Source organism: Bos grunniens, chromosome 3, assembly GCF_055505025.1.
Source record: "Bos grunniens cultivar Pamir isolate PY7600 chromosome 3, Bosgru_T2T1.0, whole genome shotgun sequence".
Classification (NCBI taxonomy): domain Eukaryota; kingdom Metazoa; phylum Chordata; class Mammalia; order Artiodactyla; family Bovidae; genus Bos; species Bos grunniens.
Window position 1 is genome coordinate 64,559,406 of NC_141167.1, and position 129,023 is coordinate 64,688,428.

Genomic DNA, 129,023 nt, shown 5'->3' on the forward strand with positions numbered 1-129,023 from the left:
CGGCGGGCCAGTCCCAGTCCTGGGTTCCTGGGCCAGCCTGGGGCCCCTGGGGCCTCTTAAGAGTTCTTCCAGGGTCTCTGGTTCTGACTGGGACCCCAAGGGCAAACCTTGCCTTTGCCCAACAGCCATGATGGCAGGAGGTGGTCCAGGCTGCTCTGGGGAGGTGGAAGGTGCTAAACCTCCCTCCAGCTGCTACTTGGAGCGGGCTTGGTCCACATCCAACCTGGGGACCCAGCAAAGTCTAGTTGTCCCAGCGTCTCTGCCCCCTCCCACACTCTCTCCTTCTACATACCCAGGGCCTTTCTGCAAAGAAGGGTATGGAGGTATCCAGGGCTAGTGAGTCTAGCCCTCTCAGAGTGGGCAGAGCTGGAAATCTGCAGTGCATACAAGTCCTGAAGCCAAAGGACTAAAACCTCTTCTTTGTGGGAGTCTGGCACCCTGGGGAAGGGAGGGGGCACCTTGGCAAGTGTGCCAAGAATTTACTTGGTAGGTGGTACCTGCTCTGAACTCTCCAGCGATCTGAGAATCCGGTTATATCCCCTATTACAGCTTCTCCCCATGCCACTGTGCAGTTCACCCCTTCTCCCCACCCCCAACATTTCCTTTGTGTATCAGGGAGGTTTTCCAGCGCCTCCCTGGCTGACAGATCAGCCATGTGAGTCAGCCTGTGCCTCCCATTTAGTCACTTAGGCCTCTGGAGTCCGGGTGGCCCAGGCCTAATGCCAAACCCACTACTACTAATAGCAATACGATTATAATGGCTTTTATTCTTAAACTTCCTTTCTTCCAGGAGCCTCAAGTTCTTTCACAAATGCAAGAATTATGCTGCAGGCCAAAAAATAGAAACTGAGAGAAAACATGCACCGTATTCCAATTCTATTTCTCCTTCAAGGCTTTGTATAGTTGCTTTGAAGGTGGATGTTAAAAATTTATAAACTTGAGTGGGTGGGAGGGTGTGGATGGGGAAAGGAGACCTGAGGCTTTTTATGGCCTCAGACCCCACCTGCTCTTCCATCTTCTCTTTCTAGGGCTTGGCAGCTCCAAGACCTTGGAACTCCCTGTGGATGGTCTAGCCAGCTTGGTCTTGGGAGAGGAGACGAAGTTCAGTATGATCACATTTGCCTCTGGTGCCTCCAGGGCCCAGCTTATTGTTGTGTGGCTTAGGACAGGCAAAGAACTAGGAGTCAGACAACATCACTTCCAGTTCTGACTGCCCCTCTTTCTCACTGGGGCAGGGGTTGGCGATGGTTCAGGCAACATCTACCAGGTTTTGTTTCTTCTCTATTGGTCTGCTGGTTTGGGGGAGAATACTAGTTAACTGTCAAGATTTGATCTGGTTCAAACTTATTCTCTACATTGATGACAAAATTGTCTTCCACAGACAATTTGCTCCCTCCCTCAAAAAGTCTCAGCACTTCCTGCCACGGTGGGAAGGGGTTTCAGCTTCTGTAAAGAAGCACATAGGACCTTCTATGATATGTCTGATATGAACCTTTTTCTCAGCCTTGTTTAACACTGGCACTCTCTCATAATCTGGGCACACCAGACCACTCAAACACACTTTCATGTTTTTGACCAGTTTCTTTTCTTCTTAATTCTATATGGAAATCCTTCTCACCATTCAAGGCCTGGATCAAATAGCACTCCTGGGGGTTAGAACTGACTGTTCCTGCCACTATACCTGCACAACGCACTGGTTGTGCCTGTTTAGCAACAGTGGTATGTGAAGCACACGCTTTGGAATGAGACAGACCTGTTGTGTTGAGGGAGGAAAGGAATAGGCCGAGCTGACCCCATCTTGAAAAAGAAGGAAACTCTATCTTGCACTTTCAGTGAGCTTTGGACTATGGTAGCAATGGGGATAACATACCCTTGGCCAAACTGGCCTCCTGGAATGATAAACACCAGATTCCATACCAGGATTTCCCATCGCCAGAAAAGAATGTTATAATCCCCTTGTAGTCAATCACCTTTGTAATCTTTATGGCACCCATTGGTGTAGGCTACAATGTATAACCAGCTGACCCTTCCGATGATGAATCATGGCTGTAACCTGATTGTATCTCCCTTTAGCACTTTCCAGGCTAGGTTTAAGGAATTTGGGGATGTAGGCTTGAGCAGTACCTTTAGGTATATAGTTCAGTTCAGTGGCTCAGTCATGTCCTACTCTTTGCGACGCCATGAACCTCAGCACACCAGGCCTCCCTATCCATCACCAACTGCTGGAGTCTACCCAAACCCATGCAAAGGGAAATCAGAAGAAAGCTGGAGTAGCAATACTCACACCAGACAAAATAGACATCAAAACAAAGACTGTTATAAGAGACAAAGAAGGACACTCAGTTCAGTTCAGTTGCTCAGTCATGTCTGACTCTTGGAGACCCCATGAACCGCAGCACGCCAGGCCTCCCTGTCCATCACCAACTCCCAGAGTCCACCCAAACCTATGTCCATTGAGTCGGTGATGCCATCCAACCATCTCATCCTCTGTCATCCCCTTCTCCTCCTGCCCTCAATCTTTCCCAGCATCAGGGTCTTTTCCAATGAGTCAGCTCTTTGCATGAGGTGGCCAAAGTATTGGAGTTTCAGCTTCAGCATCAGTCTTTCCAATGAACACCCAGGACTGACCTCCTTCAGGATGGACTGATTGGATCTCCTTGCAGTCCAAGGGACTCTCAGGAGTCTTCTCCAACACCACAGTTCAAAGCATCAATTCTTTGGTGCTCAGCTTTCTTTATAGTCCAACTCTCACATCCATACATGACCACTGGAAAAACCATAGACTTGAATAGATGGACCTTTGTTGACAAAGTAATGTCTCTGCTTTTTAATATGCTATCTAGGTTGGTCATAGCTTTCCTTCCAAGGAGTAAGCGTCTTTTAATTTCATGGCTGCAATCACCATCCACAGTGATTTTGGAGCCCCCAAAAATAAAGTCAGCCACTGTTTCCACTGTTTCCCCATCTATTTGCCATGAAGTAATGGGACCAGATACCATGATCTTAGTTTTCTGAATGTTGAGTTTTAAGCCAACTTTTTCACTCCCCTCTTTCACTTTCATCAAGAGGCTCTTTAGTTCTTCTTCACTTTCTGCCATAAGTGTGTGTCATCTGCATATATGCAGTTATTGATATTTCTCCCAACAAGCTTGATTCCAGCTTGTGCTTCCTCCAGCCCAGCATTTCTCATGATCTACTCTGCATATAAGTTAAATAAGCAGGGTGACAATATACAGCCTAGACGTACTCCTTTTCCTATTTGGAACCAGTCTGTTGTTCCATGTCCAGTTCTAAGTGTTGCTTCCTGACCTGCATATAGGTTTCTCAAGAGCCAGGTCAGGTGGTCTGGTATTCCCATCTCTCTCAGAATTTTCCACAGTTTATTGTGATCCACACAGTCAAAGGCTTTGGCATAGTCAGTAAAGCAGAAATAGATGTTTCTCTGGAACTCTCTTGCTTTTTCGATGATCCAGCGGATGTTAGCAATTTGATCTCTGGTTCCTCTGCCTTTTCTAAAACCAGCTTGAACATCAGGAAGTTCACGGTTCACATATTGCTGAAGCCTGGCTTGGAGAATTTTAAGCATTACTTTACTAGCATGTAAGATGAGTGCATTTGTATGGCAGTTTGAGCATTCTTTGACATTGCCTTTCTTTGGGATTGGAATGAAAACTGACCTTTTCCAGTGCTGTGGCCACTGCTGAGTTTTCCAAATTTGCTGACATATTGAATGCAGCACTTTAACAGCATCATCTTTTAGGATTTGAAATACCTCAACTGGAATTCCATCACCTCTACTAGCTTTGCTGGTAGTGATGCTTCCTAAGGTCTACTTGACTTCACATTCCAGGATGTCTGGGTCTAGGTAAATGTGAGTGATGACACCATCGTGATTATCTGGGTCATGAAGATCTTTTTTGTACAGTTCTTCTGTGTATTCTTGTCACGTCTTCTTAAGGTTTTCACAAAAGTCAGTCGCGGTCCTTGGCTGAGAGTGGACTCTGCCTTGTAGTAAACTTCAAACCACTATTTGCCTAGTCATTCTGAGTGAGTTTGTTTCCCAGAACACGTGGCTACAACCGTGTGACTTTTGGAAAATCATAAATCATTAAGTTTCCTTGTGCTTCAAAAAATAAAACCCAAGCCTACCTTACCTGGTGTGCTGCAGTCCATGGGATCGCAAAGAGGTGGACACAAGTGAGCAACTGAACAAGAACAGCAAACTTACCTTCTAGTGCTGTGAGGACAGAATGGAGTCATGTCTATAAAAGAAGAAAATCACGGATAAACTGAAGGCCTTGATGTTTCCTAATGTTACGTTCCAGATGCTGTCCACCTGCCTGTGTTGCCCACTGAGTGGTCAGCTCTCAGTCAGGCCTTGCTGGCCATCTTGACACTTAGGCCACGCAACTCCAACATTGTGTCTCGTGCATAGTGGGCATTCAGTAGACATTTCAGACATTGAGAAAGCACTTGATTTCTTTGTTCCTCAGTTTCCCTCTCTAAACAATAGTGACAATGAGTAACCAAAAAGAACATTCTAGACTCTGAAGAAAACCTCCGGAAGCGCTCCTCCCAGGATGGAGCCCGTTGTTAATTGGAAAATAAATGGCTCTCAGCTGAGCAGCCTTCTCCTTTCATGGGGCCCCCTGCAAGGCAGTGGCTGTTGGGGAGAGAGTTACACCTCCTTTGAGGATAATAATGACTGCCCCAAACTCCTTTGGAAGAATATTGGAAGATAAATGAGATAATCCACCTGACAGCTTTGTGAGCTCTTATGAAAAAGATACCCTTGAAATATAGGATACAGGTGTGTCTGGCTTTGGTTTGTGAATTGGGGGGATTTTATGAAGATCTGCACCTACAAAACAGACAAATTAAGGGGTGAAAATTAGCATCACAAACAGCCTCTTGGCTTAAAAGACTCACAGCAGGATCCCTTTAAATAGCCAGCTCCCCTAGTGTATTTAAAATATGACTCAATTTGTAAAGAATTTGATTTACATATACCCAGTGAGGAACGCGTCTACTGCAGAAGGGGAGGCACATATGTTTTTTGTAATAAAGATTGATAACTGTGGGGCTTTAAAAATATAAAATATTTCTTTCTTCTCATGATCTTTAATCATGCAGTTAACACTTACATGGCTAGGAAGCTGCTCTGAAAACTGCAGATGTGGCTGTGGAGGCTGGGACAGACTCTTTGGAGCATGCTTCCCGGGGAGAGCAGGTGGGGATGGGCTCATCTGATGGCAATGGAAATAGAGTAAGAACTGGCTTGAAATCACATCTGAATGTGACATACTGTTCCTAATTGGGTTAAAGGCTTCCCAACTTAATAGAAGATTAGAAAAATCACCAAACAATGAATCTTTAATGTCTGAAAAAGTAAAAATCAGCCTTATGTAGAGGAGGGATCATATATAGCAGATGCAGAAGCCAGTAGATATGAGTGAGCTCATTGTTCAAATGTCTTCTTTTGGAGAGAGAGAGAGAGCAAACGAGAGAGAGAGTAAGCGTGTGTGTGTGTGTGTGTGTGTGTGTGTGTAAATAATGACCTCCCAAAGATGTCCATGCCCTAACCCCCAGTGCCTGTGAATGTGTGATGCTACCTAGCAAGGGAGAATTAAGGTTGCAGATGGAATTAAGTTTGCTTATCACTTGACCTTAAAATCAGGAGATTAGCCTGAATTATTCAGGTGGGCCCAGTGTAATCACAAGACTTCTTAAAAGATGGAAGAGGAAGAAAAATCAGTGTCAGGGGATGCAAAGTGAAAAAAACCTCAACTTACTGTTTCTGGATTTGTCAGAAGCGGGCCAAAGAATATGAGCAGCCTCTAGAGGCTAAAAAGGTAAGAAAATGGATTCCAGAGAGAAACAGCTTTGATGACACCTTGATTTTAGCCCAGTGAGACCTATTTCAGCCATCTGACTTCAAGAACTGTAAAATTATAAATCTCTGTTTTGTCACTGTGTTCGTGGTAATTAGATTCAGCAGCCATAGAGAACTAATATGGGGGTGGGAAAGGATTGGGATAGGGTGGTTCTCTAGCTCACTGGGCCCCTCCTGCTGAGAAGGTAGGAGACGTATAAAACCTCTGAGTGATTTTGTGAACATAGACAAAACATTCAGTGGCTACAAGTCCCTGTGCCTAGTACCACATTCTACCCGAGAGGTAAGAGGCGGGGGGAAATGGGAACACTCTGGGCTGGCCCTTGAATCATCCTGTGCTCCACAGAAGCAGGGAAAAGACCTAGACTTTCTTCTGCTGCTGCTGACTCTTCAGTTAACCTCCCATTTGCAGGCCCGCCCTTTAAAGCCAAGGGCACATACATGAACAATTCCAAGTTCTTCCTTTGTTTCTAGGCCCCTCTTGACCTCAGACTCTTCCTCTCCAAACAGAGCCCCGGTTCTAGTACACTAAGCCTCTCAGAACTCCTCTTGTCTTTCAACCCCATCTTTTGTCCTCCCAGAGCAGGCAGGTGTGGCTGGCTGGCCTAACAGCCTAGGAAGCTGATTCCTCTTGGAGGGGCAGCAAACACCAGTCTGCCTTTGAGATCTGCTGAACCACAAGGAGACTGCACTTCACTCTGTACGTGCCTCCCCCACAACCCCTATGGCTCCATTACTGAGCATCTGACTGGTGGTTGGGTGGGGAAGGGGAGTAAAATCAACTCAGAGGAAAAGGAGTAGGAAGCCTCCTTTGGTTATAAACTCAGCTGCATCCCCCCAGCCAGCTTTTCCAGCAATAGAGCTGATGTTTTGATCCCTCAACTGGTTCTAAACTTACCACGCAAAAGGGTACAACTAATTGACCCCAACAGTTACTCATGAGCAGAGTCTCTTTGAGAGACTCAGAGTTCTGAATTCCAACATCGCCTCATGGGGAGAGAAATATGAGTGTGAATCTCTGCTCATTACCAAGTGTGTGATGTGCAGCAAATTAACTTCTCTTTCATTTTCTTCATCTCTAAAATATAGTTAATAATAGAGCCTAGCTCATGGAATTGTAAGGATTAAATGAGATGATCCTGTAATAGACACTAGTTTATAGGAATGGTAGGAGAAAGCAACTATTACTGTTAGCATTATTTTTGTGGTTATAAAAGGATGGTGAAACAGACCCTTTCTGTGATAGTTTCAACTTAAGACAAGTGCCAATTTCTTCAGTTTTTCGTAGTGAGATGCTGGCCACCAAAGCAGAACATGCAAAGATGACCCAGAACTGGTGTTCCAACCATTCGTTGACTGATCATCAGAAGATTAAGAGGCCAAAAAAAGTAGCAGAGATTAGAGAGAAAAATTCTTTCAGAAGAATTTTGTGTGTGTGTTCGCTGGCACCCTCTCCCTCACCAGCAGGTCTGAGGAGTTTCCCAAAGACCTGAGGAGTTGCATGGAAGGGTGGCTTAGAGTTGTCTTCCAGGACTAAGAGGAACTTCTGGAGAATCAGTGGGACCCCATAAGAGAATGAGTGGGAAAGGGTCTGCAGAGCATCAGAGGCTGGAGGTGGCCATAAGCATCTGTGCAGAGGAGGACTCAGGGTCTGGGTTAGCAGAACTTCAGGAGAGGACCAAGCTATGAAGTCTGCCAAAGCCAGAACCCCTCTCTCTACTTCTGATCTTGAAGTAATGTCCAGCTTGGTAAAGAAATTACAGAACCACCCTCACCCTCGGTCACAGATGACCACGCCCAACCCAGGGGCAGTTCCCTCCCTAACCCCTTCCTCCCTGCCCATCTTTCACTCTCAAAGAGCCCTTAACCCCTTAGCCCCACCTCCACCCCATCTCCCAACACTGGGAGCAGGAGGGGAGAAGTGCGTTGGTGTTTTCAATTGTTAGGTGGAACCGGACATGTTGGTTCCTAGACTGTGTCTCTTCCTGTGATTAGAAATGAACAGAGACTTATTTCAGCCAAAAGGATAAGCTCTAGGGCACCTGAGATTTCACAGGGATGCAGGGGACAATAGCCCACAGTGTTGGTCTAAATGGGCAGCAAGGCAGGAACAAATACAAGTATTTTCTAATGACACTCCTTATTTCTTACTTGTTAAAGATACTGATTATGTTATTTATACTGTCCTCTTCACTGTTTTTTATTTCTAGCTCCATGGACACCCAGACAAGCTCTTTTCAATGAGAGCTTCCACCTCCTATCATTGTTCAAGCTCCTACCTTTAAAAAAAAATACATATTTATTTATTTTTGGCTGCACTGGATTTTTGTTGCTGTGGGAGCGCTTTCTCTAGTTGCCGTGAGCAGGAGCCGCTCTCTAGTTACGGTGGCTTCTCTTGCTGTGGAGCACAGGCTCTAGGCTTGTGGGCTTCAGGAGTTGCAGCCTATGGGCTCGGAGGTTGTGGTGCATCAGCTTAGCTGACTGGAGGCATGTGGGATCCTCCCGGATCAGGGGTCGAATCTGCATCTCCTGCACCAGGTGGACTCCTAATCACTGGACCACCAGCGAAGCCCCGAAGCTCCTACTTGGTGAACTTCCTTGGATCTCATGAAAACGCTTAGGAATTATTCCAAACTGCCAATTGAAGGCCTCAACTAGAGGCTGAAGTTGCTGGAGGTCCTCCTCCAAAAGGCCAAGAGAGGAAGGAGCAAGGAAAGGGAAGAGTTCAAAACCAAACCAAACCACAAAATAGCAGCTCTTCCTGTGGAAATGTAGTGCTTTCCCCCTTATTTTAATAATATAATTATCAAGGTTATCCAAATATTCATTATTGGAGTCCTTGTAGTTAGAAGATTGTGGAGGGACATGAAAGCCATGATAACACAAAAATATTTGTTCATGAACACCCACCATAAATCCCACGAAGCCCTTTTTGGCTCAGTCTTCTGATGACTGGGATATTATAAACATCTGACAGGACAATGCAAGCTATGCAAATCTGTTTCAAAGTCAAATTTCAAATCTTGCAAAAGATCAAGAAGAATGAAGTTGGAAAATCGCTCAAATCATAGCAATGAAAAATAGGGGCATGACGGAGGTGCACCAGTTAACAACAGGAAAAATTAAGAATCAGCAGAGATAGTGACCCCAGAGACACTTCAAAGGGAAACATACACCTATCAACCACTATAAGAAGCCTTTGGGAAAACTCATGAAGCACTTGCATACTTTTGGATAAATGTCCTTTCAAGTAAGATTGGCCATGAAAGTAAAATACAAAGCAAAAAAGGCAGTGCTGTTGTACAAATATTTTGAAATTTTTTTCCCCAAAATGAATGGCTCGTCTTTTTCAGTCTAAGATTGTGTATTTGTAATTATAACTGAAATTGCATTTAGTATAAGACTTTAAAAGCTTAATTTCATAATTTTCAGTTTTATTTCTCAAGTTCAAGCCCCAAACAACCCTTTCTCCCACCTTCTGTTTGTTGTAAATGTTCTGTCTTAAGTAGTTTCCTATTAAGAGGTTGTACCAGAATTATACAGTAATGAAGAACTTCTGCTCCTAAAACCCCAGTCTGAAGTACATTCTTTGCATATGGAGAGCTTCTTTGAGATCAGAACCAAAGGAGACACTTGATTGACACCTGCATGACCCAGAGGGTCACTATGGGGAATCCCAGGACCCAGTCTCAGGGATCCCCACTATGAGATTTTAAGTGACACACACACAAAATGTATATCCCCTGTATTATTATTATTATTTTTTAATGTCTGTTATTTGCATCTTCTCTGCCTGGAAACCAAACTTCCTCCCTGTTCAGTGAAATACCAGGTGCTGGTCTTCCCTGCTGGAGGCCCCTTCCTGGCTTCCCAGTCTCTGCCCAGCCTTAGCCTTGAAGGCCTCTGAGGCAGAAGGAGGATTCCAGCCCCAAAGAAATGACGAAACACCGGACGCCCAGCTTTTCAGCCTCTCTGAGTGTTGCAGGAGGTGGGGGTGGGGGAGGGGTTGCTTCCAGACTTTGTTGGTGGAGGTGGGAAGAGACTTTCTCCTGTCTCTGGACCCCGCCTCCCTCTATCCGTTGCTCAGAGGTTTGGGATATCTGGTCCCATCACTTCATGGGAAATAGATGGGGAAACAATGGAAACAGTGGCTGACTTTATTTTTGGGGGCTTCAAATCACTGCAGATGGTGATTGCAGCCATGAAATTAAAAGACGCTTACTCCTTGGAAGAAAAGTTATGACCAACCTAGATAGCATATTGAAAAGCAGAGACATTACTTTGTCAACAAAGGTCCGTCTAGTCAAGGCTATGGTTTTTCCTGTGGTCATGTATGGATGTGCGAGTTGGACTGTGAAGAAAGCTGAGCACTGAAGAATTGATGCTTTTGAACTGTGGTGTTGGAGAAGACTCTTGAGAGTCCCTTGGACTGCAAGGAGATCCAACCAGTCCATTCTGAAGGAGATCAGCCCTGGGATTTCTTTGGAGGGAATGATGCTGAAGCTGAAACTCCAATACTTTGGCCACCTCATGCAAAGAGTTGACTCATTGGAAAAGACTCTGATGCTGGGAGGGATTGGGGGCAGGAGGAGAAGGGGACGACAGAGGATGAGATGGCTGGATGACATCACTGACTCGATGGACATGAGTCTGAGTGAACTCTGGGAGTTGGTGATGGACAGGGAGGCCTGGCTGCTGCGATTCATGGGGTCACAAAGAGTCGGACACGACTGAGCAACTGAACTGAACTGAGAAGAGAAATGATGAAAGGGGGTTTCCCACATGCTCCAGTTCTGCTAACCACTCCTTCAGCTGACACCTACACCCTCTTCCACTCAGAACCCAGATGAGTCAGGTTCTTCTCTTCCTTGGTATGGAGGGAGGTAGGGAAGGCTTTGACTGCCTCCTAGAGGTCACAGTGTGTCCTGCACAGTCTAAAGGGCATGCTGCCTCTGCCCAACTTTGTGACCTCACCCACCTGAGAAGAGAGCCCCAATCTAGAACCACAGCTCAAGTGTGCAATGTCAGTTCCATTTCAGTTCCCATTCTGCTTGGTGGCAGACACTTCTGGTTACTTCTAGATTGTTTTCTATCCTTGGGGATTGTGTCCCTATTCTGGATGGTTCGTTATTGCCACAGTAGCACAGAGGGTGGTGGTGGTGGTGACAGGAAGTGGAAAGAAGGGGCCTCTGTCCCAGGTCATCTGTCCACACCATCCTCCCAAGTTCCCACTCTGTTCCCGGTCACCAACCCAGTAGGTTTGCAGCTGCACTAAGTTACTCCCTGTAGCAAGACCTGTACAGAACTGACTCATTTCTGCTACTTCCCACCTCTTTTGAGGAACTGGAGGGATTCTGCCTCCTTCCCATAGAGCTCCTGAGCTGTGGGGGCTCCAGGGAGCAGTCACAGTCCTCTCCATGTGTGGGCTCCAGGAATCACTCAGTTGCTGCTGCGCATGCAGGGCTGAGGGAGGGACAGTTCCCCTGCGATGTTGCTATTCTGGGGCATCAGGGGAAGGGCAGAGGTGCCCTCTGTTCTGTTCCTGAACCACTCTGGTTTCCTTCATTCTCGTCCTGCATCTCAGAGGCAGGACCCTAGTCAGGGTCTTCTTATTTTCCCTCTGCTCTCCTTGTCCCCCATCCACTCCGGGGACTTGATCATCTCATTGTAGGGTTCACTGAATCTTTTATATTTTCACATTTGAGTCTTAAAACCTAAACATTTGGATCTTGGTTGCCCTAGTTCCACTGGGACAACCTTCCTTCAAGATAGGAATGACTCCTGGCCCACTGCCAAATGTGGGAGAGTCACCATGAAACGGAAGTAGTAACTAGTGTTTTTATCAACACAGCATCCACCTATACAATAGACGGACACATACCATGGGCCACGCATATACAGACCTGTGCTGTGGAAAAGCAGAGCCTGTGCTTCACGAATATGCAATTACAGGCTGTAAAGCCTAGAGTATTCCATTTTGTTGGTAATTTAAACCTGTAGTTACACCTCCTTGGCCCAACTCAAAATGTAGATGTTTTTTCCCTTTTGAGTCGGTCACTGGGCAGTTTCAGCTTTCTGTGAACATTCATTTGGAAAAGAATCTCAGCTTGTTGTGAATAGCTAAGTTTATTCAACATATAAATCTCTTAAAACCCATGCCCTTAAATGCTTGTGGTTGTGTGGGATATTATCAGTGTCAGGGATGAGCAGAGTTGAAGGCATTTGGGGTCAGTCTACTTTCTTTAAATCTTCTCCAAACATTTTAGGTTTGGCAAAACCTGAATTGCATTTTGCCAAAACCCTGTGCCTGTAATTTGTAAACCCCTGTGTATTTTCAGGGAAATGTAGTCCATATGTTTCTGATTGATTTACACTTAACTCATCTAAGCGTTGTTTTGCTAGTGTTATTTAATGTCCAGAGGGCCTCAGAGCCTGTTTATGTCTGTCTAAGCTGCTTTTTCCCCCATGAGACTTGGGAAGAATCTGTTTTGCCAAGAGTAAACTAAGTTGAACAGGGCAGTGCCCCTCCAACCCCCCTACCCTGATCCTCCACATTTGGATCAGACTAGGGTTGTGTCTAAAATACAGATCTGAGGAAGCTGCATGGGGCTTTGAAGTTGACCAGACACTCAACACTGCACCAAGAGGAATCAGAGCCCAGAGTCTCCCCACTGGGCACCACGACCAATAACACTAGCACCGAGACCAGAGCTAGGCCAGGCCGACTTTCCAGCCTGGCCTGTCCCTAACGGCACTGGCGCTCAGCTGCCACTAGCCAAACACCCTATCTCAATGGTCTCTTCTATTAGGACATGTTCATGGAAGCTTCACTGAGAGGAGCAGGGAACAGTGAATAAAAGCTATCTACTCTCTTGCTAGATCTGAGATAATATTGTAGAGCAAGGCTGTGGTTTTCAAACAAAACAAACAAAAGAAATCCTCAACGAGCGTCCCACATGACTGAAACTTAATTTTAATAGTCTGCATTTGCTTCGCAAATGAGTCCAAAAATTACCAAGCCACAAACACTGGAAGGAATCCTACCCACTGCCAGAAGAAATACCCTGGGCAGAAGAAATCAGGCCAGCCTCCTTCTGCTCCACTGTGGTGGAAGTAGGGTGAGGTGTTGCTGAAACTTAGATGGCACCCACACTTTTGGTAACACGATAACTAGAATTGGGGACATAGTGCAATTCTATGTATGATTCATGGCTGAGGGACATAGCACTTTATTTTGGAGGAAGAGGTTTAATGTGCATTTCGGTCATGTTCAAGTGAAGTGTATTTGGAATGAATTTATTAGATAAAGAGGTTTTGGGTGGCTCCATAAAATACCGTGGTGGGTTGTCTCCCCTCAGTGCAGAGTTGCATCTCTGAGATTACTATGGCATTGACTTGGAGGTCAGCCTGAGATGCTCCTATTTCTTGTCGGACTCTGAAAGAGTCCTAGGTTCTAGGTAAAGAGGATACAGGTATAGCAATTAACTGGGGGACAGTAGGCTGACCCTGAAATGTGGGAGCAAGTTAGAGGCTAAGGACAAAGACAGCTCAGACACCCTACCTCCAGGGTTTGAGTATTTTATTTTGTGCTGTCTTTTGTTGTTGTTTACTCGTTAAGTCGTGTCTGACTCTTGCAACCCCATGAACTGTAGCCCCCCAGGCTCTTCTGTCTATGGGATTTCCCAGGCAAGAATACTGTAGTGGGATTGCATTGTCTTGATGCTTTCAGAAAATCTTGATCACTGTTGTAGGTTGGTCTTGATTATGTTCTGGTTTAGCAGAGGGCCTGTGTTTATGCTGCAGGGGATCCAGAGGGAACGGGACACAGTCAAGAGCAGTATGACAAGTGACAAACAGGCCTGAACTCGAAAACATGGACGTATTCCTGGGAGATTCTCAGAAATACCTGAGATAGGAAGAACTCTCTGAGACTGGCTTTGCAAACTCTGGGCACGAATGCTGAATTAAGAGCAGAGAAGTCTTAAAGGCCGGAGAAGCCAGGGACATCAGCCACGTGGGCTGCAGCTTCTCTTGGAGCCAACGATGTGCTTGTCTGGACTGGGTGTGACCCCTCAGGCCCCACTGTACAGTTTCACTGAGCTGCATTTTAGTGTCGAGCCATCAACCACATTACAGCCTGAGAAATCCGTCTACGGTTAACATGCTGGGAGGTAGTCCCTTACAACCTTACAGGCTCCTTTGGTGGCTCTCTAAGGAGAAACTTCTTCCTGATCTTAGATTAGAAGTAGTTTAACTTCTCCTTATGGCCTGGTTGCATTTTATTTGTTTATTTGCTTTTTCTTTTTTTTCATTTTTAAGTTATAAAATTTTACATGACTGACTTCAGTTGTGTCCAACTCATTGTGACTCTATGGACTGTAGCCTGCCAGGGTCATCTGTCCATGGGATTCTCCAGGCAAGAATACTGGAGTGGGTCTCCATTCCCTTCTCCAGAGGATCTTCCTAACCCAGGGATTGAACCCGTATCTCCTGCAGCTCCTGAATTGCAGGATGATTCCTACCACTGAGCCACTGGGAAAGCCCTTTAAAATTTAAAAAATGTGGCAAAGTACACTTAACATAGAATTTACCATCTTAACCATTTTTAGGTTTACAATTCAGTGGCATTAAGTACATTCATCATGTCATGCAACCATGACCACTGTCCATCTTGTAACTATTTCCTTCTTCCCAGATTGCAGCCCTGTACCCATTAAACATTAACTTCCTGTTTCCTTGTCCCTCAGCCACTGGAAACCACCATTCTACTTTCTGTCTCAATGAATCTGACTACTTCATGTAACTCATCAGTGGAATCATACAGTATTTATCCTCTTGTGACTCGCTTATTTCACAGGCCTGGTTTTTTTTTTCTCTTATTATGGTCACTGAATTCTCTAAAAAATTGGATCCTCCCTACGCCCACCCTCAACTTTTTGTTTGATCATAGCAACTAGAAAGCAAGGTCAAATCTATGCCTGATTGGGATTTTTGTTAGAGTTTCATCTTTTATTCCATTTTCTTTTTATTTCTAACCTACTTGTAGTTTATCATACATGCATTCTGCTGAAAGTGTCTCCAGTCCACTTTGAAACAAGGAAGGGCATACATTTAAAATACCCACAAGTAGGTAATGGAAAAATTTAGGGGATCGGGCCAAACCCCTCAGTGAAGTCTGGTCTCCAGGCCAGCAGGATGCTGGTCCCTGTGGTTGGGGCCATCCTGCAGAGATGTGCATGGTGCTATAGCCTCCGGGAGCTTGGCAGGCCACTGCTGGTCTCTTCACCAACTCCCTCTTCTCTGAAGTCAGTGCATTCAGGCCATGGCTTCAAAGCCCAAGAACTTTTTTTTAAAAAACAGATGTACAAGCACCACCTACCTCCCTCAGGGACTCCACTTAGCACTTTCTCTCCAAAGTGAAAGCTTTGCATGCTGGTGTGGGCTAGCCACTTGGACCGGGGTGCAGAGGAAGTTAGGGGGTAGGCTTAGGGCTGAGCCTGGGGTTGGAGATGAGGGGTACGGCTTGAAGGAAGGAATGTCAAGGCTATTTAAAGCTAATGCCACCAAGTTAGGACCTGAGTTATTTTTATTGGAGTTATATTTCCACATGAGAGATTTGTTGGTAACCCTTAGGCTCTGAGAAGTCCATTTCTTTTGGCTCATCCTGGGCCCTCCTCATAAGTCTGATCCAGTGTGGATAGGGTCCACAGGGCTTCTCCTCATAACCTTCACCACCTTCAAACCTCCTTGATACACATTGTCTAACTTCAAGAAGGTTATCCATGCAGGCCATAAGCAGGACAGGTCTCCAAACGCTGTAAGGGTTGAAGTGGGGAGTCTGTGGTCAGAAGACTCCCAAACCCCTCTCCGCCACTCGCCAGCAATGTAGCAAGCCACTTCACCTCTCTGAAACTCCATCTGTTCCTCTGTTAACTGCGGACGGTAATCCCTTTTTCTCCGAACTATCGTCAGATTAAAAACATCCTTAATAACATGTTATTATTGTAATAATTCTTCTGGAGAACAACTGTTTATTATACATGATCACCTGAATTTTTAGCTGGCACCCAGCTCTTCTGCACCAATTTTATCTTTGTCTCGTGACCTAATTTTTTAAAGTCTCAGTGCTGATCCTTGAAAGGTTTTCTGGACCACTGGTTTCCAAACCTGGCTGCACATGCAGAGCTTTGAAAGGTATATAATGTGGACACTAAGGAACCAGTGTTTTTAAGTTGCTTTCCTAGTGGTTTGGTTTTGTCCACAGATGGAGTTTGAGTTGCTCTTGCCCTGATCCTCCCTCTGATACCAGGCAAGGATCTTGTTCTTTGTTTCCAGATGGGTGGAAGCCTGGGGGCCTTTCACTGCCCCACTTTCCCATCCTATTCTCTGTAAGAGCTTGCAATGACCAGGCACCCATTCCTCCGTCTCCCAGCCTGTAGCTCTACCCTCCTTCGGGAGGTTAGTTTAGCCCTTTGTCTCTCTTGTGATTCTCTGGGGCTCCACTCTTAACTCCGGCCCTTCCTTCCTTCGCCACACTTTCTCGCATCTGGAGTTTGGGTTTATTTTTCTTCCTGCCTAACTACTTCTAATATACTAAGTCAATAAACAGATTCTCTGTGGTTACATATGGCAAACAGCTGAAATTTACAGTTGAGGGTAAAATTTCCTCATTTAGGGGGGAAAAATCATTTCACAGATTTAAAAAGTGGTCATTCTGATCTCCAGAGCAAATAAAAGTGTTTTATAACCTTCCACAAAAGCTTATGCCTTGATTAAATTTTTATTATGAATTACTAATTAGAACAAGGAAACACATAGTCCTAAACTTTTGCTTAAATTTGCTCCAGATTGAGATACAAACCGAAGGTGGCAAGAAACCCTGAAGGGGAGGTTTAATGATGAGCGACTCACATAAACTATCCGAGCACTTTCATCTGCCAAAGGCTGCGAACCAGTCAGTAAACCAGCCCACGTGGCCAGGCCCAAACAGAGGCCAGTAATGGACCCAGAATCTTCAGCTGTCCTCCTGGGTTCTGTGTTGGGTTTCATGGGGGTGTTTGGACTTTGGACACATACGCTATTCACTCCATGAATGCTGTGATTAGAGTGGTGGGGGTGGTAGGAAGCGGAGTAGAAAGGCAGCCTGGTGTCTCAGAGTTTGAGTCCGAGGTCAGGGGAAGCGGTCATCATGCTCACGGTTGAGTGATGGACTCAAGAGGGCCATCCAATACAGCTGTGGCCTGGAGACAGGGGCCAGTCAGTTCAGTTCAGTTGCTCAGTCGTGTCCGACTCTTTGCGACCCCATGAATTGCAGCACGCCAGGCCTCCCTGTCCATCACCAACTCCCGGAGTTCACTCAGACTCATGTCCATCGAGTCAGTGATGCCATCCAGCCATCTCATCCTCTGTCATCACCTTTTCCTCCTGCCCCCAATCCCTCCCAGCATCAGAGTCTTTTCTAATGACAGGGGCCAGGGAAACAGCAATTCAGCTCATGTTCTCCTTGCCAAGCTTTGCCCCTTGCTGTAGGGCTGTGTCCACTCAGAGGAAGAGGCATCTTTTTCTGATTTGAACAAGGGAGTCATATGCTGGTCAAGCCTTGCTTGGAGGCAGATAGTATACTATGGGGTGGATAGGAGGGGTGGGCCTGCCTTCTTCCAGAAGAGGCATCTTTTTCTTAGAATACAGAGGGGTGGTTGGGCATAAGGTGACCTCAGATTTAACCAATAGATGCTAGGGATGCAAACATGAACCAGTGTCTGTCTTCAAGGAGCTCACAGTAACTCAGGGAAGAGAAAAACAAGCAAAGTATTACAACACAGTGGTGACAAATGAGGTCCTAGAGGTCTATGCACATGACTACCCAACCAGACGGAACTGGACAGGAGAGGATCAGGGAAGCTCTCTTGAGGACGATGTTTCAACGAGTCTTGAAAAGTGGAAGAGGGTTGAGAATGAGGCCGTGAAGAGTGGAAAGGTATTGCAGATAAAGACAATGCATCATGGAAGCAATGGAGGGTGGAGAGAGGTCTTCCTGACCAAAAGGAAGGGATGCTCTCAGAGAAGACATGGCGATGCTGGGAGGCTCCCCACCATGTGTAGTTGTGCTTCAAGCCATTGTCAAATAGAATTTTCTCAAAGAAGAGGTGAGACCCATTCCCTTTCCCCACTGGCCAAGGTTGGAAGGCTTAGGCAAACTGCCAAGTCCCTGCGTGCTTGGCACTAGATGTGCCCCAAGGCTAGTTTCTTCCCCTTCGCCATTTCCTCCTGCGCATTCATTTCCAATACGAAAACAGGGGTAAAAGACATAAAGGTGTTGCCAGTGGTAAAGAATCCGCCTGCCAATGAAGCAGATACAAGAGAGGTAGGTTCGATCCCTGGGTTGGGAAGATCCCCTGGAGTAGGAAATGGCAACCCACTCCAGCATTCTTGCCTGGAGAATTCCATGGACAGAGAAGCCTGGTGGGCTACAGTCCATGGGGCAGCACAAAGGTCAGACACGACTAAGCACGCATGTTATGATACCTGGTACATGCACACAGGTGTTTTTACTCAACGAGGAACTAATAAAAATGTGAAACAGAGGGTAATGACTTGGCTTTTTGGCGATGGGCAGCCCCCGGGGATCCTGTGTCCCCATCTCTGAGCTGGTTTCTGAGAGCATGTTGAGGTTGCAGCAAGCAGCTGGCCTCCTTGGATTAACCACTCGGGAGGAAGAGAGGAAAGGACAGCTCTTCAGTAGCCCAGGAAGAAAAGTGTTATCTGCCTATCTTTAGGGGTTCACCATCTCTCTGTGTGGATTTCTAGGCTTCCAGTCATGCATAGAGAAGAGTCTGCATGGAGCCTATGTGGCATGAATTTGTCTCTTGTTTATCCTGAATTCAGCACTCATGGAACATGGCCTGTTGACAGCACTGCTTCCCAGCATGACATCACATAAATAAGTTTGAAGATACTGCTTAATAAGAACTCTGTAAAGATAAGAGAAATGGTAGAAAGAATTGAAGGATGTTGTTTCTTCCCTAATATCTGCCATGAATCACTGCTCACAGGGAAGACAGAGAATAGAGGCACTGGGGCACCAGGCCCCAGAGGGAAGGAGGGCATCGCTTTAGTGTGAGGCTGGGCTGAGAAGGAGGTGGAGGGCTGTGAGGTGGCCTGAAGAGTGGGGTGGCACGGTTAGCCTTTCCTGGCGTCTAGTTTTGTAATCCTCTGTACTGAGTAAATCCATCAGAGTGTTGCATCCACTCATTAGCTAGCACCTAATAAACGCTTACAGTGAGGGCAGCACAGTGGGGGAGCTCTGAGAGAAGACCCTTCTGTCACTACAAAGGAATGACCTCAACCCTCTGGGATTCCTCTTTCCAGAAAAAGGCAGTTCACTCCTCCCTTAGTATCCTGGGGCACTGGTTCCAAGACCAGTATCCAAGATACCAAATATGTGACTATCCAAATCCTGGGATGCTCAAGTCTTTCATATAAAATGGAGTGGTATTTGCAAATAACCTATACACATCTTCCTGTATAATTTAAATCATCTCTAGATTACTTATGGTACCTGGTACAACATGAATGCTATGTAAATACTTGCGACAAATTCAGGTTTTGTTTCTCCAAACTTTTTGAAATTTTTTTCCCAAATGCTTTTGATCCACAGTTGGTTGAATTCATGGATGCAGAAGACTGACAGCACTTTCCCCCTGTCCCCTCCTAGAGGAAAGGGAAAATCAGTTCAGTTCAATCACTCAGTCGTGTCCGACTCTTGGCGACCCCATGGACTGCAGCACGCCAGGCTTCCCTGTAAATCATCAACTCCCGGAGCTTGCTCAAACTCACATCCATCAAGTCTGTGATGCCATCCAGCCATCTCATCCTCTGTCATCCGCTTCTCCTCCTGCTGTCAATCTTTCCCAGCATCAGGGTCTTTTCCAATGAGTCAGTTCTTCTCATCAGGTGGCCAAAGTATTGGAGTTACAGCTTCAGCATCAGTCCTTCCAATGAATATTCAGGACTGGTTTCCTTTAGAATTGACTGCTTTGATCTCCTTACAGTCCAAGGGTCTCTCAAGAGCCTTATCCAACACCACAGTTCAAAAGCATCAATTCTTCAACACAGGGAAAATAAGGCGCACGATTAGGGAGAAAAGACTCTCGAGAAAACAGTGCTTTTTTCTTTTCTTATGAAAGTTCTTTCCTGGAATGTAGCTCAATTACAGGTCCCCAAGAAGGCAATGGCACCCCACTCCAGTACTCTTGCCTGGAAAATCCCATGGACGGAGGAGGCTGGAAGGCCTCCATGGGGTTGCTGAGGGTCAGATGCGACTGAGCGACTTCCCTTTCACTTTTCACGTTCATGCATTGGAGAAGGAAATGGCAACCCACTCTAGTGTTCTTGCCTGGAGAATCAAAGGGACGGGGGAGCCTGGTGGGCTGCCGTCTATGGGTTTGCACAGAGTTGGACACGACTGAAGTGACTTAGCAACAAGGGTTCCTCAGGTGGCTCCGTGGTAAAGAATCTGCCTGCCAATGCAGGAGATGCAGGTTCGATTCCTGGGGGAAGAAGATCCCCTGGAGAAGGAAAGGGCAACCCACTCCAGTATTCTTGCCTGGAAAATTCCATGGACAGAGGAGCCTGGTGGGCTACAGTCCATGGGGTTGCATAGAGTCAAACATGACTGAGCAACTGAGCGGTGAGCATGCAATGCACATGCAGATGGGTCCCCAAAAGGTCCCTGTAGGATTTTTTTTTGGTAAGAGATGGTGTCAGGTTGGGGCTTTAGGGCAGGTGATAAAGACTTTTGGTGGCCGCCCTGCTGAGCCCATTGCTTCCCTAATGGGAGCCTCTTCTTCAGGGCTGGGTGTGAGGGAGTTGGTTTTAAGGGTGGGGCTGTCTCAGCACCTGACCCCCAGTGATCTTTTTGGAGGAAGACTCCAGCCAAGCCCCAGCAGAACATTGCAGAAGCTGAGGAGTCTGCTGGCGGGAAGGTAGAAGAGTGGAAGGGGGGAATGGGCAGTGGATGTCTCACTTCTTAAAGACAGATGGAAAATAAAAGGCCTGTCTGCAGCCTATGGAAAGTGCTTGATGGTCCTCTCTGCAGGGCTTCTTTGTGAGGTGATGCTCTCCCAGAGCCAGTCGGAAAGAGTCTGAGGATGGAGGGATGTGACCACGGAATGAGAGAGGAATGTCAGGAAATGAGTCGAGGCTGGGAAGGGAACTGAGGAAGACTCTAAGTGAGGGACATGGTACTTCAGTGAAGACTGTGACCTCTGAAACCCTAAAGGGTACCGGCTGGTTTGATTCTGGCCCATGAAGTGGCTCAGTAGGGTCTTAGAAATTATTTAGCTTTAAGCCCTCAGTTTATAGTTGAGGAAACAGATCCAGAGTAGTCTGAACTTGCCGTTGGTCACATGGTAAGTCTGTGGCCCCGTAGGGCCCAAGATCTAAGCTGCAGTTCCTGGTCTTATCTTTGCTGGGGACATTTGAAGTTCCTTTAGCTTGCCCCTCTGAGGTAGGGGAAAAGCCCATGAAGAAAACTTTGACCTCAGAGTCAGATGATCTTGGGTTGGGGTTCCTACTTCACCAACATGTTTCCCTAGCCTTTTCAGACAAGGACAGAGCTCCAACCCCTGGCTTTCAGGCTGGTGACCAGCCAAAGGTCAGTGGGAAGAGGGGGTTCAAAGCTGATTTGGACCCTTTGGCGTGTCTTTTCAAGGTGGCAGTTACTGGGCAACATAACTCTTGAGGATGAGATAAACTATCTCAGATAGGAAGGGTTTATCTGTGAGGTTATTGCAAATATGCCTGACTCCTTAATCTAGTTCTGTCCAGATCTAAACTGGTAGCCAGATAAACTGTTTGCTGTCTGATTTCATGTATTTATCAAGTCTAAACAGTGATCAGAGGCAATTATCCTCTCCCAGAGGCCAGGGGCTCAAGAGCTAAGCAGCGCCCTGCAGACCTGGTTTCTGCTACAGACCCATAAGCTGTCACTCCAGCCCCTGCAGATTTTCTCTGCTTTCCCCACAATCCTAAATTTCAAAGGAGGTTTGATGTTCTAATGGATCTGTTTTGGTGTTCTCTTGCCCATAACTGAAAATAAAATCCCATGGTTTTTATAGGTGGATGAATCCTTTTTAAAGCCCCTTTTGTTACCACCATGGGGTTTGTGAGCACTAAAAGTGGGTTTTTAGGGACTAGAGAGACCTTAGATCAGAATTTGCTGATTGTGGAAGGGACCAACTGACACTAGGCACAGCCCCTTCATTCTGTAGATGGGAAGCCAAAGCACAGAGGGATTCAATGCTTTAAGTAAAAGGAATGTGCTCTTTACAGTTGGGTAGACCTGAGCTTGAAGCTTGGGTTTGACACTGACCTGCTCTTTCACCTTGGGTAACCTGGAGCCCCTAACTGCCTCATCTATCATGTGGAGGTAACAATTCAGACCTCATAGCATTGTTGTGAGAAGTAAAATTGGTTGCTCCCTAGTCAAGGTCACACAGATAATTGCAGGCAGAGCCAATATGAGGACCCCAGTATCCTGGCTCCCAGACCTGTCTTCTTTCCATTACACTGCAGGATTCTATGGAGAAGGCAATGGCACCCCACTCCAGTACTCTTGCCTGGAAAATCCCATGGACAGAGGAGCCTGGTAGACTGCAGTCCATGGGGTCGCTAAGAGTCAGACACGACTGAGCGACTTCACTTTCACTTTTCACTTTTACGCATTGGAGAAGGAAATGGCAACCCACTCCAGTGTTCTTGCCTGGAGAATCCCAGGGATGGGGGAGCCTAGTGGGCTTCCGTCTATGGGGTCGCACAGAGTCGGACACGACTGTAGTGACTTAGCAGCAGGATTCTTTCTGGAGGTCTTTGGCCATAAAATCAAAAGTAATAGTTCATCTTTGTCCCACCCAATTCAGTGTTTCTCAGAGGTAGCCCCTCCAGATGGTCTTAAGCTCAGTTCTTCCCTGGACTCTATATAATGACAGCATCTATATTTTTTTCACAATGAATTAATAATTGACTTGCCATTGTATTTAGAGAAAACCAGATATCACCTCATGGATGTCTCATGGAGAGGGAGCATCGTTTATTCCACTTATTCTGAAAAATTTTCTACTTAGTTTTGGAGGCAGCAGGAACAGGGATCTTGGGAAACTTTCTGCTCAGCCAGAGGATATTACTGGTCCACAGGATGACCGGTCTAGTTCAAAGTCGGGGCCTAAGGATGAAATCCCAGGACTGGAGTCAGCCTGTTCTGCAGCCCTCGCCAGGCGTTGTCTCCGCCTCAGACACTAGGTGGCGCCAAAGACACATCCTCGCCGCGCGAGGCGCGGTCGCAGCCTGGGAGGACTCGCCTTGGCGCCGCGGAATTCTCCGGGTTTCCACGCAGGGTCAGGGTTCCTTCCGGCTGGCCACCTCTCGCCACAGTGTCCTCCCATCAAAAGGACGGCTACTTTCTGGGGAAAGGCCTAGGTTGTGCTGCCGGGCGATGGGAGTCATGCCCCATTTGGTGTTAGGATCCTCCAGTTCAACATTATAAACACCAAAGGGCTAAGCTTGTTTGCTCCTCATCCGTCGTCCCAACCCCACCTCCCCCACCCCCGCCCCTCCTGTGTTATTAACGGTTCATTTGCTTTGAGTGGCATCGTTACGAAGGTTTGGGGGTGCTAAATATACCTCCCCATCTTTCTATTTTTAAAAGGCTGCAGACGTGACACAAATTATGCTCGCATGACGGGCGCCTCCGAGTTGGCCTAGAGAGGTTGCCGTGGGGACTGTGCAGCAGGAGGGAGTCTGCCTGGTGAGGATGTCACGTTGCTCTTCAGCCAGGTGCGTCCTGTACCCCAGTCTCCTCCGGCCCTGCCGTCGCGAGCGCCCCCTGGAGGCTGGCGGGGGAGTCGGGCACGGGCGCGGCCTCCACTTTTCTGTTCCCTTTCTGGGGATGCTGCAGAGATTCCCAGTGGCCTCTCAAATCGCGATAAAGTTTCCCCACTTCAAAGGCAACTGCAGTCCTTTCACGTCCCGGTCTGCATCGTCCTTTCCACCTCTCCCGTTTCTTTTGCCCCATCCAGACAAATGGCTTCCCGGCCCCACCGGGTTCCCTGCTGGTCCCAGCTCCCCCTCGCGCCTCCAGGTCTCGGCTCCTCCTCCAAAGACCCCCTCGCGGGTCTTGACGCCTTGTGCACTGAGCCAGGGGGGATCCGGGGCCCTTCCCCACACCATGGCGTCCCTCCATTCCAATCAGGAATTAAGCCACATTTGGTCCCTTTCCTTTCTACTCAAGGCAGAAAGCACACTTCAGGTATCTCTTTCTTGTGTACTAGGGCCATTAGGTCTGGTAGTGATTTGAGAATAAGGGTAGTTTCATTTCTTTTTTCTTTCTTTTTTTCTGCCCCAGAAGTTGCCTCTTTAACTAATAAATACAGTGCCCTAGGAGGAGTGCAGGCCTGGAAAGCTGATGGCAATTTCAACTACATTAAGCTTCAGCTGTGAGGCCAAGTGGACGCTAGACAGAGCGTGAAGAGTTGGCAGAAGAAAAAGGGAAAGAGAGAACCAGGAAGGGTTACAGGAGCAAAGGCCCCGTGTTTGCAGGTCTTAGGATGTCGAAATCCTGCCGCTGGCTCTAAAAGCCTTGGCGTCGTGGGTAAATTGCTTGATTTCTTGATCCTTGGTTTCCTGGCCTGTAAAATGGGAATACTACTGCCTACCTCATAGAGTAGTGGTGAAGATTATAAACTAATATGTAGGCAAAGTGCCCTCTGGGCAGATAAAGATGGCTGAAATATGATAGCTGTTAGCATGATCAAATTGAAGCCATTGCTTTAATTTCTAACCAAACTGACTTTACAGACGTCCAGAAGTATCTGCTTTTCTCCTCTTGTTTGGCATAAGGAATAACTTTCCCTGAATTTTGAGTGTATTCCTTTGTTTTATGGGCTATGATGTCCTCTCCTTGCTAGAAAGGAAGGGAGGGTAACTGGCTCCCCACCCTCCAAGACTCTTGAAAAGGAATTCCTGATGTAGCCATGCCACTGGGAGTAAATGATGTAACTCGGGGGCATGTCAGTTTACTCAGGTGTACCATGGGGATTTCACATAGGCCTCTCCCTTCCAGAAAATATTTTGGGACACCAAATATTGGTGTACCATTTAATGGGAGTGTTCCTGCGTGTGGCAGCAAGTCCATGTCTCGATGCTGCTGCTGCTAAGTCGCTTCAGTCGTGTCCGACTCTGTGCAACCCCATAGACGGCAGCCCACCAGGCTCCCCCGTCCCTGGGATTCTCCAGGCAAGAACACTGGAGTGGGTTGCCATTTCCTTCTCCAAAGCATGCAAGTGAAAAGTGAAAGTGAAGTCGCTGAGTCGTGTCTGACTCCTAGAGACCCCATGGACTGCAGCCCACCAGGCTCCTCCATCCACGGGATTTTCCAGACAAGAGTACTGGAGTGGGGTGCCATTGCCTTCTCCAAGTCCATGTCTTGGCTTCTGGTGAAAGTTGGGGTTTGTAAACTGAGCTCATTTATGAATAAATAATACAAACATGATTGATGCAGCTAGCTGTCCTCTAGTGCTTGTGACTCAGTTTATTCATGCTCTGCAACAGATGGCTCCTTTGCTCACCAGCAGCCTTAAACAGTGTTTCATTAAAACTGGCTTCACGATTATTAAAAGACAGCCCAATCAAAAGCTATACATTCCTCCTGTATGTCTGTATACACGGAGCCATATATATGACACACATTTCTAAGTGTGTGTATGCACATGCATGTGTGTATGTGTATGTATGTATTTGTGTGGGTATATGCTTAGTAATTTAATTAAATGGCATAAATTCTCGGGGAAAATACCCAGGAACTGGCTCCCTTTATGTTGCTAGATCAGAGTAGAGGGCACTTCCTGAGGGCGTGACGTCGGTGGCTTCTCACTCACTCCACAGTAGACTCCACAGAGCCCTGTCCCAGTGTTGAGAGTCACAGTCTTGGGACAGGCAAATTTTAACTTGCTCTGCTCTCAGGACGTCCCTTTTCTTCTCAGCAGTATAGAGGTGCTTGGGCTGGGAAGTGTGTGTGTGTGTGTTGCGGCGGGGTGGGGGGAAGTGTCCTTGCAAAAAGAGACATGGCCTCCGGGCTTTCGTTTCTGGGGCTGGCTGTCTAGCTTTCCTAATGAGCAAATATGTTCTCTTTAAGGAAACAAACAAACAAAGCAAAAACATCTATTCATCTGGATTTTATTCATTTGTTTTAAATACAAACAAACGGAGAGAGGAGACATGGTTATTTCTGCAGCAGCTATTTCAAATGCAACTTATTCCATCGCTCCAGGTGTTCCAATGGTGTTTGTCACCGTAAGACCCACGGGGCTAGTTCCGACCATTATACGGTAAGGCTTTCTTTCTTTCCAAAATTCCCTGCGTTCCTTTAAGGCCCATTTAGCTGCGGGTTTTGTTTATTCTCCCAGCAATCAGCATTTAAAATAAGATAAACAAGCATTTTTCCTGGTCTGTGAATCCCCACCGGCCAGCCTCCACCTGCACACCTGAAGTCAATGGGTCCAATTGAATTTCTTGGTAACCCATATCCCCTTCAGAGACCGGCTCCCTCCGTATACCAAGCTGGAAATAGAGAGCTTAAGCAGGGCAAATGTAATTTTAAGAATTGCTAATGATGCTAGGAATCTGCAGTGCAATTAGCATCATTGAATTTGGCGCTCCTCCGAAGGCACAGAACTCCTTGCCACCCTGCAGTGGCAGCAGCGGCAAGTGCCTCCTCGCATGCCTGGGCGGCCGGGGGTGCTGGCAGCCGCTTTGCACCCAAGTAGGAGCATTTGGTTAGGCTTCCTCTCTCTCTCTCTTTCTCTCTCTCTCTCTCTCTCAGCTACTGACTCCTTTGTCTCTTTTCTGACTTGCAGAGGGATGGATATGTGCATTTGTTATATTCTTAGCACTCAGTCTCCCAGTGCGTGCGTGTGTTCATGCTAAGTCACTTCAGTCATGTCCAGCCCTTTGCGACCCCATGGACTGTAGCCTGCCAGGCTCCTCTGTCCATGGGATTCTCCAGGCAAGAATACTGGAATGGGTTGCCATGCCTTTTGCCAGGGGATCTTTCTGACCCAGTGATCAAAGCCACATCTCTTATGTTTCCTGCATTGGAGGTAAGTTCTTTATCACTAGTGCATCTGGGAAGCCCTCAATCCCCCAGTGGAGTCACTCTATTTTCAGGGTAACTGGGGTCCCTGCTGTATGAATTCACTTTGCTCCCTTGGATTTCAGTGCTCCAGTTCAACCAGTGTTCCCCCTGTCCTGGAAACCCCAGTAATTCTGAAGCTGTTCATTGGCACGTCACATCTTAGCGGTTGGGGCACCCTCTGACCCCACATAACCACTGTAAGATATACTCTCGCTTTCTCTTTCCTTCTCTAACTTCCCTTTCTTTGCCGCTTTCTAAGGTTCAGAGGTAGTAGGAAGAGTTAAACGTAGCAATAGGAAGGGAGCCAGGAGAAGAGAGGGAGTGAGAAAGCAAAAAAAAAAAGAGAGAAAATGAATGATTGGATTCAAAATAAACCTTTACTTTTTCATAAGGAAATTATTTTTGCTCTCAGGAAAAATAGCGTGGGCCAGGCATGGAAACCGTGTTAGCTGGCTAAGAGGTTGCTGAATGTAGAATTTGATCTTGGTGGGTCTGTTCAGTTTAGCAAAGGTTTTGGCTCTGGGGATCCTCTTTCAGATATGGAGGCCCAAATCAGAAGCACATAGAGGGGAGCTGTTCTTCCCAGATTCCAGATGTGTCTGTGAGACAACACATTCTGGGGCAAATTGATTTCACCCTGGGGAAACTGGAGATTTTTCAAAGTTATGTCTGCAGAGCCGGCTAATGCAATTCCCCATTAGTGCATTAAAGTGTGCCCTTATTAATTCAAACATAAAGGCAACAAAATAAGCTGTTAAATTTAAAATATAATACATATATAATGAGGAGAATGTGTGAAAGCCTTATTCAAATGAAAATACAGGAGTGTTTGAACTACTGAGGTATCTTTTGTATTGAATTATGAGCATATGTAATAGATTTAATTATTAATTTCCCCATTGTTCTATGCACACAGACAGGGTTCAAGGCACAGTCATTCTCTGGCTTTCATAGATCTAATTTGTATAATTATTGCCTGAATAAAGAATTGCTCCAATTCCTAGCTCTCTTTCTTTCTTCCCCCTTTCTAAATAGTATTTCAATGCCGCATTCCAAAAGGGGAACACCTGCCACTTCTTCAAAGTCAGCTGATCATTTGGAATGATGGACGGCACGGCTGCCGATGACGTTCCCCTTTCAAGTCTCTTTGTCTAAGTGAATTATCGTGCATCCTTTTAATTTTATTGAACAAATTACATTTGTCAAGGTCTATCTTTGTAAATAAATGATAACTAGAGACACATGGATGCGTATTTCTGCTGTTCAAGGGCTCTTGTTCCATTTCTGGAAGCCAGATGAACATGGAACAAAGGAGAAACTTTCCTCTAAAAGCAATTATCTTTCTGCATTCCCATCAGTATAATTATATTGCAGGGAATTTTAAGAAGCTGTAGAAGTAGAATTGAATGCTTAAAACTGTGTTTGCTGAATTGCTATGCAAAAGTTGAGCAGGCTGTATTACATCACACGAAATAGTCTAACTCTCTTCTGGCCACATTTCTCCAAGTTTAGAGTGGGCCAGAGGCTGGGGACAGTGTGGAGAGGGGGTGTCGGGGAGGTAGGTCAGATTTAGGGGTTCATATGTTTCTTGAAAGGAATGTTTAATGACATTTATAAACACTGAGGGCTGTAAGCAAGCAGACTGGAGATATACACAATGAAAGTACCCATTTCTGGTCTGTTTGGAAAGCTTCTGATTTGCCGTTTTCCCTCAACCTGGAGCAGAAACATAGAAACTTATTAACTAACCCATTAATGGTGGTGAAATAAGAAGGGTATTCTTCATGAAATCATGGGAGAAGCACATACATTGCCCCCCAAAGCCAGTGAGCAGCTGGTTTAGAGAGATATTGAATGTGGTTTGTGTGGCTGCTGTGTCAATACTGCATGTCAACAAGGATCATTTCTTCATCACTGTCTCCCACAGACTTTAGTGAAGTAAACTGTATTGTCTCATCATTGATGGCTATCCATCAGGCTCATCTCTCCCCTTCCCAATTTTTACCAAACTACCTGATGGCCATTTGGGTTAGGGGGGAACACCTGTGTGAAATGAAGATGGAGCATGCCAGAACCATGGGTTGGCTTAGGACTGGGCTGGCAGGCTTTAAGTTATTAGACAACTGAATGTATAACACTTTAGAGATCCTGAAAAAAGAAACCCAGAGGCAGAGATGACCTTATATTTTCAAAGAGAGATGGATGGGTACTGTAATGACCTATATGGGAAAATAATTTATATAAAAAAGAATGCATATATGTATATGTATAATTGATTCATTTTGCCGTACATCTGAAACCAATACAACACTGAAAACAATTATACTCCAATAAAAAATTAAAAAACAAAATAAAAACAGGTGGGTAAAAGGGTAGGTTAAAAGCCAGGAAATAACATTTCTCATTCACAGGAGATTATGGAGCTGTGGAAGGATCATGGGCCTGCTGGTTGGATTTAGGAGCAGGTGTTCATTGGAAGGACTGATGCTAAAGCTGAAACTCCAATACTTTGGCCACCTCATGCAAAGAGTTGACTCATTGGAAAAGACCCTGATGCTGGGAGGGACTGGGGGCAGGAGAGAAGGGGACGACAGAGGATGAGATGGCTGGATGGCATCACCGACTCGATGGACATGAGTTTGAGTAAACTCTGGGAGTTGGTGATGGACAGGGAGGCCTAGCGTGTTGCAGTTCATGGGGTCGCAAAGAGTTGGACACGACTGAGCGACTGAACTGACTGACGGCCTCCTGCAACTACCGGAGGGGTCTGGACCAGATGATCCAATAACCTATGTTGAAATTCTTGGTCCAAGACTATGAACCCCATTGTATGGGGCATGGATCTCCACGGGAAAGTGGTGGAGGGAAGATCCAAGTACTGGGCCTGAGTAACTAAAGCTTTAAGAATATGCTGAAAAGTTAAAATGATTTATTTGCTTAACAAATGAGTCAAGTGTTTTGTATCTCCAATTTCTGTGTCTGAGGTTTGGTTTGGCGAGAGCTGAAATCCAAGGGATCACTGAAAGTAACATGGTCAGAAAGTGGTAGGTCTATAAAATAGGCTGAAAATGGTACCTTGGACATCTTTGTGATGGAAAAGACTCCTCTCTCAGGAGAAGACATAAGACTGACTGACATATGACTTGTGTCATTCAGAGCATGTCACCAAGCAGGTGGTGAAGGGGATGGGCAGAGAGAGGCAGCATGTCTGAGTTAGTAATGAATTCAGTTGCCCCCCCGCCAAAGTACCTGGTGCTGGAATAGAATGTTACCTAAGACATAGTCCCTGTTTTCGGAACCAGGTTGCATAAGTCTGATGGGGAGAGGTCAGGTAGGAACATCAGTGATTATCGGACAGAAAGATAAGGGACATGACAAGGTTCTGGTCAGGGGTTGGTTTGCTATGTGAGCACAGTAGAGGAGCACCAACTCAGCCTGGTAGGGCTGGAGGTGGTCAGCAAAAGCCATGGAAAAAAGTGAAGCTTGAGTAGACATAGAAAAAAGTGGGGGGAAGGGGAGTGGTAATGGAGGGAAGGATATGTGAGGACCAATGACAGAAAGCAGCCAGGCATGTTCAGGAAGCTGCTAATATTCCAAGATGACTAAGAAGGAGGGTGAGAGTGGGCGAGTGGTAGAGGATGTACCAGACAAGGCTGAGTATGGAGTCCTTGCCAGGAGGCAGCATTTTATGCTGCACATTATAGGAAAGCATTGAAGGAGTCTCACAGCTGAGTGAGATGATCAAGCTTGGGAAGGCTCACATTGGGAGTCAGGACAAGCCATTGGGGTCCAGTGCAAAATGAAAAATGAGACATCCTATTCAAAGCCAAGAAAAAGTTGTGCTGCCAAAGGTACTAAAGTATAGAGCTTTCCCCCTTTATACTCAGTAGTCTCTCAACTTGTCATGGTGTTTTTTAGAAATTTGCCATTTAGTGTCACCTTCCGCAGGCCCAGAGATGCTTGTGTGGAAAGTGCAGACCCTCCCAGGAGCCTGGGGCCCTATCTCCCAAGACTTGGGACACTGGTGGCCCACTGGTGGCCCACTGTTGGCTGGGCGTCTCCCTGAGGAGCTGCCAGACCAATGTGCTGTGGCCACCTAGGGGTGGGAAAGTGAAGCTGGCATCTCCCCTTCCCAGGGACCGGTGCCCCCAACGGTACTGTGATGTGTATGTCGGGATTCACTAGGTCTCTGGGCCTGGGGTGGTCACAAGGCTTACCTGCGTTATTGTGTTTGTAGCCCAGTCATATCCGACTCTTGGCAACCCCATGGACTGTAGCCTGCCAGCCTCCGTGGTCCGTGGAATTCTCCAGGCAAGAATACTGAAGTGGGTAGTCATTCCTTTCTCCGGGGATCTTCCCAACTCAGGGGCCGAACCTGCATCTCCTTCATTGCAAGCATATTCTTTCCTCTCTGAGCCACCAGGGAAGCCCTGCCTGGATTATGTCACCTGCCAAAGGCACCATGGCACTATCAGCCTAGGGTGGAGGTAGCTACCACCATGTCCATCCCTGGAAACCAAAAGGCATGCTGGCTCAACGCTGCCCCTCCTCACAACTATGCCCAGGGCCCTGCTGGTGGTGGAGCTGGCAGTGGTCACTGGGAGGGCTTAGGGAGAAGGGAGGTGGGGCAGAGACTAGGGTGCCAGGTGAGTGAGTGGCTGAGAGGTGGCAGAAGGGCTGGCCCAGATGAGCCAGTGCCCTAAGCCCCCAATTATGGTCTGTCGCCCCATGGACTTCACTTCCAAAACACTAGTTTATTAAGAATTTCAAGATGGCAACCACAGAGCATCGAACCTCAAATGTGGCCTCCTTCTGTGAAGCTGTAGTGCTCACTTACCCATGAAGCTTACTGGCAGCAAAGGGCTATAGAAGAGCCAGGCTCAAGGCAGGAAACCCATTAGGGAGGGACAGAACTGTCTGGGTGATGAGTCATGAGAACCACAGTGAAGGCAGTGGTGGTGGGAATGGAGAGGAAGTGGAGATGGGAAATATTAGGAGAACGGAGGTGGGCAAGTCAGTGGGATACAGGCTAACTTCCAGATTTCAAGTGTGGGCAATGGAACTTTATAAAATACATTCATACAATTTTTATCATTTAATCCCTAAAATAGTCCTGTGGAATATATATTTTCGTTACTTCCATTTTGTGGTGGGGAAATAGCTCAGAGAAATAAGGTAATTTACCCAAGTGCCTCCAGTCAGAAGACTTGGGACTCAAGCCAAGGAATTTTATTTCCATTGCATATTCTATTCACTATAACATTAGGCCTCTCTGCTGCTCTAGATGACTCTGAACTGGCTTTTTGGTTCATTCGTTCATTCATTCATTGCTTCATTGAGCAAATACTTATTTTTATTAAAAGCCTTTATTGAATTTTGTTACAATATTTTCTGTTTTTTATGTTTCTTGTTTTTTGTTTTTGACTGTGAGATGTGTGGGATCTTAGTTACCTGACCAGGAATGAAACCTGTACCCCCTGCATTGGAAGACAAAGTCTTAACCACCAGACCAACAGGGATGTCTCCAGCACATACTCATTAAGTGACCGCAATGTGCCAGGTGCTCCTCTGGGAGCTGGAGATGCACTGATAAGCAAGCCAGACAAGGCTTCTGCTCTCAAGGAGCGCACATTCGAGCAGGCCCGGGTGCCAAATTTAATCAGAGATTCCCATGGGGCTTTGAAGGCTGGTAGAAGCCATTGTTTATTTTTCTCTTCTGTTTCTTGTCTGGGTTTCTAATGAATTAGAGTTTGATTAGCTGCAACAGAGCAATCATGACAACAGGGTGGGAAATAATGTGTCCTTTCAACCACCCCTATCCAAAAGCTCTGTATAATCAGAAAAATCAAACCCTAGTGCCTGTCATCTCCACCTGGGTTGTCAGAGGTCTGTCCCATTCTGTACGTAAATAACTACGTTGTTTTGTTCTTTCAGTAAAAGAATATATTATCTGTTTCAAATAACAAAATAAATCTCAGGCTAGGAGACTGGATAATCCTGTTGAAGGATAAATTTCACGGTATTAAACTGTTGCTGAGCCAACAGCAACGGTTCTGAATACTGTTCAGATGACTCAACAGCATGGGTCAGGAAGGCACCTAACTGGCTGGTGACTCAGCCTGTGCCTACGCCTTGCACCGAAGAAGACCGCAGGAAGGTGTGTGGTGAGTGGTGCTAGGATGAACCAGTTTTCTGTCTTGGTACACGGCCCCTGAACTAGAATGGCTGCCAGATGGCACAGGTGCGGGGACATGAGCATTCAGAGTGTGATGCAATTAAAGGAAGTTTGGAGACTGAAATCCTTTTAAGGGCCATGCTTTATCTGATAGGAAACAACATTATAAAAAGATTAATTACCGAGTAGCAGTCATGGAGAACCAAAATCATATTCTCGCAGGAGAACTTTCTGAGCCTTATGATGTCTCTGTGGCTTGTGAGAGACTCTAGGGGACACGAAAACCTGGGGTCTCAGTAGGTGCAAGCAGTCTGTCCACTCCACGATGTCTCGGCATGCTCCTTGGGTTCTGAGTTGATGGCCAAGAGGGGGTGGCAGGAATAAGTATAGGGATTGGTCTTAGAAGGCCTCACCGATTGTAGGTCTGGGGAGACGATGAATCAAACCAGGAGGCCTGCTGCAGACCTAGAGGCACGAAGGGGTCTGAAGACCATCCAGGAACTAGGCAGCCCTCTTTGGGGCATGCCATCAACCTTCTGGGTCCGACTGGTGGCCATCCTGTACAGGAGGCTTTTTTGTGTGCCTGCTGCGTGACACAGGCCTCTTCCTTCTCTGCTCTGTGGCATTGCTGTGTTTTCTCCTAGTCCCTCTCTGTAGGAACAGAAGCTTCCACTTAGCTAACACCTCAACATATGAAGTTTAAGTGCTTTTCAGAACATTTTATTATTGCCTGAGTGTTCGTGAAACAGCTTACCTTAGACTCCAGCTGGCTTCAAGAGGTTTGTGCCTGCCTTGTATTCCAGAAGAATCATGCCATGGGCCCAGCACATTCCTCACGAACTTCCCCACTCTTCCCTTGCCTCTCTCTCTCTAAGGAGTGTGATGCCACACCTGGGAAGTCCACAAGGGATCTTAATGTCAGCTTTTGTACCACTGCATGGCCAATTTAAGGAGGGATATCATCCCTTTAAAATTTGTTTTTAAGTTGTATGTTACATGGATGGACTCTGTCCACCAGGGTCAGGCATTGAGCACATAACTAGGTGAATGACGCTTTTCATGCTGCTTTGTTAAGTGAGAAACCTCAGGGACAACGTTCTGGGTCCTTCCCGAGGTGCTTCCTGATGTCAAGTTCTTAATTTCCATCAGCAGCCAGGCCTCTGTGTCTGCATTCAGGTTGCCATCATGGTGTGATAATTTGGTCATCCCAAGGAAATTATATTCATTTATTAACATCTTGTTAAAACTATTTAAATAGGTATACCAGTGTTTAGTAGTAATACTATGTAAAAAAGTCATAAATCTTGAGCAAATTTGACCATTTATAATGTATCTTCAGAGACCCATATTAGTTTGCATAGATGTTTAAGGGGGCAGGTTGAGAATTAAACATCAAAAAGACTTGATATACAAATAATAATAACAATAAAACCATGACAGGTTCTGTTACCATTTTATTTTTGTACCTAATATAGTACATGTCACATAAAAACTAATGTGTGTAATAAGCTAGATAGGTAGATTAAACAAATACTAGAATAAAGAACTCTACGATAACAAACCACAGGGCATAGTCATAATAAATGAGATAAATCTCATTCATGAAGAGATTTTGATTTCAGCCCCTTGTAAGAGAACTGTGAGATAGGGGCAGCATCTAATCTTGAGGTGGGTAGATAGTGATGAGTGGTGAATCACGAACAATTTAAAAATCTATCTGTGGCTACATGTGATGCGCTTCAAGTCACCTTACTGCTTGGGACTGCAGGGGTGGTGGAAGCCCTATTGTGGTGAAATAGACTAAAAACCAGAAGATGCCAAGCTCTCACATTCCTTTCTCCAATCTCGTTTCTGCTCTCCAGTTGCTCTGAGACCTAAAATTCCTTTCCCAAAGTTTTTTAGAGCTACAAAGTCTCTAAGGAGATTGAGTCCTGCCAGCCTCCTCACACAGGGAGTGAAGCTGGCCTGCTGTTCCCTGTTGGAGGGGGTGCAGGTCCTGGGAGAGGCCTGGCTGCTGCTCTCTCAGACATCCTGGTGACCTGTGGTCCAGTGATGGTGAGGCCCAGGGACAGGGTGGCTGTTGTCTTGGCAGCCTGGCTTCTCCGAGGCCCTGGGGATTTGGAGTCACAGCAGCCAAGAAGAGAACAGCCACGCTAGGTGTCTAGAGGGTCCTTGGATGGCAGCATGATGAGAAAACCCATGTCAGAAGGAGCTGACAAGGAGGGAAGGGTGGTCCCGCCACCCTAGGACTCCAGGAGTGGTGCTCGGCCGAAGGGGTGTTTCCACCTCACTGGAGTGCAGGGTCTGTGGTGAGAGCTGGTGGGCTAGGCCATGTTTGCACTTTGAGAATCATTCTTCTGAAAGCCCTCCTCTCAGAGCCCTTTACCCTCAAGTGTGGCCTTGACTGTGTCAATCTAAACTATTCCAACGGTATGCTGTGGCACAGCACCGTGTTTATTTTGAGGGCTGCCTTTCAGTCATCCCACAGACTCTCTGCATTTGCTGCAAAATGTTTTCCTACAAACACAATGGCATGCATTATTATTAATCTTTTCTCCCTCAGGTCTTCTCTGTGTCACGTCCTGTAAAGTGATGATTATGATGGGGGTCACAGTGATGATGATGGTAGCAGCTAGTTTTACATAATGCTGATGACTTTTCAAACACTGACTCATTTAATCTTCACAAAACCCCTCTTATTATTTCCATTTTATAGATGAGGAAATAGAGGCACAGAAGTTTAGTGACGTAAGGTCACATTCTGGTAAGTACTGGAGCTGGGATTCAAATCCATTCTCTGACTTTGATGTCTATTGTTCTTAAACACTTTGCAATAGTGCACTCCACCTGCTTCTTATATAGTACAGGAGCACACATTAAAACTATTATTTAAAATGTCCAAAGGTTGTGGAAATTTGTGTCAGTCATAAAGTATTCCTATCCTTGCATGGATGCATTTAGACATTTATTGACCCCCTATCACCTGCCAGACCACCATGCTGGGGATAAGACTAAGACAGACATGAGGTTACAATCTTTCTGAAAAGTCAACAAATTAAACAAGAATCACAGTGATGTGTGATGAAGATTATACTTGATGAAGTATAAAATAGCAATAGCTAATATTTATTTTTTGTTATATATGGCTAGGCAATGTTCTCAGTTTTTAATGGATTCTCTCATTTAATCTTGACTGCAACCTATTTTATCCCCATTTTATAGATGAGAAACTGGAGGTGCGGCAAGGTTGTGTAACTTCTGAGTGATACAGTTGTTTAATAGTGGAACCAAGACCACACGAGAACATATCTGGAGGGAAACCCAGCCTGGGAATTAGAGAACCTGGTTCCAGTCAGCTGGTAAGTAGTGCTCATTGAGATAACCATAAATGGGGGGCTCTGCATTTATTCAGTCATTCAGAAGCATTTATGAGGCATTGTCATAGGCGAAACATCAAGGGAGGGGGTGTGGTTGATGTAGCAAGAGATGGTTAATGTAGTGTTTGCAGTTAAGAAGATGCAGTCCAGTAGCCAATGCTGTATTAAGCACTTAAGGATATAAAAGATAAGAATTGCTCCTTGGTCTCAGGTTGATAGCATTCTAAGAGAGGAGTGGAGGCAGGTAAGTTGGCTTATGTGATGGTGTGGAGTTTGGCCTTAAGAAGGAGAAAGCTGTACCTCTGGCCCAGATTTCAGTACACTTGAGCTACGTGACTATAAACAAGCTATAGTCTTCTGAACATTAGAAACTAAGAGGTCAGAACCCTCATTTTACAGCTGAATGTTATTACAAGCTAGAGAAATGTTTGAAAACTGACAAATTCTGTGATTCCAGCCTGGAATACTGTATGAATATTAACTTGGAAACGATTGTTCAATTTTTTAATACATAAATAACATACCTGGAAGGTGCTTTGGTGATCTGCTAGTATGGAAATGCAGGAAGTTGTTTTCCTTATTCACAGGTTCCAGAGCAGTTCAATTCAGTCACTCAGTTGTATCCAACTCTTAGCGACCCCATGGACTGCAGCATGCCAGGCTTCCCTGTCCATCACCAACTACTGGAGCTTGCTCAAACTCATGTCCATCGAGTCGGTGATGCCATCCAACCATCTTATTCCCTGTCATCCCCTTCTCCTCCCACCTTCAATCTTTCCCAGCATCAGGGTCTTTTCCAATGAGTCAGTTATTGCAAGAGGTGGCCAAAGTATTGGAGTTTCAGTGTTAGTCCTTCCAATGAATATTCAGGACTGATTTCCTTTAGGATTGATTGGTTGGATCTCCTTGCAGTCCAAGAGACTCTCAAGAGTCTTCTCCAACACCACAATTCAAAAATGTCAATTCTTCCATGCTCAGCTTTCTTTATAGTCCAGCTCTCAATCCATACATGACTATTGGTAAAACCATAGATTTGACTAGATGGACCTTTGTTGGCAAAGTAGTGTCTTTGCTTTTTAATATGCTGTCAAGGTTGGTCATAACTTTTCTTGCAAGGAGTGTCTTTTAATTTCATGGCTGCAATCACCATCTGCAGTGATTTTAGAGCCCCCCAAAATAAAGTCTGTCACTGTTTCCATTGTTTCCCCATCTATTTGCCATGAAGTGATGGGACCAGATACCATGGTCTTAGTTTTCTGAATGTTGAGCTAAGCCAACTTTTTCACTCTCCTCTTTCACTTTCATCAAGAGGCTCTTTAGTTCTTCTTCACTTTCTGCCATAAGGGTGGTGTCATCTGCATATCTGAGGTTATTGATATTTCTCCCGGCAATCTTGATTCCAGCTTGTGCTTCTTCCAGCCCAGTGTTTCTTATGATGTACTCTGCATATAAGTTAAATAAGCAGGGTGACAATACACAGCCTTGATGTACTCCTTTCCTGATTTGGAACCAGTCTGTTGTTCCATGTCCAGTTCTAACTGTTGCTTCTTGACCTGCATACAGATTTCTCAAGAAGCAGGTCAGGTGGTCTAATATTCCCATCTCTTTAAGAATTTTCCACAGTTTGTTGTGATCCACACAGTCAAAGGCTTTCAATAAAGCAGAAACAGATGTTTTTCTGGACCTCTCTTCCTTTTTCGATGATCCAATGAATGTTGGTGATTTGATCTCTGGTTCCTCTGCCTTTTTTAAATCCATTTTGAATATCTGGGAGTTCTTGGTTCACATACTGTTGAAGCCTGGCCTGGAGAATTTTGAGCATTACTTTGCTAGCATGTGAGATGAGTGCAATTGTGTGGTAGTTTGAACATTCTTTGGCATTGCCTTTCTTTGAGATTGGAATGAAAACTGACCTTTTCCAGTCCTGTGGCCACTGCTGAGTATTCCAAATTTGCTGGCATAATGAGTGCAGCACTTTCACAGCATCATCTTTCAGGATTTGAAATAGCTCAACTGGAATTCTATCACCTCCACTAGCTTTGTTCATAGTGATGCTTTCTAAAGGCCCACTGGACTTCACATTCCAGGATGTCTGGCTCTAGGTGAGTGACCACACCATCATGGTTATCTGGGTCATGAAGATCTTTTTTGTATAGTTCTTCTGTGTATTCTCACCACCTCTTCTTAATATCTTTTGCTTCTGTTGCTGCTGCTGCTGCTGCTAAGTCGCTTCAGTCGTGTCTGACTGTGTGCAACCCCATAGACGGCAGCCCACGAGGCTCCCCTGTCCCTGGGATTCTCCAGGCAAGAACACTGGAGTGGGTTGCCATTTCCTTCTGTTAGGTCCATACAATTTCTGTCCTTTATTGTGCCCATCTTTGCATGAAATGTTCCCTTGGTATATCTAATTTTCTTGAAGAGATCTCTAGTCTTTCCCATTCTATTGTTTTCCTCTATTTCTTTGCATTGGTCACTGAGGACGGCTTTCTCATTTCTCCTTGCTATTCTTTGGAACTCTGCATTCAATGGGTATATCTTTCCTTTTCTCCTTTGCCTTTCACTTCTCTTCTTTTCACAGCTATTTGTAAGGCCTCCTTAGACAACCATTTTGCCTTTTTGCATTTCTTTTTCTTGGAGATGGTCTTGATCACTGCCTCCTATACAATATCACGAACCTGCATCCATAGTTCTTCAGGCACTCTGTCTATCAGAAATAATCCCTTGAATCTATTTGTCACTTCCACTGCATAATTGTTAAGGGATTTGATTTAGGTCATACCTGAATGGTCTAGTGGTTTTCCATACTTTCTTCAATTTAAGTCTGAATTTGGCAATAAGGAGTTCCTGACCTGAGCCACAGTCAGCTCCCGGTCTTGTTTTTGCTGACTGTATAGAGCTTCTCCATCTTTGGCTGCAAAGAATATAATCAATCTGACTTCAGGATTGACCATCTGGTGATGTCCATTTGTAGAGTCATCTCTTGTGTTGTTGGAAGAGGGTGTTTGCTATGACAAGTGCGTTCTCTTGGGAAAATGCTATTAGCCTTTGCCCTGCTTCATTCCGTATTCCAAGGCCAAATTTGTCTGTTACTCCAGGTATCTCTTGATTTTTTGCACTCCAGTGCACTTTTGCACTCCAGTCCCCTATAATGAAAAGGACATATTTTCTGGGTGTTAATTCTAGAAGGTCTTATATGTCTTCATAGAACTATTCATCTTCAACTTTTTCAGCATTACTGGTTGGGGCATAGACTTGGATTACTGTGATATTGAATGGTTTGCCTTGGAAACGAATAGAGATCATTCTGTTGTTTTTGAGATTGCATCCAAGTACTGCATTTCACACTCTTTTGTTGACTATGAAGGCTACTCCATTCCTTCTAAGGGACTCTTGCCTGCAATAGTAGATACAATGGTCATCTAAGTTAAATTCACCCTTCCTAGTCCATTTTAGTTCACTGATTCCTAAAATGTCAATGTTCACTCTTGCCATCTCCTGTTTGACCAAGTCCAGTTTACCTTGATTCATGGACCTAACATTCCAGGTTTCTATGCAATATTGTTCTTTATGGCATCAGACTTTACTTCCATCACCAGTCACATCCACAACTTGGGTGTTGTTTTTGTTTTGGCTCTGTCTCTTCATTCTTTCTGGAGTTATTTCTCCACTGATCTCCAGTAGCATATTGGACACCTACCGACCTGGGGAGTTCATCTTTCAGTTTCCTATCCTTTTGCCTTTTCATACTGTTCAGGGGGTTCTCAAGGCAGGAATACTGAAGTGGTTTGCCATTCCCTTCTCCATGGGGATTGTACTATGCCATTTTAAATAAGGGACTTGAGCACCTGTAGATTTTGGTATCTGCAAGGGGGTCGGGGGTCTTGGAACCAACCCTCCACAGATATGGAAGGACAACTATACCACAAAGCCTTCCTAGAGTCAGGAAGAGGAACCTTTAAAGAAAGACAGTGGAGCAGTGCAGAAAACACAAAGGAGATGCTCCCAGCACTTGGGGAAAACTTGGGCAGGAGCTTGGAGGTGGCATGAAGGAGAGTGGTGAGGCTGCTGGAAGTATTGTTGGCTGGGGTGAAGGAGGGCTGCAAGAAATAGTGTGGGGCCAACGGACAGCATTGGGAAGCTTGGGAAAGAAGAGGAGGAAGAACAGGAGGAATGTTTCCCTAAGCGTAAGCCTTTCTCTTATTCATTAACACCAGACTCATGCCTTATGCTCATTATCTGCATAAAGGTGTCTTGGGCTTTCTGTATTATGCTTGGTTGCTTGCAGAAATGGATAAAGAGTGTCTGAAATAGGCATACATCAGAGATTTGTGAGTTCAGTTCCAGACCACCTCAATAAAGTGACTACTGCAATAAAGCAAGTCACATGAATTTTTTCCCAGTACATATAAAAGTTAGATTTATACTATATTATAGTCTATTAAGTGTACAATAGCATATGTCTAAAAAGAAGTATATACCTTAATTTTAAAAGTTTATTGTTACAAATGCTAACCATCATCTAACAACACAGGGTTTCCACAAACCTTTGATTTGTAGAAACCTCAGTATTTGCAAAGCGCAATAATGTAAAGCACAATAAAATGAGGTCTGTCTCATTCTGCCTCATGATTCAGGAAACCGTGGTAGAGATGAGACCTCCAAAGCCTCCTACCTGGACTAGAATTTCTACAATCTACTTGCACAACCAACCTGCAGCATTCATCTGGAGCCTTTATTTCTTCAGCCACATTACATTAAAAAAATTATTTATTATTTTTGGTTGTACTAGGTCTTCCTTACTGTGCATGGGCTTTCTCTATTTGCCGCGAACAGGGGCCACTCTTTGTTGCTGTGTACAGGCTTCTCATTGCAGCGGCATCTCTTGTTGTGGAACGCAGGCTCTCGGCATGTGGGCTTCAGTAGCTGTGGTTCACAGGCTCAGTTGGTGTGGCTCCCTGGCCCTAACTGCAGGCTCGGTAGTTGTGGTGCATGGGCTTAGTTGCTCCATGATACACGGGATCTTCCTGGATCAGGGATCAAACCCGTGTCCTCTGCATTGGCAGGTGGATTCCTACCCACAGGGCCACCAGGGAAGCCTCCAGAATTTTCAACTGGGTGCTGCTCACCTGCTGGAGCTGAGGACAAGAATGAAGAGAGAAAGAAGTTTCCTCTTTCCTTTTAAAAAATTTTTTAAAATATTAATTTATTTTAATTGAAGTCTAATTACTTTACAATATTGTGGTGGTTTTTGCCATACATTGACATCAATCAGCCACAGGTGTACATGTGTCCCCCGATCCTTTTTCCTTTTAAACAGTGACTCTATGCTGAGCATCACTGATGGTGGAGATGGAATAAAGAGGAGGGAGTGGGGGAAGGAAGGTGAAATGCACATAGAGGGAGCCAGGGCCAGCTGCTCCCCTGGTTGCTGCTGCTTTAAAAGCTGTGCTGGTCATCTGTGTGTCATTCAGGTCTGGACTGGACATGATTACTTTTCTCCCCTGTTCTTTTTGTGACACAAAAGCAACTATGGCTCTGATTCCAAGCACAGTCAATGAGCAGCTACCCAGTTGGGGAGGGAGTGGGCCCTACAAGTTATCTGTCCTAAGAATGGCATCTTGGCAATACTACTCTGTCTGTCCCAGTCGGGGAGGAATGGACAGAAGGTCCAGCACATACAGTTGATTCCGAGGGAAACAAGGAGAGGCTGGTTTCTTCTGCGGAACTTTGCCTTAAGCCTGGAATATATTCTCTCAAGAGTAGAACCTAGGTGTTTCCTCAGGCTGCCAGGGCATTTCAGTGTTATCTGAGAAGTACATAATAGCTATTTGCTGAGATAAGAATTACACCAGGCTTGGCATCTGAAGTCTTAGGTCTGAGATCCGGCTCTTTAACTTCCTAGCTACGGCCGAGTTGCCTTCTTCACAGCATAGTAATGAAGGGCAAATGAGAAACGTTATGACAACACTTTAGAAAACAGTAAGGCTGTGCAAATATTTGTTGGTTTGTTATTGTTACCTAGCAATACTAAGGGATTGCCCTTGTCTAGGTTCCAGGTAAATAGGCAGGGTCTGTGTAACTGAAGGCTTGGCAGGTTCAATTACAACTAAAAGGGTGAAATTAGATGATAGAGACTCTAATACGGGCTTCACTGAGAAGACATAGAGTAACACAGTGAGCAGACCACACACAATTTTTCTGAACAGTTGCTTTGGGTGGTTAACACTAACTCCTTCTCACCAGGGATTGGGTGAGAAAGATTGTATTTTATAGATTGTATTTAATCCCTCCCCCACCCTCAGCTAGCTTTCCAGGTGGCACAGCGGTAAAGAATCCGTCTGCCAGTTCAGGAGACACAAGAGACACTGATTTGATCCCTGGGTTTGGAAGATCCCTTGGAGTAGGAAATGGCAACCCCCTCCACTGTCCTTGCCTGGAAAATTCCACGGACAGAGGAGCCTGGTGGGCTACAGTCCATGAGGTTGCAACACTGAGTTGGACATTGAGCATGCATGCCCACCACCACGCACTGAACTAGCTAGCCCACCGCCAGCATTTTGCCTTGGGCATTCCTGGAGACTTGGCCCCCTGCTAGCTCCTTCTCCTTCTGTGGGTTTAGCCACACATGCTTCTTGAGAGTTGTCCCTCCTCAGTGGTCTTGCTCGCCTTTGTCTACCGGGCCTGGTCCCAGAAGCTGACCCTTTGCCCAGTTTCAGTTCCTGTCTCCATCCTCTCCTTGGACTCCGTGCTTCAGAGTCCCCCTTGCTTCCCAGCGCCCACTGCCCTCACATTTCCCCACCTGAGTGGGGAGGTGGGCGACTTGAGTTCCACCTTCCCACCTGGGGTAGGCTGCCTTCTATTGGAGCACATCTTTCCCAGCATTTGGACAGAAGGTCTTTTCATGGTGTTGAGCATTTACTACCTGCACCTTCTGATGAGCAGGGCACTCCACTCCCTGTGTCTGTTCTTCAGCTCCTGCGACTCTTCCATGGTTAACTGATTAGTCATGCCGAAGCTCCCCCAGGTTCTTATTACATTTTGCTGAGAACAGGGAGTCACTTCTTTCTGTCTGGGAGGTGACCTCTGAGTCTCAGCACTGGGTGCTTTTCTTAGGCTGCAGATCACTGCTGGGGTCCCGCCAACCCTACACCATCTTAATGCTGTCTTCTGTATCTTCCTAAAACAGATGTTTCCATGACCACTTGGGCCTATGAGCCAGTTTTAAGCTCCCAGATTGTCCCAGGAAACTCACCTTAACTTCAAGGATAGCTTTCTACCTGTTAGGCTACATCAGCCTTCTACCCTGGCCTCTGTTTATGATCCCTTTGGTCTCTGCTGAGCACTGGAGATGTGGCTTCCATCTCAGGGCTCACCTCACCAGTTCCAGAGATCCCAGTGCTTCCAGTGCCGGGGACTGGGTCTGCTTATCCTGTCTGTCGTCCCCATGGTTGGAGCTGGGAAGAAAGAGCTTCTGGGCAAGATGCCACTAGCAAGCCTGTGTCCCTAAGAACAACAGACCCGTTTTCTCTCTGGTCGTTCAGAAATCTACTTCTCTCACAGCTGTGTGAAAAGAAGCCAAATGCCCATTCTTAATGTGCAACAACTGAGGCTCACATGCAAACTGCTGTTATCTCAGTGGGAGAGCAATTTGCAACCATTTAAAATCCTTTCACTCTTCCCCGCTCCTCAGTGTATGGTTATACACACACCAGTCCATATTTATTAGTGCAGATGGTGAGAGTCTCGTCATTGAAAGGGCTTAGAGCACAGGGGAAATGGATTTTTGGCCTCACTCTGGCCTTATAAACAAGAAGGCTTGAATGATTTTAGGTTCCTGATTCTTGCCTCAAAAGAGCACAGTTTGCTTCTCTCCAAACACAAGAGGTTGTAAATTGGTAATTCATCTCCACCAAAGGCCACATGATGAGCAATTGTAGAAGTATTTTTTTCCTTGTTGTGCAAAAGAGGAACCCGACATCTGAGTGTGGGTTCCAGCTGGTATTTGCCTTTGACCGTTTGCAGCCCAAATGCAAACTGTCTTGGCGAATCCTGGGCTCCATGTACCTCCTGCCCTTCACCTGCATCACCTCCAGGGCTATCACAAGGGGAGAAGTCAGCTCAGCATTTCCATGTGACTTCTTAAAAAAAAATTTTTTTTTTGGTGCAGCTAAAAAATAAATCAGTTCTAATAAAAACATTTATACTATATTCTTTATTGTCAGCTAATCCTGCCTGAACTCATTAAATGGCAGTGTGTGGGTTATTTGCTGTCAGTGAAATTATCAAAGGCATTTTTCAGCTGGAGCACCAGGAAAACATATACTTCAATGCCAACTAAAACAATAATGAGGAAATGTTATGGTCAGTCTTGACCAGATGACCCTGCCCCTTTTAGATTAGTTCTTAATTTCAGCACAAGGGTCATCCTGTGAATTCTTACAATAAGTCACTGCTCACCACTCACATGAAAAAGATGTGACTTATTAGAAAACTCACTGTACTCATTGCAGTTAATGAGATGTGGAAAGCTTTGTAATTTGATTTGCTGGGCCATATGCTGTAAAGGGATACTGCTGATTTCATTCCTCCGTATTTAATTTAAGCAGTATGCAATACCTTCTTCATATAGCTACTTATATCATAAAAATTAACTTGGGGTATAAAAAATACACCATTGTGGGGTTTATTACTTGGTGTGGTTCAGTTTCAAGTGTTTTTCATGGAAACATCTGTAAGTAATGTGTGTGGGGCTAATTTTAAATCCCGCCAAATTTTTTCCATTTAACATTTGGTTTAACTGACAAGCTTTGCAGAAGTGGTTTTCAGAGCTGTCGGTAATAGATACATACAGTATTCCCAAGGCCATAGCATTTTTTTTTTAAGGAAGATAACAGTAATGCAAAACTTTTTTAAAAAAACCTTCTTTTACATGTCAGCATGTACAAGCTAGCAATTTAGAATGTAGTCACTTCTATCCTGTCAAGCACTGAAATCTGAGAAATGGGCCAATGCCTACCCTCCCGGGTGGCCACCAGAAAAAAAAAAAAACATGCTCTATTTTCCTTCTGATTAAAAAAAAATCCCTCACCTAATTCTAAGGGGGCACCAAGAGTGGGTGCCTGATCCAAGGGCCTGATCAAAGCTGATCTGTAAAACCATAAAACAGAGCCTCTCTTTTCTTCATGTGGTGGGGTTAAGAGATAAAAAACCCCGACAACCTCGAGTTAAATTTGAACTTCAGATAAACAACAACGATTTTGGTATAAATCTGTTCCCCCGGCGCCCAGTATTTTTGCTGGCTAAATCCGGTAACGCTACCACCAGGGTCAGAAGTGTTTGCTGACTCCATTCTATTCACGGGCACGGAAGCTTTATTTCAGGTTGTTTGATTTCGGTGGCTGACGAAATGAACAGCTCGACCGGCAGGCGGGACAGCCGAAGCCATAAATACCCACCTCCGGGCCTGGGCCGGGAGCGCGCTCCCTTCCCATCCTGGCTGCGCGGAGGTGCTGACTCAGCGCCGGGGCAGGCACGAGGCGGGGACCCCCAGGAACATAATTAAACCGTTTCCAGGCCTGACTCTCAAATAAAATGCTGTGTGGGAAGGGAAACTTGAGGGGGAAGTTAAACAACAAATGGAGAGGTGTGGAGTGAAACCTCAGGGAAACTGTTGGTTTTGCTTCAAGGGAATTGAATTGTGAAACTTGCAGTTGCGAAATTTCACTCAGTCGATTCTGGTGAGAACCGAAGTTTGTTTTAATTGTCAATTAAAACTCCTGGTGCCTGGGTCCTGGGGATCTAGCTAGGTAGGGAACCAAGGGGCGGCGAGAGTGGGAGCCGGTGTAGGTCCGATGACAGGGCCGGCCACTGGGGGTCAGGATAAGCTTGCAGAGTGTCCCTGCCGCCGGCTGAACTTTCTCCGGAGGAGATACCCTGCCGGCCCCAAGAAACTCAAGGCCTGCGGAGAAGGTGGGGAGAGACGCAACTTAGGTGTCCCTGAAGCCCGCCGCGTCCTCTTTGGAGGCTGGCCTGGCAGCCCATTTGTAAGGTAGATCTAGGCCCCCACACACGTTGGGACCCCACTGTCGGGCACTATATTGCCTTTATGAGAGTCAAGCAGGCTTGCCGTTGACAACACTCTGATAACAAAAGAGGTGTGGCCTTGTTGAAGATGTTATGTAAAAGGAAATCATTCCTTTGAATATTAGAACAAGGCAGAAAGGTCTAGCCCTTGGTTTTCTGCCTTACGATTTGTTTTTTTGAACTTAAGAAAAACAAAAAACAACAAAAAAAAAAACAAAGGAGAAACCACCTCCAATGTTCAACCAAGCTTTAGTTTTTGTTTGTTGCTGCCTTTTTTCTTCAAATCAAGGTTGCCTTCTCATTAACCCTAGATGCAGCCACAGAAAATTCAATTCCCCTCACTGAGGGATTAACCACGGAGAAGAGTGTGGGGCTGGGGAAACCTTGAGAGTCTTGAGATCAACGAGTCTGAAATGTTTGAAAGAAAAAAAAGCTTCAGTGGTTTAAGAGCTTCACTAAAACATTTTAAAGAAAGAATAAAAACTGCCCTTATTAAAGAGCTTTGGCGATTCAAATACATGTCCATTTTCTTTTGTCAATTAGGTATCTGATTCATTCTGTGCATCGTAATGCTTAACAGAAATGCTAGAATTCCTATTCAATCCCCAAACAAGAGTCTTAAAGCCAACTCTATGATTTTTGCAAAGACCAATTTTTTGTTAAAGCTTCACGTCTCTGTTCCTTTTGGTGATGGTACACTGAAGAAAAACCCAGTGCCTTTCTTAGTACCTGAATGAGAGAGGAAAATGGCCCACATCTTTCAACTGGGCCCAAATGTTTGGGTGGCAGGCCTGCTTGAATTGGGAGTGATGTTTAGAGCTGATCTATTTTGAATATCCATTAATTCACTCATTCAACCAGCATCTCCTAAGCACTCATCATATCTGGTGCAATGTCTAGTATTAGAGTCATGGTCTCACCTTCCAGCAGCTCGCTGGCTGGTCAGGAAGCAGACAATGTAAGGAGAGACAGAAGTTATTCTACTGTATTGGAAAAGGCACTCATCTTGTCCTCTTTTTCTCATCTAGAAGATGAGAAAAAACCAGGTCGGTCAACATGGTTTAATAAACAAGTGGTACCTTGACAGTAACGACCAAAATCCAGTTTAATTTGCTAATATCCATCCTTCCTGGCCGACTGCTTCCTTTTTCTAGGGGTCCTTCTTATTCTCCCAGTGACCCAAAGTGCCCTTTGAAACCACCCCCTCTGCCTTCAAACCAGTGGGATCAAATGGGGATGTGGACAGAAAGTAAGCTGAGCACTTGTACTCTCTGACTTTGTAACCAGCTGTTGAATAGCTTGACATGGCTTTACTGTGAGAGTGAGGAAACCACTGTTCTTTTCCTTCTGGAATGAAGAGAAGCCAGAAGTTTATTTAATCTTTTCTAGGCAACTTATTTTATTGCATTTTTAATTTCCTCTCTTGCATTAACATGACCCTTTTCACTGGCTTCCCACGCCTGGTGCTTAATTACTTATCATTAGCAATGTACACGGGGGCCTTGCTGCATATTTATAAATGTGATCATTAGTACATGGAAAGACAAAGGCTTCTTTAAGACTGTCATTAGTTATTCTGTTTTCATGGAAGTGTTCATTAGGAGAAACTACCCACCTGGTTAAATAATTATAATTAAAAATTGGTAGTCTCCTTTGCATTTCGAACTTGCTGTTTGTTCCGTCTGTTTGTACGTAGCTAAACAAGTCATATTTGGCCAGTATTCTATCCTTCATTTTCACAAAAATCGTCAACAAATACAGACTCTGTGTTATTAACCTATAGGTGGTGACTGATTTGCAGTGTGACAAATATAATTTTTGTAATGCAGCAGTTATTTGCAAACCCATTAACCAGCCATGGAATGGTGCTTCAGTGAATAGCATTAAGGATCTCTAGTTGATTTCATTTTCTGGTCTTCTGTCAATGGTGCAAATTGAACTCCAGGTTTCTAACTGAACTATGTAAAGGGTCTCCTCTAGCTCCTCAGCCATGGAGACACCAGGCTGGGTGGCCACCTTTCCCTTGCATGTGCCAGGCAAGACAAGTGGCAGTTGAATGGCGTGAATGCTTGTGTGTCAGCGTTCGACTCTAAGTTCTGGACTAGGGGTAACCACAGCAGTGTTCTAGCTGGGGCCAAGCCAATGCCTAAGCAAATAGAGTCCACAAGGAGTCTTCAAATTGCTAGCAAATGGCCATGAGGCCCATACGTGGTTACGTGTCAGCTGAGCTGAAACAAATGAGGTGACAGAAACACAAGAAAGGAAGCCCGGTCATGCTGCTGCCCACTCCCCTCTGCCCAGACTGGTCCTCAGCAAGCCACTACCCCGAACTGATGAGAATATGCCAGTGATAAACCACAACTGTGGGAAATGCTGGGCGGAGGCATAAATATCATCTGTAAACAATTAGGCAGCCACTGCTCATTCAGTGCCGTTTTGAGAAGCTAAGGAAGTCTGCAATCAGTTATATCTCCAATTACCATAAAAATATATTAGCCATTCATTCATTTATTAATGATTCATCAGTTAACCACATATAATGAGCAAATAATTAGCAGTGCTGTACGGTTGCCAAAATTGAAGAAGTGTTGGCATTTTAAAGATGAAAGGTTGCATTTATGCAAAAGTCTGGTGATGATAAAGTTAATATGGAAGATAATTATAAAAGTGGCTGTCCTATATTACAGGCTGAGGTACTACACAAGTTGCCTAATTGAACCGAAATTAATATTCTTCCGAAGTCTGTGTGTTGCCACACACAAACTGCTGAATTTCTCCTGAAGATCTCCCTTCAGTAAGGTGCACTGCACAATACAAGTTAATAAAATGCCAGACAGCTAGACTGTGTTCTTTGTTTGCTTGGTTCAGGGCCTCGTGGAAAACAATAAATTGCATTCATGTCAGCTGAGGCCCATCCCTTTGCTAATTACCGTTTGGTGCTGAAATGACTTCTGTGAAATTGGGAGCATGAGGAAACATACAGCCATACAAGGGAGGCTTTTCAGAGTTTTGCAGTAAATGTGAGATAGGCCTCAGGCACACAGACGTTAAAACAGTGAATCCCCCACAGATCACACTAATGGAAAGCCTGTCAGGGTAAGTCAGATCCGGGTCTGTGGTCAAAGTCTAATTAAGGTTTCTGTACTTAAAAAGAATATGAATGCCTGGGGGTGGCGACGAATGTATAAGAAACTCACTTGTTTGTAAAATTGTTAGCATGAATAGTAAGTATCGTGGGGCCGTTACCTGCCATGTAACACCTGTTTTCTGAGTCGCTCTCGGCTTTCGCTGGATGGATCAGGGAGGGTGGTTTCAGAGCTCAGTGAATCCTGCCCAGGCCGCAATGACCTCTCATCTTTGGGGCCTGGTGCAAGGCAGGGTTTGAGGTCACGGATGAAAGTGGATCTTTAGAAGTCACCCTGGAATCCCGGAGGATTTTTTGCTTTGCCACATGAAAACCGCACCAGATGATCCTGCCCAACTGCCTGGCGCCACTGAGGAAATAGTTCCCGTGAAGGGTGTGGGGCCGGCCAAGTCTCCTCTCTGGGGAAACAAAGGGTCGTCTGCTGCCGGGGTGCGCCCTCCAGCCTGGCCGCCCTGCCTTCCGAACAGCTGCAGTGGGCAGGCGCGGCCCTGATTCTAATAGACGAAATGAATTTATAATGCTGCAGTCTCTTCATTTTCACCGTGCACAAATTTCCCCTTAAATACTTAAAAACAACACTCAGAGCTGGATATACCTTAAATTTCGAATAAATGAAACCTTAATCCAGTCTGTTGCTGAGTCTGAGTTGTTATTAAAGAAATAAATTTGAAACAGCAAGTGGTTTGAGAATTTTTGAATTTAATTATTTAAATCTACTTAGGGTAACTCTCACACGCTATTTCAGTTTCCCATTGAGAACATGAATTCTGGGAAAGGTATCCCACGCAGGGTCCTGGAAATATTAACTTTCATGTACAACTGTGGGCTCAGCTGTGCCACCCCCCTCCCCCAAAATGCAAAAGAAAGAAACTTGGAAATTCTTTTTATTTTTTCCTTCTGTAAATTTTAGCTAAGTGATAGAGGACTTATTTTTCAAAGAATAAAGGAAGCCAGGTCCTCTTCTTTCAGTTTCTTGGGGCTTCTTCAGTTGCACTGCTTGTGTGTCATGACCTGAAGATCTTTAGCAAAAACGTTTACACAGTCATTGGTTGAGCAAAGTTAGGGAGAAAAAGGTAAAGAGAGATGATGAGCTGTACTATTGAAATGGCCAGCAACCTCATTAGGGTTATTTTGGCCAAGTGAGTGTCTGGGCCCTGGTATTTGACAGTTGAGAAAACAACGACTCTTCTGATGAGTCCTAAGACTGATGTCCTAAGGATGCTTGGGGCGGAGCTCCTGGCCCTTTCGGTGCCACTTGGCTCCTGAGGCTTGGAGAGTCATGATCAGGGTCCCTGGCGCCATTACCTTTGTTAGTAAGAGATACCTCCTGATATTAGCAGTCCAGTTTTTTAAAGCATCCACACTGGGAAAGGGAGGGGGAGAAGGTGCAAGACTTAGGCACAAATGTATGACTTTTCCTTTTTCTCCAGTTTCCCAGGATTTTAGTATGCCACAGGCTAGGCTTGCTTGGACCCTGTCAGGAGGGTTAAATTACCGTACACAGGTGAAGAATCTTGCTGGAGTGTGGTCTTTCCTCCCTCAGTGAGATCCCAAAGCCTGAGTCAGAAAGAAGCCCAGCATCTAATTTATTCCTATTTTCTGCTGGCCACTTGTTATTAATCGGAACTGCCAAATCCTGCACTCAACCCAGACTAATAAGAGGACATTGACTTGGAGGGATTTCTAGATGCAGAATTCTATCTTTCTGGTCAATATAAAAATCTTCAAAGAACTAAAACCTTGGAGAAAAAAGCAAATCTTAGTGAGGGGCCCAGCCTTAGCCTTGACGTTGTACCCAATAACTGCAAAGGACTATGGAAATTCAGTGTCCAGAGGATGAGTGAATGTTTTACCAACTAAAAGAAAAGGCAGAAGAGCACTAGACAGGGGTTTCTATGAGAAGTAAGGGCCAGTGGTTAGGAATGGCTCAGAATCAAGAGTTTCTGGGTTTATGTTTTTAATAACTGTAGCATAGTCTTAAAACTAATTCCGAGTATTTAATTTTTATGAAATCTATACATATTTATGGAAGAACTCCTCCTTTCCAGGCACAGTGCTGGGCCCTAACACTTCAGAGAGGAAAAGCCATTGTTCCTGCTCTTGGGGGCTCTCATTTCTGCTGAGGGGGTGTGGTGGGGGCAGGCACTCAAACAGCATGAATCCGACTCCATGTAGCCAAATTTCTGCATCATTACAATGCTTGGCATGTAGGAGCCCAATAAACGTTTGCTGAATGAAAGGATCTGCTAAGAGGGGAGTGTCATGTTTCTTGTCTTTCTATTGTGATTTATAGCACTAGCGTTTATAATTCATTTTATGCCCCTCTATGCTATATAAGTACAAATTATTAAATATCATCATCATAAACTAGGGTCTTAAACACCAGTTATATTCTCCTATGAAGTTAGTGACATTTAGATTCTTTTGTTGGGCAGATGGTGTCATATTGCACCTGTTGGAAAAGTAGGCATTTGGGGAAGGGACATTAATTCAGAGCTATTTATAATATAAGAAAATACTGGGCTTCTTAATAAATAAGTTTTTACTGTTTCCCAAGAAAGTAACACAGATCCTAGCCTTGTTAGTTGCTCAGTCGTGTCAGATTCTTTGCAACCCCATGGACTGTAACCCACTAGGCTCCTCTGTCCATGGAATTCTCCAGGCAAGAATGTTGGAGTGGGTTGTATTCCCTTCTCCAGGGGATTTTCCTGACCCAGTGATTGAACCCATGTCTCCTGTGTCTCCTGCATTGTTGGCAGATTCTTTACCGTCTGAGCCACCAGGGAAACCTTAAATTATTATTTTCTACGAGACTCTAACTCTTTGAATTAGAGCTTCTGAAATTGAAAGATCATTTTTTCTTAAAGCTCTACTCTACATTTCCTCTTCATTTCTGGTTTTCTCTTTCACTCTCAGGATTGACTTTTAATTCCAATTTGTTCTCAGCCTTCTCCTCCACAAGTCTCTCTCCTTTGTGTCTGTCTCTATCCTCCTTTTCCCTCTCCTGCCAAGACATTTCATTCCTCAGGTATGCTCCTTACACCACTATGGAGCCCAACTCTACTATGATCTGTTGGGGTGTGTGGAGCAGCTGTCTCAGCCTGGATTTCTGAGCTTTCATAACCCACCCACTCCCAGTCCACCCTGGGCGGAAAGCACTACAAGAGCCAGGCTGCCTTCATCGTCCCCCGAGTGTCGTGTTTGTTTCTTGGGCCTCTGCTCACGTTCATGTCTTATCTGGAGGTTGTCTCTTCCTGTTGCACCTTTCTACACATTGTTTATCTATTAACCATCTCCTCTTTGAACTTGTTCTTTTTTATTTCTTTGATCTTCACCTCTTCTAAACTTCTATTGCTCTTTCTGTTCTATCCTATAGTTTAGTCTTAACTTCCCATATAAACCCAAAGCTTCTTGTAGCTATAAGAAGCTACGGTATTTATTATGTACCAGGCTGTGTATTAAGGTGTGTGTGTGTGTTAGTCGCTCAGTCAAGTCTGACTCTTTGCGACCCCATGGACTATAGCCTGCCAGGTGCCTCTGTCCAGGCAATTCTCTAAGCAAGGATACTGGAGTGGATTGTCATTCCTTTCTCTAGGGGATTTTTCCCAACCCAGGGATCAAACCTGGGTCTCTTGCACTGCAGGGGATCCTTTACCATCTGAGCTACCAGGGAATTAAGGTACATTAAGCCCCCTGTATTAAGGTACATTATGTTATTATTTCATTTAATCTTTATGACAACCCTGTGATATAGGCATGATTGTTATTTTCATTTTACAAAGGCCCAGAGAGCATGAGTGACTTACCCAGGTCATACAGTTAATAAGAGGTAGAGCTGGGTTATCTGGTGGATCAGTGGTAAAAAGCCTGCTTGCCAATGCAAAGACATGGGTTTGCTCCCCAGGTCAGGAAAATCCTGTGGAAAAGGAAATGGCAACTCATTCCAGTATTCTTGCCTGGAAAATTACATGGACAGAGAAGCCTGGTGGGCTACCATTCATGGGGTCACAAAGGAGTTGGACATAACTTAGTGACTAAACAACAACAATAGCTGGCTTCTACAGTCACTACACCGAACCACCCAGATCCCCCTTGGAATGGAAGGACTTACCCCTCAAATTGGTGGGAGTGCTGCTGGCTAATAATCCTCAGCTGTCAGCCTTCTGCTACCTACCTTTGCTTAAGGGAGTCTCTTTATTCAATGTCACACCCCTTTGCTGGTGTAGCCTGCATCGGAATGCTGTTTTTCAGGGGTATAAAGGACTGTCCCACCTCAACTTGGGACAACTACAATGTGCAAACCAGCTTCAGAAGTCTGAGGCTGGCTGAGGTGATGCTAAGATGGAATTCTGGAGCTTGACTACCTGCTGTTGAAGATCATAAGATTAGTGGAGTTCCAAGAAAGGTTGAACGTACAGCTAGGCAGGTGTGCTGTGTGACACCAAGTTCCTGATTGGGAAGCAACAGGATCTTGAGATAAGAGACTGTGACATCTGAATTGATGTGCTTGACATCTCAAGTCTCCAGATTCCCCTGAACTCCTGGGCCTACAGGAGGGGCCCCCTCTTCTCTGCTGAAGACCAACACTGCTCCTCTCTTGTTTGACAACAAGACAAATGGATTTCCTTCTCTTGGAGATCTTCCTCCATGTCCTCTCTCTCGACAGCCAGACTGTTAAATAGGGGAAATCACAACACTGCTGGCTGGGGAAGTGCTGATCTTACTAGGGGAGGAAAGGTCCTATACCTGGAAGGAACTGCAGGATCTAGGCGACAATGCTGGCAGGATCCGGGACACTACTTAAGGGACTGGGTTCTGGGAGTACTTCCATTCCAAGGTGGGTGGATTATGAACTTATATTAAAGAGGATTTATCAGTATGGGAGCACTCTCCTGGGATACAGGATATAAGCAAGGGTCCTGGGATACCTTACTGTTTTAAGACTGCTCTCAGACGCCTGAAGAAAGTAACAGTCTACATAAAGTGAAGTAGAAATGAGTTATTGTGGTAGTGGGAGAAAGGATTAAAAAGGCTCAAAGAAATGGGCTTGGCAAAGTAGAAATACCACAGAAGGTCAGACATCTCACCAAAATATGTTCATTGGGAGGTTCCAGAGGACAGACTATATAGATTTTGAAAAGCAGTTCCTGGAATGCTCTGGGACTCTGCATATTAATCATCAAATGATTATGAGGCTAGAACTGTCTCTTATGAACTGTTTTCTGAACTGAACAGAAACAGATCACAATGGACAGTTAATAGATTCACCAAAGTTGGGTGGGGAAGGCTAGAGGGAATCCACTGCAAGATGGAAAGGGTGCATTTAGGATTGAACATGAGCAGGGCCGGAGGGCACAAGTAACTGCATGATCAGGTGGCCCAGACCCCAAGTCATCATCTGCCACCATCACACTGCCTCTCTCTCAGCACACACTGTGGCTGCATGGGGTCCTTTGTGACCAGTTGACGGAGAAAGAATGTAAGAAGCTGAGCTTGGTTCATGAATGTGTTGTCCTGATATGTAACTGCTAGCGGAAATGGACTGCTGCTGTACTAAAGCCCTACTCAGGAGGGACCTTGAAGTCACCAATCAGCGGAAATTCTCTTTATAAGTATAGCTTCAAATGGTGTACCTTATCCACTATGTGGGGAAAGAATATAGATAAACTCATATGCAATGGCAAATGGCTTGGCTGAATAATCAGGAGTTAGAAGGAAGAAGATTAGAAGAAAAGGAAGTCTGGGGAAGAGGCATTCCTGTGGAAATGGGCATGAGGTGTGAAGATCTTTGAATCACAGGTTAACTTTCACCAGGGAGCGTTTAACACAGAAGAGGTCTTGTTAAATAAACAAGAAGATAGAATGACCAGATCAGCTGACATCAGCCGGCCACTGCCATCGATCCCCCCAGGCCCGGCACAATGGATGCATGAATGGAATGGGGTTTGCCTGTACTGCCTGCAGAGCCCCGCTTGCACCACCATCTGCATCTGAGGGCGTAGAGTATTTGATCCATTGACTGGATACCACATCTCGTTGGGTCACACTAAATAGCCCACTTTATGGCAAAGGGGATGCACCAGAGGATACAGTGCTGTGGGATCTACTCATCTTATCTCACATAGCACCAGCAAGAAGAAGCTGGAGTGATGGAATGGCCTGTTGAAGACAAAGCTGTGGTACCAGCTTGGGGATGGTGTCTGTGAGGATGAGGCACTGTCCTCTAGCATGTAGTGTACGTTCTCAATCAATGACCATCATATGGAGCTGTGCCCCAGATGGAAGAAAATATGCATCCAGGAACCAAGGGGTGAAAGTAGGGCTGGCTCTGCTTCCCATTACTCCCAATAAACCAGGTAGGGAATTTACACTTCCCTTCCCCACAGCTCTGGGCTCAGCAGGCTTAGAGATCTTGGTTTCCCAAAGAAAAACACTTCCATCAGGGAACACAGTAAGAGTCCCATTGAATTCTAAGCTATGGCTACTGGCTGGGCATTTCTGATTTCATGAGCTAAGGGACCACCATCTCAGCACAGGATTTGACCCTGATCGAGAAGTAGGACTGCACTTATACAATAGGGGCAGGGAGATCTATGTTTACTACCCAGGGGAACCTTTTGAGTCTTTGGGTATTCTCTTGCTCAATTTTGATGATAAATGAACAAAATGCAGCAACCATGGCCTGAGAAGAGAAGATCCTTTAAGGATGAGGGTGCTGAGGATAAAGGGAATCTAAAATGGTTTAAAAGAGGGAGATAATGATATCAGTGGTCATCGTGAATCTGACTGTAGATGGAGTTGCTTCAGCTACAGTAGGAGCTGGGCTGGTGGGGGGTAGATGCTGCTACTCTCAGGGGCTGTTTCTTTGTCTTTCAGGCTGCCTGAGTGTTTAGTCACAATTGGTGCTTCCATTTCTGATACACCAGGTTAGGCTGTGGGATGGCATCTACCATCTCTTCATAGACTTTTCATTTTATTGGAAGCCTGTTATTCATCCACTGAGCATTTATTACACGTCTACTATGTCTTCGGCTTTGTTCTTTGTATAGGGATTGAGAAAATGAATAAGAGAAATAAGACGTAACTCTCACCCTTAAGAAACTCACAGTCAGGTGGAGGAAAAAGATACTTAACCAAACTATTATAAATACTACAGTAAATGGAGTAGTAGAGATGAGCATAAAGGAAAAATGTCTTATCCAGCTTGGTGGTCAGAGTGGAAGGAGAATGTAATGCAAAAGTTTCCAGGAGTTGATGCCTGAGCTTAGGGTTATAAAATAGGGAAGATCAGGGTGCAGTGAAAGACTATTCCAGGCAGAGCAAAGGTGGAAAATAATGTGGCTGGATGTTGCTAGAGCACAGAGGACAAGGTTAGGGAAAGCAGTGACCAGGTAGTGGAGGCTCTTATATTCCATGCTGAGAAACATAAATTTATCCTGTGGATGACATGGAGACATTGACAGGATCTCAGTGGGAAATGGGGTTCTAATGCCTCCTTCAGTCTTTTCAATGTCCTGCTTGCAGCTGCCCCTCTTACTTCCCAGAAATGCAGCTGCTTGAGTGTCTTTTGGTCACTGTGCATGACACCTTACAAAATTATTTTATTCTGCAGCATATCTTAGTTCTGGCAGATACTAGTGAATTTGGCTTTTATTTTTTTAATTTATTTTTCTTTTTATAGAATTATTGTTGCTGTACAATATTATATGTCACAGGTGTACAATATAGTGATTCAAAATTTTTGAAGATTATACTCTATTTATAGCTATTGTAAACTATTGGCTATATTCCCCATATTGTACAATATATCCCTGTAGCTTTTTTACACCTAATAGTTTATACCTCTTAATCCCCTACGCTTATATTGTCCCTTCCCCCTTCACTGTCCCCACTGGAAACCACTAGTTTATTCTCTACACCTGTGAGTCTCTACATCTGCTTCTTTTATGTTATATTTACATTTGTTATACTTTTTAGATTCCAAATATATGTGACATCATATAGTATTTGTCTTTCTCTGTCTAACTTATTTCACTTAGCATAATGCCCTCCAAGTCTATACACATTGCTGTAAATGGCAAAATTACTTTGTTTATATTCAAGTACTATTTTACTATACATATACACACACACACACACACACACACAACAGAAGACTGGAGATATATATATATATATATATATACACACACATATATATATCACATCTTCTTTATCCAGTCACCTATTGATGGATACTTAAGTTGCTTTGATATCTTGGCAATCATAAATAATATTACTATGAAGACTGTGGCATATCTATTCAGGTGACTCTTTAAATATATTTTTTTCTTTCTTTATTCTGAGTATTTTTTGCATCTATTGAGATGACCGTATGGTTTTTATGCTTCAATTTGCTGATATGATGTATCACATTGGTTGATTGATTTTCAGATATTGAAAAATCCTTGTATCCCTGGGATGATCCCACTTGATCATGGTATGTAATCTTTTAATGTATTGTTGGATACAGATTGCTAGAATTTTGTTGAGGATTTTTGCATCTGTGTTCATCAGTGATATTGGCCTGTAATTGTGTGTGTGTGTGTGTGTGTGTGTGTGTGATCTCTGTCTGGTTTTGGTTTCAAGGTGATGGTGGCCTCATAAAATGAATTTGGAAGTTTTCCTTCCTCATGAATATTTAAAAAATGTTTTTTCAAGTGGCTTTTAAAAAGACATCCTCAAGATCACTTTCTGTTGGTAGGGTCTGTAGCAGTGGAGTTACTGATGCCTTTTCAGCTATTCTAGATTGCTGAAAGTTGCCCCATTTCCTCCAAATTATTTAAAACAAGAAATACCTAAAGGCATGGCAGGGGAAGTCCATGACTGATTACAGGCCCAGAGTTCTAGGAGAACATTGTTGGTACTCTGAGATAACTGTCCAGAAGTGCCTCACATTGTTGGTGTTTGGAAAGGCCTCACTGGTGTGGACTACTTTGCTGAGTTAGTAAAACTCTCTGATGATCATTCTAAACATAGAGAACCCGCAAGAGAATATGACTCAATCCTAGTCGCAAAACCCAAGATTTCAGCATCCCAAAGAAGCTTAAAGAAGGTGATGAACACTAAATGTCAAGAAAGATCATCATGTATTAGGAAACAAGAAGACAGGTGAACTGTTTTGGCAACAAGCTCCAGATCAAATTAAAAGTCAACACTGAATTCCAGACAGAATCCAACGTTTTATGTAGATGAACTCAAATATGTGGTAGAGGTCACCTTTGCCTTCTTGGTTATTTTATTCACTAATAACCATATAGAACACAAAATCATGAATTGGAATACTCAACAATGAGTTTAAGAATACAACCAGTCTACTGGCATGAAAACTTACTTGCTTGCAAAAATGGGGTATTTTTGAAAAATTATGTCACTAGGATGAGCCACTTGGACCAGCTGTCCCAAATTAGGGATCCATAAAGACCTCTATAACTGAACAGTTTGTATCCTGGGTCAGTACGTGGTCTTCTCTCATTTCCGGTCTAGATCACATAGTGCGTGTGCAAGCTAAGTTGCTTCATTCATGTCTGACTCTGTGCAAGCCTATGGACTGTGGACTGCCAGGCTCCTCTTTCCATATGGATTCTCCAGGCACAATACTGGAGTGGGTTGTCATGCCCTCCTCCAGGGGATCTTCCAGACCCAGATATCGAACCAGCATCTCTATGTCTCCTGCATTGGCAGGTGGGTTCTTTATCACTGGCACCACACATAGATCTAACACCAAATGTTTTTCCAACACAGGCCAAGGTGCCAACTTACACACCACACACAGAGACTCCAGTTTGATATCAGGCATCGCAAGTGAGAATTATGGAGTACCCTTTAGAAATTAGGTAGCACTCTGATATAGCTAAGATTGGAAAAGACAACAGCAAATAGTCAGGGCTGCAGCCAAAATCATTCTCTTGTAGCTTTTTGTGAGCAAAACACCTGGTATGAATTGAATGTGGGAGAAGATTTACTAAGTGGTTTCTTCTTAATCTATTACATCTCCTGTTAGGTTTAGTTCAAATGTTATAGATCTGCATAAAAATGGTTACATTTCCAAATGGCTAGAAGAACTGAGTGGAAAGTCCTCTAGGGGTCTCTCGGTTTCCAACCATGCCTCTGTTCCCTCCTTCACCCAATTGCTCCTCTCTCCCCTGTAAAATCCCCTTTCAGTCCCTAGTAAATTGGACTCTTTAATCCCAGTATAATTTCCAGCCTGTTTCTATTAGAAGCTGGGTGTTTCCCACAGTGATTCACTTGGTTGCCCTGACCAGAAGGGACCAAAGGCATCAGCTACCACTGACTCTTGCTGATTGGACTGAAAGATGAACAGAAAGAGGCAATGAGAGCCGCTTGGTTTCATTAGACTGAAAGAAGCATGCTTTCCTGGGGGACGAAAGGACAGTTTAAACATAGTGATAACATTGACCCAGATGGATTAGTTTGTTTTTTAGCCTCAAATCTGACAGTTTTATCCATTTTTGAATTATAAAAAAAGAGGTAGAGACCTGAAGTTTTCAGACCCAGCTGTGCTACCAACTTTAGGACATGGTTTTCTCTACCTGAAACATTATGCACAGTAGGATGATGCAGTGATCTCTGAGTTTTCTTTTACCTTGAAAATTCATGAAAAAGAAGCACATATGGCCACCCTGGATGGCAATATTGCTACTGTATGTTTTCTTTAAACAGAGTCTCAAATCCATTCAATATGAAGTAGATTAGTAATAGGAACCAGAGACTCTGAAGAGGCCACCCTCATATACAGGGAATTTACTGTCTTGCCCTGTGTATTTTGTGTTTATTTCTGCTGACTCCTAGGTGGGGGTTGATTCTAGGGAAGTAACATTTATTTGAATCCAAGTGGAGGGAGAAAGTTTCTCCCTCATCTCTCTTTCCCAAACAATCCAGCTTAGTTCATCATCTTGTGTTGACATTACTTATGAATGCTAATGAGCTCATAAATGCTAATTAATAACTCCATGTGCTTCTATTTATTGGCAAATATAGAGATCCAGGTGCAGTGTAGACCTGGCCCCAAACACAGTGCCTCTCTCTATCTCTGAGCTGAGAATAGGGATAGGATGATTCCTGCAGTACTGCTGAAGTCAGGGGCCTTTACACATCTTTTAATACATGCAGGAACTATGATTAAAGTCTCACAGAATTATTGGCTTCTGATTTCCCATGGAGGAAAGAAACTGGGGTCAAATCTAGCAAATAGCAAGGCTAGGTTGGGCTCTCAATCTCTGGGGAGGGTCAAAGCTCAGCGGTGGACAGGGCACCCTCCCCAGCATGCCCTGAAGGCATTGCCACCTTGGCGCTGAGTGGGCGATGCTGAGAGCTCCACATGGAGGAACAGAGAGAAGGGCAATGGGGCTTTGGGGGCAGCACTCAGCACCTTTGTTCTCTTACAAATACAGCTGCCCTGTCCCCTCAACACCAAATTTTGCTCCAAAATCTTCACAGTGCTATCATGTAGTTACTATTTATTACTACTCCTATTTAAGCATTTGATAGACTGAGGCAGCAGGGTGGTATCACTTGGCCAAGCTCACACAATAAATCAGTAGCCAAGCTGGGATTTGAACATGGCCATCACCTTGAAGGGGGCTTCCCTGGTGGCTCAGATGGTAAAGAATCTGCCTGCAATGTGAGAGACTCAGGTTTGACATCTGAGTTGGGAAGATCCCCTGGAGAAGGGAATGGCTACCCACTCCAGTATTCTTGCCTGGAGAATTCCATGGACAGAAGAGCCTGGTGGGCTACAGTCAGTGAGGTTGCAAAAAGTTGGACATGACTGAGCTACTAACATTTTCACTTTTACTTCATCATCTTGAAGGAAACCTGTTTCTAGACCGCAGCCTGGGGTGCAGCTCCCAGGGCTACTGGGGACTCGGATGCTGGGGGTAGTCCTCCTCAGGTGGCTCTGGAGTCAGGGCCCTGCTCCCTAGAGACCCTGCATCCCCTGCCTATTCAGGACCAGTTTTCCTTCCAGCCTGAAGGGCTGGGGATTGGACCCACTTCCTCTTCCCAGACGTAATTGCTTTTGACCTCCAGAGCCTCTCCTGACTTGGGAACCACCCTTTCCCCTTCAGTGCTCCCCAGTCCTCTCCCTTCTCAGGGCCTGCTGGAGAGTCACTGTTGAATCGACTTGGGATCTCTGCCTCTTAGGGAGGAGCTGTGCCCACTCCAAGGGAGAGGAGCTGAAGCTGGACACCAACATCCTGATAGATCCAGGCTGCCCAGTGGTGTAAACTCATAGTGTAAGCTATGAGCTTCTCCAGAATAGGGGAACTTCTCTTTGTGAAGAAAGAGAAGACCTTTATAAACCCCACACTCTTTTCAAAGAGGCTTTCTGGGTGGCACAGCACAGTCAAAAGCTTGAGAGGCAGCAGGAGAGTCACTAACTCTGAGCCAGTGCAACAGGCTTTTGAAGGTTGGGGCGTGGGAGGCAGGAGAGGAAGTTCCCCATAGCCCCTGACTCCGTGGGTGTGATGAACACTTGGGTAGTTGACACTTCTGCTGCGGGGCTCCTGGGTCCCCACTCCTGGCCCCATGGCGCTGGTGGGAAGGGGCCCCACCAGCCCCCATTGGACTCTCCAGGGATAATTGCTCATGTCTGTTTCTTCTCTTTCCCAGGCCTTGGAGAGTGTTCCAGGAAGGGACCTGCTACAGTATGATGACCTGCAAAGGCAGCCCTCCCACCTACATTTCAAACTCCAAGTCAGCCGTGTCAGTCTGAAGCAGGGCTGAGGATGATAATGGGTCAAATGCAATTAGCAGCCGAGAGCACTGTGCATTGCCATCTGATTTAATTTTTTGCCCATCAGATTCCAAGAATCTTAGTGCTTAAAAGCAACTAAACAATTGCTCTATTGTGCTGAAATAAAGCCCAGTTAATTCAAAAATCAATTGCACCACCAGGTGGGGAACACACTGGCCCCAAACAGATGGGGTCGAAAACTCCCCCAAAATGCAGTCTTGCTAAATTAAAAACTTGATCCAGGAGTGGAACAAATAGGGAGCCATGAATGGAATGGAGTCAGGTCCACTCAGGCGAATTCTTTCTTCTCCCCTTCTTTTTCCTGCCTTTTAAAAGAGAAAAACGCGCCATTCCACGTCTATCAGTGTCAGCGTCTGTGCAGAGCTTAGCAGTTCAGTGTCTTGCTTTAATTAGTCTGAAAATTAAAGGGCAACTCTGGGCCAATGTGAGTGATTATGAAAATAAAATACATGTACATCCCATGCAATCCTCTCATTTAATTAATAGTCTTGTAAACTGTACAGCTCACTTTAAGGCGGTCTCGCAGTATAACAAGTCCATTTAAATATCCACTTAATACTTAACAAAATGTGAGGGACATACCGTAGCATACGGTCCCTTCTCAAGTTTCACTGTCTGAAATTTTTCAAAGCTGACCCAAGTCAACCTGAAAAATGTTTAACACCCTAGGCTTGAACACAAGAAACTCTGTGATGAACAGACATTCAATTACATTTTTTAAAAGTGAGAAGCATTTTTGTAAAATAGAGACTCTGGAAACTAATTGGCAGCCACGAAACTTGTGAGCGAAGGCCAGATCTTGTGGGGAACTTTTACTACAGTAACACGGCTCAAAGAAATTGTGAATAAAAGGCATCTTTGTTTCCCAGTCAAATTAGCTGATTAAGAAATAAAACATCTTAACGTGTTTTTAAATGTAGAATTAATTATTTATATGAAAAAATTAAAGGCAGGTTATGTGAAATTCTACTCTGTGTGTGAATTGAATGGGGCAGAAAGAGTAATCCTTATGGACTCGTCTTAGGTCAAGAAGACAAAACTTAAGGAAAGCTGAATATTAAGAGCTTTGTCGGAAAAAAAAATTGCATTCAGATCACAAGTTGTGCTTCCCATTTTGATTTTCAAAGTCCAGATTCGTTATGGTACACATGAAAAAATGTGATTCAGAACAAGAAAACTGCTTTGTAGAGGCTGTGTCCTGACAATTGAGGGGAAGAAGAAAACACAGCTATACAAAGAGCAACGCTTACTCCTGGGAGAATACAGGTCTTTTGCTCTAAGGAACCCAAAGAAGGATTCACAGGAAGAATTTGAACAGGCCACTCTTTATTTTGCTAATGGGTGAGTTTGGAACTCAGGAAAACAAGAAAACCTAAGTTACTTGTTAGGCTCAGAAAAGAAGTAGGCAGGTGACCTTTGACATCTTAGGCCTCCTCGTCTCAGTCCAAGTCCTCTGGCCCTGACCTCTTCACATTCCAATATCCTGAAGCCAGGCCCTGCCTGAGCCAAGGTTGCAAATTATCTCTGAGATGTGGATAAACATCCACTGCGTCAGTGTTTTTCAAGGTGTGGTCTAGGGACCACCTGCATTGGGGTTACCTGGAGAATTTTCAGAAATATAGGTTCCTGGGCCCCAGGAATTACTGGACCAGAGAGGAACGAGGTTCAGAATTTTACCTTTTGAACACATTGCTCAGGACTCTAGAAGGATGCTGAAGTTTGAGAATCACTGTGCCAGAGGCCACTTAGAGACCAGAGGAGTAAACTTCCCGACATTTCTTTAATGGATTCCCTTTAGTGAAAGGCATTAACTAAAATGTGAAAGCCTGTCCACAAATCCTTCACTAAACAAAAAAAGTCCTCCAGCCATTTTCTCCATTTCTCATGGCATCTCTTCACAGAGGGAGTATAGGAAGGCTTTGTCCTTTAAAATAAGTTCAGTGAGTACTTGAAAAGTCGTTTGGCAGGAGATGAGGGATGAGACAAAGGGGGAAGATTAATGACGAACAGAATCAGAGTCCTTGCTAAAATAAAAATGGATTCACACCCAACTTCTTATGAAGGCTAAGACATATGGCAGCTCATGTGGGAAGCGAGCGTGTTTAGTAGAAAGAGGTCCTGCTGCAGAGCTGTGTGATATAGGGGACAGCTTTCTCAGCCAAAAACAGAACATCACATGCTCTGGGAGATGCACCATCTCTCTGATGTGATGAGAGGCTGACTTTCTAAAACTTGAGCAAACTCTGCCCGAATGGCTTTAATAAGTTTAATGAGCTTCTCAGAGTTGAGATGATCAGGTTTTGGGGTTTAGATCTTGGTTTTGCTCTTATCTTCATGCGTGGCCTGACAGCCAATCATTTTCTGTGACTGTTTATGGAAGCCACTGATAGTTGAAGTTTCCTCATTTGTAAAGTGGAAGTCACAATCCTCCATCATTTCTGAGAACTGGGAGGAGGAAAGTGCTGGCCACTAGGAATCGTGTCTGAGTTTCAGCTACAAACCATGGACTTTTGAGAGACTTTAGCAGGAAAATGCCAGGACATACCTGGAGGATGTTTTTGTTTCCCTTTTTGTTTTTTAAAGGGAGAAAGAGCAATCCTTTGTACTTTGTGACCTGTTATGCACAAACCTTAAAGCAGCAAGGGCCGGACCCCATTCCTAGGGCTCATTCAAAGTTATAAATGCACAGATATACAAAGGATGTTTACAAATATGGCTTATTATGCTTACAGTAGCAACAACAGGAGTTCAGTTTTAGTCCGTGGAAAATTGCTGCTTAATAAGAACTTTCCCAAACCCATGTCCCCTTTGAGATAAAAATTTCCACACTAAGTTTCATCGCCCTACTAGAATTTCCTTTGGAATGTTTGTGCTAAATTCCTTTCTCCCTGATTGAAATATACAACACAAAATCTAGCTTCAAGACTTAAAAAGTAATGTACTGAAATGCACAGATACATAGAGACAGTGGGCTGAGGGAAGCAGCAGAGAGTTGGGGAAATGAATTAAACTCCCCAATAATTAAGAAATGATTTACTTGGCACATTCAGAATTTGGATTGCTTGAACAGTAGGGCAGTGTATAACTTCATTATGTGCCATGGGCAACCCCTGCACCAACTCAGTTTTGCTGCAAGAAGCCTTTTTTATTTTTTTGGTATTTCCTGACTTGGTATGTGCAGTTGTGAACTTAATTAACACACTAGTGATTCTGCACCCTCAGGGAAAAATGGTAAATTTTGTAAAATATAAACACAGAAAAAAAGAGAAAGTTTCTTTCCTTTCTGTTCATAGTTGTTTTTATTCCTTCTTTTATGTTATGCATTAGGAAAACATGAAAGGCACACACTTTATAGAGCCCAGTTCTGGACCCCACTAAGGCACGATATTTAGGAACTCCTCTAAATCACTCTTGTATCTTACAGACCAGTGGCCCCCAACCTTTTTGGCACCAGGGACCAATCTCATGGAAGACATTTTTCCCGTGGACTGGAGGAGAAGGGATGGTTTCAGGATGATTCAAGCGCATTACCTTTATCTTGCACTTTATTTCTATGGTTGTTACACTAGCTCCACCTCAGATCATCAGGCATTGGATCCCAGAAGTTGGGGACCCCTGTTGTGGACCATCCTAGCTGTTTTTGGATAAGAGAAAGCAGGGTTAATAGGTAGCAAAAATTAGCTCTTTCGATGATAGCATTGCATCTTATATGCCTTTTTTTTTTTTTACTATTGCTCTCATATGGAAGTAGCTTGAACAATTCCCTTTTGAATCAGGCCCTATAAATGTGATCAATATCATTATTTTCTTGAGGCAAGTTTAAACCAATAAAGTTGTCCAGCTTTGTCCCTCTTCTCTCCCACTCACCCTCTTAAAAAAACCAGGGAGAGTCACAACTTTGGCGTGGAGCTTGAGTGTGAAGCTCTGGTACAGAAAAGATCTATGAAAAGATGACATTTATAGATGAGTATATATGTTTAATTTCTTGTGTGTGAGTGTGTACGTAGATATATTTCTGCTTCTGTTCATCGAGAATACAACATCATAATTCAGGACATTTTGCTTTATCCAATGAAGAGTTTTTTTCAGCTCTCTTTAATTGGTAATTTAATTACAGAGCTAATTAGGAACAGAGTGGGTGTTGGGATTACAATGAGTGTCTTTAACTGGAAATTCTTACCGCTTACAAAGCAAGGAAGTTTTTAAATTATGGAACACCTAAATAATGGATTAATAAGTCAGTAAATACAACTGGATGAGGACAGATCATTCACATACCTGTCAATTGGCAAAACTGAATGGTGTGATCTCTCTCACTAAGTAATGATGACTCTGCCTTTCCGGCCTCTTGGGGGTTCTATGCTGAAGCCCCAGAGAATTTGCTTGGGAAACTCCAGGGCTTGAATTCCCCAGGCCAGACCTTCAGAAGAAGGTGTTGCAGCTGACAGATATTGGGGAGGAAATATGGTCCAATACTTAAGGGGAAGAGGAATTTTATTAGTAGCCTCTGCTTCTCATCTGTTCATAGAGGAAAGAAAAGGAAGTTTCTGTCTCTGCCTCAGTTTTCCTACTCCTCTGCCCACTGCAAAGGACACCTGTGTTCCAGGGCAGCACGGTAGCATTTGGAGGTAGTTGAAACATGGTCTGGGGCACAGGGGTTTTTAGCATAGACCAGGTGGCCCTTTGGGTCTGGTCTTGGGTTCATGAGACAGAGAGGGCTGTAGCTGAGTGATTTAAACCCATGCCCTGCCTGTCCCACCCATGAAATGAGGCGTTATGAGGGCTGAGCTTGGTGTGAGTGCAGGGTGGGGAATAACTAATAATTGAAACAGAACAGAGACTCTGTATTTGGAAAAGCCTTGTTGCTGATCTGTTTAGGGGAAACAATCATTTGTTCATTCATCAAACATTTAGGAATGATGTGTGGGTGGCTACTACCCTGTAAAGAAGCCTCACACAAAGTAAAAACACCAAATGTAAATACACTGTCTCTCTGAATGCAAAATATAGAGAGTTCCCTACAGGACAAATTTCACAAATGTCTCAAGAAAAAAAAAAAAAAGCTTAGATCAGAATTTCATCTCCTGGGCCTCCTTATTGGGAAGGTTCCATATGGAAAGGTGCGGAGCCAGAAAGGCCACAAGTCTGTGGGGAAAATGCTAAAGGCAATCCAGGTCCAAAGGATAATTTGGATGGATTACAGATTCACAGCTCTCTGCAATATCTGCATGGGAAGGTGTGTGTGACAGGGAGAAAGGAAGAAAAAGAGATAACTGGGGCTAAATCCACAGATAATCCTAAACCTGGTTTCAACCAACAGCCTGACTCAGGTTCACTTTCCCCCAAACTCTGGACCAGAACTACTGTCGTGAACTAAACTGATTTGAGCTTTGCTGGTTTCCTTCTGCTGCAAGTGGCATGGCCAAGAAAGGCCTCAGTGGGCCAGGTCAGGAAGAGGCCCGCACAAAACTAAGGGTTCTGACCGGTCCACAAACCGGCTGTGACCCGCCCTCCTCCACTCCCCAGCAAAGAGCAGCTTGAAAATGAAGGCAGGAAAGAACAGTTAGCTTCCCCCGAACAAAGGGTTACTTGCTGAAGGAGAACTAAAAAAAAAAAAAAAAAAACTATTTAATTTTAAATATGCCCTTTTTGAACTAATAAAATCATTGAGAAGCTGACCCTTCCCTAGGTCTTAAGTTAGTTAGTAAGTAAGTTAAGTCACTCAGTTGTGTCGACTCGTCGCGACCCCATGGACGGTAGCCTACCAGGCTCCTCTATCCATGGGATTTTCCAGGCAAAAGTACTGGAGTGGGTTGCCATTTCCTTCCCTAGGTCTTGGCAACCCTGAATTTTTTTTTATAAAATTTTAAATTGGAGGATAATTTCTCTACAATGTTGTGTTGGTTTCTTTCATATAAAAACATGAATCGCCATAGGTATACGTACGTCCCCTCCCTCCTGAATCTCCCTCCCACTCCTCTAGGTTGTCACAGAGCACCAGGTTGAGCTTCCTGTGTTATACAGCAGCTTCCCATATGAAGGAGTACTTCTATAAGCCCAAGGTTTTAGAACTATGGTCAGTTTCTCCTCATTCCCCCAAAGAAAGAACTTCCTGATTTTTTTTTTTTTTTTAACACTCTCACCCTAAATAACTCTTTTTGTGCTAAAGCTTCCACATGTTGGGCTAAGAAGGACAGATTCCTTATAATTTTATTTGTTTGTTCTCTGCCTTGCTTCAAAAATGATTTAGGCTGAGATGTCTCATGCTATCCGGCCCAAAGGAAAGGAGATTATGACCACCCAAATGGACAGAGGCTCAAAAGAAATAAATCAAAAAAGGTTCACCCTTAAATATTATCTTTTCATTAAATTATTTAGTTCACAGTTTCATCAGAACATTCTTTCATTTATTTAATAAATCCACCAATATCTATTGAGGACTTATGATGGGTAAGGGTCATATAATTTTAATCCAGACCCAATTCTTTCTGAGTTTCTAGTTAGACTGGAGAGGTGGTGTGTGCACAAATATTATGTTACTTGACAGAGGATAATAAATTCCATGTGTGAATGGCAGAGTCAGGAGAAAGCAAGCTGTCTTGCAGCTGAGCTAATCAAGAAAGCCTTCATGGAAGGAGAGGGTGGGGCTCAGGTTGGGTCATAGGTTAGGGAGGAATCTGATAGACAGGGTTGAGGGCAGGGCATTCTGGACAGGGGCTTACATTTACTGAACACTTACTTTTTGCCAAGAACTTTATATACATCCAACTCATTTAATTTTCACTACGACCCAAAGAAGAATGATTATTTTCCCCCAATGCAAATTGTAACAATAATCAAGCTTTGTTAGGCATTTAGTATGTGTCAGGCATTTTGGCTAAGTGGTTTACATGGATGGATTAAGTCTTTTAATCATCAAAGCAGCTCTTTGAAGAGGGTACTGTCATTTTTATTATTCTCATTTTACAGATGAGGACGTCAAGGCACAGAGAGGTATATAACTTGCCCAAGTTTACCCAGCAAGTGAGGGGCAGAGCTGTAGCTCCAGGGCCCTCCTTCACTTTTAATTCTGCCCTCCTATTTCCCATAGGAAAAGCCACAGAAGCAGGACGACCTAATGAAAATGTCTAAGAATTCACTATTGACATTTGTTGAGAATATGTTTGCAAAACTCACACAAATTGGAACATTTTAATAGTGACCGACCTAGGAAAACATTTAAGTTTTATGCTTAACAACCCATGTTGAAACAGAGGTAAATGATAATTTTCAACTCATGACTTCTTGTCTCTGCTGAGTTACGGAGCTGTGGTGGGTAGTGGAAGCTCTGGAGGTGGGGGTGGAGGAAGCGGGGAGAAGAGAAAGGGTAGGTGTAGGGGAGATGTTCGAGCAGCATGTCTCTAGTGATGGCCCAAGTAATGTTTTTCCCCAGAGCACCGACCTCGTTCAGATTATTTGAGGAAGTCTTTTTGCTGAATGTGTTGATGCAGAAGGGGTGGAACTGGATGGTCAGAGGAGTGTGTCTGGCCATGTTGCCTCCAGAATGGAGCTTGTAATGTCTACAGCCACCTGGGTCACTCCTCGGATTTCAATCCTGTACGAATGATCTTGATAGCTCATTTGTTCTAAGAGTTATGTGAGAGGTGAAGGATTCAAATAGCACCCTTAAAGGGTAAATGTTATTTGTAATTTTGTCTAAGGTCCTTGCCTAGCGTTCTATAGCTTTCAAAGAGCCCTTGGGCTCTATCACTGGATCCCACAGACTTAGCAGAGAGAACAGGGCAATTGATAGGTAAGGAAATAAGGCTGAGAAACTTAAGTCAGTGGACTAAGGACACAGGTCTCAGGATTGGGCCCGGTGCTCTGCCTCTGGTACAGACTCTTTCTGTGATGGTCACTATGTTCAGTGAGCTCCCCCCTCATTTCTGATGGAACAGGGCCTGGGTGATCAAGATGGGGACAAGTAGGGAGTTTAAACTTGACAAAAGCTGAAATTCTGGGGGAGAAAAATGGCCAGCCTCCTCCAGGTGGAGAAGGAGAGGGAGACTAGATCAATAGAAAGAATTCAAAGCAGAGAGTAGCTTCATTGTTTTCTTTTTTTAAATGGGGAAATATCATATTCAAAGTCTTGGAGAGAAAACCCTAAACAGAATCCCTGAATCCAAGATCTTAATCACCTTGGAGGGAAGGAATCTCAGTGGAAAAGGAAACTAGCATCCGTGTGTTCATCGGACAAACCTTTTCACAGACAATGCTCTGGAACCAGACACCGAGATGAACGAATGTCTTATTCTTTTCAGAAGCCATGGTGAGAGTGAGGGTGGGTAGAGAGACAAGGGACAGCACAGGACAGACTAGAGGAACTCTGTGAAGAAGCCAGGAGAGGACAGAGGAGGGGCACCAGCTACTCCAGTGGACCGACCCAGCATTTTCTAGATGCCTTTATGTAGGATACTTGAGAGCAGCCTCACATCCTGTGATATAGGCATCACCACCCAATCTTCAGAAGAGAAAATGAGGCTTACTGAGGCTGAGAAACTTGCTTCAGATGACATGATGATAAAGGGGAGAGGAAGATTCAAACACATGTTTGATTGACTCCAAAGCTTACACTGTTAAAATGTCCACATTCTGAGTGAGAAAAGCGATGGTCATTTTTAGCTATTCCACCTGTGAATAGTGTGGCCTATTTTCTCCGTGTAAAGGGAGAACAGAAATGGCATAGGAGTGGGCTTTGGGTCAAAGGTGAGCCGATGCATGGCAGAATGGAAGTTTCCTTGCATTCCTTCCATTGCATGGAAGTTCTGACAACTAACTAGTACATTTTGCTGATCTTTGAGCCCAGATCTCTGAGTGGCAAACCAAGAGTCCCAGAAAAGAGAACTCACTGCTGTGCTGAGCCATGCTATCTTTCTCCCCCTGCTCAGCTTTTTAAATACTCCTTTAAGGGGATCTATTGACCTGAGTATTTTAAGAAGAAACACGTTCATTGGCTTGGTGACCTTCACAGACAGGACATGAAAAGTTGTGTCCCAGTTGTTTTCCAGGAGGCCTGTGTTGGGCAGGCCGTGTGTTTCCTGGGCTTACCCCGCACCCAGCATCTGGAGGCCCATGGCTGGGGCGGCAGTGTGCAGAGAAACTGCTAACAGACACCTGGCCGCCTGAGCCTGGGCACTGCGGGGGTTAACTTCAAAACAGCTTCCCACCCTTGGATAATTATTTTGTCAGAAATGAAACCTCTGGTGTTCTCTGGCCTCATTTTGATACCTGCCATCCTTCCTTTCCCTCTTTGGAGTCCTATAGTAATGTCATTAAAGTCCCCGGAAAATGTCAGCCGAAACCAAGGTTTCTGTCGGTTATAACCTATGAAAAATGTATTGGATTTAATATGTTTGGTTTGGGAAATCAGTTTTTGTCCACTATAACCAATTGTCCATAATAACCATGTCTGTTGTAAGTGGCATGCACGGTAATAACCCTCATATAAAGGGTAAAATGAAAGACAAACCGTTTCAGATGGTAGCTGGAGCTGTATCAATATAGATCACTGCCTACGTATATCAAATGATTGATGGCCATTTTTAAGGCTTTTTCAATTCAGTGCCAGTGCTGTCTAACGGCAGTAAAGCACACAGTATTTGCTGATACCCTTCCTGATAAGCCGGCTGGTTGCAAGTGAGAACAACTTAAGGAGTGAAAAGGCACTGGGAGCCATCTCTTTCAAATGATCCATTCTCAATGTCCTGGTGGGAGGACAGTCCTCACTGCAGGAGACGCCGTAGGCTGGAAGCAGGCAGCTGATCGGCAGCAGGACACCTGTGCCCGGGTCCCGGAAAGGGGGCCATCTCTCTGAAGCTGTCCTCGCAGCTGGTAAGGAGGTCAGGAGAGGGTGAGATGTGACTTTGAGGGAGAGGACCATTTTGGCTTCCTTTGCCTAAGGATGGCAAACACATATGTACTGTGCGGAGCTTGTTATATTTGTTCATTTATTTAATCCTCAGATAAATCCCATAATGTCTGAACTCCCGTTAGTCCTGTTTTTACAGTTGGAGAAGTGGAGGCACACAGAGGCTAAGTCCCTTGCCCAGGATAGCAGTTAGTGAGCGACTGGGCTCAGAATCACACCAGGTCCCCTGGATCTGGAGTCTGAGCATTTTAGCCTCTAGGCTGTTCCATCTTTCAGGTCACAGAAGTGTCTATGAGCTCCCTTATAGGTGGAACCTAAGATAGCCAAACTCATAGAAGCAGAGAGTAGAATGGTAGTTATCAGGGGCTGGGGGTAGGAGACACAAGGAGGTGATGGTCCAAGAGTCTAGAGTTTCAGTTATGCAAGATAAATACATTCTGGAGACCTACTATACAGCATAGCACCCATAGCTCTCAATACTGCATTGTAGACTGAACTCTTGCTAAGAGGGTAGATTACGGCAAATGTTCTTGCCACCCACAGACAAAATACTAAGAACAATACAATGACGACCACTACTATTACTACTACTACTAATGGGTGCAGGAGAAAATTCAGGACATAATGGATTAATCTATGACCTATGATTATCTATGGCAGGATAGTGGTGATGGTTTTACAGGTCTTCACTTATCTCCAAACCCACTGAGTTGGTATATATTAAATATTTGCAGACTTTTACATGTCAGGCTTACTTTAACAGAGAGTTTTTTTTTTAAGTGTATGGATATTGAACTGTGATTTCTTGGGGTAAATGTTGAAATCTCAAGAGGCTGTTTGTTGCTGACATCCATGCCCACAAGCACCTGCTAATACCCTCATGTTGGTGGAGATGCCTTCACTTTTCTTCCAAGCCCTTCCTCAGTGCCAGCTGACAACCCTTACTCTCCCCCGTGAACAAGCACCAAATGTGACTGTTCAGTCCAGGCACACATGCCCCCCCACACACATGCCCTCACACACACATCCTCTCACCCACATGCCCACAGGAACCTGCCCCTCTCCTGCACGATGTATTCATATTTACTGTAAACAATTATTTGCATAATTGCCTTTGAATGTAAGTCTCTCAGAACAGCCCATACACTCCTGAAGGCAGAGATCATTTGTCTCATTCACAGCTGCCCCTCCATTATAGCTTGACAATGAGCTTGGCACACAGGAGGGCTCAAGAACTGGTAAAAAATCAGTAACATGAGTGAAATTCTGGAAACTTCTGAATTTCAATAATTCAGAAATTCAATTCAAAATTCTGAAATTCAGTACTGGAAGGAAAGAAGATATTTTATCTGGCCTTCCTGTCCTTTATCCAGAATAAGAAATGTGATAAATCGAAAGGATTTTATCCTTATCGAAAGGATTAGTTTCCTTAAAATATCCACGCCTTTGTTAAGGAAATGAAACTTCACAAATGCCAGAACTCGCCAACATAAAATAAGTGCAACTTTCAAAAGTATCTGAATTCCAGATACACTTGCATACACATGCATGTTCACGTGCACCCAGTGTGTGCCCTGTTAAACCCACCATGCCCACACAGCTGCTTTCACGTCCTCTGTGAAGCTTCCTTCCTCCTGGGGAGCAGGCATCAAATGGGTTACCCCTGTGTCTCCGAGGAATCCTCCTGACATTCACTTGCTTTGGGAACACATGCGGACACTCACAGTTTAGCACATGGGCCCTGTCTTTTCAGCTGTCTTTTAATCTTTGATAAATTGAACAAGCGTGGAGAACTTGTCGGTGACAACCAGCTTGGCTAAGACTGCAGGGATGAAAACCATGTCAGTGGAGTCCCTGAAAGTCCTCCAGTGTGCTTGAAGCATATAAAGAGAACCCTTGATCCCGGCTATCAAAGGGTGCAGAAAGATCAAGAAGAATCAAAGCTGATGGTGTGCCAGAAAACACCTGCAACAGAAGGTCATTACTTCCCCTCGTTAAAACAGCCTCAGTTCTGGGGCCTGATCTGAAGCTTAATTGAAATGTTTCAAACAGTGGATTATAACGAAGATGAGGCATCCCCTGTCCATTTCATGACCTTTTCTAAGAAAGGCAGATTGGTAATAAGGCAAAAAACCCCTGAGCGATTGCCTGAAGACAGCCAAGCCTCTTAATGATATGAGCTGCAACACCTTTCTTGGGAAGGAGGACCTGCCCAGGGTGTAGAGCCAAGGAAGCCTCCACAAGAGGGCAAGAGGACCTTGGCCTCCCAGACACTCCCCTGGATCTGCTTCCCCATCCCCATTTCTGTGACCTTCCCTTCTCTGAACAAGAACAGAGGGATACCAGATGCAATACTACCTCTGGGATAATAATCGTCCGTTGTTCCAAACGTTATTCTTGCGGTGTAGAGGGTCCATCACCCCATCACGCTCCTTTCGTAATCTTTCTATCTAGCTTGTGTCATCACACATGACCCCGTTGATAGTGGAAGATGAGGAAGGCCCTCCAGGTCCGCAGAGGATGGGACCATAGCAGGAGGGGACGCTGGCAGGAGATAACTCAACTCAGACCTTATCAATTTTTCTGTATCCTGAAAAAAAAAATCACAATGCTGCTGCCACTTATGCTTTTCACATGATAATAAATTGCAAGTCACATTTTGCCCAGAGATTTAAATGCTGTGTGGCTCTCTTCCCCTTTTTTGGGTGTGATTATCTGCCCTGGCAATGAAGTCCACGTCTGAAGTCCTGTGATTATCTCAACCTCCAGCTGGCGCATTGTGAAAGTCACTGTTTTGGGGATATTGTTGCAGCTGTAGATAGGAAAGCTTTACAGAAGTTTCTAATCCTATATTCATCTCTGCTTTGGACTCACCTGTCCTAACCTGCAGGGTTTCAGTTTCTTAGGTGATTGCTCAGATGCTTCTCTTTGGGAACCCTCTAAGACCTTGTTTTGCAAAGTCTGATCCACAGCATCAGTACGTGTTAGAAATGCAGAGTCCCAGGCCCCACCCTGGACCTGCTGATCAGATCTGTGGCTTAACCAGATCCCCAGGTGATTCAGATGCAGATTAAAGTTTGATAAAGATCTTAGGAAGAAGGCTTCCCAGGTGGCGCAGTGGTAAAGAATCTGCCTGCCAATGCAGAAGGCATAAGAGACGGTTTTGATCCCTGGGTCCAGAATCATCCCCAAGAGAAGGAAATGGCAACCTGCTCCAGTATTCTTGCCTGGAAAATTCCATGGACAGAGAAGCTTGGTGGGCTACTGTCCATGGGGCTGCAGAGAGTCAGATACAACTAAACATACAGAGACTTCACTTTAGGAAGGAGAAACTTTCTTGGTTGGGTGGGTTTGAAAAATCATGCTGAACATTCCTGGGCACAGAACACCTTTCTAAGATGAGATTTAGTTAACCCAGTGCTGAGTGGGCCCAGAGGGATGCTCTGTTTCTCTCATACAGTTCTAATGAGAAAGGGTTAATAAGTTCTTCAACAGCTGGAGCTATTTTGCAATCAAGAACCAACATAAAAAGACAGCAGGCCGGGCACAAAGGCCAGCCTGCCAGAGCTGTCGGATTAGAGCTCCTGAGAGAGCCTCAGAGAAAGTACTAGTCGTGACTTCTGACTTTATTAAACTTTGTGTGGTGGCAAAGTGTGTTTGAACTTCACTAAATCCTCCAAATAAAAGACTAGCTTCAACCATCTGGTTCTCTAGGATGAAATAATGTAATTCAGGACAGGCAATTATCAATAATTGTTTTAGGACAGTTAAGAATGGAAACTCTTAGTCCCACCTGCTCTGTTTCCCTCTTGAAAGTATTTTTTCCACTAAACCTTTTGAGTGGAAAGTTGAACCAGGAAAGTTTTTTTATATCTTGCTTTGGGTGTTGATTCTATCTCATTTAATCCTAGTATAACTTTGCCTTGAGAATGCAAAATTTGCTCCCCCTGAACAAATATACAATCTACCTAGTTTTTTTTAACTTTGCTTTCATTATTGTCTACATTTATGTTGTCTTTAAATTGGTCCTTCATTCTTTTCTTCCTAACTTTCAGTCCCATGATATTTTGGGGTTCTCTTCATCATATGCAACACTTTTCCCAAAACATTTTCCTATTTTTCTTTCCTATTAGCCTTCCAAACCAGATATACTGAAAAAGCATTTATTGTAATGTCCATAAGGACTCTTCTATTGAGATATATCCTAATGTTATTTTATATAATTTTATAAACAAGAAACCCAATTTTCAATCTGTAGCCCTTACTTCCCCAGACTCCAGAGTTTTGGGGTTACTTTCTCAGGTACATCTTCTCTGGAGATTTTCTATGACTATGAGTAAGAACAGAGCCTTATTTTGAACTCTAAGTTCAGAGTTCCTGGATGATCTCAGGGAAATCCTGTCATCTGCCAAGTGCATTTTTCTTACCTGAAAAGTGAGGCAAGTGCCATCTCCTTAGCTTCAGGAAAGTGAGAAGGCTAATGAGGAGGCAATGAAGTCTTCAAGCTTGTTCTCTACAGAAACAAGTGCCCTGAACCTAACCTGCTTCCTGTAGAATCTACACTGTCCTTGTGATGCATCTCCCCTATCTCCTCAACTGGTCTCACTGAACCAGGCGCCTGAATACCGCAGGCTGTTTCAGCCCTGTCTGTGAGTGCTCTTCCTTCTGTGGGATAAGCTTTCCCCCTTGCCTGCATTAGACCTCTTTCAACGTTTGCTGTCAACATCCCCTTTTTTGAGCAGCCCTCCCTGATTTTCCCCAGGCCAAGTTCACTACCCCTTCCTTGGTAACCCCCACTGTTCACTATACATTTCTTCATCACTGAATCTATCACCTACATTGTATATTTACCTACATTGTGCATTTTTTTCCAAAGGCATTTTTCTGCCTTCTCAACTAAACATGAGCTTTTAGAGTCAAATATTGTGACTAATTCATGGCTGTGTTCTCAGGACCTGGTTTGGCAGTTTGGCAAATGATTATGGAATAAATGAATGCATGGCCTTCTAGACCAGGCTGCGTCTGGTTACTATAAAGAGAGTTTTGTATAGGACTCTTCGGTTGCAAGCAACAGAAACAAACTTGAACCTCATTATGCAAAAAGGAGAGAATTTGTTATGAGTTCCAGGATGTCTCATGGAACCCAAGTGTAGGAATGCAGCCAGACTCTAGGACAAGAATGGAACTAGGTACTTTTTTTTTTTCAAAGAAACTATTTTCCATCAAGTGAATTTCCATTTTAAGAGTGTGAAAAAACAATTTAAGACCACTTAGCAATTTTTCCTACCCATTCAGTGGCCTGAGCAGTGGGAGCTGCAGACCAGTCTGCAGTGGCAGGCTGAGCACACCAGTCTGCAGTGAGGAACTACTGAATAGGTGCAGAAGACACCTGCAAGCCTTCAGACCAGTCCACCATCTCAGGCTGAGCAGCAGTGAACTCTGGAGCTGGAGTGGGACATTCACCCTGAAGTTCCTCCTTGGTCACAGCCTTCTCAGCTGTCTCCTGCTCTTCCTTTTCAGTCTGCTCAGGATCTCTGTAGAAGCAGAGATCAGGCATGACCTCCCATGGGTGTTCACAGAAGATGGCACCCACACGTGTGCAGGACTTCCCAAATGAGCATCCACCACATCAGACCCACTGAGTGAGCTCCCTTCCTAGGATCTTACAACAGGATACATCAAGTTAGTCTGAAAACAGAAGGACCAAGTAATGCCTGAGAAGAGTAGGAAATACTGGGGAAAAGCAGAAGAAAGCACAGGCTATTTTTAAAATGTCTTCATCTCTCCTTAAAGCTCTCATATGTTAAAATTATACTTTTATAGCAAGTATTACTATCAAACTCCATACTTTAGGCCAGAGACCCTTGAGGTGCTAGAGAAAAACTTGCTCCTCATTTAGCACACTGCCTATACTTGTGAGTTCATCGGCCAGTGGCTTCAACGCTGAGCTCTAACAATGTGCAGATGGGGCTAGAAACTTAGAAAGGTAGCTTTATTTCTCATTTTTGCTCCTATGTATTCATTTGCCACCTCCTTCTCCTCCTCTTCCTTCCTCTCTCTTTCTTTCCCTCTTTCTCTCTCCCTCTCCCACAGACTCCCTATGGGTTTCTTGTTTTCTCAGATCACATGAAGAAACTATGTGTTATATGTCTAGGCACCTATGCTGCTGCTGCTGCTGCTAAGTCGCTTCAGTCGTGTCCGACTCTGTGCGACCCTATAGACGGCAGCCCACCAGTCTCCCCCATCCCTGGGATTCTCTAGGCAAGAACACTGGAGTGCGTTGCCATTTCCTTCTCCAACGCATGAAAGTGAAAAGTGAAAGTGAAGTTGTTCAGTCGTGTCCGACTCTTCGCGACCCCATGGACTGCAGCCTACCAGGCTCCTCCGTCCATGGGATTTTCCAGGCAAGAGTACTGGAGTGGGGTGCCATTTCCTTCTCTGAGAGGGAATTCTAGATAACAGGAAAAGAACATATATAGAAAATGAGCAATGAGTATTCTTTGGATGAAAAACCATTGAAAGATAGATTGTTTTGCAGTGGCACACGGAATGGCTCATAAACTGAAAAAAGCAGATGCAGGAAGAACAATTGGGAATCTGTCAAAATTATCCTATATCTAGTCCACCACAATACTCTGTTGACTTGGTCTACCAATTTCTCTCCATCTCTGCTATCTCTGTAGCTTCTCTCAGTCTTCTCTCACCTGAACACTGCATCAGCTTCCCAAACATCCATTTACATCCACTCTTGCCCTGCCCCATACATCCTGGAGACACCACAACCGGAATGGTCTTCACAAAATGAAAATCTGATCACATTGTTTTTCTGCTTCTCACTGCTCTTAAGATAAAGGTGAATAGCTTGGTTGCTATGACCTTATGTGGCCTTGTCTTGGTCTGCCTGTCCAGCATGATTTTGAATCACTTTGCTCCTCACTCTTGTAGTTTTCCCTGCAATGTTCTTCTCTGACTCTTTTGACTGTGCCATGCTCCCTCCCAAATCAGGGCCTTTGTATATGCTGTTCATTCTGTCTGGCAGACTCTTCTTACCACTCTTCGTCCTTTGGGAATAACTCAAGTCATTTTCTTGGGGAATCATTCACAAACTTCTCGAGTATAGGCCAAATCCTGTTATTACATATCTTCAGACTCTTATATGCATTTCATTACCATGATCTAAGCTAATAATTATTTCCATGACACTCTCACTCCTCCGTTAGACCATAGTCTCCATGAGGGAAGGAATACATCTTTTTTGCTCACCATTATATTCTTAATGTCTGTCTTAGTTCCTGGAATTCAACAAATATTGGCTGAGTGAGTAAGTAAATAAATAAGTGAATAGGAGTCTGAATAGTGATGGTGGCACTAGAAATGGGGAACATAGGGTCAATGCAGGCAGCTTAGGGGATAGAATTAGCGTGGAAAAGAACATGGTTTTAGTGTCAGAAATCCAGGGTTTAAGTCCTGACTTTTCTATCAATTGACATAAATTATTTTGGACCAGTTCCTTAGCTATTTTTAGTCTCTATTTCCTAATCTTTAAATGGGAAATGGTACCACTTGTCCCCAAAGGGTAGCAAAGAATGAATGAGAGAATGTACACAAAAGTGCTTTGTAACCTATGAAGCTCTTCACGAATTTATCTGTTTTATAGCCAGAAATGACCTTAGAATCTTATCTGAACTCTGGCTTTATAAATAAGGAAAAAGAGACGAGAGGTTAAAGGACTTTTCCAAGATCACTTCTCTGCTTCGTAAAAATACTAATGATGGTAATGATTTTGATATTAACATTGCTTGAGCACTTTCTGTACACTAATCACTCTACCAACATAATCCTTCCTGACCTAATCACTGCTATAAAGCTATCCCACAGAGATGATTCCTATTATATATTTAAGGGTACCCGTTGAAGAGTCTGGGAAGCACAGATGAGATGGGATGAGAACTCGCTAGTCCTGGCTTCTTGTGTGTCCATGGATTGTTCAACTCTCTTATCATGGGGAGGAAATGGGAGAGTCAGACATGTCTCCTAGTTTCTGAGCTTTATTTGACCACTCTCTGAGTTAGATGAGAAACTCAAGGTGGGAAAATATGAGTTTTCTTTTTGTGAAGATGAAATTGTGATATTTTAATAGGACCAATTTTAAATGAAATTACTGAAGTTGCCAGAGTAAGAAACAAAACCCTTGGGATTTTTTCACTGGTATTTCAAGCTTGTGAGGATTTTATTTCCACTTATGGAAGAGAAGAATGAAAGTGTTTATTATTGTGAAGTTCTTTTATAAGACATGTTAAAATGTGAAATTCATAATTTTATTGCCGTATTCAGTATGACATGCAAATAGGTCTTGATTATGAGTTAAACAAAGCAAAGTATGTTATTTTTAACCACTTATTTTTATCGCGATACTGCAGTTATTGTTGCCAGCTTCCCCAAGGCAGGAGGGTGTGCTCCGTCCCTCTCTGTTCCTTTGTTCCTTTGTTCCTCCCTCCTTCTGTCCTTCCTTCCCTTTTCTCCCATTCCTTCTTGTGGTATTTTACCCAGTCAAATTTTATTCACCAAAATATGTACAAGAAACAGCTATAAGCGCGTTTCCCTCATAGGTTGTCTCTCAAGGATATGGTATCTTTGCTGCCCTGCATGTTAGTAGCCTGACAGCTTATTCACTCAACAAATATCTATTGAGTTCACTTACTTTGAACAGTGATTGAAGAGGAAGGCAAAGGGCAAGAAAAATGAAGGAGATGAAGCAGACAACAGGGTCAGACTGGAGAGATGATGATGATGCGCCGCCCCCCCCCCCCCAAACTACTACCATACAGGGCTTTGCTAGGAACCCCTGGCCTCTGGTTTTCCAATAGTATCCTCAGTGATAATAGTTAGACCTTATTCTCAGGGCCCAGGCATTGTCCTAAGTACCTTTGAATTCTCAAAATGACTTTATATCATGAGCCAATTACAACTGTGCGTGTGTGTGCTCAGTCACTTCAGTCATTCTAACTCTGCGACCCCACGGACTGCAGCCCACCAGGCTCCTCTCTGTCCATGGGATTCTCCAGGCAAGAACACTGGAGTGGGTTGCCATGCCCTCCTCCAGGGGACATTCCTGACCCAGGGATTAAATTCCCATCTCTTGCACTGAGGCAAATTCTTTACTGCTGAGCTACCACAGAAACCCCTATTACAACTGCCGCTACTGGTGCTGCTGCTGCTGCTGCTGCCAAGTCGCTTCAGTCGTGTCCGACTCTGTGTGACCCCACAGACGGCAGCCCACCAGGCTCCCCCGTCCCTGGGATTCTCCAGGCAAGAACACTGGAGTGGGTTGCCATTTACTTCTCCAGTGCATGAAAGTGAAAAGTGAAAGTGAAGTTGCACAATTGTGTCCGACTCTTTGCGACCCCATGGACTGCAGCCTACCAGGCTCCTCCGCCCATGGGGTTTTCCAGGCAAGAGTTCTGGAGTGGGGTGCCATCGCCTTCTCCGCCTATTACAACTACTAGGTATCAAATGAACACACATGGAACAGAGGCACAGAGGAATTAAGCAATTAACTTAGTGGTCCAGCTAACAAATGTGGGGGAGAAATTTGAACCCCGAACCCATACTTGTGACATTTCTTAATGTAGGTACAAACCGCATTCCGGAGCATTGAGAATATACTGGTCCTCTTCAGAGAGAGAGTCCGAGGAAAGTAGGAGAGATTGGAAGTCCAAACCCTGGCTGAATAAAACTGCTAACCTAGCCCTGGTGTTTAAAGTGACTATCATTCTAAGTAGTTTCTCTTTCCCAGGCTTTGAGACAATCTGTCATAAGCCACCTGTACCTTTGACCTGGAAATGGGCATGTTCATTACTCACTCGGCCTTTGATTTGAATGAGTGATGTGCAGAGGTGGCTATTGGGTGGCTTCCACCTACCACATTCTGTGGCTACATTTATGGTCATGTTTGTGCATTAGTATTTTCTGCTTAGCTAAATTGTGCACATTGCATTTAAGGCCAGGTTTGGCTTGTTTAAAAACATCCAAATTGGGATTAAGTATTCAAACTGTAATCTCTTTAGTGAGCGTCTGTCCACTGGATTTGTATGACATAAAGTGGGTTATTGAAATACTGTAACTTTAATATTTTTTATCCTCTATGCAGAAATGACTCTTAAATGAATTTAGAAACTAGGAAAGACATTGGACAGATACCAAAGAACAGAGCAGATCTCATTATTTTTCAGGCCAGTTATAGCAGAGCCCACATCTGTGTAGGCTTCTCCATCCAAATTCTTTCCTTTAAGCAGTAATACACTGTACTCCTTGGTATAGGATAGTAAATTCCCTGGGGGTTTCTAATATCTCCCCTTTCTCTGTTTGTAATGGTGTTGTTCTAAGGTGATACATTTCCCCTTACTCTTTACCCTCGAGCTGCTAGAGAATTTGAATCATCCAAATCTAGAATATTTCCAGGAATGCAGGGGGCGGGTGGAGTGTGCTGGGGGTTAGGAAGGGGGATTTGAAATCTACCCATTTGTATCTAATTGAAAAGTGTGCAGCTCTAGTTAGTATTCTGCAAATATTGAATATGAATAATCAGATAAGACACTTACTGGTATAAAGAAACCAATAAATTTTATTTTTGTGGTACATTAAAATAAAATTCAGATAAAAATTTTAAATCATAGCATATCCAGAATAACCATTTGATAGCTATATATAAATCTACTTTAGAGATATGCAAGCACAAATTATGGAATGCCAGAGCGCGTTGATTTAGGCTGCTTTTTCTCTAATATAAATAATGCAGAGTGCTGCAAATATTCAAGTACACTTAACTGAACATAATTAAAATATTGGAATATATTTTAAAAATAAATAATTAAGTAGTTAGAAGTATCTGCAATACTAATTCAAAGTGATATTCATATGATGATTATATTATGCAGTTTACCCAGCACTTTTGCTTTAAAGTGCAATAATAAAATTTGCATTTAATAAAAATTTTGATCCTGTAATATTTGAGGAAATGGGAAGATTCTATTTCAAGTACAAAACACAACCCTTGCCTCTCTGATCCATCGACAGATGGACTGAGAAGAGACATTTTCAGCTAAGCTGAGCAACGTGCCTGTGGAAAGACTGCTTACTCCCAACATCATGGTTTTAAATGCTGTGTCAGGAGTTTTGTTTGCCTGTCTCCTGTTCTAGATTTTCGACTCCTCTGGGGTAAGTGACCTATGTATCTCTGTACACCCAGTGTTGAGTATAATGCTGGTGAGTAGTAGGTGTTTAATGCGTGTGTGTGTGCTTGCTCAGTCGCGTCTGATTCTTTGCCACCCCATAGACTATAGCCCTCAGGCTCCTCTGTCCATGGGATTTCCCAAGCAAGAATACTGGAATGGGTTGCCATTTTCTCCTCCCAGGGATCTTCCCGATATAGAAATTGATCCAAGTCTCCTGCATTGGCAGGCAGATTCCTTACCACTGAGCCACCTGGGAAGCCCTGGGGTTTCATAGATACTGTTAAATTAATGAATTGAAGGTGAATGTTTCTACCCTTGCTCTCCGTACTCAGCAGAGTAGCAGCCAGGCATGCTTCTGCTCAGGAATTTCCTCTGCCTGGGATGCCCTTCTCCCAGATACAGGCAGAGCTCACTGCCTCTCCTTCTTCACACCTTTGTTCAAATGTCATCTCTTCCAGGAGGCCTCCTTTGACTACTGTTTTAAATAAAATTGCTCCCCCCAAAACACCTCAATACACACTTTCTAGCTCCCTTTGTATCACTATGAGATGTTGTGTAATTTTCTTGTTTATTTGTGTATTCTTATTCACTCTAAAAAAATGCAAACTTCATAGAGGTCAGGATTTTCTCTTTTATTCACTGCTGTATCCCCAGCCCACAGAATGGTGTTTCATTCCTAGTTGCTGCTGCTGCTGCTAAGTCGCTTCAGTCGTGTCCGACTCTGTGCGACCCCACAGACCGCAGCCCACCAGGATCTGCCGTCCCTGGGATTCTCCAGGCAAGAATACTGGAGTGGGTTGCCATTTCCTCCTCCAATGCAGGAAAGTGGAAAGTGAAAGTGAAGTCGCTCAGTCGTGTCCGACTCTTCGAGACCCTATAGACTGCAGCCCACCAGGCTCCTCGGTCCATGGGATTTTCCAGGCAAGAGTACTGGAATGGGGTGCCATTGCCTTCTCCGTTCATTCCTAGTAGCTGCTCAGTAATTTATTGTATGAATGAATAAGTGAATGAATGAGTTACAGATGGGGGAAAAGGGTTATCTTGAAGGTCTTAGGTCATATAATGAGTATGACTGTATGATATGTTCAATATTTTTAGGCTCAAGAATATCATCAGACACACTTGAATATCTTTCTGTCTCACTGGCCATTTGATGGCTCCTCAAGTGCAGATGGAAACTGGATGTGTTCAGTCACTTAAAATGCTTGCCCACTGTCCAGTGCTCAGTGCTTGTCCATTGATTCTGTGATCTCCTCTGGAGATCTGAGTCTGCTCTGAAGCCTTGGCCCAGATGGATAACATTTTAGTCATTTATTAGGGCCAGTATGGATTCTTAGCTTTCCTGGGAACTTTGCTAGGTAGCTCCCTCCCTCAGATATTTATTGCCCTTGTCCTTGCCTTTTATCGTTCCCCACTCCCAAACTCCTTACGGCCTTGGGTATCATCACAGTATCATTCTTATCCAACACCTCACAGGTCCAGGAGCATCAAGGCCAGTCAAAACTTCTGGACCTGTTGCCTTTGCTTGATGTAGGGCAATATGGTAGATTACAGATGGCTTCAAATTCCTTGCCATCCTCTTTTCTGAGAGGTGACGTTGCATCTAAGCTGGTTTTGTGACTGGCTTTTATCAACAGAATATGGTGGTCATGATGTTCACTGGCAGCTCCTACCTCTCCTTCAAAGCCCTGTCATGTAAGAAGTCTGGCTTTCATGTGGACAAACCATGCAGAGAGAGGGGCCCTAAAGCTACACAGAATGAAGCTTGGCCTACCTGCATCCCAGCTGTCTCTAGCCTTCCAGCTGCTCCCAGCTAGGCACCAGTCATGTGAATGAGGTGTCTCGAAGGTTCCAGCCTGTCAGCCATCTAAGAGACCCAAGTGAGACCAGCAGAACTAACTGAGCCCTAGTCAACCCTCAAAATTGTTAGAAATAGAGAATTATTGTTTTAAGCAACTCTATTTTAGGGTAGTTTCTTAAACAGTAATAGATAACTGAAATAGACAAGTTAAAAACCTCTTTGGGCCTTTATTTTCTTATCTAAAAAATGGAAACAATAATCGCTATTCATGAGATTGTATATAAGGCACCTAAGACAGTGCCTGAGAGACAGAATTATTCAGTAAATATCAGTTTCCTTCCTCTCCCCTCCCCTGGATGAGGCCTTAAGCTCCAGGCATATCTCCAGTTTCATCAGTCATCAAAGCTTCCCTTTCTCTGTCTAGCCCGTTTCCTTTCACGAGTTATTTTGGATAAGACAACTTTATAAACTCATCCTAGAGAATATGGACAATAGCTTCATTTGTTGGTGCTTCAAGGATATTTGCGTTTCAGAGGAGGCGCTGGAAAAGCACAAATCTTTCTCAAGGATTGAAATTCTAGCAGCAAATTTCAGCCCCAGTGATGAAGGACTAGCTGGAGTGTGAAAGGAGAGTTTGGGGGAAAATTCTGTTGGAACTCCTCCTGCTTTCTTGTTTTAAAGTCTTTAGCCTTAGGAAAACAGCCCACCTCAAGACTCAGCCATGCTCAAGGCCAGGACAGCTCGTAAGTTTCTTGCATTCTGTAACCATGTCAGTTTTACTGTCAGGCATCTCTGCTTCTCTTATTCTTTGCTTAGTTTTAAACCCTCCATAGTCTGTTCATTTTTACAAAGGGTAGGAAGGCAAACTCCACTGACATTTACCCCTCAAGTCTTCAGTTGTAAAGCCAACAGTTTTGGAGAAAAGAAGATAGGAATGGCAGAGACTTGGTTCAGAAAATGACTCCCCCAAGGCCCGGCTGGTTAGTTTATTTTTTTCGAGAGATCTTGTCTGCTCAGTAACCACGGATTTTGTTCAGGGATAGATACAAACAAGTTCTGTTTCAGAGAACACATGTAAAGATTTCCATTCCCACCCTTATTTTTATTATAAAAAATAATATAACTATAGTAGAAAAAAACTTTCTCTACTCCCAAAAGGAAAAAGTTTCCTTGAGAAAGATCAATATTTATTTTCAAGTTAAGTCAATGCTATTCAAATGTAGTATGATTGTGTAGAAACAGAATATTTCCAACATTGATTCTTTCTTTTATTGGTGTAGGACAATGCATTAACAGGCAGATGAAATTCTTAGAAAATACCACAAACTTCAGGAACTTTTCTTCAGTCAAAAATTTTAACAGGGCAAATAGTCATGATGATTGAGGAAAGTGGAATGGTGAAAGGGTAGAGAACAAGATAATAAAATTAAAAATGTTAGATTAAAAAAACAAAGTGTAAAAGGTCTGGATAATGTACCAACTACATGATTGATCAAAGTATAACTATAAACTGGATATGTCTAAAAGCATGTTTTTATATTTGTGCACAATAGAGAAAGGGGTATAATAGATACATTGTCTAAGTTCACTTCAAATTACAGAAGAATGTTTTGGTTTTGAAATCATTGTTGAGATCAAGCTATTAGGCCAAGAAAGAGAAATATTTTATTGTTCCCTTCCAAACTTTGGTTAATTGAATTTGTAATGGTTTGGAGATGTGTGCATAGTGAAGATTGATTGCTTTCTCTTCCATTTTATTGTCAGCTTGCAAATAGGTGCCGTAGCCTTTTCATTTCCTTGCCTTGAGCAATGTAAAAACCTTTTCCTCTCATCAGAGAGGTGGTGAGGAAGTGTGATAAAATTAGGGTACCTGGGTTTAAGAGCTGGGATAAGTCAGTTTCTTGAAACCTCCACTCGATCATCTATAATGTGGGAATAAAATCTTGTCCAAACCTATCCCAATGAGATAATGCCTGCACCATGAGGATATAATGCTCTTGAATTGGGGAGAGTCTAACCATGAGAACCATCCTGTGACTGGTCATTGGCCCTGTTATTACATTAATTTGGAAGGATGTCAGATGGCAGCTGGCCATGTAAAGTGGTCTGGCCCTTCTAAGAGCTTTCATTCTGCCATACAGCCTAATGAGGGTAGGCTATCCAGTCAGTGATGGGTTCTCCTTACAGCAAAAGTGAGTAATTCCAATTTGGTGGATGAAACAATCTTTGGCAAAAACAAACATTTCAAAGGAGATTTCTTTTGGTTCTGTGGATTGTGAAAAGCACATATCCAAATCTTTTTAAATTAATTATTTTACAAACAAATATAAAGAATTGTAGAAAGGGAGTAATATAAAATAACAAATGCCCCATAGAAACTGTTGAAAGTTTCTCTCTATAACTCTTGTCATAGTTACCATTACAATTTCTGCCTATCGATGTACCAATTTTGAGTATCATCTATTGGTTTCTTATTATAGGATATGAAGTATTAAGTGCAATTGCAAAAATCACTGATTTTCCATCTTAAATTACATTCTCAGTTTTTTAGTTGTATTTAGTTATTACAAATGTAATAAGAATAACTTTGTAATTTTAATTAATACCTCTACTTCTTGATTTATTGAAATTAGACTTCTATTTATTTCCTGCTATGAAAAATTAATAGTTTACTTACACCCTCTATGCTGCTGCTAAGTCGCTTCAGTCGCATCTGACTCCGTGCGACCCCGCAGATGGCAGTCTACCAGGCTCCCCCATCCCTGGGATTCTCCAGGCAAGAACACTGGGGTGGGTTGCCATTTCCTTCTCCAATGCATGAAAGTGAAAAGTGAAAGTGAAGTCGCTCAGTCGTATCTGATTCCTAGCAACCCCATGGACTGCAGCCCACCAGGCTCCTCCATCCATGGGATTTTCCAGGCAAGAGTGCTGGAGTGGGGTGCCATTGCCTTCTCCGAACACCCTCTATAGTTCTTCCCTTTTCTCCCAATTTGACTATGTCATTTTCACATTGTTAAAGTTTATATTAGCATTTTGTCTTATGATTATAATGTTTTCTGTATTTAACTTGTAATTTGATTTAAAAAATTTAAAACCAATACGAAAGTCTAGTGATTATGCAAATATTATTCACTGCAATTCAAGGAGTCTTTGGGTAGACCTAAAGAGAGAGAAACAAATTCTGTCTCACCAGCCTATTTCCCTCAATAGAGAACTTTCTGAGTGTGCTGAGGTCAAATGGATTATTTTTAAATGTCTTTTTAGCTTTATTTATTTCCTTTGGTTCAACTGAACTTCTTTTAACTCTCACACAGTCATTTCTTTAATTCTTTCTTCTTCTTTTGGTTTGTTTTCTTGGAAATTCTTGTGAAAAATTATTTTTCTTGTAGGATTCACGTTTGTAGGTGCAAATGTTTTAGCTTTTTTTTTTTTTAAGCAAAAATCTTATTCCCTTTCTCTAAATAGTATGATTGGATAAATAACTCTAGGTTTAAAATAATTTTTATTACATAATAATTTCTTCTTTAAATTCATTACCATATTTATCTCTAGCACAAAGTGTTGCTGATAAAAATCTAACATCAATTCAACCTTAATTTTGTTGTGAGTAGCCTATTTTTTTCTCTCTGGAAGTCTGAGCTTTTTTTCTTTGTTCTTAGATTTCTGACATTTTATTAGGATGCATCTCTAAATAGGTTTCTTTTTCTCTTTTTTTCCCACTCATACTGCTCATTGTTACTTGATCTTTTAAATCTAAAGACTCGTATCTTCCCTTCTGTTCAGAGAATTTTCTTGTATTATGTCTTTGGTTATCTTTTCCTTTTTGCCATCCCTGTCTTATGCTTTTATAATTTCCATTAGCCAGTTCCTGATCCCATAAATCTCTACTTTTTTCATATTTGCTCACCTATCCTTTTGTGCCATATTTTGAGAGATACCCTAGGGTTTTTCAGATCTCCATTTGTCATCTATAACACATTCAATTATGAAGATTGTCCTAAATTTCTTATTTAGACTTTATGCTTATCTATTTAAAGAATTCCTTTTTTTGTTGTCTGAAGACTTTAAGAAGAACAGTACCTTGTTTTTATTATCAGATACATTGTCCACTTGAATCTCTTCTGAAACGAATTGAATTTTTTTTTAATTGTCTTTAATTTTCTGAATAATCTCTGTTCCCAGTGAGGCAAATTGCTCTTCCTTTTTTAAAATAATCACCTTTAACATTTAATAATCCTTAGAAAGTGCCTTCATATATATTCCTAGAAATCTATTAGTCCTCTAAGAAATTTTAAAAACTGGTTTTCACTTTAATAATAATCTTTTGAAATATTAATTGCAGATTCTAAAACATTGAGTATGACAAGCAGTGTCAGAACCTGAATTTGAATTTGTGTTTATACTATGGTATCCATGTTGTGTGATAACATGAGCCTTGTGCATGCATGATAATTTGCTCAGGCATAACGGTCTGGGAAGGACTGAAGCCTCACATATGCCTGGGCACTGGTTTGAGAAACATGGCTTCAGTGTATTTCACTTATGGATAAGATGGCTATATCATTTATTATCCAAATTGAGACATTTTCGAGCATGAAAAAAAAATTAGTAATTATGTGAGGATTGTAACATAAATTGGAATTGTCTGGGCAACCCAGAGTGCTTGGCCATCTTACTCCAAGATGAGCAGTTTTACTTTTTATAGTTTTCTCTCTGGCAGCTCTTACAGGGATCCAAGGTTGTCTCTGCCTCTGCTCTGCCTCTGCTGCACTCCCCAGCCCCCATCAAGGGCCCCTCTCTAGGCAGATCCCTTTCCTTCCCCCGGGAACTATTCTCCAGGCTTTACCCCGAAGGCAAAGGCATTAATTATTAGCTGATACGCAAGCATGGTGAGGGGGAGGGGGTGTTGCCTCGTTGGTTCAGCTGTTCCAAGTGTACTTCTTCTAATTAATTGCTCTTAAGATTTCTCACTCCCATCTCCCCTTCCATCTCCCCTTCGCTCCAGCTTTGCATTTGTCGACTGTGAGTTTGGAATTCGTCCAGGACTTCTTCGTAGCGCCTCACTTCCGGTTTCACTGTCATTCTAGTCCCGTGTGCTTTCTATCTTCCGAGAGTGCCTCCATTTCTAGTCCCTGGATCTTGCTTTCTACTCTTCCAGGACAGTTTTGATTTAGTATTTTAAAGCATCTTATTTTTAAGGTTTCTATAGGATTTTTGGAGGAAGGGGAGGCAGGTAACTGTGCTCAGGACATCATCATAAACCTTAGCTCCTTGTTCTATGATTTTTGAATTTGAATCTAAATATGGATGTATCTGCTCTCCTGAGTATATACACACCTCACAGTAAACAATGAGGTAACACTAGAAGGAAGGACCCATTTAGGAGACTACCACCTTTTCTATTCTGTCCTTTCCTTCCCTAAATAAACTCCTAGCCCAACACTTTATGAAGGGATCAATTCTCAGGAGAAAACTTTCTCTTTTTTTTGACTGTTTCATGGGGCATGTGGGATCCTAGTTCCCCAACCGGGAGTCGAAACTGTGTCCCCTGCCTTGGAAAGGCAGTGTCTTAACCACTGAACCATCAGTGAAGTCCCCCAAGGGAGAACTTTCTTAACTAAAACTCTACTCCAGTTCACTGTATTCATAGCTTAAACCTATCCTGAATTAAAGAGTGAATAAAGTGAAAGAAAGTGAAGTCACTCAGTCGTGTCTGACTCTTTGTGACCCCATGGGTTGTAGCCTACCAGGCTCCTCTGTCCATGGGATTTTCCAGGCAATAGTCCTGGAGTGGATTGCCATTTCCTTCTCCAGGGGATCTTCCCAACCCAGAGATCGAACCCGGGTCTCCCACACTGTAGACAGACCCTTTACTGTCTGAGCCACCAGGGAAGTCAAAGTGAATAGTTAAACTGTATAAAATAGAGGATCGTTTTTTCTAACGTTCTTTGGATATGGGAGAGAAGAGTCAGAAATTGAAAAAAAAATTAAATATGTGTTGAGAAACAACTATAGTCTTGGACTCAGTGGTGTAGGGGACAGAAACAAGAACAACAGAAGACTTCTTTCCTCCACAAGCCCACTATCCTGCAGAGCTGAAAATATATGCAGGGAAAGTTAGGAGACTATGGAGACCACGTCACATGTCAGTATCTAAGGGACATGTCAGGCCTTGGAGGTTCACAGAAGGCCGCTTCTGGCTGGGAGACACAGTCTGACCTTTGAAGGAAGAGTAGGAGTTGGATTAGTGAAGAAAAGAAAGTGAGCAACCTAGGTGAAAAGGACATCACGGCCAGGAGGCAGGAGGCTGCTGTGAGCAGTGCTTGGTGGATGATTCCATGACGTGAGCACAGACTGTCCACATTATATCACAGAGAGAAAGACTTAGTAAGGGAGCTGACCTTGTGGAAGTTCTCAAATGCTAGGTTGGGTATTTGAACTTTAGCTCACCCAGAAGACTTTGAGAAAAACTATATGATCATGGTTGTGTATGAGAAGATACATGTGTTTAAGAAATGTTAATGAGGCAAAGTTGTGAAGGGTAGGGAGAAAATGATGGTGTAAAGATGTGACAGAAAGATTGCTAGTAGTTACTCATATCAATGATAATAATAAAAAGTTAACATTTTAGATATAATGTTAACTGAGGCTTTGGGAAGTAAAACAGATGACAGTATCAGCAATTATTTAGCAGCAAGATATACTTAGGGATAGATTAAAATTTTTAATGAATTTAAAAGTGAAAATAAATCTTAACGTTTATCTCAAAATTCCTTGTGAATGCCCTGAACATTTTAAGACTGAGGAATATGGCTTTCTCCTATTATTTTCAATAGGATTCAAAAGGAACTTATTATTGAAAGATAGCATAGTGTGTTTGTGTGTGTCTGTGTGTATGTCCAGAGAAGGCAGTGGCACCCCACTCCAGTACTCTTGCCTGGAAAATCCCATGGATGGAGGAGCCTGGCAGGCTGCAGTCCATGGGCTCGCTAGAGTCGGACACGACTGAGCAACTTCCCTTTCACTTTTCACTTTCATGCATTGGAGAAGGAAATGGCAACCCACTCCAGTGTTCTTGCCTGGAGAATCCCAGGGACGGGGGAGTCTGGTGGGCACAGAGTCGGATACGACTGAAACGATGCAGCAGCAGCAGTGTGTATGTGTGTGTGTTTGGCCAAAATCACATTAATATAATGAAACACCACAGAGTATGATCACTACATTCATTATGTCATGGTGCCTAATTTATTAGAAAAAGATTGCAGACTTTTGGCAGATGACAGGAAAATGAGTAAGTCTCACATTTAAAAATGGATTTATATTGTAGTCTCCTCTTTGTCTTTCTTGAGCCAATTGCTGTGGGGGTTACATGGAGATAAAGAAAGGGTTTTCCTTCTTGAAGAGTTTACTATCTAGCAGGGGTATAAAAGCCAGTTTTATTATAAGTGAGTATAGTGAGTATAAACATTAGTCTTGCTAAATAGAATCACTGAAACCCTGACAGCTCTAGTGGAAAAGAGGAAAAGAGAGCAGAGGAAATGAGAAAGATGATCTCTGCCTTCAGGGAGGCTGTCATTTCACCAGAGATGTTGGACACCAATATCCACAAAATTAGATTGCATTGTACAGCCACAGTAAGATGATGAGGGCCTGGAAGGGGGACAGGAAGTGCATGAGATGCTGAGAGAGGTTACTGAGGATTCCAAACGTCAGGAAGCACTGGGGCAGGCCTTGAAGAAAGGGTAGGGTGTGGGTGGATAGACATATGGTCCAGTGCAAGGATCGGTGAGGAGACCACTGGCTGGTTTGGAGGTTGAGGTAGAGAGAAGTGGAGAACAGGTGGGAATGGTAGATTCATGCCAGCTGGTGGAAGGCTTGCACATCCATTGATTTTAGATTTTACCTTGAAAGCAATGAAGAGCCATGAATGGCTTTTGAGTATCAGGAGGGGTGAGATAATGAACCAGTCATGTTAGGGCATAATTTGCTGGGGCTTGCAAGAAGATCCAAGCCAACCACAGAACCACAGAAGGTCAGAGACACTTGATCAAGACCTGGGCTAGATTACTTCACTCTGAATGACAGTCTCTAGGTTCATCTACATCACTACAACTGACTCAATTTCATTCCTTTTGGTGGCTGAGTAATATTCCATTATATATATATATATCTGTACCATATCTTCTTTATCCATTCATCTGTTGCTGGACATCTAGATTGCTTCCATGTTCTGCCTATTGTAAGTAGTGCTGCATGTACATTAGGGTACATGTGTTTTTTTCAGTTATGGTTTTCTCAGGGTATATGCCCAGTGGTAGGATTTTTGAGTCATAATACATATATATAGAATCTAGAAAAATGGTGCTGATGAACCTATTTGCAGGGCAGGAACAGAGATGTAGAGAATGGACATGTGGACACAGCAAGGGAAGGAGTGGGTGCGACGAATTTAGAGAGTAGCATTGATTTATATACACTGCTGCTGCTGCTGCTGCCAAGTCGCTTCAGTTGCGTCTGACTCTGTGTGACCGCATAGATGGAAGCCCACCAGGCTCCTCCATCCCTGGGATTCTAGCATGTGTAAAATATTTAATAGCTAGCTAGTGGGAAGCTGCTGTATAGCACAGGGAGCTCAGCTTGGTGCTCTGTGATGACCTAGAACGGTGGAATGGCGAGGTGGAAGGGAGGTTTAAGAGGGAGGGAATCAGTCAGTCAGTCAGTTCAGTCACCCTGTTGTGTTTGACTCTTTGCAACCCCATGGACCAGGCCTCCCTGTCCATCGCCAACTCCCAGAGTTTATTCAAACTCATGTCCATCAAGTCAGTGATGCCATCCAACTATTTCATGCCCTGTCATCCCCTTCTCCTCCCACCTTCAGTCTTTCCCACCATGAGGGTCTTTTCCAATGAGTCATTTCTTTGCATCAGGTGGCCCAAGTATTGGAGTTTCAGCTTCAGTTTCAGTCCTTCCAATGAATGAATATACAGGACTGATTTCCTTTAGGATGGAGTGGTTGGATCTCCTTGCTGTCCAAGGGACTTTCAAGAGTCTTCTCCAACACCACAGTTCAAAAGCATCAATTCTTCGGTGCTCAGCTTTCTTTATAGTCCAAATCTCACATCCATACATGACTACTGGAAAAACAATAGCCTTGACGAGATGGACTTTTGTTGGCAAAGTAATGTCTCTGCTTTTTAATATGCTGTCTAGGTTGGTCATAACTTTTCTTCCAAGGAGCAAGCATCTTTTAATTTCATGGCTGCAGTCACCATCTGCAGTGATTTTGGAGCCCAAAAAATAAAGTCTGTCACTGATACATGTATACATATGGTTGATTCACGGTGTTGTACAGCAGAAGCTAACATGTTGTAAAGCAATATAGTCCAGTAAATACATTGTTAAATGAAAAGACAAAAGACCTGGGCTAGGGCAGTAGCAGGGATGATCAGAAAGGATGGAAGGGAGACCATTTGTGAAGACAAGATAGAGGAACTAGGATTCCTGGTTGTGAAGAGAGAAGGAGGAGGCTGAGCAGGACTGAAGGTCAGTCAGAACAGACACTTGTTACCCCAAGAATGGGCTCTCCCACCACAATCCTTGCGCTGGAGGGTTCATCCATACTCATCCTCCAGGGAAACGTGCCTTTGCTGCCACAGTGACAACAGCGGCGTTGATGGAGGACAGCGATGGATGACGAAAGTGATTATGCAGTGATGCATGACAATTGATTCACTCTAAGTTACACCTTCCGTGTCAATATGCAGAACTGGCTTGACGGAATTCAGTGAAAAGAACACCTGAATTCAGGAAGACAACACATTTTCTGGTGTGTCAGCATGACACCAAGGGCCCTGCTTAAATGCTTCCACTTAAAAAAAAAAAGTTACCCAGGCAAATCAGAATAGTCAGCTGGTAGAATGCCAAGCTAATGAGGCCAGTTGACTCTCGCTACCATGATATGGGTCAGTTAGCTCCCCAGACTCTTTCCCCAAGGCGGTTTAGATCAACAAGTGTGTGTCCTGGACCTATAAATGCTTGATAGTGTACCAATGCTGTGTGTGTTAGTACTCAGTCATGTCCGACTCTTTGCAACCCCGTGAACTGTAGCCCGCCAGGCTTCTCTGTCCATGGAATTCTCCAGGCAAGAATATTGGAGTAGATTGTCATTCCCTTCCCCAGAAGCTCTTCCTGACCCAGGGACTGAACCCTGGTCTCCTGCATCATAGGCAGATTCTTTACCTGGGGATACTGAAACGGATACAACGATTCCAGTGTTAGAGTGCAGAACCCGTGGGGATGAGCACATGCTTGGGAGGTAGATGTTCTCCTTTCAAATTGCAGCTTTTCCATTTACTAGTTTTAAGACTTTAAACTTGCTGACCCTCAACTTTCTTACCTGTAAAATGGAGATAATAGTACTTGGGATGATTGTACGGATGAAAAGAGATATTTATGTGTACTTATTATTATAAAAAAAAATCTTTTGGCCACCCTGCATGGCAAGTGGGATCTTAGTGCAATGATCAGGGGTTGAACCAGCACCCCCTGCATTGGCAGTGTGGAGTCTTAACCACTGGACCCCCAGGGAAGTCCCTAGGTGTAAGGTATTTAACACAGTGATTGACACATAATAAGTGTTCTATAAACGATGCCTGTTTATCACGTAACAGGGAAAGTGTCGTCCCTGAGGGATGTACACGATGCTGTAGAAACATAAAGACGGCACATTTAGCCCAGCTTCAGTGAATTCATGGAAGGCTGACTGGAGACGATGACTTGAGCTGGTGATGGAAAAGCAGGAATGAGCAGGGAAAGAGGCGAGAGAAATTCCAGACAGAGGGGCCAGCAGTGCCTCCTACCAAGTACTCCGCCAGCTCAGGGGCACTTCATTGCACGTGGGAAAGACAACTCCAAAAAAGAATTTTGCTGGGAGTGAGTCTGACTTTCATCCTGAATTTTTAAAACCCATGGAGCACAGCCTGTGATCCCTGTTAGGTTTCACACAATTGTTTGTACACAGTAAATCCAGCAGCTCTGTGCTAGATCCCATTTTCTGAAAACCACAAACCAGCCCATGTCTGTCTTTTCTTACTCATTCTCATCAAGCATGACTCCTGAGGGTCAGAGGAAGCCCATGACTGTTGTCCTAGGGAATGCCCTCCACTTCCCTGAAGTAGTTTTTGAAACCGGAAATAGGGCAATTAGTAAAACGTCCTGGTGCTTACAGGGCAAGGCTTTCTCTCTGCCCTGAAAGCATCCTTTCTTTCATGCACTGTTATTGATGCCCAAGATGGTTTCTTTGAGACTGCCTTGTTATGCCCGAGTTCCAGATGGGGCAATTAAAGACGGACAGGTCGTTATTATAGCTACCTTTGGAAATAGAATTTACAGCACTCACTTGTCCTTTTTGATTCTCCCCCAGTAGAGCTACCCCCCTTCACCTTGGAGGACAGTGAGCCTTGGCAGTGGAGGGAGCAGTGTGCCCGGCTGGCTTCTGCAGGGGCCACGGCGTCCCTCTGGATGAAAGGCTCAGCGGAACTCTAAGTCATTATCGTGATCAAGGACGAAGGAACAGTTTCAGCGTGTAAATGCAGATGCTCTCTTGGTTTCTGTGATAGATGTGTTCCCAGTGCCAATGCAGCAGTGTGTTGAATTCTTTTTAAAATCTGAAAGACCTGCAGGCTCTTCTCTCCTTTTCTTAAATCCATTTCCCCGTTGAGATGAAAAATGTAATACTTTTCAGCTTACTTTAGACTTTCTTCAAAAGTATTTCTGGAAAAGGATCCTTCATGTGGAGCATATGAAAACTGTCAGAGGATGGGAGAGAGCGAGGTTTTAAAAACACACTAATGGACAGCCATTATGCCGTAGGGAGTTCCCCCAGAGAGCAGAAAAATGCAGGCTGGGGAGGTCGGGGGGAGACAGAGCACAGAAGCCCAGGATTCAAGGAAGAACATAGTCTAGAGACACTAAAAAACCTGGATGCATAATGAGATGGGAAAATAATACTGGCCAAGATAAAGATTGCCAAGGTTCGCCTTGGGAGAGAGCAAAATAGGAGTTTGAAGCCTGACCAATTGAGTTCAAATGCTGCCGCTTCCTCTTGCTAGCTGTGGCATCGAACACATTGCTTTTCATGTGACTTGGTTTCCTTGCCTATAACGTGGCCATAGAAATAACTTCTGTAGAGGGTTGTTGTGATAATTAAATGGGATGATGTATGTCTAGTGTTCACTTTATTCTCTGGTAAGAGTGAGTGCTCAATAAATGCTGTTTATTATTACTATTACCATCAGTGTTATTATCACTGACACAAGGGCATAGACAGCTTCATGGCCTGCTTTTGAGACAGTGGCCAGTCCTGCTGTCCCTCTGGGAGTTTATGTGTGTGTGTTTTCTCTCTCGATAGCCGTGGATTCACACATTGAACCCCATGACTGGGGTTTCCTTGTTTACATCCCTGCTCCTCCTCCTTGAATGTTTGCCATGACATTGGACTAATGTAGCTCACTCACAGGCAGAGGGCTGTGTTCTGGTAGCAACTTGGGTCCCAGGAGGAGGTCTGGTGACTCATTTCCATCTCATCATGAGTTGCCTGTCTCCTACGCCAGGGCTGGAAAACAGTGGACTGGAGGTTTGTGCTATGAGCAAATCTGAATCATGGAGGGAATGTGAAGGAAAATGAGGAGCAGTTGAAAAATACTCCCTAGGAAAGAAATGGTAAGCTTCATGGTTTCTTTTGCACTTTTCCAATTCAAGCTCTAGAAAAGGTGTCATAAACCTCTGCAGGAGTGACTAAGGGCTGGGACAAAGGCAAGCCTGTTACAGACATCCCTGTAACTCCAGAAGCAAATCTCTTTTTTCCCCTCCTAAATAACTCCAGAACATTACATGGCATTAACAAGTTTCCCAGGACAGGAACTTCTAGTTTATTACTTGCTCACATTGTCATCAGAAATTAATTTTGTCCCTGAAAGACAAATTGCCTGGTAGCTTATGAAGTTAAATGGAAAGAACAAGTGCGCATCTGTTTCTTCTGCATTTTGTCTCCTTGGTGTCTTACATATAAATGAATCAGAGTGTTCAAACTTAAATTAAGATCTTTGGCTAGATAAACAGTTAAAACTGGTTCCCATAGCTACCTCTCACACATAGCTGTGATTGCATTATAATCCCCTAGTAATCAGCTCTAAATGAAAGAAAGATGATAAGGGTGCTCTTTTCAGTTTTCAGGACTGATTTTTATTAGCTCTCAATCAGTCCGGGACTGCTCTGTCTTTCATCACATTGTGGTAGTGTTTGTAGAATCATTAGAGTAATAAAGTGTAAATCTTACTGAAGTGCATTATTCTTGAGGTGTTTTATATAAGGAAAACTCTGAAGATTACACTGGCTGGTACAAGAAAGATTTGTTTCTGAGACGAAAGTAAGACTGTAATGTATGCTAGATTCATTTATTCTTTACCCGAGTCAAAACCTGATGAATTATCCAGCCTAGGTAAAACAACCACCAGAAAAACCTCTTGGACTTAGGCAGCTGAGTATTACCATAATATAGATTTGCATGCATTTAGCCATTTCCTCATTTGCCTTGTTATCCTGCTCCCACACTCTTTCAGTGTAAAGCCCTCCCATTACAGACGCATTACCCACAAAACCGCAAGCTTAGCTATTCCCAATGTGATTTCTTTCGCAAACCAGTGTAATCCAATAAAACATCATGTCGCACCAACACTGAAGTATTTATTGCAGAATACATTGCAGCTTAAAAAAGTGCGCTTGCCCCCCTCCTTTCTCGTCTTTCACAGAGTGACCCGCCCCTTCAACCTCATTTGGGTTGGAGATCACAAAGTGGAGAAAAGTGGCCATCGACGAGCCTCCCCTGCACCCACTTTGGATTTTTCTAGGCCTATCCAAGAGATGGTAGCAAGGAAAGGTAATGGCTCTGACTTTCCCCAAGTGTTGGAGGATTTTTCACAGATTTCGCAGGTGTGCTCCACATTTGCAATTAACAGAATACTTAATCCTGACGTGTTTTTCCTTTCCCAAAGGCTTTATTATGGCTGGAATATGTTACAATGCATCATACACGAAGGTACCCATAAAAATGCCTGCTTGTTTTAAACGTGGGATTTTATTCATTTTATGTTGATATTAGGCCGAAAGTGTCCCTATATTTTAGTGACAGACATTTACACTCATCCATGGGGTGAGAAACAATATCATGCAGCAGTATGTAGCCTCTGCAAGAGTTTATAGAAATGTGGTGGCTTTATACTTGATTTTAAATTACTGTTTTTTAAAGAAAGGTTTTGCCTGAGATAATTATTACAGTTTTCATGTTCACAGGGCAATTGTGTGCATCTCCACAACTAGCAGAGTTGTCTGTAAGATTCAGGTAACTGGAGAGTCAGGTAGTGGCATGGTGAAGATTTTCCCCAGGTATCTTTTCGGTTGCTATCATTATATGTAAAAATATGTGTAGGATTAGACCTGCAGATAGAGTTTTTAGAGACCAACAAGAAGAAAGCATTTGATTAGGGTGGTTCTGGATGATAAAGGAAATTTCATTTTCAGACTGTTTTTTTTTAACCCTTAGTCCTGAATCCATTTTAAATGTAAAATGTACATTTTACATTTTAAAATATTTAAAAAGCCTGAGTTTAAGCACTGGTTCCCTCTTCTTCTTTTTTAAAAGAAAGCAAATAAAATATTTTGCTGATGATGGCGCTTCTCGTATGTGTTTGCATGTTGGTACTTAAATGCAATATGTCTGGAAGATGTTGCTATTTCACACTACGCGCACAAGAAAGAGTAAATTGTAGGTCCTGATTATCAACAGATAACAAGACATACTGTATATAAATAAATGCTCAGCATCAAAACCCATTATTGGATTAGCTATATAATCATGTCTCAGGCTGTAAGTCTGTGCTGACAAATGAACACTTTTCATTTGGCTCAAGGTCCTCATCAGCAACGGAACTAATTTTACATTCTCACCCATTAAGTGAATAAGATGTGGAAAAAGCTGTCTGCTTTTTGAAGTGTAAATTTGCTGCTACAGGCTGTGCAGACCAAAGCGCTTTTGAAGCAGGCAAATGAGATCATCTCTAGGGACATGTGAACCTCACAAAGTTTAGGTCATTTCTGTCGAAGGGACAAAGTGTGTGTGTGTGTGTGTTCTTGTGGTTTAGGTGGCCATGCACTTTGGGCTGTGTGGGTGTTCTGGAGGGTGTGGATGGTGAACACCTGGAATAAACCCGGGAGAGCACAGGGAGTGCTGTCTTTATCTTCTCCAGAAGCCAAGGACTCCTAGAATCTGTGAAGAGCCTAAGATGGAACAATCTGGGGTTGGCACTAGCCCATCAGGATCCCCATCCCTCTATCACCCTTGAGAAAGGACATCAAAGCCTCTGAGCTTCCAGTTCTGAATGTCTTGTAGGACTGGACTGCTCCATGGAGGTGCCAAGATAAGATGCTGGTACTGCTGGGGCTGGCTGGGGAGCAAGATGAGCCAGGAGGAGGAAACTCCCTACTTCAACCATTCTGAGTGATTTTAAATATGCTATATGCTGATGACTTCACATTTATATCTGTAGCACAGACTTCTTTGTACTCCACATTCTTGTATGCAACTGCCTACTTGGTCTATCTACTTGGATGGTTCGTACATATCTCAAACTTAACATATCCAAAATAAAACTATGGGGCTCTATCCCAAAATGTGTCTCTATTCCCCAATTCCTCCTCATCTCATAAATTTCATCACCATCTTTCTTCTTGCTAAAGCCAGAAACTTAAGAGTTATCCTCGATTCACCCCTTTCCCTCACCAGTGAAATGCAATCTACCAGCAGTCATGCTGGTTTGATCAACAGAATATACCCTAAATCTCCTTGGACTCCTAGGCCAGGTAAAAGTCACCTCTCACCTTGGCAACAATGACACTGCCCCTCCAACTTGTCTCTAAGCACCGCTCCAACCTTTAACCACCGCTTCTCCTCATTAATGCTGAGCAGAGAGTAACTGTAAAATATGTGTGTTATGGGTCGACTTGTACTTCTGCCCCCAGTAATTGTATGTTGAAGTCTTAAACCTCAGTACCTCAGAATGTGATCTGATTTGGAAATAGAGTAATTGCATGTGTAATTAAATAAGATGAGGTCATACTGGAGTATGGGGTGGGTGCTTATCCAATATGACTAGCATCCTCAAAGAAAGAATGCCATGAGAGAAAGAGAAATAGACCGAGGGAAGATGATGTGAAGACACAAGGAGAAACCATCCATAAGGAATACCAGAGATTGCCAGTGAACCACCAGAAGCTTCAAGAGGCATGAAACAGGCTTTCCCTCCCAGCCTTAGAAGAAACCGAGCCCATGGACACCTTGATCTCAGACATCTAGACTCCAGAACCATGAGACAATGAATTTCTGTTATTTAATAAGCTACTCAGTCTGTGGTGCTTTGCTACGGCAGTCCTAGCACATGAACGCAGTGTGCAATCGTGTCCCTCTACTACTTAAAGCCCCTGCAAATGGTTTCCCATTTTATTTAGATTCAAATTCCAATTCCTCATCCTGACCTACAGAATTCTTTACAATCCTCTACTCCTCCTGTCTCATTTCCCCCAATTTTCCTTCTCCAGCTTCAGCCACACCAGCTGTTGTTCTATTCCTCAGTCATGCCCAGCTCCTCCTATTTTCATGGCCATTGCACATGCCAAAGTGCTTGTGCTTGACTTGAAGTGCTTGCCTACTTCTCAATTCTGATTGCATGGCTGACACCTGAACCTTCAGGTCTTAACTTATATGTCACCCCTCCTACTTCTGCTGTCATTCTCTGCTTTGGCTCCAATTTTCTTTTATAATTACTTATCATGATGTATAAGGTTTCTCTTGTGGCTTGGTGGTAAAGAATCCCCCTACCAATGCAGGAGACATGGGTTTGATGCCTGGGTCAGGAAGATCCACTGGAGAAGGAAATGGTAACCTACTCCAGTATTCTTGCCTGGAAAATCCCATGGACAGAGCAGCCTGGTGGGCTATAGTCCATGGGGTCGCAAACAATCAGACGTGATTTAGCAACTAAACAACAACACAGTTATGATACGTACACTTACTTTATATTTGTATAGATGCTCTATTATAAATCTAGACTATAAAGTTCAGGAGGTCACATCAGTCTGGTTCATCAGTGTAAGGCCAGGGCCTAACATAGTGCCTGACACACTCTGGGTGTTCAGTGCATATTTGTTCAGTGAATGAATGTATACAGTCACTTAGAGAAGCATCTTTTCCCCAAGTCTTGTGGCTGATGAAGTGTGTTTCATGTAAGCCTTTATCCTTTGGTTACTGCTTGAAAAAGGGTAATTATTACATAAGAAACATCCACTGGTGTCTCTCCATGCTGGTAATATTTAGATTACTTCATGTCCTCAAGATTATCTGTCTAGAAGTAGAGGACCTGATCAAAAATTTAGGTGAAAGGATATGGTAGGAAAAATGGGCTGTGAGTCAGGTCTTTGCCCATTAATTGCATCATGAAGTTTGTGAATCCTCTCCCAGAAAGAGCATTGCCTTGGCAGGCCAAAGAGTACATTGCTTTATAGAAATACTCTGTGATCTCAGCTTTTGCCAAGTTGAAAAATAGGAAGTTGTGTGGGTGAGTGTGGGGGAGACTGTTAGCTATCCACCAAAATCTGTTCTCTTTTCTTGCTGGGCACAAAATTAAATGACATTTCCCAGCCTCCCTTGTAGTTAGGTGTGGTCATGTGACTGAGTTCTCTCCAATGATACATGAGCAGAAATGACAGATGTGATTTCCAGGCCCAAGGCTCTGGAAACCTCCTTTGTGCACTGTCCTTGATCATTTCTCTCTGGTTTGTGGAACTGTCAGTACCCAGGGCAACTCTAGAAAACATGGTTGAAAATGCAAAATGACCATTAGGCTGGGTCTCATTTGACCATGTGGAGAAGTCCTTCCCTGCAGACCTGAACTGAGCAGGTAATCCTAGCAAGTAGTTTGTATGATGTCGCTGAAGTTTTGGGGTCTTTCTGTAACTGCAGGCTAGTCAACCCTCACAGTATCATGTCACTTTCTTTAAGAAGCTGACACTTGTGAAAGGGGTGAAACTACCTCTAATGATGTTGGTTAAAGGAGGAGGGATGTGAATGAACTGTTAGACACAAGCAAGAGTCTCTTCTCTCTCATGAGGCAACCAAGCCATGGGAACTAAAGGTTTGATCCCTGATGGGGGAACTAAGATCCCACATGCTGCATGGCCTGGCCAAAACACCAAAACAAAAACCCAAAACTCTTTCTTCAAATATTCGGTGAACTGAAGGAGATTAAGGAAAAAGATGGAGTCTGTGAATTACCTACAGAGTTGTCCCAGCAGCTGTTGCTGTGACACTGTGTTACTCTAGGTTATTCCCGTTTCTGGCCATGACCCCTCTTGAGGGCGTGGAAAAGACTCTGAAACTAATAACAGAAAGACAAAGTTGAAACCAAGAGCAGGAAGATGAAATTTGTGAGGTAAGCACTCAGGACCTGAAAGGGGAAGAAAAACGCAAATTCTGAAGGGCACTCAGCCACTTGAATAACTTCTCAGCTGTCATATCTGCAAGGAAGATGGTGACTGTCCCAGTCCAGAGCTTGGTACATCTTATAATGAATGTTGGAGAAATAAATAAATAAGCTATTCCATTTGAACCCCAAAAGCCTTATGAGGAGATAAAATTTCACTGTAGACAGTGTTGTTTGCTTATTGGGGTCAAAATCATTCCTGTTCCATTTATTTTTTTCTCCTTCTTGGTCTGTGGAAGGCTATACTTTCCAATCCCCATGCAGTTAAGTGGGGTCATTGGCTGGTTCTGGACAAAGAAGCGTGCATGAGAGTAACACAGCAAGAAAGATCCCTGCAAATTTTCTTGCTGTTGCAGCCAGTCCTACGGCCCTATACTGTGGATCCTCTGGCCCTCACTGACTTGCGCTGGGTATGTAATATGAGCAAGAAATAAGATTTTCTTGGATTAAGCATCACATGTCTTATATTCCAGCAGAACCTGCACAACCTACCTGGACCAACCGTCAGCAGCCTCCTCCTTTTCTCTTTATGTGGCGAGAAGCTCAAAATTTGCCAACTCTTCTCCAGAGGTCATCTGCTTCAAGAAAGCTGGGTCCTCTCCTAGCCTCAGGGGTGAAATGGGTGTGGTCCAAGCTGATCAGGGTCATCTTAACTCCTCATCAGTGATTACTTAAGTTATAGGTTTGTAAGCCACATCTGGCCAATGTGGTGTCTGGGGAACTCTGATAGGGGTTTTGGTGGGAAATTTTCCCTCAATTTTAAATCAGGAGACAAGAATGCTTCCTTTTCATGCCTGAAAGCATTATTTTGGGAGGATATGGAGCTGCTATAACCATCTTGTGGCCAAAGGGGAGATGTCAACACACTGAAGACAGATGCCTGGCGATGAAGAGGGATCCTCTTTAGACTATTTTTGGTTGAATAGTCTGTTCCTTGTATCTCAAAGCATCCAACAGATTATCTTCATTTTATTGAAGCTGAAAATGAAGTTTAAAGAGTATAAATGATTCACCTAAAGTCTCTTGGCTTGCGAGCAGAAATCAGGTCTCCTAACTTTGAGTCTTCTCTTTACGCTGTTCAGGAAACAATGGCAACTAAGTTTTCTCTCATCAGCCAACCCAATTAATTGGGGAGAGCTCCTTAGAGAGTTGTGCTGAGAAGTTTTTAAGATCATATCCAGTAAGAAAAAGGGTTTGGATTGATTAATAATTTTATGAGTAAAAGATAGGAAAGTAGCACACTTTTCTCCCCATCATTGTAATAAATCATGTAATTCTGGATTAACTTTATGGGGGGGGAGTTGTGTATGAGTTATCAGTTGCTGGCTGACAAATTACCCCCAAATTTAGTAACTTAGAAAAACCAAACCATGGGTGCAAATTAGCTAAGTGCTGCTGTCAGATTTCTCAGCGGTTGCACTCACTCAGGCTCTCTGGTTGCACTGGGGCTGCCGTCTAATCTGTAGTCTTGACTAGGAGAGGACCTGCTTGCAAGCTGACTCCTGTGGTTATTGGTAGGATTCTGCTCCTCCTGCGCCATAGGACTGAGGGCCTCAGTTTTTTAATGGCTATGCTCAGGTCTCTGTTGCCTGGGTCTAATCATAGAGCAGCTTATCCTAGGATGGCTGGCTTTCCTGAGTCAACAAGCAAGTGAGAGGGCATCCAAGAAAGAAGATACGGACTTTTAGTAACCCAATTTTGGGTTTTACATCTCATTGTTTATGTAGATTTTATTCATTCTAAGTAGACCCATAAGTTCAGCCCACACTCAAGGAGAGGGAATTACACAAAGGAGTGAATATTGGGAAGCAGGGATTGGGAGGCAGTTATTTTCAAGGCTGCCTACCTACCACAAGGGATAAATTTTTAAAAAGCACATGAAATTACTTTTTCTGTTACCATTTCTGTGATTGTTATGGTTAACTACTTGGCCTCAAGCATTGTGGGTTTTTTCTTCTCAAAGTTCTAGTGTTTCTCTGTGGGTTCAAGCAATACCATGAGGGGCTATCATATGTCCCCTTTCCATGTCAAGGGATAAGCACATAGTAATAATTTAAAATAATATTAATTATAATAATGAAAAATATTGGAAAAGACCCACAGCGCAGTGAATGCCATTGATGTTAGCCTCTCTGCTCTTACTTCTTCTCCCCAATCCTGGTCACCTGACACCCGTGCCTGTCTGGAAATTGAACAGCACTCTGTCTCTCTGACACTCTTGTCTCCTCCCCACGCATGACCCAGGGCTGCCTTTAAATCCAGTCTACTCCTGAAAATGTGCCTGCTGGTGGAGGGCACGTGGAAAAAGTACAGAAGGGAAGTCATTCTCTGGGCAACGTCTGACACAGACACACATGTTGGTGAGAGAAAGAATATTTCAAGGATTCTGGACAAAGACAAGATCGGAGGTAGAATGGGTTAATATTTCGAAGGAGCTAAACTGTCATGGGGCTGTGACTAGTCTAGCATGCTGGGTGAGGCCAGAGGATAACTGGACTTTTAATAAAGGGAAGCAGATTCAATTAATCATGACAAGAAAATGAGTGAGGAGTGCTTTTGCATTGTTATTTAATAAGAAAACTGTGTAATTAAGTGATAAAAATAGTTTTTGCAAGAAGCCGGCAGTTAAATAGTTTATAAAGCCAGTCAGGCCAAGTCCTCAGCATCCCTGTTAGCAATCAGAATGCTTTTTATATGGTGTCTTTCTTTGGAAACGCACGGCCATCTCTCCACAGACATTACCTCATTTGCTTCCCAGCCTAATGAATGCTTTATGGCTGAGAAATGATGGAGGAGGCAAGTAAGATGGAAGAGAGGGAGAAACTGAGGCATGGGAGGGGAAGGTGCGGGGCGGGGGGTGCGGCGGGACCTGCGGTGTACCCAGGAAGCTTCTGTAAGCAGTACTTAGCTTTAATCATTTCTAACTTCCTGCCTCTTAATTGTGTTTTGGACATTAGCTAATGAATTCAAATGAAACAATTGCTTCTCTCTTGTAAGAGCTGCAGAGAGGAACCTGGGCTGTGTATTATGGCCGATATGATACTATTCTTCTGAATCGGAGGTGGGGGTGGAAAGAGATCCTGGCATTTGCCATCTGGTAAGCCTGTCTTTAATCCTCAGTAAAGTAATGGAATGGAGATGAAGAAAAAAATTGCGAAAGAATCAAGAGCATAATGCCACCATGAGCAAGCAGCTGTCTGGATTTTTAAAGAGCAAATTCCATGAGACAAATTTAATTGCATTTTTTAATAGAATTAAGAAAAAAAAAAAAAACCTCCACAACATTAGTGGGTTGAAGGAAATGAAATGGATGTATCCAGAAATCTCACTTCAAAGATGAATTCTACCAGGCTGGTACTGAGGTCTGTCTCATGGATTGAAACCCGGTTGGAAGGCCATGTGAGCAGCCGGTGGGCGGCCGTGGTCCGGCTGGGAGATGGTGTCCAGTGGCATGCTTCTGGCAGGCTCTGAGATGGGCTGGTATCTACAGAGCATCATTATTAATGACTTGCAGGAGGTGACAAGCAGAACTTTAATTAAACATGCACATGTGGCCAAGTGAGAACTTGGCGGCGAAAACACCAGAGAGGCAGGCGCATAATACCCAGGTACTTGTTTTTCAGCTTCTGTGATCTGGCCTGCAAGAAGTGTCTTGACTTTGGTTCCCCTCCTCTCTCCCTGCTGTCTTGGACTTGAACCAGATTTGTGCATGGTGTCACAGGGGAAGTGGCAGGGAGGTGCCTTTGGAGCAGGCTTATGAATCCCCTTGCCAAACACCAGGGTGTGTACTAGCTGCACCTCTAGCTGGATGCTCTGAAAACAGAACCTTACAAAAATTAATACTGATATTAGCAGAGTAATGAAGAAGCTGCAAATCTGGTTCACAAATATCTAACCCCATTTCACGGCATGTTTACAGCTGTAAAGGGGAGAACACACAGGAGATTCAGGGATAGGTAGAATCTCCTCTGAATCATCTTCAGTGCAGCCTGTTGGTCTGTGATTTTTTCCTAGGAGAGGCCTGGGTGGTTTGATGTCTGAAGACATTCAGGCTTTTGAAATGATGTGGCTTGCCCCTCATGCTAAAGAAGACCATACTGATAAGTGAAGTTCAAGCATTGCAGAATTTCACGTTCAATCAACATTTATTGTCTTCTTGAAATATCATCCCTAATAATTCCACTGGCTTGGCTGGTAGCTTCGTCACAACTGAATGTTGGCACTGCCTCTATTGAAACTTACATTTATCTGAAAATGCCTCTGTCGCCAAAATAGAAAGATGGTTCCAGGAGAATGCAAGCTCTCTGCTCAGAGATATCAAGTACTGTGTGTTCTGAGATGGTAGATTATCTTTGTGCTTTATTTAATTTGGGAACCATTATCCAAACTCTCTGTAGACAGGGAGAGTTTTGTAATGGCAAAGGTGATCTATCCTGTGTCCTTCTGAGACTGTTCTGTGGCCAGTGAATGCAGGTGTGCAAGTGCTTAGGAAGAGGGATAAAAATACCACTACCGCCCAACAGCAATAGCATGACCTCTAGTATTCACTGACTGCTGATGGGCACTATCTAATTGAGTTCATATAACAATGCTATGGAGATTAGGATTTTTATTGTCCTTATTTTAAAATAAGAAAAATGGATCAAGATTGAGATGAAAGCTTTGAGAGTACAGAGTAAACTCCAGAGAGCAAAGCCTATAGAAGGCAGAACTAACCCAAGTCTTAAGCCCATTGCTCCAGCTTTGGAACCATCACCTAACATTGACCTAGGGTTACTCTGGCAGGGGATTTGATGGCTGGATAATAATGGATCTGGAGTTCAAGGTCAAGACAGTGGCATATCACCCTTTAATTATCTATTTAATGTTTTCTTAGAGGAGTGGCTGAGATTTCCCTGAAGGGTGGGCAGAGATGAAGGACGCCTAGTGGCAGCATCTTGCCTCTTTCTCACTCTCAGAAGCCATTCGGTTCTGGCCTCAGACTTGCATCATCCACCCAGGAAAGCAAAAGTTCTGAGCTGACCAGCCCCATCTTGCTGAGAAGGCAATTCAGTGACCCTCTGGTTACTTAAGCACACCCCTTTTTGAGTACTATTTCCCACCTCTGGGAGCTTATTGAATCATTTGTTCCAGTGATATATAGCATGCTACCTTAGAGGATTTCTGAGAAGTTCAGTGATCATTACGTGTCCAGAGATTTTTTTTTTTTTTAAGATCCAAGTGTTAATTTAGAAATTTTATAGATCAATGCCCCAAATTGCTATCCTTCTGGGACAGCCAGAGTCATCTATTTGACCTCTGACTAGGATGGCAGGAAGCAGGCTTTCCAGGGTTCAAGAGAGTGGACAAAAAGCTTAAGATACGGGCAAAGGATATCTCAATGGTGACAAAAGCATTTTTTATCTTAAAGCTGTAACTGGATATTTTAGGTAACATATTATGGGGAGGTCATCAGATTTTCCCCCCAAGTTCTCAGTTATAGATTTTATTTTGCAGTGATAGACCCATCCCAGATGTCTTTTAAAAGTTACTTTGCCCTCCAACTTTAAGGATGAATCTAATTTTTCACCTTGGTATCTGGGTGGCCTCATGACTTGCTTGTAACCAAATGGATGCAATGGAAGTGATACCAAGTGATCTTCAAGATTCGGTTGGAGAAAGCCTGAAGTATCTCTAAGGCCTTCTTCTGAAGCTGCTGACATTGCATAAGGAGGGCTCTTAACGAGAGCTCTACTTGCTATTTGCTGGCAGGCTCTCCCTTTCTTATTCTTTCGCTCCTGGCATCCAAGCCATTCTTTCACCATTTCCCAGCTCCTATGTTTTTGCATTCATCCCCTCCTCCTTTTCATCCCCCTGGATTTTCTTACTCTTGTGCACTCCCCTGCCATGTGGGGAATAGGGAAGATGAAACGAAAGGGGCTAATGTGAAGAGTGATTGCCCCGAAGAGCAGGGGAGGGTATGCTGAGAGCTTTACTACATGGTTACATTTCCTCTCCTGACAAGACTTGGAGCTAAGTGGGATTATTTTAATTTTTCAGATGAGGAGACTGAGGCTCAAAAAAGTGAATTAACTTGCTGAAGTTCACCTAGCAGGTAAGTGTTGGACCTGAGTATGTTCTTCAGTTCAGTTCAGTTCAGTTGCTCAGTTGTCTCTGACTCTTTGCGACCTCATGAATCACAGCATGCCAGGCCTCCCTGTCCATTACCAATTCCCGGAATTTACCCAAACTCATGTCCATCAAGTCGGTGATGCCATCCAGCCATCTCATCCTCTGTCGTCCCCTTCTCCTCCTGTCCCCAATCCTTCTCAGCATCAGGGTCTTTTCCAGTGAGTCAACTCTTCGCATGAGGTGGCCAAAGTACTGGAGTTTCAGCTTCAGCATCAGTTCTTCCAAATGAACACCCAGGACTGATCTCCTTTAGGATGGACTGGTTGGATCTCCTTGCTGTCCAAGGGACTCTCAAGAGTCTTCTCCAACACCACAGTTCAAAAGCATCAATTCTTCAGTGCTCAGCTTTCTTCACAGTCCAACTCTCACATCCATACATGACTACTCGAAAAACCATAGACTTGACTAGACAGACCTTTATTGGCAAAGTAATGTCTCTGCTTTTGAATATGCTATCTAGGTTGGTCATAATTTTCCTTCCAAGGAGTAAGCGTCTTTTAATCTCATGGCTACAATCACCCTCTGCAGTGATTTTGGAGCCCAAAAAAGAAAGTCTGACACTGGTTTCCACTGTTTCCCCATCCATTTGCCATGAAGTGATGGGACCAGATGCCATGATCTTCATTTTCTGAATGTTGAGCTTTAAGCCAGCTTTTTCACTCTCCTCTTTCACTTTCATCAAGAGGCTTTTGAGTTCCTCTTCACTTTCTGCCATAAGGGTGGTGTCATCTGCATATCTGAGGTTATTGATATTTCTCCCAGCAATCTTGTTTCCAGCTTGTGCTTCTTTCAGCCCAGCATTTCTCATAATGTACTCTGCATAGAAGTTAAATAAGCAGAGTGACAATATACAGCCTTGACATACTCCTTTTCCTATTTGGAACCAGTCTGTTGTTCCATGTCCAGTTCTAACTGTTGTTTTCTGACCTGCATATAGATTTCTCAAGAGGCCAGTCAGGTGGTCTGGTATTCCCAACTCTTTCAGACTTTTCCACAGTTTATTGTGATCCACACAGTCAAAGGCTTTGGCATAGTCAATAAAGCAGAAATAGATGTATGTTCTTAGAACTGTCTAATTCAAGAAACTGTTCTATCTCCATTGGTGATGTGACTTACGGGGGGAAACCTTAACAATTTATGGTCCACAATCATGGTTTAGTTAACTGCCTAGCAAACCATAGTGTGTTCTCTTCCACAGTAAGGCTTTGATGACTTCAACAAATCCTCTGGTGTCTTTGTAAAGTCCAGAGTTAAATGAACAAACAACAGAGAACAGAATTCCCAGGTTTTGTTATCAACATAAATCTGAACCTCATGGTATCTTATCTTGGCAGTCAAGTTTCTGGTGATCACAACAAGCAAGTCTACAAGTGCTTTCTTTCTTTCCATCAGCAGAAGAAAATAATATCTATCATAAGCTTAAAATATAAGGTATCAAAATGGCAATGCCCAGTAGATAGATTTAGATGTCCAGTAAATAACTGTTGAAGAAAGAAATGATTAGTATTAAAACTTTTACTTTTGTATTTTTTTAGGATATCCAATGTTTTAGTTTCAACAGTACATCCCACCATATGTGTGCATGTGCGTGTGTGTGTGTACATGCCAGGGGATGAGAATGTGAAGGTCAGGGTAGCTGTGATGGTCCAGAATGGTGTAAAAGGTTGTACAACCCCATGTATGAAAATCATGGTATCATTCTAGACCTCAGTGTGCTCCTTTGCAAAGTGAAAATGAGGTCCCTTCAGTTCTGTAAATGACCATATTGGTTCTTAGCATTGAGACCCAGATGTGTTTTTATTAAATGCTCAGCCTGGGAAACTGACAGCAAGAATGCCGCGTTTAATCATACAGTAGGGATTTTTAATCCAAACATTATTTATCCAGTACTAATCAAAAATACAATGAAAGGATTTAAAAAATAAAAAGAAAACTGAGAAACTGCCAGACTATAAAACAAGCACTTTTCCTCTTTAGCTCTCACAGACTCATTCTAACATCTGTGGGATTAACAGGTGTTAAAAATGCCCCTGAAAGGAGTCTTTTTATTTCCTGGGGTGATGGAAATATATTGACAATTACAGGGGGAAATTAGTTTTTTAAAATAAAACAATTAAAAGAGCTTAGTGTTTAAGTGAAGAAGAATGTAATTTTCCTTTATTTTATCTACCATTAAATGGATGGCACAAGCTATTAGATGAGTTTAGTTTAATCAAGGTCGATTTTCAATTAGAATTCATATTTATGTGAAACGTCAGAGAAGAGGGTGGTAAACTTCTGAGCCAGTGCACACACACATATGTATACTCATACACACCCACACATACACAATTTAGGGGTTTGTTTCTTTAAAAATAAGGAAAACACAAATGGGGACAAGAAGTGACAGCGTGTGGGATCACAGGAATACAGGGAGTAAAGAGCAAGCCCTGCTTCCTGTTAAGAGGCTACCCTAGACTTAGCAGGAATATTATATAATATTTCCTCTTTTTTAAGTTGTAAGTGCATCAATATGTGAGGTCTAGGGGCTTCCCTGGTGGCTCAGTGGTAAAGAATCCACTTGCCAGTGCAGGAGACACAGGTTCAATCCCTGATCTAGCAAGATCTCACATGCTGTGAAGCAGCTAAGCCCTTTTGCCATGACTACTGAGCTTGTGCTCTGGAGGCCGGGAGCCGCAATTACTGAAGCCTGTGTGACTGAAAGCCCATTCTCGACAACAAGAGAAGCCACTGAGTGAGAAGCCTGTGCACCGCAACTAGAGAGTACCCCTTGTTTCCCACAACTAGAGAATAGTCCTTGCCTCTGCAAAGACTTACCACAGACAAAAAAAAAAAAAAATGACATCTGGACACATCTGATGATTTGAGTGCTGTAGTCAAGAGATGTGCTGGAGGCCCTCACGTGGCTCCTGATGGACCCCATCTCTCTCCAACCCTGTGCTCAATGATGTCACTGTGGTGGTTTGAAACAGGCCACAGTGGGAGTATTGGCACCATGGAAGTCAGCTGGTGCTACAAATCAGACTCCCGCTACCCACCCCCTCCATGAGTGGTGTATATTTATCAACACACCATTCAGTTCAGTTCAGTCGCTCAGTTGTGTCTGACTCTTTGCGACCCCATGAATCACAGCACGCCAGGCCTCCCTGTCCATCACCAGCTCCCAGAGTTTACTCAGATTCATGTCTATCGAGTCAGTGATGCCATCCAGCCATCTCATCCTCTGTCATCCTCTTCTCCTCCTGCCCTCAATCCCTCCCAGCATCAGAGTCTTTTCCAATGAGTCAACTCTTCACATGAGGTGGCCAAAGTACTGGAGCTTCAGCTTTAGCATCATTCCTTCCAAAGAAATCCCAGGGCTGATCTCCTTCAGAATGGACTGGTTGGATCTCCTTGCAGTCCAAGGGACTCTCAAGAGTCTTCTCCAACACCACAGTTCAAAAGCATCAATTCTTCGGCACTCAGCCTTCTTCACAGTCCGACTCTCACATCCATACATGACCACAGGAAAAACCATAGCCTTGACTAGATGGACCTTTGTTGGCAAAGTAATGTCTCTGCTTTTGAATATTCTATCTAGGTTGGTCATAACTTTCCTTCCAAGGAGTAAGCGTCTTTTAATTTCATGGCTGCAGCACCATCTGCAGTGATTTTGGAGCCTAAGAAAATAAAGTCTGACACTGTTTCCCCTGTTTCCCCATCTATTTCCCATGAAGTGATGGGACCGGATGCCATGATCTTCGTTTTCTGAATGTTGAGCTTTAAGCCAACTTTTTCACTCTCCACTTTCACTTTCATCAAGAGGCTTTTTAGTTCCTCTTCACTTTCTGCCATAAGGGTGGTGTCATCTGCGTATCTGAGGTTATTGATATTTCTCCCGGCAATCTTGTTTCCAGCTTGTGTTTCTTCCAGTCCAGCATTTCTCATGATGTACTCAACACACCATTGGTCATAGTTAAATAAAACCTACAACAAAATTAGTGAGACATGAGACTTTTACTATTGTTTGCAATGATAATTAAACATAAATGATTCGCATACATTCATATACGTAACTCAGCCATATATTGAGCTCCACTTTGTGTCAGGCCTGTGCCTTCCAGATTGTTTTTAGCCCCCGGATGATCCCTGTAAGGCAGGTGTTACTATCTTCGTTTGATAGGTGAAGAAACTGAGACTCCCACAGTCGCCTTTGGTCACACAGCTAGTTAGCTGCTCAATCAGGATCGATCTCACACTCCCTGCCCACAGTGAGTGAGCTCATGTGTTGCTGAGATCAGCTCGTGAAGCTTCAGGGAACATATGATGCTGAGGGAAACGAGCACTTTGAAGCCTCTTGTAAGACTCCAGGGTCCCAAAGTTCAGAGGCTGAGCGGTCAAATGCTTTATTTCTGCAGCAGGGCCTGCCTGTGGCTCAGGAGCAATGGATAAGAAGACTCTGGTGGTCCAAGAGGCCCAGATTCCCATGTACACTGGGGATGAGTCTTCATGGGTCTCCATAGAGCTGAGAAGTAGTCCTGGGGAAGCCTAGTTTCAGTGAGGGCTTTTCTTGCTGCCCTGGCCTTAATGTCCTTATCACCAAGGTTTTCCCATAGACCTCCAACCACTGATTTTTCTTCCCCTTGAACATTCCTCCCTTCTCTTCTTTATTTTGCATCAGTGCAGCTCAAGTCTTCATCTGCCTTTTCAGTCCCTGCCTGTCTTCCCTCCCTATGATTTAAGTTCATCTTTGCTCCCAACAGCATCTCAGCAAAACACAACTTCTTTCCATTTTTGGAATAATCCCAGGGTTTCCAAGGGTAACAGGGCAGGTAAAATTTTATTATTTTAATAAACTGGCAATGCAATTTCTTTGACAGGAGAAGTATCTTTGGCTCAAGAAGTGCCTTAATGGCTGCTCAGGAGGTGGTCTCTTTCCCCTGCAGGTGCCAAGGGAGGGGAAGCTGCTTGTGTGATAAATGGAAAAGAGTTTGGAGCTGGATGAATGGAATGTAGGAGCTGGGTGAGGATGAGCAGAAGCGGGAGGAGGGAGAGTGAGTGTTATAAACTTGTGAAAGGGTTGGGTGAAGAGTTTTTACATTTTGCTTATGGAAAATGAAGAAGGCACTGGATTCCATGCCAGGGTTGATGTGTGTGGCATAGAGGCAGCTAGCTAAGAAGGTGGAGCCACAGAATTGTTGAGTTGGTTTGTGGACAGTTTTCTTCATACCTATAAAGCTCTGAGTGGCATGTGGGTTACCCTCATTTCTAATAGCTCACGGCTTCTCCAGACCAACCCAGCCTGCACTGGTCTTGATGGACATCCAGCATTCTATTCTCCCATCTCATCATTTTTCTCCTTGGGTCATGTGCAGACTAGGGGATCTAGCTGGTAGTATGGGAGTGCTGAGTTACTTGGGGCAAGGAGATTAGGAAGAGAACCAAGAGGCAGAAGAGAGGCAAGGTCCAGAAAAGAGGGCAAGCATTAAAGAAAAAAGAAATTCTGTTTCATAAACCTCCCTCTACCAAATGGAGTAAAGCAAAACAAATGCATACCCCAAGCTAAAGCTTATACAAAAATAGAAATCTTATACCCCCTTCCCACCAAAAGCCACATCACTGCAGCAAGGAAATCCCACCTTCTAGATGGCGGTAAAGTGAGGTGGGAACAGGCAACAACAGTACATTCTTAGGGACCTGGTTGCCTGGGATACAAACGGTGATATAAGATGGCACTCTGGGCCAACAGAAGGTGGCCGTGGGAAGAGCTCGTGTCTTTCTTGGTTATTCTCAGGTGCGTGCTAGTGAGAATCGCTGTCTTAAATTCTGTCCCTGAGTGTGAACCTGAAACCGGAAGGCCCTTTAAAATGGGCCTTTATGAGTGCTGTGGAGGGATGCTGAAGGCATGGGAATCCTGTCCATGGCTGCTGTCACAAAGAAAGAATGGGAGATCACCTTTCAAATCCTGGTTGATGGATTTTGAACTGGGTAGCTGATTTTAAAAATTGATGTTATAAGTGCTTGGGATATAAGCAGAACACCTCAAATTCTTGGTGAATAGAAGCACAATAGTCCTATTTTTTTTTGACTTGCCTTAGTCACTGAAGGTGATCTCCTAAATTCCAGAAAATTGTTACCAACTGTCAGAATGTGGGTACCATAGCCTTTAGTCAGAAAAATAACCTGAAACAGTAGGAAAACATTTCAACCTCCACCAAAGAGAAAAACAAAGACATTCAGCTAAATTACTCAGACTTTAAAAACACATCACCATTCCTCACTTGGTTTTAGGGTAATAATAGAAATTCTAGCAAAGGTCATTCTCAAGTACACAATTGTATAAACTTGTCTTGTCAATGGAAGGTTTGGAATTTAGGCAGCCAACCCTGGGGATTGTGTTTATGATCAAATTCAAGAGCGTGCTGTATGTCTGCTATGTTCCAAGGGCTTTGACCCTGCCTGGCATCTCTGTCTACTGGGTGTATATGTTTGTGTGTGCTGAGTTGTGTCTGGTTCTTTGTGACCCATGGACTGGTAGCCCACCAGCCTCCTCTGTCCATGGAATTTTCCAGGCAAGAATCCTGGAGAGGGTTGCCATTTCCAGGGGATCTTACTGATCCAGAGATCGAACCCACATCTCCTGCATTGGCAGACAACTTCTTTCCACTGCACCACCTGGGAAAATCTAAATCAGTGAAAACAGAGCCATGTCTTTACCATGTCTGTGCACCAGAAAGAAGAATATGTCCACTGACGAAGAATAAATTTTAGAGAAATTCAGAGATTTATTGGACTGCCAATAGATAGACATAAAATTGGGATTGTGATAGCCTTTACCTCATAGGGTCATTGGGAGAATCAAAATATGATTGTTTATAAAACTTTAGCCCAGAGTCTGTCACACCATATACACTCAGGAAATGGTACTAGAACTTTTGTTAATAAGTGATGGGAAATTTCCATGGTGTTGGAAATTTACAAATGAATAGAACTCGGTCCTTCCTTTAGGAATTGCACAGAGGAGGCAGTAGAGGAAGACAGGTCAGCAGATAATTATGACATATAGCACATAGTAAATACTATGTATAAGAAATAATAAGAGGATGTATTGGACACAACTTCAGGGGAAGCTTCAGTGCTTTGAAATGGAGAATCATTAAGGGCCAAAGACCATCTACTTGCCTTAAGCCTGTGAATGTGAAAGACCAGGTCCTAGGAAGGTCAGCTCCGTCACTCTGCTGTCCTAATGATGGATGGGGATTTGCGAGCAATTGAATTGAACCTCTGACATTACTATTGATTGTTGGGATAGATGTCTCAATCGGAGCTAGTGGGCCACAGTCTGGGTCGGTGGTCACCCTGACACAGGTTTATGACCTGTCCTAAACTTCTCGTGTGCCTTGCCCCATGTCCATCTGCCCAGAACCTAGGATCAAGCTGGCATTAAGAATTTGGGAAAATGAAGATTGAATTAAGTGACCTGAGATCTAAGCCAGCTGTCACTGGAAGCTCTTCTTTTTGAGGAGGGAATTTTTTTTTTTTTCATTTCCAAAGCTTTGGAGGCAGTTGAGTTAAGACATAGAGGTGGAAATGAGATGCATGGTGATTTAAGTGGAAAACCCTACTGCCCTGCTCATTGACCCTGAGCAAGTTGCTTACCCACTCTGAATCTCAGTTCCCTTGTCCACAAAATGGGGAAAATGAGACTGACCTCATTAGGATTGGGGTGTTTTGTTCTTATTAACAGCTTTTATTGGGATATAATTTACGTACTATAAAATTTACCCTTTTACAGTGATTTCAGTGTTTTTTAGTATATGTATCAGTATGCAATTATCAGCACTGTCTAGTTCTAGAATATTTTCATCACCTCCAAAAGACACCCATACATATTAGCAGTCACTTCCCACTTCTCCTTTTGTCTAGCTCCTGAAAACACCAATCTACTTTCTATCTCTATGGGTTGGTCTATAAGCAGATTTTACCGTCTGACCTACGGGGAAGACCCATTCTAGACATTTCATATAAATGAAATCATACAATGTATGGTCTTTTGTCCCTGGCTTCTTTTACTTAATATAACATGTTCAAGATTGATCTATTTTGTAGCATCTATTGGTACGTTATTCTTTTTTTTAATTTCTGCATACTCTCCCATTGTATGAATATACTATATTTCATGTGCCTATTCATCTGATATGTTGGTAGACATTTGGATTGCTTCCATTTTTTGGCTATTATAAACAATACTATGGACTTTTGTGTACAGTCTTGTGTGGACATATGTCTTAATTTCTCTTGGCTATATGTCTAGGAGTAGAATTGCTGGATCATACAAAAAATCTATGCTTAACTTTTTGAAGAATTGCCTAATTGTTTTCCAAAGCAGTTGTACCATTTTATAATTGCACCAGTAATAAATGAGGGCTCTAATTTCTTCACATCCTTAACAACACTTGTTATTATGTGCCCTTTTGAGTTTAGTGTCTAGGGTGTGAAATGGTATCACATTATAATTTTGATTTGCGTTTCTCTAATGACTCATGATGTTGAACATCTTTTCATGTGTTTATTGGTCACCTATATATATATTCCTTGGAGAAAATGCTTTGCTGAGATTTTTCTTTGGGTTCTTCTTTTGTTGTTGCATTTTAAGAGTTCTTTATATGTTCTAAGTAAGAGTCCTTTCAGAGATATGATTTGCAAATATATTTTTCCTAGTCTGTGGGTTGTCTTTTCACTTCCTTGATGGTGTAATTTCAAGCACCAAGGCTTTTAGTTTTGGTGAAGTTTATTTTATCTATATTTTCTTTTGTAACTTGCATTTTTGATGTCATATTTAAGAAACCACTGCTTAACCCCAGGTCATGAAGATTTACTTCTATTTTTCTTCTAAGAGTGTTGTAGTTTAGCTTTATATTTAGGTATTTAATCTATTTTGATTTTTTTCTATAGGTATGAGATAGGGGTCTACATTTATTCTTTTGCATATATAAATGGATATCCAGTTGTCCTAACATCATTTGTTGGAAACACCATTCTTTCCCTGTTTAAATATTGACACCCTCTTCAATAGGTTTTGAAGAATAATGACACAATCTAAGTAAAGTTTCTGGTATATGGTAAGTTTCAATACATGGTAGCTATTATTATTTTTATTGCTTTTATCAGGCTATTGAGTAAGTTCCTAAGCAAAATAAGATAGTTGAAAGTTCCTCTTTACTAGAAATTCCAGCAAATAGGATAAAAGAGAGCAAGTAACTGCAATTAGCTTGAAATCTTCTATGTAAGATTTGCAAATAACATTTCTACTAATAGTAATAATCGTTGCAGTGACTCACATTTACTAGTACTTCCCATGCACCTGACACTTCATTTCAATTAAGTCAGTAAGTTCTCACAATACTATGAGATAGGTACCGTTTTAATCTTTTATTCAGAAAAGGAAACATGGCCTTAGAATGGTTAAGGTGCTTATTCAAGGTCACACAAGTAGTGAGCCCCCAAGTGGATATTTGAATTCAGTCTGTGAAGGGAATTGGCCTTAGGAGATATGAGTGAGAAGCTTGTCAGAATAAGAAAAACATATTGCGTTGGGTAAAAAGTTTATTTGGGTTTTTCTGTAGGATGTTATGGAAAAACTCAAATGAACTTTTTGGTCAACCCAATGGAATGGCATGTACATTGACTAACATGATAAGAAGGTGGCTAAAAAAGAGTCTCTGAGTTCGAATCTCAACTCAGCCACTTAAAAAGCTGCATGATCTCAGGAAGCTCAAATTCTTCAACATAAAATAGGGCTAATTATGCTTATCTCATAGTCTTATTGTGGAGAATAAATGAGTTAATACACATAAAGTATTTAGAAGAGTGCCCAACATATAGGAAGTGCTCAAAAATTGTCAGCTGTGATGCTGATAGAAAGCTGTAAACTGGATCCCAAGCTTTCTTTCCAGAATGACTCCTACTGTCAGGCCAGCTTTGTGAGTGTGCAACCTGTGTAGCCATAAGAGACGCTGCTCTCAGAAGGACCCTGAAATTTGTTCAATGTGCTGTTGTCACCATCTTGAAATTTTTGATTATTTTTGAATTTGGAAAGGGCATGGGGGGAGAGTTGTCTCCCCTCTCCCCCTGTGTCCAGTAATGCCTGACAGTTCATGCAGGAGCATCTCTTTTACACACACACACACACACACACAAACTTCAGAACCTCCTTGGCTGCTATGAACTCCAGTGGATCTCAAAGTGGAAGATAGTGCTATTCGGGTTAATTACTGTGTCAGTGAGGCCAACACACACCCATTTGACATTCCTGATTTATTGCCTAAAAGTGACTGCAATGCATAGTGGGCCCCAAATCCTGCCTCTATTATTGGACTGAAAACCTCCATTGACTTAAGCTGGCAGCCTGCACCACTAATTGAGGACAGAGTTTGGCCCCACGGGTTTTATATAGAACATTTTTCTTTATTTCTTGTTTTCATGGGTGTGTATTGTGGGCTGGGGATTATTTTTATGTTTTTCCACTTCCTGATTAGTTTTAGGACTTGTTTATTTGGAGACTGCTTTAATAAATGTGCACAGCAGGGTGAGTTAGTAACAAGGTTGGTGTATTTAACCAGGAACCACCTTTTTTTCAGTTTGGTGTTTGGTGTTTAACTTCAGGGCACAGTTGCTCCATTTCAGCACCAAATCTCTGCCAAAGCCCACCTATCCTTGCTCTGGATGCTGTGATGCTTTAACTTCAGGGCAGGGCTCAGCTCCCATGTGGAACTCCATGGTCATGCATCACCAGGGCACTTTTAAAGTGTTATTGAATTTTAATAACATTTGCCTCTCTGTTTCCTCTGCTGAACTGTGGGGCCCAGAGGGCAGGGACTTGCTCATCAGTGTCATTTCAGTGCCTAGCGTGACTCCTGTCACCAACAACTTCAATCAAGAAACATTTTCTGAGCATCTATTATGTGCTTGATATAATAACAGGTGTGACAAGATTGTTGAGGTCCCTGCTTCAAGAGGGGCTTACATTCTATGAGTGAGACACAGGGATAGCTAAGCAAATAATTGCAGAGTAAGATTTTTTTAGATTTAGAGTTTTGGTTATTTTATTTTTTAAAATTCTTTTCCATTATGGCTAATCACAGGATATTGAATATAGTTCCCTGTGCTATAGAGTAGGACCTTGTAGTTTATCCATTCTATATATAATAGCTTGCATCTGCTAGTCCCAAACTCCCAATCCATCGCTTCCCCAAAGGTTGTTATTAAAAATAAACTTGGAGGGTGCGGTAGAATGATTGAGTATGTGTATGTGTGTGTGTGGTTGGTGGTCAGGGAAGGGCTGTCAGTGGAGGTGGCTTCTCAGCTGGGACCTGAAGGCAAGAAGGAACCAGCTAGGGGTTCCCTGGTGACTCAACAGTGAAGAGTCTGCCTGCCAATGCAGGAGACAGGGGTTCAATCACTATCGAAGATTCCTATGTGGGAAGATCCCTATGGTGCAAAGCAACTAAGCCCATGTGCCGCAACAATTAAACTTGTGCTCTAGAGCCTGTGAGCCACAACCACTGAGCCTACCTGCGGTAACTACTGAAACCCGTGTGCCCAGAGCCAATGCTCCACAGCAAGGGAAGCCACCGCAATGAGAAGCTGGTGGACTGCAACTAGAGAGTAGCCCCTACTCGTTGCAACCAGAGAAAAACCCATGCAGCAGTGAAGACCCAGCACAGAAAAAAAAAATGTATATATATATATAAAGAATAGGCTTCTCTTGTGGCTCAGTTGGTAGAGAATCCTCCTGCAATGCAAGAGATTGTCGGCAATGCAGGAGATGCAGGTTCAAAGCCTGGGTCAGGAAGATCCCTTGGAGAAGGAAATGGCAACCCACTCCTGGAATTCTTTCCTGGGAAATCCTATGGATGGAGGAAGCTGGTGGGCTACAGTCCATAGGGTCACAAGGAGTCGGACACAACTTAGTGGCTAAACCACATGTATAAAGAAGGAACCAGCCACAATATTGTGTGGCTGCCTGGGTGCGAGTGGAGTTTGGGGGAGAATGGATACTTGTATATATATGTTTGAGTCTCTTCCCTGTTCACCTGAAACTATCACAACATTGTTAATTAGCTATACTGCAATACAGGATAAAAAGTTAAAAAAAAAAAAAAGGAAGGAAGGAACCAGCCATATGCAGATGATCATTGCAGGAGGAGGCAGCGTCTGAGACAAAGGCCCCAAAGTAGAAGGCTGCTGAGTTCAAGGGGCAGAGCGGGGGCAGGAGCACAGTGACCATGAGAACCTTGGTAAGAAATGGCCTGACTAGGTAGGTTTGTCCCAGACAGTGTTACTCTGATAAGGATCTTATTCTAAGGTTGGTGGACATCTTAGGAAAGACACACCCAAGTTACATTTTCAGGGAGTGCTTCCTGGGTGTTTTGTGTAGAAGAAGGTGGCAGAAGGTGAGTGGAGGGGGCAGGTTTGGAAGCAGGAAGACCAATTAGGGGGCTTTTGTGTTCATTGTTGAACTGACTGAGCTTTTTCCCCAGAAAGACGTTGGTACTGTCCTTGCTGAGGCTGGTAGCGAAAAGTAGAAGTGAGGACAGATCAGGGTTCACCCACCCCTCAATCGGAGAGCCCACATTGAGGTGGTGCTCCTGTTGCTTGGGTCCTCATGTCTCTCTTTCCAGTGGACTTCAGAATCCCCACATTGCATCCCTGGGAGGATGCTGATGGGATGGGATTTTGCGGAACTGAGGAGCCCGGCCAGGAGCGGAGAGGGGGAGTCACACCCCCAGGGGATGACTTCACTTTGGAAGAAAATTGAAGAAAGGAAGGCATTTCCAAGCAGAATGACAGTGTGGCGAATGAAAGCTGGAGGCTGGTGGCGTGAAGGGACAGTGTGTTTAATAGAGGGTGCACTGCGGTGGGATCAGCAGTGTGGTGCTGGGACTGCGAAGGCCGCACAGTGGAACTTATTTAAAGAGGCTATTGTAAAAGTCTCCCAGCCAGTTAATTAGCAGTTTTTGTTATGTCAGGAACTCCTCAAGTGAAAGCAGAAAGAAACCATTCATGAGTAGGTTCCAGTTCTGTAGTTTAATGGGACAAGTTAAAAAAAAAAAATTAAAAACTGATAAAATGATTTAGTCCGTGGCTGGATTGAACCTCTTCACAAGAAAAGCTGAAGTCACATGCCACACTCCACCTTCTCCTAAAGAAGCCATTGAAATGGCCGCAGACTCTACTGGATCCAACGATCCATTCTGTCTGCATATAACTCAGGCACCCACAGAGAATTGACCAGGTGGAGGAAACAACCTATGAACATGACCCAGGTGAGCATGGCAACCCAGACAGGCTTTCTGAAGCCCATGGCCAAAGGTGAAAAACAAAGAACATAAACAACATGTTCATGGAACTGGAAGACTCCTGTGAGCAGGTTCCCTCTGCCTTGTGATCCAAGAGCAAGCTTGAGGAAAAGGAAATGAAAAAAAAAAAAAAAAAAACTTTTGTATTCAACTAAAGACAACTGTGGAAGGGTTAGAAAGTGCAGACACAAGGAGGGAGAATTTCTTTTGTTTTTATGTGATCGAAACCTCAGTTAACAAGTGTCATTGTGTATACTGGATACACCTGAGAGAAGACAAGCCTGACTCTGAGCATTTAAGACATTCTGGATGAAAAGACATTCATTTGTGTCTGCTGCTGCTGCTAAGTCGATTCAGTCGTTTCTGACTCTACGCGACCCCATAGACGGCAGCCCACCAGGCTCCCCTGTCCCTGGGATTCTCCAGGCAAGAACACTAGAGTGGGTTACCATTTCCATCTCCAATGCGTTTGTGTCTAGAGTTTTGCAAAGCTCTTCTCCACCTGGGTTAGTTAATTCAAGTCTGTCTGGGGGAGTCTGGAAGCCCCAGCGTGGATGGCTGGAGTGGTGGTTGGAGAGAGCATCACACGTGGAGGTGGCCTGCAGATTTTATCAATACTTATGGCCAGCGTTGGAATCAAATAGATTTACGTTCTGATCCTGGTTCTGGCACCTATAGGAGTGTGCTGTTGGCCATTTACATTATCTTCTAATCTATCAAATACAGATAATACAAAGGCAATCTGGGCTGCCTGTGGCAGTCTTCATCTATTGAAAATCTTAGGGTTTTTTGCCTACCCCAGACATTGGCCTAATATTAACAATTGTGTTTTAAAGTCCCCCTGTGATTACATGCCTTGGTCAGTAACTTAGGTGAAGTAGGTTTTCCTTATTTGTGGTTTAAACCCAGTTGATGCACAGGAAGTTTTCAAAACAGCTATAGTAACTAAAATATCATTTATAAGGCCTTATTTGTCCTTAGTATATTTTATAGTTACTAACAATATATTTTCCAACAATTTTATGAAGCTGGTTGTTTATACTTTCATTCTGATTTTCTCAAATAAGCAAGTAGTAGGTCCTTAGGAAAATACATTTGAGTATTTTGATGAATGGCTGAATCCTTCAGACCATCTTTGGCCCAACCAGGACTGTGATGGGCTATCCAGCTTATAGGGTCATGGTCACACCTGCATCTGGTACATACCCTCAGGCCCTCTTCACTACATCCTCCTCAAAGGGGCAATATTCCAGTCCAAAAATAATCACGGTTTCACTGTGTCCGAAGCAAACAGGCCCTCATTTAAATTAAGGTTATATAACAGCGACAGAGAGGATAAGGTGATGGATGAATGTAGTGAGGGGAGGGCTTCCAAGGCTTTGTCAGTTGTCTTGACAATTGTACACACTGATGTGTACATACTGGTTTGCATGATTTAAAACTAGGAAGTCATTTTTGTATGGATATTTTCTCTTTTCACTTTACATTTCCAGGGTAGGATGTATCAGTGGGCTCAGCTTATAGCCAGAGGAGACCAACTGTTAGATATAGTCTAGCAACTAGCTGAATTTGAGCATCTTCAAAGAGAATAGAGAAATTGATGCCTCAATTTCTTTCCTTCCTCCTCACTCCTCACTGCCAGCTGCTACTAAATTCACCAGCAACTCCTTACCGCCCAGTCTTATGGACCATGTTTGGTTCTTACCTTATCTGACCTTTCTGAGGAGTGTTAGTCTGCCAGCAAACTTTCTCTTCAGTCTCTCTGTTGGTTTCTCCTGATTGCCCTCCTTCTTGGCCTCCCCTCAGCCCCTCAGTGTTGAACTCCTCAAGTCTCAGTTCAGCCCTGTTCTCTTCTCCTTCTGCAATCTCTAGGATACTCAGTATTAACATGACTTCAAGCTCCCAAGAATCATGAATCTGTACTTCTAGCATGGCTCGCCCAGATGTGGTTTATCCAACTATCAGATCCCCCCTTAGCCACTCACCCCTGTGTCTTCTCATTGCCAACAATGACAGTTCTTCTGTAATCTCAAATTAATGTACTTACCCTGGGCCCCCTTGGCTTCCCAGGTGGTGCATGGTAAAGAATCTGTCAGTGCAGGAGACACAGGAGAGGCCAGTTCAGTCCCTGGGTCGGGAAGATCCCCTGGAGTAGTAAATGGCAACCCACTCCAGTATTCTTGCCTGAAGAATCCCATGGACAGAGGAGCTTGACGGGCTACAGTCCATGGGGGTCACAAAGACTCAGATGTGAGTGAACACAGCACAATTTACAGTTACCTGGGCCCCCACCTCCAATCTTCCCAGCTCACTATTTATGGCACCCCAGCCTGAGCAATCTCTTGACCACCAGGACCATAATCTATCAGTTCTTCCAGGTTTGCGCTCGTCTCCTTGCTGGCTTAGACTCCATACTCAATCATGATAATTATATTACCCTGTATGCTGTTGATGCCCTTGCCCTTCTCTCATTTGCTCAGACTTCTTTGGTGAAACCACAATCTTGGTTAAATCCAGCTCTCTTCCTCCTCCGCTTGTGCAGCTGAATCTGACTAGAGAAAAACACACAGCCGCGCAAACTGGTCGCACTTTAAATTCATGACCGTGAACCTTTAGTGGGTTCTTAATGCTGCCAGGCAATCACTCTGTTAGTTCCTGGTCCTTTTATTCCCTCAGTTAACTGATTTCCTCCCCCCGTACTCACTCTCAGCTAATGACCTTGCCTCCCAGTCTACTGAGAAAATTGATGTCATCAGAGGAGAAAGTCCACAGACTCCCACCCCACATCCACACACCTATGACCGTCTGTACCCACAGACTTGGCCTTGAAGGTTGCTGTCTTTTGTGAAGCCTTCCTAGGAAGGCTTCCCTGGGCTCCCAGAACACCTTGTGTATAACTCTTTGCAGGGGAAGAGACTGTCTTCATCTTTGTTGTGGACCTAGTGCCTCCGCAGTGCTTGGCACTGTGTGGTGAGTACATGCTTAGTTCTGTAGTAGAGCTGACTAGTGAGAGAGATGGTGGGTGCTCTCCAGCAAATATCCCACGCACAGCTCATGTTCATGCTTCTCAGACCTTGTCTGGCTCCTGACTTCTGCAACTTTTCTCTCCTTCTATCTGAGGCCCCTTCAAGTTCTGCAGACTTAAACTTGCACTCCCACCACCAAGCTCCTAAAATCACGTTGACCATGTGTAGAAGGGATGAAAGGAGCTCCTTTCTATCATTTTTGAGTCAAAATAACACCACCCGTATCCCTTGGGTCCAAGTTCTGAAGACTGCTCTTTTACCTTTTTTCAAAGATCCAGTCCCCACACTTAGTCCTCTTTTAGCTGCTCAGAAATAACTATTGAATGAATAAAGGAAATACATTTCTGCTAACATTCTCATGGCTGGACACATATCACCACATCTGACTATAAGACAGATTGCAACATGTAGTTTAACTATGTGTCCAGGAAAAAGAGGAGAGCAGGGGTAGTGAGGGGTACCAGAGTCCTTTCTATATCCTCTCTGGGTAACTATTAATGTTTTTCCAATGAGCAGTAATTTGTTAATAGCTAAGGTATGGCTTTAATTCCCCGTCTGACTTACTCTCCTGGTAAACTGGGATGGAGCTCATGGAATCACAAGGACTAGTTTGGACCTATGAAGTTAGATCAAGCCATTTCCCCCTATACCCATAGATCCATAGAGTCCTTTAGATACCATGATGTTAATGACTAAAGAAGACATAAAGCATAAGACCTCTTTACTGTACCTGCTATTTCTTCCAAGGACAGGGCCTCCTTTTGAAAAGAAAAAGACCAAAGCCCATCTGACTGCATCAGTCAAAAAACTAAAAAGAACAAGAAGAAAAGAAACTGTATTAATCAGGAATATTTCAGTTGCAGATAATAGAAGCCTAACGTACACCTTTTTTAAGAAAAGGGATATTAATCTGCTTAAGTACCTAGGAAGTCCATGAACAACAGCTAGCTTCAGGAATAGTTGGATCCAGCACTTCAGACAATGTTTATCATATCTCTGTCTTCTTTACATGTCTCTGGTTGGCTTAATTCTCAGGTAGTCTCCATCCATGAATAGGCAAGATAGTCACTGGCAGCCCCAAATAATTATATTTTTCAAGAACTGTGATAAAGTACCAGGAAAGACTTATTGGTCTGACTGAGTTCATATGCTCACCTCTGAAGCTATCACTGTGACAAGTGAACCAGTTGGAAGATTCTATCAGCTAGGCTAAGGTTTCCATGAAGCCCCTGCTCTATGTTGTGGGAAGGCAGTTTGCAATTAGTGGGCATACTGGCCCTACCTGAGATTCAAGGATTGAGCCAATATTATTATAAAATAGGTGAGGAATAAAAGGAAGGAAAAAAAATTGAACACCCATAACAGAGGTGATCTAAAAAAGCTATGAGACTATTGTGGAATAGAGAGCTTTGGCCATTTTCACTCCTCACATATGCTCAATAGATGGCCATTCTGTCCCTTACTTGAAGCTTCTCAACTGCCTAGCCTCCCCATTTCCTAGACTTCCAATCATTGACCTAGGCGCCATGTGTTCAATAGCCTGATAATACTAATTGTTGGTTTGGTGGGTGACTTTTAAATCACACATCCTTGTTTTCCCCTATCCACATCCCACTGCTGATTCCTGGGTCAGGCTAAAATTGTCTTGAATGGGACAAGGTTCAGTTCAGTTCAGTTGCTCAGTCATGTCCGACTCTTTGCAACCCCATGAATCGCAGCACGCCAGGCCTCCCTGTCCATCACCAATTCCCGGAATTCATTCAGACTCACGTCCATCGAGTCAGTGATGCCATCCAGCCATCTCATCCTCTGTCATCCCCTTCTCCTCCTGCCCCTAATCCCTCCCAGCATCAGAGTCTTTTCCAGTGAGTCAACTCTTCGCATGAGGTGGCCAAAGTACTGGAGTTTCAGCCTTAACATCATTCCTTCCAAAGAAATCCCAGGGCTGATCTTCAGAATGGACTGGTTGGATCTCCTCGCAGTCCAAGGGACTCTCAAGCGTCTTCTCCAACACCACGGTTCAAAAGCATCAATTCTTTGGCACTCAGCTTTCTTCACAGTCCAACTCTCACATCCATACATGACCAAAGGAAAAACCATAGCCTTGACTAGACGGATCTTTGTTGGCAAAGTAATGTCTCTGCCTTTGAATATGCTATCTAGGTTGGTCATAACTTTCCTTCCAAGGAGTAAGCATCTTTTAATTTCATGGTTGCAGTCATCATCTGCAGTGATTTTGGAGCCCCAAAAAATAAAGTCTGACACTGTTTCCACTGT

General features: G+C 43.6%; 3 long non-coding RNA genes and 1 other non-coding gene across 13 annotated transcripts; 2 read left to right on the forward strand and 2 right to left on the reverse strand.

Moving 5' to 3' along the window:
• Nucleotides 1–5,419: 5,419 nt before the first annotated feature.
• LOC147375729 (uncharacterized) lies at nucleotides 5,420–28,323 on the forward strand. 9 transcript variants are annotated; one of them, XR_015160394.1, is made up of 7 exons: nucleotides 23,002–23,368; nucleotides 23,598–23,725; nucleotides 24,294–24,539; nucleotides 26,082–26,274; nucleotides 26,803–27,045; nucleotides 27,164–27,277; nucleotides 28,116–28,323. It is a non-coding gene; the product is annotated as an uncharacterized LOC147375729 (long non-coding RNA). The 9 variants fall into 9 exon arrangements; XR_015160392.1 differs by lacking the exons at nucleotides 23,002–23,368; nucleotides 24,294–24,539 and adding an exon at nucleotides 5,420–5,852; XR_015160393.1 differs by lacking the exons at nucleotides 23,002–23,368; nucleotides 24,294–24,539 and adding an exon at nucleotides 6,016–6,176.
• Nucleotides 28,324–35,969: 7,646 nt separating this feature from the next.
• On the forward strand, nucleotides 35,970–63,592 carry LOC147375730 (uncharacterized). The gene is made up of 3 exons (XR_015160400.1): nucleotides 35,970–36,019; nucleotides 36,478–36,614; nucleotides 62,533–63,592. It is a non-coding gene; the product is annotated as an uncharacterized LOC147375730 (long non-coding RNA).
• On the reverse strand, nucleotides 41,346–44,143 carry LOC147375731 (uncharacterized). 2 transcript variants are annotated; one of them, XR_015160398.1, is made up of 2 exons: nucleotides 44,006–44,143; nucleotides 41,346–41,767 (listed from the first exon to the last, which is right to left on the reverse strand). It is a non-coding gene; the product is annotated as an uncharacterized LOC147375731 (long non-coding RNA). The 2 variants fall into 2 exon arrangements; XR_015160399.1 differs by having other exon boundaries at nucleotides 43,885–44,022.
• A 14,807-nt stretch (nucleotides 63,593–78,399) lies between the features above and the next one.
• LOC147375732 (small nucleolar RNA SNORA62/SNORA6 family) lies at nucleotides 78,400–78,549 on the reverse strand. Its single transcript, XR_015161717.1, has one exon. It is a non-coding gene; the product is annotated as a small nucleolar RNA SNORA62/SNORA6 family (small nucleolar RNA).
• Nucleotides 78,550–129,023: the final 50,474 nt, after the last annotated feature.